Below are 122,955 nucleotides of genomic sequence, written 5' to 3'. Positions count from 1 at the left end.
TGCTTGAATCATGACAATCAGGCAGTTAGAGATAATTCATCTGCAGTAGAGCTATTTCATCGGCATCCTGAAAATCTGTGGCTAAAATTTTGGTCTCAAACTGAGTACGTGGCATTCAGATGACAAAACAGATTCCTTCTTCTGCCCTATCTTCCCTTTTCTCCCAACAAAGCAAATCCATTTCACCCATCCGCATCAACCTCTTCTCTTTACCTTGATGTGACTCACCCTAATGCTTGCAGACTCATAACCTCCTCTGGTGCCACCATATGTAAACCCACATCCTTCCCCTGCTTTGCTTTCCTGTCTCTTCTGGAAGCTTCCTGCACCCCTTCCTACCAGCGGTTTCTCTTCGCTGTCCCCCAGCCTGCCCTGTGCGACCTGCTGTTGGCACTGTGATCAGCTGTGGGTAGCCGCAGGCACTTCTGCAGTGCCCCACTGCCTGTCTCAGGGCACATGGACCCAGCAAGGCCAGCGTGGTGGAACTGGCAGTGTGAATTTCCAGGCCCAGATGGGGTTGTGCTGCTGCCTGTTGTCTTCATAGCCACAGCTTAGTCTTCATAGCCACGTGCTGACAGCCTCCAATATTCCTCCAGTACCTTCCACCAGCCAGCCATATATGGCTAAATCTGTAGAAACTCAGGACTAACCAGACGTCTTCCTGATAGAGCAAGAAACCCCAGGCAGACTCCAGGTTACCCGTTGTCTTCCCAGAGGCCTGCCTCCACGCAGCTGAGTACCCGTCTCCATCTGCCAAGAGAAGCCACCTCAGCGGGACTCTGCGCCAGCTATACGTCTGTTGCAAGGGCCCCAGGAGCATCATGGATTTCAGCCTGCAGGTTTCTGTTCCAGCAGCAGTGCAAGTGATGAACTAACAGCTGGCCAGCTGCTGCCTATGCAGATCCCCAGCTGCTTGCAGGCAGGTTCAGACACATTTAAGAAGGCCTGAGATGAACCTTTTCACATGTGCATGCTCTGATGGGTCCAGATGAAGCAAATGCCTGTCATCATTAATGTTTTGAATCATTAATTCATGCCATCAGTTGGCATGAGTCAGGTAGAATTAGGTGCCTGCACAGACTGGGACAGACATATGACAACGCTGTCATAGATAAGCCCTGCCAAGGAGGTGTGCATGCCTCCCAGCCTTCTTTTAAACACAACACTAAGCAGTTTCTCCACAATTCAAACCATGCATACAAAAAGTTTGTGAGCAATACTAAATGTAACAAATCTGTTCTCCCAGAGACTCTTAACAAGTGACCCTAAGGACCAACAGTGTACATCACACATGAATAACATCATGTATGGTGACAAGAACCATGAGTGAACAATAAAATTATGCACCAGACTATCAATCAACTAGAAAACTGCATATTGAGGTAAAAGGAAAACAGAGCAAAAATGATGGCAGAATATTTGAGAATATTCCTCCTATTCCAGTTTTGCCAGGCTTTGCTTGTGGGACCCAAACTGGTGTTGCCGTTTCACCTATAAAGTAATCCAGGCTGTGTAGCAGGTCACAAAAATCCAGCTTTAACACAGTTGGAGATGTTAATTTTTCTTGCCAGGGGAGATTTTAATCTCTGACCATGACTCCCAGATGCTGAAGAAAATGAAAAGAACTGAGCTGAAAAGAGCAAGAGTACAAAAGCAAGGCTATTCCTCGTTTCTCAGCACTGTGCTGTTATCGGCTGGCCACATCCACAAAATCCTCACACAGAAAACAGGAGACTGTCACTGCAGAGTAGTCATTGACTTTAACTTCTTCCTACACATTGCAAGATAAAAGTAGCGCGTGATTAATCACCAACAACAGTCTTAAGGGCTGGATTCAAAGCAAAGGTTTGATGGACAAACTGTGGGAATACTGTTGTCCAAAGGAGAGTGTGGCACGGGCACTGCCTTTCTCTCGAGAGGCCCAGCACCCTCCCCAGCTGACATTCTTCAAGCTCAGTCCTTGACCATCTAAATGTCTGAGAGCACAAGTACACAAATCTCACCAGAGCCAGGCAGTGAAATGCCTGCCTCAGCCTCAGGATGTTCCTCAACATGGGCCAAACTACTGGGGTTCTAGCTTCAGAAAAGAACCAGAGGAAAACCCTGGTGGGGTTTTCCAAGTTGAGGGTTGGAGCTAGTTGAGGGTTTTCTAGTTGGTTGCTCTCAACTAGCTCCAAGCAGGAGCCTCCATAAGAAGTGTCACTTCCCACCTCTGGATGCTCAGAGTGCTTCCCCTGCACCCTGCCATGGAGAAAGACATGGAGACCCTACGGCTCCGTAAGAGGCAGCGGCCAGCTCAGCCTCAGGGTACAGAGGAGTTAAGGTAAAGAGGGGGAGCAGAGGGTACCCTGAACGACTTCTGGCACAAAAAACGGATTTGAGGGCACTCAAAAGGAAGAGTTCTGACAGCGCTACAAAGTGTTACCTCTCTCCTCCAAGGCTGCGGTGGGCTGAACAGTACCTGGCGCATGGTGTTAGGACACTTTATGGGCTCTCTGCTTCAGCACAGTACCTCAGGCTGAGGTTAAACACCATTTTTCCAGGACCACTGCTCTGTAGCTATGATAAGAAAAGTCCAGTGACAGCCCAGGCGAGCACAAATACACAAAGGAGGCAGACGACTAGGCCAGCTGCTGACCTCCAGTAGTGGTATATCCATACATAAACACACTGACTCCGCAGCATCTGTGGTTTTGCCTTCTTGTGCACAGCCCTGCAATCTACTACTTTTTATATCAGACCCACATATGCAGTAACCTTTGTTTTAGCAAAACCTCATCCTACTAACTGGAAGCACCTTCTGCTTAACAGCCACATATTTAGCCATTACATTAAAATATCCTTGTATATGAACCACTTTATGAGTCAGAAAGTAAATTTGAGCAGTTACTCATGACTGAGATCACACAATTATGATAGGTCCTGAAAACAGCAGTTTAATGTTCAGAAGAAGACAAGAAAGCACAGCCGATATTGGGAATAACTAGAGAAGAAACAAAGAAGGCAGATTGTTTTACTGTTTAATCCTCTGATTTGCTTGTGCCTTGAATTACACGGGTAGTCCTGGTTTCCTGATCCCAAAAGGATACAGCAGAAGTGGAAAAAGATCCGAGAAAGGCAACAAGGGCATAGAAGCTTCATACACAAAACGACAGGGCTTTGAGCAACCTGATCGAGAGGAAGGGGGGTTGGACCTAGTGATCTTTAAGGTCCCTTCCAACCCAACCATTCTATGATTCTGTGATTCTTCAGCCAAAGGAAGAGATCATGGAAAGGGAAATTACAGTCATTACTACAAGATGATGAGCAACACAGATGGCTGATGACTGTTGACTGTGTCCTCCAATACAAGAATTGGAGGATATTAAGCTTGTGGGAACAAGGTTCAAAAAAGTGGATGTGGGATGCAACAGAGAAGGTGCTTTGGCAAGGAGTTTGCATTTTTGTGCACATTGCCTCTTGACCTACCAGCGGACACGGCTGAGAAGTGTCTGTCTCCCTCTCCTTCGCTCCCTCCCTTCAGGTGTTTACGCATGCTGACGAGATCCCCCCTGAGCCTTCTCTCCTCCAGGCTGAACGGTCCCCACTCCCAGCCTCTCCTCACAGGAGATGTTCCAGTCCCTTCATCATCTTTGTGGCCCTGCACTGGACTCACTCCAGTATGTCTGTATCTTTCTTGTACTGGCAAGCCCAGTAAAGGCAGCCCAGTAAAGATTGCCCAGTAAAGCCTTACCAGTAAAGACTGAGGCACAGAAGGCATCGAGTGCCTCGGCCTTTTCTGTGTCCTGCGTCACCAGGCCCCCACTGCATTCAGCAGTGGGCCACATTTTCCCTGCTCTTCCTTGTGCTGTTTATGTACTTGTAGAAGCCTTTCCTGTTGCCCTTCATATCCCTCACCAGATTCAAGTCCAAGTCGGCCTTGGCTTTCCTAACCCCATCCCTGCAAGATCAAACAGCAGCTCTGTCGTCCCGCTGGGTCACCTGCCCCTGCCTCCACCTCCCGTACACTTCGTTATTACGTCTGAGTTCAGTTAGAAGGTCTATGTCTGTGCCTCCATGTCACTCCTCCATCATCTCCTCTCCAGCAGCTTTCCTACCTGGCCTTTACATCAGGCTCTTCTCTTCACAATTCCCCTCCATGAACTTCATTTCCATATTAGTGACCCATTCAAGTCCTCAAATATAAACTGCAGCACCATCACATCTGCATTTATCGCACAGCTCTGGTTCAGTCTTTGTACTCCTGAAGAGTGCCGTTTACCACCCTGGGGCTATGCCTGTCTTAGCAAGTAGTTCAGCACAGCAGAGGCAGATTTGTAAGGAGAAACCTGATGTTCAAGCTAATGTTTCATTGAGTTTCATCTTGACCTAAGACTAACTCAAGGCCAGCAGCATGGAATGAATACCCAACAGCAGCTGTAGCATGTCAGATAAACTCCTGGAGCAAGTCTCTGGCTATATTCGATCCAAAAAGAATCCATTTCACACCCAGAGACAGTTCCATGGTGCAAACTAATGTGTGCCAGCATGCTAACTGAGATGGGCCCTGGAATATCATCTAGCCCTGCTCTCGCTGATCTCTTTCTATTGTTGATTCTGTGTCCTTCTCATAATTTCATCCAACTCACTTGGCAGAGTCTTGACTTATCTCACTGGTACATGCAACGAGTTTGCAACGGCACTGCTCATCTATCTTGTTAGCTAACAACATCATAGCTGATTTTCCTTAGGCAAGATTTCTCTGGCATTACCACTTTGTGTTTTCCTTCCTTTGACTACAGAAATGATTTAAAACCAGGAAAGTCAAGCTAATAAATTCAGAAAGAGAACACGATTTTTGTTCAATTATATTGTTTAGTATTTTTTCCCTCAATAAATATTTTTTCCCTTAACAGTCTTCCAATACACTGGATTCTAGATGCAACAGGCACACTTCCAAAAAAATTCCCAGCAACCACTGACACCAAGAATGAGGGCACTGCTTATCATTAGCAGTTGAACCACTGTATTGGAGTTGATAAAACATTGCTGGAAGTAGGCATCTGAGCGGGACACACAGCACACAGACATCTCTGCAATGACAACCAGAAGGCTATTCCCAATGCCTAATTTTTTTGTTCTTCTTTTGCTCTATGCTTCCAATCAAATTGCAAAGCCATCCCTGTAGAGGAAAGGGCTAATGAAAGAAGCATGAGGAAAACAGGTGCTAATTCCATAGTAGGCATCTCCCAGGCTGCACATCTCCCTGGTGGCACAGCCAGGGAAAGTGAGTCCCACCGGCATGCGGCTTCGCTTGCCTTCTCAGGGGGACGGCTGGGAGTAGAGGGGTGTCACCCCTCACCCCTGTGCTGGGACATCAATGCTGGGGCTGGACTGTTTGGCTTGGCAGGACTGATTTTTAGCCAGAGCCGTCTAATGGTCTGGCTAACTCTACCTGCACGTCCTACTGCTTTCGTGAAAGAGGCAGTAACGGCAACCTGGTCCAGACTGTCCTTTCACAGTTCTAGTACAGTTAAAGCTCCTCCTAAAACTGTGCACTTGGGAGTAGTGCAAAAAATTAAAAAAGCTCCTAAATTGTGAACAAATAACAAAATCGCACGTGTACGTCAGGTCTGTTGTGGATCTTCATTCATACCTCCCAGTTCAGGGACCTTGCCCTCATCTGCTCTTGCTGCTCAAAGCTCTGTCACCACAAGTTTACGCCTTAGCATTTGGCCTGGCTTATCTCCTGGCTATGCTATTTTCTGCCTCTTCCATTCCTGCATGAGGCTCTTACCATTCCTTTTTTTCTTTTCTTTTTTTGTATGGATCAATCTGAACCAGCTTTTCTGCCAGTTTGCAGTTCTCTGCAAACCTTCTAGATTGACTGATGTTCAGAGAAACATTTCAGATGCTCCTGTCATACTTAGTGCCAGCTCTCAGTTTTAAAGTCCTAGGATTGCGGGAATTTCAGCTATTGCTTTTTCTTTTTTTAAAGGTTGCTTTCTAGACCACTTGCTTTTAAAGAAAATCCTGACAGTGTCACCTATAAGAAAGGGATGGCAATTAATTTATTTTTAAATAATGTAGGCATTAAGCTATTCTCAAGAAACCCCCAGTTTCTGAACAGTGGGAGATGATAAATCAAAGTGGAAACTTACCTTCCTTTTCTTTCTTCATTGATGCTCAGCAAGAGCTTTTTTTTTTCCCCTCCATGAATTCTGTCCCTTTGTCTTTTCACTCAGAACCTTTTAACGGAATCCTTGCTAACATTCAGTTCATTTTCTTAGCTCTGTCAGCTCATTTATATACATGTATTTTCAATACACTTTTTTTTAAAGACTATTCAAGATCCTGTATAGATAGCACATTTGACTGAAAACATCATATTTTATGGCTATTTATGTAATTTGAATGTCTTTTTTCTATTACTTATACTAATAGTCCCTCAAATAATGCACAGCCAACATTAAAGCTGACAAAAATTAAATTATGTTTTGAGTCTTTCATGTGGATTTTAGACAGCATACTTTGGTTTTCCTATACTATCCTTCTGTCTGATATAATTCCAAAGGCATTATGTCAATTTTTCTTTTCCAAACTATGTATCTACAGGTGACTGCATTCTGTCTCGCCAGCGTTGTTCAGTACTGCTCATGAGCAGTACCTTCTGTTTCCCTTTTTTCTTCTTTGCTTGTTACTTAGCACTTCTAAGACATTAATCATCATACATAATTTGAATACTACTTATACTGTTTTGCAAAATCATAAAAATTACCAGCATTACAAGTTTGTGAGTAGATAACCTCAAGCAAGAAGGTAAAGAAAATTCCCTAAATCTCCGAGATCAAACGGAGCTGGAGTCTGTCTGTACTACCACCTCTAGGCTGTAGTACCACCCATCGGCTTAAAGTAGAATCAACAAAAGCAGCGGAGTGGACAAAGCCTCTACTCTGCTGTTGCAGCACAGCATGCCACAGGAACCTAGCTCCTACAAGGCTGTGAACCCCGATAGCTGAAGACTCCTCATTCCTGATGGATTTATCTGCAGTGGCTAGAGAGATTACCAACACCCATTATGGTCCTCTTTGATCGTAGCTAAATCTGACAGGGATTTTGGCTTTTCAAGGCAGGGCTTCTGTCTGGACATATGGGATTTTCTTGGTAGCTGCTCCAAGACTAGAATGTTTTTCTACAAAAACTGAGGGAGTTTAAAAGTGTCATCACTTAAAAATATCTTTGTTTTTTGTAAGGGAACCTTAAAATATTTACAATTTTCAAATGTAAAGTTCTCTTCATAGATGTAGATGCAAGTTATCTTGCTCTTCTTTCTCATTCTGGAAGGTGTTTCACTCAGGATCACTCTCTACAGCTCAAGACCTTAGGATCTGGAAACAGTTCCCGTGCAGGACAGAACCCAAATTAAGCTTGCTACTGGTTTTTTAGTATTGCAGGTAAAACTACTTAACCTTGAAGGTTATTGTCAGCAGAAGTAATGAACTGCTATGGGTTTTGATAATGTTAATGTAATCCACTGCATCTTTAAATCTTTAATCAATTTATTATTTTATTTGGTCAGATAAATCATCAAATCTGTTTCATGTCAGTAATGTGCATCCTTCTATAATTTCTTCAGACTTTACAGCACCTGCAGTAGCATTGCTCAAGAGTGGAACAAAATGTCTAGCTCCAAAAATAATTAAATACAAATATCAATCTTTATGTGCCTACTTCAGGCATAGTTTATCATGTAACTAAACATTTAGGTAAGACAGACCACATTGATTTTTGTCCAGGAGCTATGAAAAATGTGGACTTCTAACATTCAGTCCATCCTGCATATCTTGTGAATGGAGCTTCTGTTATTTATATACACACATCTTACAGGAAACAGGTATCTTTTAGTAAGCTGCAGCATTAGTTTCAATTAGACACTTGCCTAAAACGTACCTAACTGTAAGAATATAAAAACTTTTAGCATTATCTCTGCTAGGGTAACTTTAAAATTTTTACTTCACGTCATAGAAGAAAGAAAGCTTTGTTTGTAGACTCTTTTGTTGATATTAAACATTAGTTCATTTCATACACTCGATAACCAACCTTTAGCAGCTCAGCTCATTAAACATAATGTCTTGCTTTACATCAGTTCTATGTGAAGAGCTCTTCATGTTAAAAACAGGTAACGTAGCACTGTTGTTACTGGCTTCACATCTTGGAACCAAAGCAAGAGAAGCGTAAACATTGTAGAAAGATACAAGTACAGCTTTCTGGGTATATGAATATCGGTATCAGTGGATTTTGAGATTTAGATTTTATTTGCAGCTGGCAAAAAAAGTAAATATTGAGCCTAATTCATAATATAGTTATTACTGGTTTTACACTAATACAAGGTAACAATAGCAGACAGAATAAAGGAATATTCTATGAGTCTTTCTTTACTGAGTGTGAACACTTGGGATTTTTTTATGCTATTCCTGCTTGGTGAGACTGACCATGAACAAGAAGACAGCCAAGGTAATACAAATTCAACAACAGAGTGCATCTGTGGATCTTGTCAGTATTATGAGAATGCCTGAATTTTATAACTTTTCTAGACTATAGTTCACAGATGAACTGTGACCTTGTTATTCTGTATCATCTATAAAAAAAGCCACAATTTATTTGTCTGTACTTTTATAGCATTTCCTTAATAAATCTTCCATGTACTATCCATTATTCTCAGTAATAAAAGTATTTCAGAGCATTTCCAACATAGAACTACACTAGTAACAGGAATTGCACATTTTTTGTTTGGGGTATGCTTTGAAGATATAACTTACATTTTCCATACAACTGTTTAACATAAATGCCCACTTCAGAATATGTGTATTTTTTTCTCTTATTAATATGAACAGTATTGCGTGACAAATACTTAGCTGTATAAGTTTGCTGAGCTCTTTATTAGTTTAATATTTTAAATTATATAATCTGTTTAACTGCATTTTAGCTCCATTCAGCAGAGGGCAAAGTTGTGTTTGAGCAGTTGATTCATTTAATTAGAAAGCTGTTCTAAAGTTACTTTAAAATTTTTTGTAACATCAGTATTAGTGTGGTTAAGAGTACTTGGCTGTAGCCTGATGTTGCTACACTAAGTTATAGGTATGTCATTTCATTCGATTTCACTGAGGAGTGATAAGCTTTCAAGGATTATTCATGTATAAACTGAAAGGTACCACACCTTTTGGAAATTCAACTGTTGCTGCAGTGGGACATCCAAATAGTGAAATATTTATGAACGCAAGGAGTATGGGAGGCAGGCGGGGCCCTTCTTCAAAGTCAAGTGTCTGTTCCTTTCTGCATGTTTGCATGTAATTATTTTTCTAGACTCTGTTAAAATTCAAGTAAATTTTACATTAGAACTGCTTTTGGAGCCTACTAATTTTGACTTCACAATCTTTGTTTTAATTTTTACTAAATATTGCTTCAGATACTGTTTAGAACCTGGTCCCTGCTGCTGTTGGGAGACAAGACCATATAGTTTTCAAAGCTTTATCTATTAATACATAATCCTTGCTCTACAACTGCATACCTTTTTCTGTGCTTGCAACACAAAATCAGCAAATGTGTTGTTGTTTCCCTAATGCATTCCTTATTCCTCTGAAATTTGAATTTTGAATACTTGTACTCAGTTATATTGGCAGTAAAACAGCAGTGGTAAAATTGTTGTTCAGAGGAATACAACAATTTATGATTAACACCTGCTAGATATTATATGAGGCTGTATGCAAAAAGGTTCTCAGAAACAATGGTGCAGTTCCATACTGTCAGGTGAAATGCAAGACCACAAGAGGGGTTAGATAGCTATTAGTTTATTGATAATATACTCACACTGCAATCAGCACGGGGAGCCCCAGTAACCACACGGAGAGTCGTGAGGGAAAAGCAGAGAGTTTGGTCAGGCGCCCAATCGAGGCTCAGTCCAGGGACGTCCCTGCCTCAACTTAGATACATTTTGTTTTTGACAGCAGGTTATATATATATATATATCATGCCCACCGGGTTACACATCAAACAATACAATGCTGCAATAATTAGAAGCTCAGGTCACTGTGACCTGATGATCATCAGTTGGGGAAGGATGTTTGCTTTGTGAACTGGGACTAGATCATGCGCATCGAGCCATGTCCTTGACTCCTCGACGATCTTCCAAGTCCTCCCCTTGCAACTTGTACATCCCAACGTGGTGCATTTCTCTGTACAAACTGCAGGGACCAGGTTCCAAAACTTGGAGTAGATGATTTTATGCATAGTTTTTCTTTCACCTCAATCCATACATTGAGGGGGCGAAGGGAAGAGACAACCTTGTGGTATAGCTATTTACACTTGCAGCAGCACAGATATTTATGTGTTTAAAGACTTTTATATATAAAAGTATGTTTCCTATTATTTCCCTATTTAAAAAAAAAATGTAACGCAGAAGTATTCTTAAGTTCCTTCCCCAACATAATCTGAAGATTTATACTGTGTTTTAGGAAGACTTGTGAAATAATGTACACAAACAAAGATTACCTGAAAATACTGCCTGAAGGAAGACAATGAGAATCAGAATGGCAATATGCCATCAGTAACGCTCAGAAATGCAGCTATTTTGAGGTTAGCATTTCTTTTGTTCACTTGGCTGTCTCTATTCTGGTTGATTCATAGCAATCTCAAAGCAAAACTCATCAATAAGGTGCTTCATTAAGACATGGAAAATAGTCTTCAGTCTTGAAGAGGACTGGAGGTTCATAGAGGGTCTGTTGTCGTGAGGAAGACGATTTCTGCAAATTAGATAAGTTTATTTTTCGCCTTCTTAAAAAAGCAAGTTTTCAAACAAAGCCTACAGAGCTAAAATGCAAAACAAGAAAAGTTTTAAAGGCATAACTCCTTAGGTGAATTTTTAATCATAGCTCAGATGGGTCTGGCACATTCTTAACGTTAGTGAAGAAAAGCAGCCTTTGACTTCTGCCATTCTGTCACCTGAACAGACGCAGTCCTGGAAAGTGTATGATATGCCAGCTTTGCAGGAGCCAAACGGGTAATCTTTTCCAGCTGACGGTATAGTCATTGTAACCTTCATCCTTCCAAAGCCATATACTTTTACCTTTTGTGCTCCCGCCTTTGAGTCCTCCTCAGCCGCTTGCTTTGAGTTAACCCTAGCCTGTGTTCTCGTTTACTTAGTTAAAGAAGTCTTCACATGGAAACACACCTAGCAAATATTTCTTTCAAGATGGTTGCTGCTCCTGCTGAGCTTCTTCATCAAGTATATGTTAGAATATATGTACTACGACATACCATTAAAAATAATATGGTAGCGGACTAGAAAAGAGCTGTTACACTGTTTTTCAGGAAAAGTGTACATGTTTCTTTTAAATATTAACTGTACATTGTTTTGCTATACCAAATGGCTCATTTAAAGAGACAACAGCAAGGACCACTAATGACTATCGTGTCAGCCTTCCTGCATGTACATAATGCTGCACTGCAACACAGAGTCAGTGTATGTTTTCAATATATGGTCTTAAATAGAAGGCTTGAAATCAAGACTCCATTCATTAAAAATTCTTTTGGACTCATGAAAATATTTTGATTAACTATTTTGCAGAACTCTCAGTCAGTTTGTCTGCGGTTCTTCAGGTACTTTTTTGCCTGTCTGGGATGAGGAAATTAGAGTCTTCACTGATAATAAAGTTAAAAGAACACCAAATATCATTAGTATACTTGGAGTTTGGAATGCTTTTACAGTACCAAAATAAGGATATAATTAAGCATACCTACAAAACAGCTAAGGGGAATTTTTCCAATATTCAGTAGAGCTGTATACTTGTACCCTGTATGAAATAAGTACGTGTTCTCCTGTTATATACAAAATTGCTGATTTATGACATTATATTTGTCTTTAACTTTATGATACCATTAATTTATGTGAAATAAGTTTGTTTTGCCATTCAAGTTGTAGTGAAATAAACAATATAAACAAAGACCGGATCTAGAAATAGTTGATATTACCAATGTTCTCTATATCAGAAATTTTGCTAAATGTAAAAACAACCTTTGAAGTCGAAGTTCTGTTTTTAAAAATTATTTCCTAGCCTGTACTGCCCTATGAGAAAACACCTTGCAAACAAGGGAAACTAAGGTCACAGGTATTCTGCAACTCATGACACTGATTTAAGAGGCACTGTATTTGCATATGTGCAAGAAGGGGATAATTTCAGTCCAGTGAGGAAATTCATAGGCAGGCATAGTACCCACAGTTGCCTAAGTACACATTTATGAACAGTTATTTTTGCAGCTGCTTAGCAGACGTTTTTACCTTTTGAGAGAGTTTACATCCTTAGTGATATTAGAAGTCTTACAGTACTCTACTTTACACTGCCTGGTATTCACAAGGGAAGAACTTGGGGCAAAATCTGAAAGTGAGATTACAAATACACAGCTTAAGAAATACAAAATATATCCTTTGTGTAAAGAAACAGATACATTTAAATGGGAAAAAAGTGAGGGGATTTGACTTAAATTTAAATTGTAGCAGGAAAATGTGAACTACCACTCCAGTGAAAATCATGATACTGGTATAGCCTTCTTTTCTAAAGGTTCGATATATTGAGTGAGCTAATTAAATGTCAGGCATGAGGAGAAATCTCTGCAGGCATTTTCATTCAGACATGCCTGTGTTTACTAGTGAAAATAGATATTTTCTACACAATACTCAGTACCACTGCAGAAGAGTGACCTGCCTTTTAGTTAATCAATTAATACTAATAAGTTCTCAGGGTTGATCTTATTGCTATCCATACTCCAACCAAGAAACCACTGGACATGCCAGGTTCAGCTTGCTGATACTTTCAAAGACTTTCCACCTTATTAATTGTGGAAAAACTGCTAAGCTGACAAAGAGTTCCCATGCAACACTAAAGAAGCAGTTTATTAGAAATTTCAAACTTTTCAGTTGAAGATTATAATTGTATGGTTGACAACTGTTTTTAGCAACAAAATGGAAAATACTGTTGAATATTCTTCAAGACAACTGCTGCTGCTGTTTGTTTTTGCAATTGGCCCATAAATAGCAGCTCTGTGTTGGTTTTTTTTTTTAAAGAAAAAATGACATCACTCTAAACTTCAACACCAAAGAAAATGACAGAATGAGAAGTTAAGTAACTTAAAAGTCTGCACAGGAAATAGCAGTGAAGAACAGGTTTCCTGAACTGAGTCTTACCAAGACAATACATATTCTTTTTACAACTGTTTTTCTCTGCTGCCACATGTGCTTCCAATATGTAGGAATATAAAAACAGTCATAGCCATCTTCCTCTCCCCCTCTGCAAACCTACTTTATTTCAGCATTCTCACCAGTATTATGATACAGAAACCTGAGCTAGTACAGGATGAATACAGGAAGAGATAAAGAAAAGAATCTGGGAACAGACAAGACACAAGGAGGAGTACATATAAATGGTGTATTGGCAGGTGATGCCAAGAAGCAGACGGTTCAGAAGATTTTTTTTTTTTTTATTTCTTTTTTTAAAAACCAGAAGGTTATTTTAAAACTAGGGCATAGCGCCAGTATTTAAGGCTAGGTATGGAATCTCTTCAAAACATACTAGAGAGCGCACTTCAAGTCTTCTGTAGAGAAACAGTCCACATGTAGTAATGAGGAAAGACAGAAAAAACCGCACCCTTAGAAAGTTTAACAAGGTGCTTACATGATTACTGAACTGTGTGGACTGAGTCTAAACAGAATCTTTATTTTAAAAATATTGTGCAGCGTAGCTTTAATTTCTTTTTTTGGTAAGGTTTCTGCAGTGATATTCTTAATGCAGTATGATACTTTAACAGTGTTGTCTGTACAGGCTCTTCCTACTTGCTTTGCATACCATCAGAGATTCGGGATGCTTTAATATAATGGCTTGTTTGTTATGTGCTCATTTGTGCCCTTCACATTCCCTTCTTCATGTATTCAGCCTTATTTTGGAAAGTTATACAAATCCTTGTAAGAATTTGTGATTTTTAAGTTTGGGTTGGTTTTTTTGTTGTTGTTAAGTCTGAGAATTTTGCAAAAATCCTAATACAGTATATGAAAGTTTTACAGTTAAATTCAGATATATGTGCAACACACTATTATTTTAATCACCCACTCTGGTAAGCAGAGCAACGAAGCTGGTCACATGATAACAAAAGCTTACTTACATTAAGGAAGGACGGTATACTGATTGTGTGCAAGATTTTCTTGAATGTGCTCGGAAAAGCTCCAAGGTCTGTTTCTGCCTTTATGACGCGTTCTTCCAGTCCAGCTACGCTATTTCCAATCATCTTCACAAAAGCCTAGTGTGAAAAAAACAGAAGAAATGCTACTTCTTAACAAATTAAAACAGGATTATGTATTGCACAACAGTGGTGAAAGTTCCATTAAATGAGGAGTAGTCAGAAACTCCATGCTCTATTTCCCTTCCACCTACAAGTCCAATTTATTACTAAAAATTACTTGAGATACTTAAAGGGCTGCAAAACCAGGTTAAATCTAATAAAACAATGTCTTCCTTTTCCTATTTGCCTTTCAAATAACTAATTTAAACTTCTTAGAATTTAGACTTCTATCTGCCTTTCTACAAAAAGCGGGACCAAGGATCTGAATCAGTTTTGAAGCTTTACCAGGGATCAACAGACCTCTCATGCTACTAGTCTCTGAATAGCTCCCAAGACAATAACTTTGAAAGATACTATTAAAAAAAAAAAAAAAAGAAGAGTGGTACTATTACTTTCTGAAAAAAGAAAGATGGCTGCCTTGCTTCAAGCAGTAAGTAAAAAAAAAAAAAAGTTTTTAAAAAGGCATTTTGTTTTAGAACACCCATAGTCCCCGGAAATTCTTAATAAATTGTGTTCTCTTCATTAACCCCGAAGTATTGAACCCAGATTGGACAAGGAGAGCAAAACGGATCTGAACCCCCTCCACGTGCGTGCACGTGCACAAGACAAACAATTAGAGCATATCATTGATTCTTCCCCCTATTGAGAAATGGAATACATCCAGGAGATATCAAATACATACCTCTAGTTTGTCAATCTTCCTGTATATCTGTCTCATTTCTGTAGCTTTTGTGTAAATTTGAGGTATACTTTCATTGACAACTTGAGAGGAATCACTTCGAATCTAAAATGATTCAAAGAAATAATACAAAAGTCAATGAATAAAACAAAATGTTAAGTAGTAGATTTTATTCTGGAAACTGGAACTGTGCTCCAATTAACAGATTAAAACTCATCGTTTAAAAATACTAGATTAGTATTAGTATAAAAACACAAGATTAAAAACTAATAAGCTAGCTTCTTTGTACAATTTAGTAAGTGCCTTTGAACAAAACTTATTTTGCATAGGCAAATATTTAACTTCATAATTATATTAAAAATAGGCTGCCTCAGCCTTATAAGAACTAAGAAACAGAACATTTCCCAAGACACAATAAGGAATCAAATACATTAAACTAAAATTTTTACTTAAATTTTACTACCTGTACATTCCTCAACTTTGCTAAAAAAAAAAAAAAAAAAAAGCCAGGCCACAGAATCTTTTTTAATTGGTTAAAAAAACCCAAAAAACAGTAAAGTTCCCCTTAGAGTAGTGCAGGAGAAACACATGTGCTGTGCCTTAAAAGACAGCCCTGTATACCAGCGTCAGCTTATAGAAACTTTCCATTCAGTTTCCCTGTCCCCTCCCATGCGAAAGTGAAAACAAAGCTGCCTTTCTGTTGACAGGGTAAGAAAGGGCCCCCTAAAGACAAATCTAGCTTTGGAGGTTTGACAACTCTGATCAGATACTTTGATTACAAAACCCAGAGAGGGTGTCTTTACGTATTTTAAAGGAAATGCAGAATATTGTATTGCCCTTTTAAGCATCTATCATTATGCCATTCAAAATTGGATTCCAGGTATGTACATGGACAAACACAAACAGAATTATGTAAATATGCAGTTATATAGCTATACAGGCATATTTTGCTCCGACATGAAAGTTCAGTAGTTTTCATCCATGAGTTATCTAATTATTGTGTGTTTTCATACCAGAACCTGTCTGCCTAGACCAAAGGCTGCTTCCCATTTCATGTCTTCAAATGAGACAGAGTACATATTAAACTCTATTCTGACTTCAAAAACACAACTATATGGAAGTTATACATACCATATCCAGCATTCCCACAAATTCATCCACTCTGGTCAGCAAATCTTCTAGACTCTTGTCTAAGCTTTCTATCTGCAAAACAGAAATCCTTTAAAGGTACCTGAAAACACAAAAACTCCCCAGATTCTCCCAAACAAAACCTCGAGTCCGGCCATCGGCCAGACTAAGCCCAGCTTAACAGAAATCCCACAGCTTTGCCGTCTCTTGGCTACGTTAAGTGCAGGTGACCAGACACACCGGTTTATCTTGCCTTCCGCAAAACGACACCGAGGCCGCGCCTGGAGCCGCCCCGCTCTCTAACGCGGCCAAGCCGCGCCGCCTCAGAGAGCCGCCCTCCAGGGACACCCCCTTTCCCCGTCCCACCCGCTCCCGGCACGGCCGGGGCGGCCTCGCTCCGTGCCGCCCCACAGCCGGCGGCGGGACCGGGCCGCTGGCGGGGAAGGGCCCGCCGTTGCTCCCTCTCCCCGGGCAGCCCGGCAGGCCCGGCCGCAGGGGCGGGGCGGGGCGGGGCAGGGCGGCACGGTGCGGAGGCCCCCGCCCGCTCCCCCGAGGCGCCCCGGCCCCTCACCTGCTCGCTGAAGAGGCTGCGGTCGGCGAGCAGGTACGCGGAATAAGCGGCAGCGGTGGCGCTGAGCGACGCCTCCGAGGCGTCCTCGTCCTCCGGCTCCCCGAGGCCGGAAGCGCTGCTATGGCTCTGGGAAACGTTCCCGCTGTCCGCGCCGGGGCAAGCGCCCGGCGGGTCGGCTGCAGCCCGCTCACCCGGCCCCGCGGCGGCCGCCATGCTGCCGCCCGCCCGCCCCGGGCTTCCCCGCCGCGCGTCAGGCGGCGCCGCCGCGCACGTGAGCGGGGCGGGGCTCCCCCGCCCGCCGCAGGCGCGCTCGCGATGGGCGGGGCTGGGAGGCGCCCGGCGCTGCGGCCTGCCCTCGGCCCCCTCGCCCCGGCAGCGGCCGCGGGCCCGAGCGCTCGCAGCGCCGGTGCCCGGGCCCTCAGGCTCCGCAGGCCCGGCAGCGGCCGCTGCCTCTCACCGGCCCCGGGGCGGGAGCCCGCGCTGTCGCCCCCGAGCTGCCCCCCGCCTCTGGGCGAGTCCCTGCCGTGCGCGCAGAGAGTCAAGGCCAGAAAGATGGCTCCTTCTGTCACCTTGAATCGCGTATACATGAGTATGCATTTTAGAATATTTTAGTATATGAGTGTGCATTTTACAATATTTTAGTGTATGAGTACGTATTTTAGAATATTTTAGAATAAAATAGAAATAGTAATGGAAATAAGAGCTAGTAGCAGTTAAGAAGGGATCACAGTTAGAATAGAAATTAGCATACCAGAGTATGAGAACCGTACAGAGGAATAGAAACCAGCATACGAAACTGTGCGAACTGTAGAATCTTCAAGGTAATAGATAACGCCCAAGTTAGATAAGAGGGTACGGGCACTGCGTATTTTACTAACAAGCATTTTTGTGCTAAAAGAATGCGAAGCTGTAACCCTTCAAAGACCAATAACGGGAACATCCTCTTACCGGCAGAGCCCAAAGATGAAGGGACCCCACAACAACCATGACAACAACAGGAATAACAGTAACTAGGGGAAAGGTAAAGGCGGCAGGGGGACATCGCGACCACCGACCCCACTGGGGGACGAAAGGACTACCCCCCGACTCCTTGTGAGCATGCGCAGTGAATTAAAATAATACTGTGACTTTAAATCGAAGTGGAGAAAATACAGGCCAATGGAAGAAGAGGATGATGAGTTAGTCTGATGGTTATGTATTACATAGGCGTTGTGTGTTAACTTTCATGTATAAATACTGAAAAAGAATTGCAATAGGCATGCTCAATTTGTGGAAATATTCCACCTTGCACCCTGCGCAGAATAAAGCAATGTCTCCTCTCTAAACATACTCTCTGTGTTTCGGGAGTTATTTTACAGCGAGGCAACACTTCTGTGAGAATGTTTATGGAGGATTTGCCCTCCCATGAGGACTAACGTGCCTCTGTTCCCTCAGCCACCACCCACTTTCAAAGCCCCGTTCAACAATTTAATCTCGTGCCTGAAAGGGCCTTGATGCGCGAAACATGAACCGCTCCGTCGTGTTTCCACACGGAGGTTTCTGCTGGTAAAAGCCTGAACTGGGAAGGGGTTCATCTTAAAAAGACAACTAGTTTAAGACAACTTCAGTTACCAATATGGTGCATGCAAAAAATAGCAGCTTTTTTTTTTCCAGTTGATGCAAATGAGCACAAAATGTTTGCAAGCCTTAAAAGTTAGGTCGCACAATGTTGGCTCCAAAGCCGATACATCAGCACTTTGCTATTCTCAGCTTGTAAATGATCTCTTGTGTACAATACGTTCATGCTGGTGTGTGAAATGCAACTTATGTTTCCTACGTCTTGGGATGAATTAGCTGGAAGAGTTTGGATATTTCATACTAACACACTTTATCTGGACAGTCACCGAGCAGTCTGCAGGCAAAGGTGTGCAGCATGGCAGCGTTTCACTAAGCCAGAGGTATCGTGGGCTTTTTCTGAGGAGCCAGAACTACCCCAAGTCCTCAAAGCCATGAGGTTTGAAGCAAGCTGTGCCATGAGGAGCACAGTAAACTATTTGGTTCCCATGGGAATCAGTATAACAGTACCCTTTAGTAAAAGCAGTACTGGGAAAAAACATTATGGAAAGAAACTTGGTATCAGTAACAACCAGAGGAATCAAAGTCTGGATGGGTATAAAGAAAAGCATTACTAAAATGGTTATGTATTTGAAGAGTCCTCAAAACCAGGTATCTTGTTTCCACAGGGAGATGTGCTTGAGCACAGGGGAAAGGACATAGCATAGAAGTAAGACAGTGCACATTTTATTGCAGATAGGTCACATTTTCATCAATTAAATAAGGTAAAATGAGTAACTTCAGCCAGACAAATCCACTTATTCATAAAAGTAGTCTTATTTAAGGTGTAACAAAATTTTCCTGGTAAGATGGTCCGATTGACTGAAGCACATCCAGCTATTCATTTTTTTCACTGCACTAATAATCAGATTTTAGAAAAAAAAATGAAAACCTTTGGTAAAGTACAAACACAGTTTTAAGACGAACAGGATCAATGTTCTATTCTTACTGTGCTGGGAAAAATAAGTACAGCTCTAACTGCTGTGATACCTAGAAGAGGTTTAATTAGAGTAAGTGAAAGAGTTTTAAAATAAACTTTTAAAGCAAATCTAAAAGAAATAAACTAAGTTCAATGTCCCAAACATACTTAACAATGAGCAGAAGACTGGTTGTTCCACAGGTATTCTAAATTAGCAACAATGAATTAGTCAGCACATCCTTTGTCCAGCCATTACAGATTCCAAAATGGAATGTAATTTTTTCAAACCGAGACTTCTGAATTTTCATATCCATACAATATTTAAGAAATGTCTATTCCACCATATAAAAAAGCTTTAATATACTACAAAGTTAAAAACAAAAAGAAAATGACACAAGCTAAAAGTAGAAAAATACATTGTAAAACATTTATGTTTTGTTCCTTACACTGATCAAGATATAACAAAATATTTTAGATTAGACCACTTTCATAAATTCATGGCACTTTCAGAAGCAGACGGTTATTGACTCAACAGTCACTGGTTACCCACTAGCCAGCATCCAGTAAAGATGTCTGACCAAACATCCAGTATATTTTAAGTTTCTAGAAATCCTGCGTAGACATTAAGCTTTATGATTACTAGAGGAGTCCAAAAATAACAGAACTATTCTGAGTTAGGTTTGACAGTCAGTCAGCACCCCTCCTCAGTCAATCTTTTGTAAGGAAAGACCTTGTAGATTTAGGTTGCCCCAAATGTACAGCAAGGACCTGTGTCAGCTCTGAGGTGAAGGGGGCAGTCCTAGCACACACTTCCACTTCTGCTGCCTTCTCGCTTGCATCCCTAAAATCCACATGAACCATGATATTGAAAAAACAGAGATGATGGGGGGAAAAAAAAAATTTTAAAAAGAGGTATTATCTAATAAATATCGAAAAATAATACATTTACACATAATGGTGCTGAACCTAGTTTTAAGCCCGTATTGTCATGTTTTCCTTTCCCCATGCAGCACACGTCTGTGCTGCAGGCAGGCCTGCTGCTCACCAGCGGGTGGTGCTGATCTCACAGCAATGACAGCAACGTCCTCCAACATCGCCTCCTTAGGCTTTTTAAAAAAAACCAACCAACCAACCAAGCAAAAATATATATATCTATCGTTTCTTTTGGAAAATGTATTTGCAGCATCTCCCTAACGTTGTTACCACCAGAGTAGGAAACTGCTACTTCTATAGAGCTTGTCTGGATTAGACAAGGTTGCAAATATGGTGTAAACAAGTTAGTGGAAAGTCTGTATGTAACGGTAGAAGATCGGATGGCTATTAAGAAGCGCTCTCTTTAAACTGGTATTAGATGAAAACCAGATTCCACTTCAAATAGACATGTCTGTTACTATTAAAATCTAATTAATATACATGCATGTATAAATACATCCACCCATGCATTCAAACCCAAGTATGTAGCACTGCCATTGGTAGCCTATAAGACTGCTCAGATTTATACCAACTAAAACAAATTTATGTTCTCACTTTAGGGCTGGGACATAAACCAGGTTTTACACTCTGGCTTTCTCCTGACAAATTTTGCACTGCATGACAGTTTTATGTCTAACTCTAGATGCCACATTTCCTAGAAAGCAACAATTTTCTGCACCCGTGAGGTCTATGAGAATATCAGCTCTCTGTTTTGTGCATAACATTACAAGAGTCAATTGTCCCAATTGGCACTTAAGACTGAAAGGAGAGTTGCGGGAATTGCTACTAAAGTGTAATGACTGTTCCATCCTCCTCGATACCTCCTCTGGGGATAACCAGACTGTGTCGGGGATCAGTTTTTAAGGAACTGAGTAATTTGTGGATGTTGCCGTTGCTTTCTCGGCCAGAGTTGTTGTTGAGCACCAGGTCCCTTTGAAGTCTGTGGCTAAGGCTGCTGCCATTGATTCGAGAGAGGCTACTGGAAGTAAGGCTGTGCAGTTTAGGAATGTGCTGTGGCTCCAGACCGCCCTCGATGACAATGTCAGCCTCTTCATCACTCTCCATTTCATCAGGGTGGAAGTTCTGCAGCACATGGGATGTAGGCAAGCTATGGTGACTAGCAGTGCTGTCTGTAGACTGGCCAGAGCTACCAGACATCCTACTGCTTCGAATAATATTGTTCCTCTGGTTTGCTGGCTTGACCGTGATAATAAGATTATGGCTGTTGGCAATCATCATGTCTGTGACTTGGTCGAGAGTCTTTCCTGCTACTTCAATGCCATTAACTTCCAGGACTTCATCATTCACAGCCAGCAAGCCTGTGCTCTCTGCTAAGCCTCCAGGAACCATACGAGAGATGAAGATACCGGGTACTTTTTCTAGTCCATGAGGAGTAACCCTTACACTGGTGCCATCGCGAATGTAGAATCCTAAGGGTTTCTCACACCCATGTCGATACAGCCTCACTCTCCTGTGTGTTTCAGGAAGAATGTCCACATCGATTATGGAAGACACTGGTCTAAAATCATGAGGCATGCTAATGTTAATGTGGGGACGCCGGCGGAGGTTGTCATTGCGGAGTGTCACCAGAGCCTTCTTCTTCCTCGATAGTGTGTTGGTCCCAAAATTACTGTAGTCCACTTCATCTGAAAGAGAAACAGTACCAATGTATGAATCAAACAGAATAATTCAATCTACAGGGCATTTTCCTCTTAAATCTGGTTCAGTAAAGCCATACTCCTAACAATATGGAAAAAGTCAAATGAATTCTTCTGCTTACTCTAACTGTTGTTTCATTTTATGTCCATCAGCACATCGTTCAGAATAAATGAGTTGTTTTCAATGACTACCCATTTCTTCCATATTTTGAGGGAAAAAGACATGTGATTCTCAACTCCTGTTGTCAGCTGTGCAGAATGCAATTACTTGCAGCTGCAGGCCCGATATACCATCTTAGATGTGAGACCGTATTTTCAGAGTTGAATTGTAATTTTTACACATACATCTCAAGTGGGCAAGGAGTGTATACACATTCCTAACCTAATAGTCTGAGTCGGGGAGTATTTTAATATCCAATACATAGCCTTAACTGATAGCAGACCTTAGGTACAAACATGAAAGCAGGGTGTGAGAGAGTAGCTGGATACGTGTTTTTAGCCCAGCCTTTTTTAGTAAGGAATTTATGTTAATATGCATCTCTCAGTACAGCATTTTTCTCTATGGAATATTTTACTTCATTTCAGCTGAATCTGACAGCAATAAAAAGTGCTAAAAGCACTAAGTACCAAAAAAGTTCTGTGTAAGCAAGCGGTCCGGTAGAAAGAGAGGCAGGGAGATAGAAACTGCTCTGCTGCTTAGTCCATATGCTAAGGATCACAGAACAGACACAGACTCACACACGCATTCCTGCCCTTGAGAGGAAGATCCATAGGAAAGCAGCCTTTGTAGGGTCTACTGATTAAGGAATGGTTTAAATATTTCTGTCTCTGTAGTGGTATCTCAAAGGCATGTGGAAAGTGATCAACTTTAAATCAGCCAAGTAATATGACAAGTTATTCCATATAAAAAGCTCATGTTGTGCTTTGCATAAAAAAAATACTTAGTCATGAAGTTGTTAATGTACCAAATGCGTCACTGCATTTCACATTAAAAATACTGTGCATATTTTAAACATGAAGCATGCACTAGCTGGAAAATTATTTCACCGGGAGTTTAAGCATGCTAACACTTTTCAGATAAACTAACAGACTATCAGTTTATTCTACTGTTGAAGATGAGCAGTAAAATACAATAGTACAATTATAGAACTGCCACTAAGAAAACTTTCTCTCTGACAAATTAACCCTGCATAGTAATGTTTGAGGAAGTAAGACAATACCTCTACCTGACAAATGCTGGGAAAAAAAATGTGTTGGTAAAAACAAGCTTGTAATTACGTTTTTATTTCTTGCAAGGTCTCATTTTCAAGTCAGCTTTCAAGGCATATTATTGGCAGACTTCAATTAAGTGACATTAAGTTACATAACTCAAAGGACACTAAGAGAAGTGCTAAGCAGCAACCTGATCTAACTGAGCCTGCTTGGAGCAGGGTGCTGGATTAGCTGGCCTCCAGAGGTCCCTTCCAGCCTAAATTATTCTGTGATCTTACACAGTCCCCTGGGCTGGAAAAAATCATTTGAATACTTCAGAAAGACTACTTCTGCATTCCCCTATAAGTTATTTACACTGGCTATACTAACACTGAGGACATCACAAGGCATCTAGAAGGTCATCCTGAAGGAAAAGCTGCTGTGAAATAAAGCTACTCCTTGGACAAGTTTGTCGTGTTCAACTTCACAGTTGCCTCTTGTCTCTCCTCCCACGCTGTTCAGAGCTGTACCAACTCCACAGGCGCTACTGTCTTATTTAGACTGGTGAGGCACAGGACTGGAAGTCCTTAAAATCATCCAAACACAAGAAGCTCCCAACTGGTTCCTGGAAGCATATTCACAGCCAAGACAGTGACTGTGTGGAGACGGACCTTCTCAAGTCCACCTGGTGAGCAGAGTCAGTGCAGTGTTTACTCTTTTGAATGCACAAGCCACCTGTGGCAGCCAAAGCCAGGTATTATTCCTTCTCTTTCATCAACAGGATCACCATCATCTACGTTCACCTAGACTAAGTTTTGATGGATGATTTTGAAAGTTGGCAACAAATATTTTTTCCTTGTAAAGTATGGGTCCACAAGAGATGTCTTTTATCACCACAGTCTCAAACACTGCGCCCTGCTTACCCTCACAATTCACTGATAAATTTCTGTGACAGTCCTATGAAAGCAACTTGGGGATTCAAGTTTAGAATCAAAATTCTTCCTCACTTGAAACATAGCGCTGTAGAATAGTAGAACTGTACCTTAAAGCCCAAGACAACCTTTATCCCAAAATTTAAGTTTAAGATGGCAATTAAAATTACATGTGGGTTTATGCATTTAAGACTGTCTCTTGTAGTACTGGCAAACCAAACTCAAAACAAAACCTGCATCCCTTAAAGACTCAGAAAATTAGCTTGGCAAGTGCAGTTTATTGCACTGCAGGTAAAATGAAACACGTGCCCTAGTTATCCATCTATTCCCCGAAAGCTGTTCCCTGAAACCCAGGTAACTGTTCTCTCCCTCTCTCTCTATGCTAGTGTATTAATACTGAATTACTTTAAAGCAGACTTGCAAAAGCTTTACCAAATAATTCACCTGGGAAGATTCGTTGACAACACTGTTTTCTTCCCCTTAAATTAACAACAACCCAAAGAGTTAATTCTCACAACCTGGAAGTTTGTGATGATCAGGTAGTAATGTGACAGGAGAAGTACAATGGTCCTCCTGACACACATAGGTCATTTCTGAAGCAGCTTCCTTTGGCTGAACAACCACCAGGGCAATGGCACAGAAGAAGTGGTTGTTTTGTGCCTGTGACCTCCTCACCTGCGCTCAGCTCACTAATCTGTCTCCCCAGATGATTGCCAGCATTCCTAACCTCTGAGCAGCTTCAAAACAACCACCTCCTTTAATAACAAAAAGCCCAGCTTACCACAAAAATGCTATCTTTTTCCTCCAAACATGAACCAGGCAGAAGCAGGGATTACATTACAAGTGATAGAGGCTATTTTCAGTGTTGGACCACTAACCATTCTTGGATTTAGTACTGCAGGGCTGGAGCACGTTAAAAAATGAAATCCGTGTCCTGTTGATGACTGGATTTTTGTTTGTTTTTTTTTTTTTTTTTTAAAAGAGTGTCAGGCATTAGTTTCCAACTCTGACCCTAAAAAGGATTACATATGAGAGGATGAAGTCTCAATTTTAACAGGTGAAACTGTGAAAACCTATTACAGGTTGGAGAAATGAGAGCTAATTTGGAGAGCTTCTACAAAAAAAATAACAATTAACTCAATTTTCTAGAAAAAGTTGAAGTACAGAATATATGCTCCTTGACAATACAGGGATTATTACATTATTTGTATTCAAGATGACCTGCTCACTAGCAGTTACGCTTGCTTGGGACTTCACCTTAAAATAAAAAATTAAAGAAAAGAAACAAACCCAGAACAAAACATCCACATACACACCCCTGCTATTCAGAGCCACTACTGTTGCTGCAGGAATAAAGCAAAGTATTTCTACTGAAGTTTAACATCAGCTGTTGCTGTAGCAGCAGAAAGCCATCAATTCCTAGTGCAATAAAAAAAAAAAATTCTTTCCTCACAAGGGAACTGGGAGAAGTCAGCCAACATCACTCCCTTTTATCAGCTATGGGGTGGTCGAACAGTGGTGTATTGCCTATTTCCAGTAATATCCTGTTCAGCTGGCACATGTCAGACTGAAATGAAAACTGTATCATTGCATAATTTACGATGACACACTTTTAATGAAGGTCACTGACTTGTTCATAGGTTTTGAATTTCTCGCCACATAGGACGGCAAGCAGAAACGCCACTGTAGCTAATGGAACAGACCGTGCTTGATACTAGGTCTCGTGAAGACCAGTATATACCATATGGAACCAGACAGAGCTCGTTTTTCATGTTTCATTTGTTGCAATATCAAATTCTCCTTTTGCAGAGCAAAAAGTCTATAGAAAGCTGCATGCATAATGGCAGGAGAAGTGCCAGCAAGTGGCACATCTGAACAGTGCTTAAAGCCTCGTGTTTTACAGGGTGTCGTGTTTTCCTACGTCTTGGATGAGGCTGGAGTGAAATGTTACATGCAGGTGACAGAGGGAGAATTAGTCTTTTAGGTGCTGAATATGACCCCCATTTCTTAGAATGGGGCAGATTACATGGAGCATTTTCACGTACAAGATGTAGTGCTTTCAGACGAAGATGTACTATGAGCTGGACAGATAATCCTAAACTAAACTTTGGAAGACTTGGACCTGAATTTTACTTGTTCCCATAATTTGCTTCCTACTGAAAATACTGTTGCTGTAGAAAGAGGTGAACAAGAACATTAACCACAGTTGGAGAAGGAATCCTCAGCTTTCCAGTTCTGTCCTATGTGAAAACGCAACCCAAAACTACACAAAAAAACACCTCGAACTCGTCTGTAGGCACTAAATATTATTGCAACTCTTCTCCCCAAAAGCTTCAGTTTCGGTACATTTTAAGAAACATTTTGTTATCTGGCAATGAGTTACATAAAATCTTAAGTATTTTGGCTGCATCTTTTCTCTTAATATGTGCTTGGTTGGGTTGTTGTTTTTTGTTTGGGGTTTGTTTTTTTTTTTTTTTTGAGTTGTCACTACCCACTTACCCATGAGGACCTTTCTGTTAGAGAATCTCTTCATGCAGAGATGTACCTGTGCTCACTTTCTTGACAGCAGTGGTGGTGGTGGTTTTGTTTGTTTGTTGTTTTGTTTTTTGTTTTTTTTTATTTTTTAAACTGGAACTACCTCCACTTGTCCAGCAACAGTAAAACCCATTAAAGGAAGTTTTCAATTCCAAGCATGGGTATTTTACTATCAGATTATTTTTTAAACATGCGTACAAAGTTATAGATGGTAACATCTTTGAGGTACTCTTCAAACGATTCTGTAGTCAGCCTGTGACTTTACAGAATACATTATACCTTCCTAGTGGGCATCATGAATCCTATAGTTAAGTCACACAGTACATAACAGCAGAGCATACTTAAAGGGCTATTTATAAGGGAAAGAAAACTGCTTAGAGCATCTGGTTGTAGCCAAAAGAGTATTGTATTTCTTTAATTTACATGAAACAAGAAATTATAGACCTTCTGAAAAAACCACCAGGAGCACCACTCCCACTGCTTGGACAGCTGCTTTTCATAGGAACTGCCTGCCAGATGAAATACCAAAGCTTAGCCAGATAAGATTGTATAAACAAGCTGAATTCCACAGAGAAGCAGACTGCCAGGCTCCTATAGGAACAGTTCATTTCAGACTCTACGTTTTCAGTGTACATGCACTCATGGCTTATTATTTCCTCTGGGAACTGTGGAACATTAGTTGACAGCTCTGGAAAGTACTTCAAAGACAAAATTACTTCCACTAGGGAGAGCAGCACTTCAGGCAGCTTGGGAAGGAGGCCAATGAGTCATTAATAGTGAAGGGTAACCCCTCCATCCAACAGATCTCTATTACTGAGCATTCAAATTAGCAGCAGTCATAAAACCGTTTCAAGGGAACGTGTCATGTTTAACCCTTCTACCTTTCTGTGTCCAGCTACAAACACCGTCTGTGTTTGACACAAGTTGCATTCAGCATCTATTTTCTCAGAAAGATCAAAACCAGAAGCATTTGTGAAAGCAATCAGACAACAAATAAGCTGGCAGTCTCTCATTTGTGACCTGTAAGGCTGACCACATGCAAAGGGATTTAAGAGGAAACAGATATGAAGTGAACTATGGCTTCAGGGAGGTCCAGTGCCAGTATCACTCATCAAGGAGTATTTAATGGAGGGAAAAATAAGGTTATCTGAATGCTAACATTGCATTCTGTGTGTTACAGGAATATTAAAAAATCCAGCTATTGCTGCTGCCAGCAACCTCTGGGTGAACCAATCTGAAAAACACACAGTAGGTAAAGTAATTGGAGCTGCTATTCCACCAAAAGTCAAGTAACATATCCCAAAGTCAAGTAACATATCCCACACATGCACAGACGCGCACACTCACTCCTCTCTCTCCTTTAATATCACCGTATCACAAGGAACTGGACACAATCTCATCAACGTTTAGAAGACTACCTAAACGTTATAGTTAATTTGTGACATTCAACAGGGCTTTTGAAGCACAAACAAGATCAAAAGGGACAAGTTCAAATTAACAAGAGAGCACATTATCCTTGATATCCCTAATCTCAATCCTTCCGTTTCTAAAACAAATCTTGCTAAACACTTGTTTGTAGATGGTAAACTCAATGACATATTTTTGAGAAGAAATTCCACCAAATAACTGCACTAGAAAGAAAATCCTCCTACTCGAGTCTAGCCCCTACTAAACCTAGTAAACTCCAGTTTTACAAAAGGCAACCTTCCTTCTATAGTGATTCAGTATAAAAAAGATAAATTTGCCTTCCTGCTTAGGAAGTGTTCATTAGCAGGTTAGGATTAAAATCTGAGGAACACAAACATGTCTCTACTCCCAACATGTTTATAAACTCAAAATATCCTGCCCTCTTTCAAGAAAGTGAACGTTATTTTGTTCTTTGGTCTAGCGTGTTATAGCAAGCAAAACTGTAATTGCATTGGGCTCAGGCTCTCTTTACAGTGTCAGACATGCATAAGAGACATTTTTAGGCTGCTTGCCTTGAGGACGGAGACAACCCCCTGGGAATTTAGCCTGCGCTGCTGGTGTGGCCTCCTGCACTTCTCACTGCTTGTCATCAGAGGCCACTGTTCCCTTGCTGAACCTCTTCCCTTCTCGGCAGAAGGCCCTTTATTTTTGACTCGCTGCCCTGCTCCAAAGGAGCAGAAGCTGTTGCTCAACCTGCAGGTTTGCCCCATGAAACAAGTGAGGCTTTTGGAGGAGAAGGGTGCTACCAAATGTAAGCAAATGCTCAGGCCTGTAGCTCCCAAAGCTATCCTCAACCTCAGAAACATCCAAACCCAGCTCCTCAAACTAGCCCAAAAACCAGCTATGGAACTCCAAGTTTTAGAAGTGAAGTTGTGGATGGTGTTTACTAGGATTGTATTTACTAGGACTGTCAGGGTCTTCCTCCTCTAAGTTTCAGATGTGACTTCTTTTCTACTATAAAACATGACAGAAACAGCCCTTCTCCCCTTTTTTCCCTCCACAAACCACATTATGCCAAGGTTACGTTATTGAAGCATTGGAAGATTGTGGGTTTGAGCTTTTGCTTCATTGTTTTGGGTTTTTTTGTTGTTTCTTTGTTTTGGGTTTTGTTGTTGGTTGTTGGTTTTTTTTTTTTAAAGTATTACTTAATATTTCCCTTTTCCTGCAGGGGGCTAGGGGGAAGTTGGGGGAAGTCACGTTTCTCTTGTACATATCCATCAATCATATTGTGTTCATCCCAAGGTCGCAGGTGCTGCTATGGAGGCTTTATTGGTGAGTTGGTTTCCCAGGCTGGTCAGTGCTGAGCAAACACCCAGCAGCAGCAGTAATGGGTGGGTGATAGATGCAGAGAGTAATAACATCACCTGTAAGCAGCTCTTCTGCTGGCCAGAGCCTGACAAATCAAGCCTATTGCCATGCACCCAACAACTCCCAGCAGCAATCAAAAATTGTTTTCACACAGCTGATGGTATCAAAATGGGAGGGCTATCAATCCTTTTCAAAGATACTTAGGAAGAACCCTCCTCCCCACCCCAACCACCACCACTCTCCAACCTATAATTACCTGCAATCTCTTCAGCAAGTCATCATTATAAACTTTACAGGTTAAAGTTATTAAAAAGCAACCCTTTAATTATTTTATTTCACCCACTCCATTTTTGATTTGCAACAAGACACTCTTCTATTCACTCAGAAGATCAGGTAATTGAGGGGAGCACCATTTGCTCCCCATACAGGCACAAAGGGAATCTCTTATTTCCGAAAGTGTATGTGTACGTGTTACACAAAGCAAAACAAAATGAAGCAAAATGAGAGACCAAACTGTAACAACTCTTACTACACACTGCAGATACAGTAAAAAAAAAAAATCTTATGACACAAAAAAAGCAGTGGATTTTATCAAGTATTCTGCGAGTATTGAATGTAACTGTTTCCCAGCTGGCAGGAGAAAAATAGTTACTTTTTGCACAAGTCTAAAGTTTGGAAGATAAGAAAGGTAAACAGAGCTGAGATTGAACCAAAGAGCAGATTAGGAAAAATACCATTCTGTTTTTCACAGCTGCAATATTTGGAAAAAACATCACAAGTAATGAAAAGAACCAAATTCACCTCAGGATCATATTCATTCAGAATACAAATTTTATAATTCTGACAAGAAACAAAAATTTTTGTCTCACAGTAGTCTCAGAAGAAGCTGCAAACAAAGCTTGGAAAGGGAGCACAAAATAAAGATGGTGTATTTGTACTAGACTATTCACACAGCCGTAGGTCAAAGGAGAAGGTTTTGAAGAACTGCAGTACTGAACCCCGTCAGAACCATCATCCTATAGACCCTGATATTAAAACAGAGCCTTTTCCTCCTTTCAGAAGCAACTTTGTCAGCATCGAAGGCCATTTCAGGGCTCTGGCAACAGCCAGCAGAGGTGAGCCACGCTGGGAAGGCAGAACCCGTATTACCCATCTTACACAGCCTGTAGCTTGCCCAAGAGAAACTGAATCTAACCTGGTATTTCACGCTCCCTCCTGCTGCATACCCTCCTCTTCTCTGCTGGGTGCTCTCCTCCTCTACAGCCCAGAGCGATCCTCCCTCCCCAGCTAAAAGCAGAACTGATAGTAATCAAGAATTGTCTCAGTCTGTGTTGAGGTAACTGCTAATTGCGTTTCTGTAGCATGCAAGTCGTTTTTCTGTTTGGAAGGAAAAGATATCCCAGAGCTGGGAACACTAGCTTTGGATGAGGTATACCTGCAGACCTCCTGGGTGACTGTGGCTGAGCTACTAAATTCAGTGGGCTTTATCCCCTGCACCTCCTTATGATGCTTTGCTGCTTTCAAGAAAAATGCAGTATTGCCAGGACACGCGCATTAAAAGACTTAGGATATCTCACAACCATAGCAGTGGGGACATCCGATTCTTGCAAACATTAAATCTGTGAGATACAAGGGTACTACCAAGACAGACTGTCTTCTGTTCTGAAGTAATTCTCTCACACATTCTTTTACTGAGTGGTATCTTATTCATCGCAAGCTAGTTCAGACAGGCAAGCTAAGCAGTGCCTTTTCGCTTATACTTCTAAATTCCCAGGAAAAATAACAACAACAAAAAAATCCCCAAAGTGTGGAGAAGTTCATATGTAATGAAGATTTACATCTCAAAGAAATAAATGGCGGTCTCTTCCACACTCTTTACCCTGTATTGTTCTAAAAAGTCACTACCACAGCTTCTCAGAGAAAGATGTGTTCCTACGCAGTTAAAATTCTTCTAAGATGCGTTTTCTCTCTTCAAAAAAGAAAAAAAAAAAGATGCAATCATGTTTTTATAGCTTCACTGTTGTGGTGTGATAATACCACATACATCCTGCAACAGGGGGGAGGGAGAGAAAAACATTTACAGTGCTTTACAAAGCACTTTTCTGGTTCCTGCCTCCGAGCCAGCAGATTGTAAACAAAGTCCAGATTCTGCCTCTTATCACGGAATTAAAAAGGTTTCAAAACAAATGTGGCATAAGAAATTAATTACAACACTTGTCTTTCAAGTCGCGACCTCTGGGAGTCTCCCAAACTTTGCTGGCTGGAGTTAGATTAGTCACAAGACAAACACCCCTCCTGGGCCAGCGCTGCGCAGGGCTCCGCACAGCTGCACCCCCTCATCAGCTCCACGCAGCCGCTGCCCCGGATGCCCCGGCCCTTACAGCGCTGGCAGGCTCTCGCCTCCACCTGCGGCCTCCCGGATGCACCGTGATGCCCTCCTGGCTGGCGGGACAGGGGAGGTATGGGAATCCCACCCAGTTTATCTCCCGTGTCCTGGTGGGACAGGAACAGGCAGCACTGCCTTAGCGCAGACATGTTTTCCAGTCCCCTGCTCCCCAGGCTGGAGCAGGCCAGGGCGGGCAGGAGCAAGCCCGCAGGCGGGAGGAGAAGGAGCGGCACCAAGCCCTGGAAGAAGGGAGTTGGAGCCAGTCATCCTCTGCACCAAGGGAGTACGGCCGGTGCAACCCTGTGCTTCAAACGTGGGAATGACTGGATGGAAAAGGAGCGCCAAGAAACGAAGCAAAAATGAGGGCCCCTCAGGTTGCGGGGGACAAGGGAGGAGCAACCTCAAAGCGCTGCTAGTAAAAAGCAGAAGAGTTGCAAACATGTTTTATATAAATCTATTTAATGGTCTGTTTTTGAATGTGGAGGAGAAGCAAGGTCAAGAGCCCAATCTAACTATTACAATTCAAATTGCATCTGTAACACTTGACTTCCCCAAGTTTCCCCTCTGGCATCCTTCCCCCTTTGCGGGACAAGGCTGCCCACCTCACAGATGGAAATCATTGCTTCTTCTAGATATAAACAAGGCAAGCCAGGCAGCCCTTTCCTGACGACAGGTCGCGAAGTAGTAAAAGCTGCCTCCAGAGTGCAAAATAAGATTTTTTTTTTCTGATTAAACACAAGGGCAAAGGAAATACTACTTTTCTTGAGAGCTCAATTGCTCCTGCGGAGGCCCAGCCCTGTGCCAGGCAGTGCAGAGCAGATCTACCCGACCCCATCCCTAGCATGTGGGTGCTCCCAGCTGAACCCTGCTACTGGTGTACCCCCAGTCCCTGCCCACAGGCTAAGGAAGGGCTGAAAAAAGTCAGTCCAAGGAGGGCTGCCTGTCTGGGATTTGCCCCATGCACATCCTCCCTACAGAGCCAAGCACATGCTGGTCATCTCAGTGGAGGCAGAAGCTCCACAGTACACTTTTTTTTTTGCAGCACAACAGTGGATGTTTAAGGATTAAAACCATATTGCACAAGTTCTCAATCTGAAGTTTATCATCATCCCTGTCATCATCTCCCCCCGCCTCGTGTGGCACATTGCCACGTGGTACCCATAACCTCTGCTGTGATGGCAGCACTTACCCGGGCTATAGCACCATGTTACCATCTTGTTTCCTTAGCAGCCATAAGAGTGTGAAAAGCAAGTGGGTCAGATCGATGTCCCCACCCCTCTTCCTCAAAACAGAAACCAAGCCTTGCCTATTATACAGCTACCATGGCTTCTCCAGCTAAGAGCAAAATAAATTTGTTGCTTTTAATGTTTGACTAGCAACATCCTTTCCTGGCCATCACCAGAAAGCAAGAAGTACTTAACTGTCATCCTAGCTCTGTCAGTAAAAACTGCATGTCTTACTTAAAAGCAGCTTAAAGGATCATGGCGATTCTGGCAGAAGGATCAGCCATGTAGAGTTATTGGCTAAGTGATTTCCCTAACATGATTTTTATAATGCCGTATTTCTTTCTCCATCACTGGCTAAGGCTCTATACCCAACTGTGTAGACAAACTAAAGGCTGCAACCTGGGCAAACTTTGCACTTGAGGGGACTCTCCAAGAGCTGTAGACATTAGCAGAACCTGTGTACGTGAGTGGTCCAGCCCTCAGATGACCACTAAAATGGACTGTGAAGCTTCTCTTTTCCTAGAATATCAAGCACTGATCTGCAAGACTGAAAAAAACAAACAAGCAAAAAAAACCCCAAAATACACCACCAATGTTTACGCCACTTAAAAAACCTGGTTTCTTTCTTCAAAGAATTTTTGAGACACCCCATCATTATTTAAGTGTGGTAAACTAGTGGCTGGTGTACTTTTTCTTTAAAAAAGTGTTTCTTCCTATGAGCACATGATACAAACAAGGGAGTGGCAGGCAGGAAGTGATTATTCAGAAATTAAAGAATTAGATCAGGTTCCATGATATCAGAACAAAACATGACACATGGCAAGTGAAGCTGACATTTACTGGCTCAAATGTAAGAAAACTCTTTCTTTACATACTAAACCTAATTCAGGGCTCATGTAAGCATTGTGTCTCCTTAATGAACATCAGTGTTGGCAGCTGCAAACATCGGTATGCCTCCTGGGGAACACAAGCTACTCCATGTATTTCACCAGCAAAGTTATACCAAACACTGCAGTACAGACCTCCAGCTTCTACCCAAACAAGTTTTTCTGAATGAAAGCATAGCTCTGCCAGTAGTAGCAGCAAGTCTCTGATGGCACTGCTGCTCATGGTTTCACTGGCATGGCTACTCCAGAGGTGCTAAGCACAGACACTGCTCAAGTTCAGCCCTTGTCTAATAGCCATCTCCTGCCACTACGAACAGAGCAGAGGTTCCCAGTGTCACGCTTGGGTACAGCTGGTATTCCTGCCACTGGGAATTCCCTTCACGATCTCAGTTTTCCTGTTACACAGGAGATAACACTGAGTCATCACCGCATTTGCTTGTTAAGTGCCATTGTTGGGAGCGTAGGGGCAGACACATACCTGAAAGAACATACAGTATTCACAGCCTGATGCCTGCTCTGAGTGAAGTGCACAGACTATGCTGGGACATGGCTTTTCCTGTGCCTGGAAAAATTAAGTTGTGGCCAGACCACAGACACGCAACTCCTTGGTGTGTGCTGAATGATTTACTACCATTGTAAGTTCCAGAAAAGTCACCTTAAAAAAAAAAAAGCATCCCACACAAGAGGGCTAATTACATAAAGCACTTTTCATCTGTGGATCCCAAAGTGCTAAAAATAAAAATTTACTGTTCAAAAGAGACTAAGCTCCCATTAGAATGGTTAAGCTAAAGACCTGGAGAATACATCAGAGGTTACGCAAAGCCCAGCAGCTTCAAAGGAAGGAGGAGGGATTTGCATGGTTCAAAGGCAGGAAAGAACAGATGCAGTAGGTTAGGACTTCTTTTCATTCCACTGCATAGCTTGTTTCCAAGAATGCTTTCAACAGAAGCATCCTCCCAATACAAAAGGCAAGTGCTAGCTAAGCTGACTCGGACAAGCTTCGATACAAGCTGTGTCCCAGCCCAGAGACTGAACTGCTACCAGGAACCTCATCTCACCACTTACTTCTCGCCTCTAGTTGTGAGACCTTCCTCCACCTTCAGTCCCTCCCAGGGTACTACTGTGAGCAGCCAGCCCATGTCTTCACCCCCCGCCATGTGATACAAGAATGAATAAGACCCTTCTGCTTTCTTTAGACAAAAGCCCAGTGTTCCTTTTCCATGTCTTTCCTCACCTCATTCTCTTAAATTGCTAGACAGCATCAGGAATTGGCAAGACTTTTAATAATAAGATCAGGCAGTATTACTAAATCCATACTAAATTCCCACAACAGGAGCCAAATGGTGACCAAGACAAGAATTTTTATTTGATGATGCATCCTATCTTCAGAAAAAAAACAGTTCCAGGGACATGAAAAGTGAAGACATAGTTATATAAAACAAAAACACTGGCTCACAGGTTGATGTGATCAAGGTGTCTTCTTGCTAAGATGCTCTTGGGGGGGGATACTAACACTCAGCACTAAGGTGTGCTGTATTTTAACATGCACTTATTACCTAGCTAAAACACACCAGCTTACTCAAAGTCTACCAACTCCACAAAGTTTTGCAGCTGCAGCGTAGAGATCAACATTAAGAACCAACAACTCACTCTCGGGCCGAGGGGGGAAGAAGTTTGTGTTGTGCTTATGTTAAGCCTGACAGACAGGTTTAAAGGCAGCCAAGAACGGAAGTGCAGAACTTTTGTGTTCGGTACAGCACTCGGAGGCACAGCATCGACACAGGGCACCTTCTGCAGAAACTGAAAAGATTCGAGTGCTTCCTCCCATGCTGAGGGACAGATAGAGCATCAAGGAGACAGGTTAAACAGGTTTCAAAGTTAACACCACCTGCCCTTGGCTTAGCAGCTAACACCACATTAATCCAGGGAGCTGCAGCGAGGAAAAAAATAAAATAAAATAGAGAGGTAGGAAAATTTTTTCTGGGCTTCTTTTCCCTTTACCTATCCAGATCATATTTATCTGCTCAGCTCCAGTTTTTCCTTCTGGGTGGATGCAGTTTAACACCCAGATCACTGCGCTAAGACTCTACACAAGACAGCTCATCTTGGCTTTGTCTGTATCCGTTCTCTTCACACAAGTCAGGCCTTTGACCATAGCAAGTCAAATTATAGGTTAGTTGAAAGGAAACACCTTGAACCCTTAGTCTCCACCTTTTAAAGACAGATACAGTACTGAAAGTTTAAGAAAGAAAATGAGGAAAAAGAAAAAGGCTGTGGCTATGAATCACCTGCTTGTCTGGGCAAGAAAGAAATCTGGAAAATCCTGATCCTAAGAGTACCTGAAGTATACTGAAAGAGTGATGAGGCATTCAAGACCAGCTAGGCTTTATGGATATCAAAAAGCCAGTCAATGGAAGGGAGAGTCTCATTTGTAACACACATGTCTCCTGGGAAAGCACCACCATCCTGTTTGGTTTTATGCCTCTCATGTCACATCAGTCAAAGGCCAACATAAAGTTAACATGCCAGATTTCACATCAGCTGCTTGCCCAAACAACTGGGGAAACTGTTTTAGCTGAGCTCTGCTCTTTTGCTTGCTTCAGATTGTTGCGTTAATTAAAAAGCCTTGCTCTTGTGTTACACAGCCCACAGGATGCGAGGAGGAGATTCCTAGCTTTATAATCATGTTAGTCAATAGCTCCCAGCGCTCTCACCGCTGCTATGCACAGAGCCAGCATTGCGCTGTCGGTTTGACAGGCTGTGGGAGGATGCTGCGTAGGAGACTCGTCATGTTATGCAGAGTCAGCCCGAGCTCCTTCACAATAGAAGCTTTCTGCAGAAGAGCAACATAAAAACCTCCCTAAAACTACAGGACCATGTGAGCAAATTTCCCAAACAGAGAACCAGCCCTGCGAAAAATTCACTTGATAAACAAAATGCAGTTGCTAGCTGGCGACTTACTGGATACGGATGTGTCATCTTTGGGCTCACCCAACCCCTAACCTAACAAGTAAAAAATATTACTATTGTCACCTCCAAGCTTAGACTTAAGAATTTCCATCTTGGAAGCGCTACAAGAAGTGAGTCACTCTATATACCTTGGCAGTGATTTGCAAGCCAACAGGGAATATCCAGAAGGAAATAATGTCACCAATTGGTGAGGCAGCAGCTATGTTTACCAGCTTAAACAAGTTTGTGTCTCAGTACCTCTAGTTAAGTATGGCCAACAGCAAATCTCCAATTCACAAGTCGTAAAACTTCCAATTCAGAAGTCATTTGCAACTTAATATGCCTGCAAATTAGGTATCTTTAAAAGTTATCCCAATAGCTGAAGAAAAATACTAGATAGAAGTATCACACAAAGTGCTGAGTTCTTTTGAATACCTGTATTGCCCTTGCCTGATCTCTGCAAGGTCTTTAGCAGAGAGGTTTGGACACTGGAGATGCAGGGAGGCCAGAGCAGCTGCCACCCTGCGCTCTCTCTGGGCAGCGGGAGGAAAGTGGGGAAGCGCCGGCCGAAGCCTTCACAAACGGGAGCCAGGCGTGGTGGCACAGGGCACCCACGGGGACAGTGAACAGAGACACTTGGCATAGACAGGAACAGGGTGGGGAGCCACCAGCCTGAGCGACTTTGACAGCCTGAGGAAGATTTAGCTTTCTGAAGCTAAAGCCGAGGGTTGTCAAGAAACTGCAAGGTGTGAACAAGCTAGTTGGGGGGGGGGGGGGGGGGAGGCGGGAGACAAACGAAAAACCCACCCAGACCCATTCTGTACTGGTCAAACTAAGTTTTGAGGGAGATACCAATAAATGAGACAGTGAATAATAAGAGGACTGCTTATGTGTCAAATGAGATGCTTAATACTGTACAAGATGACAACTATTCACTAGCTAAATCTAAGAATAAACTGAGGAATTAAGGGCTCTCAACACTTTTTTTTGTTTATGTTATGTTTACTACATAACCTCTAGCAATTTACATATTTGTTACCTGTGAGCAGTCCATGAGCAGTGCTAAAGGCACATGGCAGTGCAATCACGGAAGTCTTCCTTACTTCACTGCAAATAAGCTCTTTATGTGGCTTACTCACATTTTGAGCTAAAAGTTTACTTTTCAGAAGGGCTAATGGAGACGCATCAGCTTCACCTTTGAAACAGACAGTAAGGGGACCAGCACAGAGCCAGGCTTACAGCATGGTAAAGCTAAGACAAATGTCAGACCAAAGGCTGGCTAAGAAGCCGTGAGAATACCACCAAGCAGTCACTTGAGAGAAAGTACATTAATTGAGCAGGGTCCTTAAGCTGGTTTTCCTCTGTCTACTTCTAACAGCTCTATTATCCACAGAGGATTTATTCTTTCCAGAGTATGCCAACTGCCTTCATTACCAGAATTGCTTTATAAACAGTAAAAGCTGGACATCTGTATAAGCAAGGATCACATGCAACAACTGCATGTTTTCAAACAAGCGACTTGCAAAAAATGAGGACACAAATCCCTTCTACTATATGGATTCATAAAGTGGGAGACATATCTTGTCAACTTCTTCCCATCCTAAGAAGTCTGTCATCAGATAGTTTTAACACTACACAAATATCCTTTCTAGCCTTTTTATTTGTGCATATGATTGCAAGTCTTTAGGGTGCTTTAATTAAGGCCTCAAATGGAAGAAAGTAACTGTGAGCACATACTCTTTCTTATTCTCCTCTGGAATTTATAGATGCCTTAAGTAGGCAATAAAATAAGGGAGAACGGTTTGACTAACTTGCTTCAATCCTCAGGTTTTATCTCCTTCACAGTGTACAGTCTGTGCCCTATCAGCTGCCAGCAGGTAAGAGGCAGAAGCAAAAGTGGCGTATATTTTTAACACTGCAACCCCAAAACCACAAAATAAAAAGCCTTGCAAGAGCCTCATTTTCTTTTAATAAAATACTAGGTCTCTGCTGCCCACTTGGTAGGGCACTTTAAACATCCTTATTTTCTAAGCAGACAGAAACTGTGTCTTTGCAACCACAAGGCATCATTACAAGACCTGTGTTCATTTGTTCTCATGAGGAAACAGCTTTCTGAAATTTGCTTTATAATTCCCAGTTTTGAGGTATCAGTGCATGGGGCAGCACACAGAAAATGTCCCTAACTGGCATTTGCAGTTATTGCAGACTGTACTAGTTGCTCATGCAGATATTACAGCTGTCAGCACACACATATCACCAACCACAATTATTTGCAGACTCTTCAAAAAAAGCCTGCCCTTGTGTTCTCACTACACCTATTTGAAGAAATCGCATGCGTTACAATGGAGATAAATGGATTTAAGTGATCATCTTGCTAAAGCATTTACAGTAGAAGTAACTTGTAAAGTTTGAGAACTTGGTGTAGGCAAAACGTTTGCACAGCAAGTTCTCTTTAGATGACTAAGCTGCCACTGAAACGGGCTGAAACTGTGAACCACAATTCCTCTCACAGGGGGCTTTGCCAGCTCTGCTGCCTACTGCCAGTTTTCACCAGCTCAGTAGCAGCTGCCACCACCTGACAAACCACTTCCAAATTCAACATCTGTATCGAGCCTCAGTCTAGAGGCAAGGTAAGGCAGCCAAGCACAGCAAGAAAGTTCAGACTTCTTGCACTGTGGAGTACAATGAGGCAGAATGAAGGAGGAGAAGTTCTTTTGTTTCTATGAATTTACACAAGATCAATACTGATAATTTCTCTCAATTGCTGTAGTAGGAAAGGCCACATTAAAAAAAAAGGAAGAAAGATGACTGGATCGGGCTTCTTCCCTCCTCCAACATTTTTATTTTCCCCTCTTCAAATCTCTAATGGAGCATGAAAGCTGTTGCTCTGTCCTATCTGCTGTCACTCTCTGCACCAGCAACACAGCCAAGAGATTGTAGCTCTAAAATTTACAGACTGTGTTACAACCTGTCAGCACCTCTGATGTAAAAAATATGCTGGATCGCACCCTTCAAATAATTTCCATCAGAGGAAGTCATGCTGTCAGTGGGGTGGAGAAAATGGAGGAATTCCTGTTTACTGTTAGACTCAAAAACTTACTTGGGAGGGGACTTCCAATTAAAAGCTAACACCTGAAATACCACACTGATTTGCATATCATTAACACATATGTTTATCTAGAAGACCAGCCTAAAGTTTGTTGATGAAGAATCAGTGCAGAAGGTGGGCAGCAACTAAGGTAAGAGGAATGGGACATGCAGGAAAACATTGCTCAATGCTTGTTTAGGGTAGGAAGTGATACCAGAAGAGAGACGTGGTCCTGTTCTCTGAGAGGACACCCGTGCAGAAAGGTGTATGCTATGTCACATTATTGCACTCCCAAGTGTCACTGTCAGGGCTCAAACTGCTATACAGATTCTGACACTGACCTGCCAAGGATGCAGAGACTTCAACTTACAAAAGCTATAAGCTGTCATTTTATTTTAGGACAGGCTTGATTTTGCGATGTTCTACATTTTAGACATGCTATATTACTCTTACAGGTCCCCTGTCCTTCCAGTTAAATCATGAGGTGTTAGCTGGATGTTGGCTCACTAAGAGGTACCTTGGACTTGCAACTCAAACCTGATCATATACAAATGTAGGCAAAGAGTCACTACAGTTTCCAAGCGCAAGAGTCAAACAGCGTTGGCAAAGCTGGGACTGCCACCACAACGAGAACATACCTAACATCCCACAGCATGCATGAGTGGCTTCCACATGCTCCAGCCAGGGCTGAGCACAGCTCCGTCCTACTGTCAGCCAAGTAATCACTGCAGAAGGGGAAGCAGACACACTGTGGGTCTTCTCATGAGCACTCCCATCCCCAAATAAAAGCCAGATTTCTACCCAGTGCTGGGAGAGATGAATGTACCTGCTCAGACTGTCACCGCACCTCTCACGAGCAAGGGCAGCAAGACCCTCAGAACAGTAATTGGCTTATTACAGAGCTGTAACACACACAGCACACTTGAATTCTGGTTATTCACGGACAACCGATTCATACTGATAGCGCACCTTCGCCAAACCCACCCAACAGGCTCAGTTTGCACCCTCCAATGCTGCCAGCTTCCCATGGACATACCTGATCTTTGCTAACTAAACTCCACCCTCTGCTCTTTCAACCTGACAAGCGACTAGGTCGTCCAGGATGCTCCAGGCTGATAAGCAAACTCCTTTTGATTACTGCTGATTGTATTAACACAAGCAGCACTTCGGCAGCTGGCTCCACACAACACAGAAAGGTTGAGGGGAAAAAAAAACAACACACACACACAAACCAAAAACCACCACCAATAAAAAGACAGGGCCATTGATAGGTGAACCACCCAAAGCAGCAAATAATTTGCCAGCTATCGGCCTGGTTCACTCTGCTCATGCAGCAACCCCTTCTGTCTAGTCTCTCCTGACAGAGATCTTCAGGGCAGGGACTGTATCCACATTTTTGGTACATTGAGTCTTCAAATTCTAAACACAACACTGAGATCGTTCAAGCTTGTGGAAGAGAGAATGCTTGCAAAGACAGCACTGGTTTGTAAACAATCTTCAAAATTTTCCTGTAAAAAGAATGCAATATTTTTCTCATATATATATATAAAATATATGTATTTTCATGTTCATACATACATATGAACGTGCATTTCACAATTTTCAATCACGCCTTTTCATTTGCTTTGGCCCACTGCTGTCTGGAAGACAGCCACACTATATCAAATGTTTCATGGTTTCCAAATCTAGGCAGAACAGGCCTAAAGACAATCTGGATTTAATTCAAAAAGCAACTTTGCCTCGACTGAACTTTATTGATGATTCTGCTTATGAAAAGGCAACCTAAGAGAAGGGAAAGCCCACCTCAGCTTTATGTTCCACTTTGACCGCAGAGAGACTTTCAGTGTGAAAGCTTTACCCCGTTTTCTACCACCAAGGGCAGAAAAGCAGTATGGAAAACACACTTGAGAGGCAGTAGGAAAGAAGTATCTGTTAAGTTCCAAAGAAGGGCTAAAAACAGACACGTGAGTTACAAGGACCACATCCAGTCCACTGGTAGTTTTGCTGAAAGGACAGATTCTATCCATGAGCAATTCCAGCATGCACCTCCATGCCTCGCGCTACAAGTTCAGGTCTCGGACCAAAAACTTTACACACCTGCTGTACCCAAGCTTGAATTTGGGCAGGCTTCTTGTCCATTCTTCCATCTAGCTTTTGTAGCTAATTCAGTCAGTCCCTAACTCTACCTTCTCAGGCTGCAGTAGGCCGTGCAATGGCATGACCCTAGCTTGATCTCAGGATTGCTACAGCAAGCCAAACCCACTGCTGTATCTTTCTCCAGTTAGGATAGTGGTTTTTGTGGCCAGGTAAAAGCACTTCCTCCTTGACAACCTCCGAGCAATTGGGAGGAAGTCACTGCTAGTTCCTGCAGGTCACTGACTTATGGCTTTTAGCCTCTCCCTGTGGGAGTCTAGAGGTTTGGGATTCATCAGGTTAATGAAATAGCAGTAATGCTGCCAGCAGTTCCACAGACCAGTATTAACAAAACTCTTTTCACCTCAACCTCTTCTTGACTGTGGGATATCAAATGCATTAACTGGTTCTTCTTTTCAGCTCTCCTAGCTAAACAAGGAGAAGTTTCCAGGCCAAGTCAATTCAGCCAGCCCTCTCTCAAAATTACTACCATAAAGTCCCCACTTCATTGTCCTCCTGCTCCCTTCCTAAGAAGTTCCTGGGATGACAAAAAAAAGAGTCACAAATATTCTGGGAGTACAGGATTATTTCATGCAGTTTATGTACAAGTTATAGCAGAAGGCTACCAATTCAGGACCAACAAGTTATAGTGCAGGTTGAAAACATTGGTCCTTAAAGGTAAGTATTTCCTATGTTCTCTTAGTTCAAAAGCCTGAGCCTAGCCTGTTGCAAGTCTGGTTTTGCAGACTTTGCTTTGGAAAGGATTCTTTTCAAGTCAAGAGAGGCCTGTTAAATAAAGTCAAATATGTATGATATCTCTATATCAACTACTTCTGTATGCCTTTACAGTAATCAGCAATCTTATGGGTGTTATCACAATCAGCAATCTTATGGATGTTATCACCTGACTATACAGACACCAGCTCTAAAGGAGCTACTGAGGAAAGGAGGCAGGAAATAAAGTCATGACTTTTGCTTTGGAGATAAGGGACTTAAGGAGAAACACTTGAAGGATCATTAACAAAAATCCCAATGATAGTGAGCTAGTAATTGGCTGTCCATCTGTCCTGGCTTCAGAATAAATCTCTGAAACTTCTCCACCAATCATCGAGGAGCCCCAGATCAAAAGGACAGTGAAGAACCTCTGCCCTCATCAAGCTCCTCCTGGGAGGAGAAATGTACGTGTACACACACACGCTGGGGCACAGATAATGAAAAGCTCTGCAGAGTACTCCCTGAAGCCAGGCCATGTGGCTAACGTCAGAGGGACGGTAAACTGTGTGAATATATCTGCACAGAAAAAGGCGTTTAAAGTAAGATTGCTAACTGCATGACATGCACTGCTCCTACTGTCACTGGCCAGCAACGTGCTCCAGAAGGATGACTGCTGTCTGTACGGCTGCTTGTAGCCTTCTAACATGAACGGGAAGCTGGCCTGTGGATTTACCACTCATGGATGTAACTCCCAAGTACCCAAACACAGGTCTATAACCCAGATTCTGCTCTAAATGTGGGAGACCCTCCCAGTCCAATCTGCAGAGAACTGACAGCAAGTTACTTCACGATGAGCAGAGGGACCTGGAGGGGAACAGTGCTACCGCTCACTTTGACAATCTGGTCAAATTTTGAAGTGACATCTTCTAAAGAAAGGAAAGGGTTGCATCTGACATCGAGTGAGATCTGGAGTAAGAGCAGATAAAAGACAGGGTTGTTTGTCCTAGAGGTTCTGACAGGAGCTTAAAGCAACGCTTATGTTCTGGCCAGCGTCACTGACAGAGGCCAGCAGAGCCATGGTGATGTGCCAGCAGATGAAAGCAGTGTTAAGTGCTACTGTGGAGGGAGCAGAAAGCATCTGAGCATCTGCTGACCTCACTAAAACAGTGGCTACTTAAGTAAAAGAAAAGTCTTCCAGAAAAACAGAAGCAAGAACAGCTTGTTCTTCAGACTGTCAAGCTTATAGATATCCCCTCAAAGAACCTGGATTTCACAGCAGAGGCGTACAAGGCAGTAGTCCAGTGTACACACAGAAAGCCAAAGGCTGTCATGGACACTCGGTCACAGAGATATTTAAAGCTGTACAAAGCAGAAAAAGAGAAAGAATCATAATGAGCAGGAAGGGGGGGGGGGGGGGGTAGGGTAGTGCTGATGACTACATTACAAGGAGCACTGACTACCAAAAAGAAGCACTAAGAGTATTTAGAAGAGTCAAAGTCTGTATAGTCCTAAAAGGTTGGCCACAGGGGAGGAAGAAAACAAGAGAGTCAGACTTCAGATCATGAGGTAGAAAAAGCACTGTGGCCAGCACTGAGAAAAGCTGAAATTCATTATTTGGGAGAGGAAGGAACTGAAACTATTGCTAAAGACTGAGAGGACCTCTGTAAACAGACCTAAGTAAGTTTCCTCAGTCATCTCACTTCAGTCTGAGATATGCTTTCCTTAATGCAGATTCCAGGAAGTAGATCAAGTTAAAGTTCACAATTCACACCATCTAGACACAAATTTCTAATTTATTTGTGTCCTCCTCTCTTTCCACCAAAGACAGTATTCAGGCAGAAAATCCTATTCCAACTTGACACCAAAGCCTTCTATCTTCTAATGATACATTAAGAACTCTAGTTTGAAGGCATCCATCTGCTGTGACTAGATTTACAGGGCCACATCAGCTGTGATATATCATCATCACTCCACTGAAGTCAGTGGAGCTGCAGCTGGATCTGCTTCATGAGCTTCACGGTTTAAACACCACAGTCTGATGTGCTGTCAAGTTGCAGAAAAAATATTATCTATCTTTCAGAGATTTATCTATTTTCTATCAAGACAGTGAATCCTGGCTTTTGTTTTTGGTCAAGTCTTCAAGGTCTGGGCCTAGTCTTTTGTGATCCTCTTCCTGCTTTGTCTCTCAGCACGCATCAAGGGAGTTGCAGGCCTTTCACTAAGCCAGGTTTGAAATACACCACTTGGATTCATCATGAAATTCTACTTGTTAGGGCCAGCGTGGGCCCACTGACTCACATGTGGTGGAACTCCACAGCGTCATGAAGCTCATTGGACTTCACAATCCCTACTGTCTCTCAGGAGTCATCAGCTTCCTAAACAGCAGAGACAATTACTTCCACGCAGCAGTTATTTCAAGCTTCCCCACTCCATGAAGATGGGCTGCTTGAGGTAACAAGGATGGCCCAAAATGCTTCCTGCTTGAGACACCTTTCTTCTCACCTTTCAGCAAAGTACCTCAGGGCACCACAATGCTGCTACTTCTGGCTGATCTGGAAGCCTTCAAAGGTGGCACCCACCTCAACTGTTCAGAATTTGGCACCAACCACCCCTTGCAACCTTACAGTGTTTTACTCTTTTTAACCTTTGCAGAAGCAAGTGCTGAGCTGTCCTCTCTGAACAATCCCCAGCATAACCTAGGCAGCAGTCCCCACAATGAAGATTTACTTCTGGCAACGTGCAGACAGGTGGATTGCATGGCCCAAAGTCGGCATAGGTGTTCAAGGAACAGCTCTTTAGCCTACAGGGACAGATCTATCACATCATGTCTGGGTGAATTCTCTATGAAGACTAAGCATAACTTACAAGCGGGCAGGAGGCACACCATCCCACTTCGGTGCTGCTGAAAGACAGGAGCATTGCTTAAAACCAGGAAAAGACATGGCATCTCCAACCCAGCAACACATTATGCAAAATAAACTTTGGCCCTACCCTAAAGCCATTTCATGCCCATTCCCCATGCTTCTCCCCTCAGCCACGTAAGTCGGAGTTGTACTGCTCCACGTCTACAGCAGAGCATAAAAACAGTACTAAAGGCAGAGGAGACAAGAGGTTGGGCCAGCAGCTGCGCTGCACCCAGTAGAGAATTCATGCTCCCTGCAAAGATGAGACCACAGAGAAAAATCTCTAAGTCTGCACAGTAACGTTAGGTGCTGGGAGGAGGGATAAGGATGGCAGGGGTGGTGGTAAAAGATGATCTCACACAGCTATCAAGCAAAACAGGAGGGAGGGAGAGGAAAGAAAGCACACCTGACAGACATGTTAAGAGATGTCTGAACAAGAACAGGGCTGGCCCAAAACCACACTGCAGTCTCTTGGGAGCAGTGGAAGTAAAAGCAGTTCTGCAACTAAAGGCTTATCAACGCTTGCGTGTGTGCACTTTACTGAACTCCTGAAGAAAGTGATTTAAAAGACAGGAATCGAAGGATGACTCTAACAGGCTCTCAACAGACAGGAAGAGGAGAGCAGATATGGGCAGAGGGGCAGCATAGGAAGAGGTGCAAACACTATGGGAAAAGTCAAGACATACAAAATGCCCATACGCCATACCGCTGCCTGGAATGATTCTTATCTCCCTTTCCTTTGAATAACCAGCACCACATTGCTAACTCCCTTCATATTCCCACTTATATCAGACTCTCCCAAAACATCCTTTCTTCTTCAGGAATGGTGACTGCTAAGCTACAACCTATGAAACAAGCAGCTGCTGAAGGAAGGATGCACTGAGTCTTCAGTTGACTTAACAAGTTATGCAACTCATTCAAAAGAGAATAACTCACAGAGCCATTCTGTGGAACAGGAGAACAAGAATTAGATGCTGAACTATCACCATCAGTTTACTATGCATATTTGGGTCTGCTTTGTCCACAACTCTAGCAATCCAGAAGAGGTGGTCAACTTACTTCCTAGGGAAAAAAGCAAGCCAGCTAACACTAGGTTAGAGACTTAATCCTGAAAAAAACGACACCGCCTTGCAAAAACATATTCCAGCCTAAGCTTGTTTAGGTAATTAAGACAAAAGGTCTTCCACCCTACCTTTGCTATAAGGTATTCCAGTACAACTGTACCCAACACTTAGCCTCAAAACATGCCCATTCAAGTTTGGATACTGGATTCAACCCACTTAAAAATTCTTCTGCATAATTTGAAAAACTGAGCATATACTTCATTAACAGCTGGTTGATTAACATTAATCAGCCATTTCACTCCTCTCCCACTGTCCTTGTAGCCAGGGGCTGAAAGCATTCACTATAAAAGTCACTCAATTTATAAAGCTTTGTCACATGATAAATATGGTCATGACTTAAGATTCCCAACAAGCCTTTCCTGAGTCAGCACCACCAGACTGACCCACCTCCTGCAGTGGGTGTCTGCCCAAGCCCAGCCACATTACTCCGTGAGTACACACTCCAACTCATTTCTGGCAAAACTGCTCCATCCTCACCAGAGCAGCATTTCCCATGCATTATAACTCCAATACCATGGCATATAAGAACATGTCTGTAAAGATGTAGCTACAGCTGTATGTGAGCATTCAGTGCTGCAGGAAGTGGAAAAAAGGTAGACAAGATGCTGAACTGATTCAGTGCTTGTTATAATTCATTCCTGTTTGCATGTATTATTCTCTAACAACTCTCCAGACAAGCACAGCACACCCGTAACAGCACAAGCCTCTCTCATACAGCTCCTCCTCAACTCAGAAGCAGCAGCAATAGAACAGCACAGAAAGGTATTTGTAAGCTTTCAGGTTTGGAAGGAATTTCACTGAGTACATGTATCCAATTCCCCACTACCACACCCAATATCATAGGGTGGTCTCCTGAAGCCGGTTGGATGCCTTTTTCCACTTTGCATCCTGGGAGGCTCACCAAAAGCATCGATGCTCCATTGATTAGAGACCATTTCAGCTGCAGCACGGGTGTATTTCTGGTCAGTTCATAGGCATTTATTCTCATGCCAAAACACGCCTTCAGCTTCTTCACCTCCTTCCCCTTCCACAGTCTCACCAATCACTGCTTCATATATTGACATCTGTACAACTCCTCTTTACGTTCTCTCACCAGGAGCAGTCATCTTTGGACTGGTACAGCCAGGTCTTTGCCATCTAACGAGCTCCCAGTTTCTATCTTTCGGTCTCTGGATGATTTCAAGGCATCTGCCTGCAAGGGTCGGGACTGTAAGGCGATGCATTTCAGAGCTGCTGTTCCATTATTTCACCTATGATGAAGTCAGGAGTTTACAGGAACAGAATAAGAATGGGCATGTTTCTTTTGACAAGTTGAAGCTTGAAAATGTGAGTGGAGGGCAATGGCAAGTAAAAAAAAGTACAGTTCTCCGATTTCTACCAGAAACTTATTGAGAAAACATTCATGTTTTCTGGCTATATTTAAAACTTCACCCTTCACTTTCACAGGAGTTAACAGAAGATAATTAAGTCCTTTGTTTATTGCATTTGCTTATGTTGCCCTTTTCTTGGGGGGGGGAATCCAGGCTTTGGCATCTGTTTCTCTCCCCTCAGCTCCCCTGATATTCCTTGGCACACCAGACCTTATCATGAAAGACTCCAACAAATTGCTTGAGCATTTTCAAGTATGTCAAATCAGCATCACCACCCCTCACCCAGTCTGCCCTCCCACACCCCAGGTAAAGCTATTCACTGTAAAAACACCACCTGCTGAAAGAGTAGAGCTCACACAAGTGACTTTTTCATAAGGTAGTGACACACCTCCAGCCACTCACTTTGCTGTAGATCCACAGCAAGGATGGTCTGCTGAAACTCCAGGCATGAGAGAAAAACCAACCAAACAAAAAAACCAAAGTCACAGCTTCGCATCAGCAGAACCCAATGTTTCTTCTGTGGCAGGTAGCGTGGAGAAGACATTTCACGACATCTGCCGCTGGCCCCCTCCAGACTCCAACAATTGCAGCCTTTCTAGTTGGCAGAAAGCCCCTTACTTCATGGGAGCGAGGGGATAAGAAGTCAGCTGTCCCATACAGTCTTAGTCCTGTGAGACCACTGCGACGGTCAGCTTGCATCTTGCCAGCACAGACATATTTGTGAAGAAATTAAAGCAGCTTAAGAAACCCACTGCATGGCCACCTACGCATCTGTGGAAGTCACAGCTTGGCTTAATGTGCTGAGGAGACCTACGTAATGCTGGCAAGGAGAAACAGTGGCCAAAACCAGCAAACTGAAGTGGCATTAGCATCGAAGGGAAAACAGTGGTTAACATGTGCTGCTCAGACCTGCAAGTGAGCAAGGTTCCAGTGAACAGCTTTTCAAAGGCACATACAGGATTTAACCAAGTCCTACAGCAAAGATAGGAAACCATTCATTTTGGATGTCTCAAGCATGAAGACCTGTTCGTTTCCACTCCATCATCAGACACCAAAGGCATTTTCCGTGAAGCCAGAAATAAGATAAAAAACAAACAATGAATTCTCCTCTCTTACATAGCAGGACAGGGGAAAGTTGCTTTCCTAATTCAGCAGAGGCAGCTGCCGAAGGAAGGCAGAGGGCCATCCGGGGCTGAAGGAGCGGTATTGCCAAAATCAACACCACAAATATCAGAACAGCTTCAGCATCTCATACCCTGCCTGCTGGCGAAGCAGCTGCCCTTCTGCCAGGGCACAGGGGAAGGTGAGTTGTCACAGAAGAAATTGAAACAGAGATGAACACTGGGGATAGATTTCTCGAAGAGTCTCATTAGCAGAGCAACTAGAGCCTGATCTCCTCCCTCTTTACTATAAAAACATATTCTTTATTAAACTTCCCTTGCAAATGATTTCAGAGAGACTGGGAGAACGGCACACTTAGTAATACAACATGACTGGAAGGGCTAGACCCGTTTTAAAAAGTCAATAAAGTGTGTGTTTTCATTTAAGAAACAAAACTTAGTCATGGTTTTAATAAAAATCCAACCCTTATTTGTTTTGGAGGAGGAGAAGGGAGATCAGTATGCTGCTCCCCTCACCTCCCCAATTTTGAATCCATCTCATTGCTCCTGGCAACAACAAACAAAATTCAGCTCATCCCTTGGAGAGGTTTGCTCCTAAAGAGAGTGGGAAACCCAGGCACGTGCTGGGTGGAGAGAGGAAAACCACTCAGAGATTCTTGCATTGCTTCAAAGATTAATCTAATATTTTAATTTTAGACCAGAAGCAGCACAGCAAGATAGGGATTTTGTTTTTAAAGCACAATTAGAGCCTTCCTCCTCCATTTGTTCTTTCTTTAGAAGAAATGTTTCTATTGTCTTGACATTTTGGAGAGGAAGAGCCCCACTGTGATTGTTTTACAGCAGTTATGAAATGCAGCAGCCACACAATATGCAGCCCTAGGTTTGTGTTTTTGGTTCTCTTTTAGGTGCCCAGCCCGCGCTGTGCAGGCATGAAATCATTTGCCCAACAGCTCAGCTACTGGTCACTTATCTAAGGAGAAAATCACTGGTGACTGCAAACCAAGATAAACACCTCGACGTGCACAATGGAAGAGCTTTGAAAAACAATATGCTCTTTTAAAGACAGCCCACACATTAATGACCCATTGCTTTTCCACCTTAGTCACTACCTCTGCCATAGTCATATCTTGGTATCAGCCTATTCAAGCTCGTTTTACTCCTATGGAGGATATAAAAATATTTGGCTTATGGAGCATACACAGACTAAGAACAAGTTACCCTGGAAAGCATGCTGCCAGATTTATAGTCTAAAAGCACCAGGACAAATGACCATTACCTACTTTACTGAAATGGCATCTGAAGAGACATTTTTTAAAAGTCCTTTAATATCTTATCTTGAGAAAACTTGCCAGTACTGAATGAATCGCAATCATGTTGCCTGCTAGCTAAGGTCAAGAGTTCCGCAACAGTTTGCTGTATGATTTTATCAGGCATGAGAAATGCAGAACTCCACACATGTGCCAGCAGCCACCCCACAAGACTTACAGTGAAAACTGGCGTATACCAAGTGAGTGAACAAGGAAGATGAATTTTCTAACCATAAGCAGTTCCCTGGGGATATCTTGGATTCCTGAAAATCTTGCTGTCCATGAGGTACTTGATTTTTCTGCAGTGAGACTGCAACTTTATTTCAGAGTTTGAACAAGGAAGTTTTGAGCAGCCCCAGTCCCCCAGTCAAGACACACCAGGACAGAAGCCCACTGCATTTTTAAAGGCAGGGTCCTTATTTATCCCATACAGCAGTCATTAAAAACAAAACCAAGAATTCCCAGGATTTTAGCCTCAGTTTAGGGGAAAAAAAAAAGTTTAAGCATTTGATTCCAGATTTCCCACAGTGATTAACACAGTTAAAAAAAGTTCCCCGGTAAGACGCAAGAGCTGTACTTATCCAATCGATTTCACACCATGACACTGACAGTAAGACGCCTTCCTGCCAACAGCTGGCTCTTACTAATCCTTCCATTCAACCTGCTGAAACATGATTTTGCACCCAAGGCCACATGCAAAAGCATCTGGCTCAGGAGCAGAAAAAGAGATGCTGTTAAGCAGGATGAGCTCCACACCTTTCCTTTCTACCCCCATAAATGAACACAAACAATGTTTGATGCCAGATCCCACAGGCCCTGAGATGGAGGCGACAGCCAGGAAATGCTTCTTTAAAAGTGGGGGTAGAAGCATATGCTACAAATTAGGTACAGCCCAGTGCAGGTGGCCACAAGGTTGTAATGCAAAGCAACCTTAATTTCAGACTGAATTAATCCAAACCTGGAGATTCATAGTATGTTGTTGAGGCCTCTTCTGCTTACTAAGTAGAAGAGACTAAGCAGTCAAGACTCTGCTATGAATTCCTTACGCCTTATGACCGCCAACTTAGATACAAAGATCAAGGAGGTGAACAGCAGCTTCCAACATAAGTGAACTCCAGCAGAGAGCATTTTAAGAAGTTAACAGAAACTGGGCTGGACAACAAAAAGTCTAAACCCGAGCAGGTTCAAGGCACTCCAGCCCTTTCCTGCTATAACATGCCATGTTTAAATGGAATCAAGTTTTTATGCTTCGATCCAGGGAGGATTTCCTTTTCTAGGACAGAGTAGCATACTATTTCCTTCCCTCAAATAAAGGCAGCAAAACTAGGTCTTCTGAGTTTAACTTGATCCAGCAATGCTGGCATTGAGTGCTAGTCAAACAACAAGAGAGAAATTAAAAAAAAAAAGTAACATAATAGTTCACTCAGAGACTACCTTTACGCTAAGACTCAGGAAATGGATGGCAGAAGTTTTATTATAACTAGAGGGGGAACATTTTTCTTTAATAATCTCCACAACTGAAGTTACTCAGGTGTGTCTCCAGCAGACCTAGTCTCAGACACATTGCATAGTCAAAAGATGAAGTCATCATCAGTGCAAAAACCAGTCTAGCCACCAAAGACAGAGGCTTTTCTCCCACTCAGCTACTTCACAGCAAACATCTGATGTACCTGAACAGAGCAGAGCATGGCCAACCACCACTGCAAGCAGCAGGCTCCTCAAGAAGAGGCAAGATGAAGGGCACAAGCTACAAACTCAGTAACGGAGAGCCCTGCAAAAGACCGAGTTGCTGAGTTGTGCAACTGCATCACGTCACCAACACCCTCGAGGGTTTAAGGAACACTGACACATGTCCGCCTTGGAGCTTCAAAACAAGATGACTAGCGAGCCTTTAACACATCGCTCTCTCCTGTGTCGGGAGTACATCCCAACCACACAGACACAGAGAAATTAATGGCTGGTTAATAGCCAGAATTGCCTCCCGAGCTGGCCAAAGCCAAACATACAGCATGATGAACTTACATGAGGCGTGTGCCATTTGAGACACGGCATCCTTAATTCAGATTAGGTTTTATTTATTGACTATTCACATTAGTCAATAATGCTCCCTCCTCTCCCATTTTAGGCAATTTCAAATTTGGGGCGGTGGGGGGGGGGGGGGGGAGAGGGAAGAGGAAGCAATATGCTCTCCTTTCTTCCATTCTCTTAAAAAAACGACTTGCAGCTTCGGGGTTTCAGTTTTAACAGTAAGCAAGTAGTTATATGGATGGCGTTGGGAATTGCAGCAGTGAGATCATAATCCAAGGACAACAGCATTGCACAAGTTTACTTGCATTTTCCAACCTGCCAGTTGTTTGTTACATGAGGCAAATGGTAGACTTGGACTTCAGAGGGTCAGAATAACACACGTCTTTAGGTCAAGCATGTTTGAAAACAAAAGTCATCCAGACACATGGAGGGCGAAGGGTGAGGAAATCCATCTCCAAGAACACAGCAGACTGCACCATGGGATCTCTAGCATATATCTAAACCATGTTGTTTTGGAACAAAAATGACCAGTGGGATTTAGGAGACGACAGAGAAGCTGACTACTTGTTTGCTCCACCCACTCACACACAGGTAAGAAATTTGCTCAGCCAGAAACTGGCTGCAGGCAAATTGTAGCACACACAGGACATAGAGCACCAATTCCTCCTGCACCTTGTCGACATAAAATAAGCAGTGCTTATGAGGAAAGCTAGTACTTCACTTCTAGTGGGTCCAATCTTTCTCATGCTATCCTTTCTTACCCCGTTCTAGAGAAAAGCACGCCTCTTCTTCCCCCACTTTGTTTGATTTTCTTATTCACCTTCCTAACCATTTGAATCTGGGCAAAATACTCTAAGACTGGAACAAAAGCATACACTTATGGTGAAAGGTACACATGCATTTCTAAATAGCTCTGTGGGAGCACACAGCAGCCGAGGAAAACTCCTACCATGTACTGCTTGTACAGGAGTTTGAGATGCAGGGGCTGGGAAAGCACCTCAAGAGACCATTTAGTGCAATTCTCTACAGTGCGACAAAAGTCAATTATCTCCCAGGAAGGGAGAGCCAACAAGATGATGAGAAAAGGGCTCCTGGCAACCTTCAATGACAGTGTGAAAGGCAGTTATAAAAAATAACAATAAAAAAACCCAAATCCACTGGAAGGGAGCATAAAGGTCTGCCACACATCTCCACTGTCATGTGGAGGTCTGCACATAGGGTCTGCAGCCACAGAAGGATGAGATTCACCATTTCCAGCCTTCCGTCTGGGCAGTCTGTCCTTCTATACCACCACACGAAAGCTAGCTCTGCATGACCAAGTAGTTTGGCCCACTTGAAGCAATCTGCAAGACAATGATATAGAAGGTCCTGACATCCAGACTAAAGGTTTACAAAGCTTTTAATTCAGACCAGGTCTCCTGCCACAGACCAAACACCCAGCACATGAGGTGAGCTGGGTGGGCTTTGGGCATGCAGCCTCTGGTTTTGTTTTAGGTAGAAGGAACCGAGCTTGCACGCCCTGACACTGCTCTGCAATGCCAGCCAGCCCACGGGGCAGGGAAGGGGGGAATCAGGAGGTTTACTTCAGAAGTGCCATCCTGATCCAAATCAAAACATGAAAAGCAGACACAGCTATCTTCCAATGCCTTTACCCCACACCAGTGTCAGACCTATTTTCTCCTCCCTCAATTAATCTCTTTAATTTGGGGAAAAACAGAAGGAAAACTTTCCTAAGCCTCTTTGCCTTCTCACTGCTCACCTCTGGACCTTTCTTTCCCGAGATGAAGGGTTAACGGCCAAAAAAGGACACAGCACATTAAACAGAGGCTCCCCCAGGCCAAATTGCTTTTCAGATGCCAGTGTGCTAGTTTTACTGATGAATACATCCCGCTACATTTGTCATCGCAGCATGTTTTTCTGAGGTGTTCTCTAGTTTGCCATTGACCACGCTGGATGAAACTATTGACTTAAGGAGCAGCTTTTACAGCTACTTTTGAAGTGGCCTCCCCCACTTGCAGCATTGCTTACGAAGCGGCTCAAACCTGGGAGTGGTGAGGGAGGAGGAAGACACTGCAACAGAGATGTCCATCACACCAGCTAGGTGCTGGGCTGCTGCTGGAGCAGGGAGGGAATCGGTGCCTGGGAAGCAGCAGCCAGGGCAAGGACACTGGCACAGAGGGTCCAGCAAGGCCACTTACTGGTGGAGCAGGAAAGGCGGCAGCTGCCCAGCTGATCTGCTAACTCAGAGCTCCCCAGCTGAGGAACCTCCCCCCAAAAATGGGCCTTATCACAAGCTTCCACCAGGCTTTCGGGACATTGGTGTGCAGGGCCATAGGACAAGAAAAGTTGGATGCTTTGCTAGACTGCAGGGTCTGAAAGCACAATTTGGCCATTTATAATAAACTCTCTTTTAAAAAGAAATTGTAACTTGTGGGAAGCTTTGGCAGAGAATGTAAATTCCTCCCCCTCTTTTATATGCCTCTAAGAGCTTCAAGCAATAGTCAAAACACTCCCAAGACTTTCAGTTGCTGTCTCAGCTTAATATAGGACCATGTACTTTTTCCCCTCCCACATGCATGTCCTCCCCAGTTTTCCAAAGATCCACCTTTGCCAGCATGAAGACAGGCACAGGTTACACTTCTGGCAGCAGGGGGAACAGGCTGCACAAAACTACACAGCGGATCTGCAGCAACTCCTCACTGCACAAAAGAGTGCTTGGGAAAGGGGAGAGGATAGCACAAGTGGAACAGTGTACTTTTCTCCAGATTCAAGATACTGAGTGGGAGTGTTTTCATTCATTTCAAGGGCAAAAAACAATAAATTCTTATTAGCATGCATACTATAATTCAAAGTCTTACGAGCCTCAGTGCAACAGCAATATGAAAGACATCGCCAAGCAAAGAACTGCTGTGCTGCAGAAAACTGGGTATAAGTGGAAAAACTTCAGCAAGTAAGTTTTCCTCCTCTTCAGAAGAGTTTTACCTCAACACACTGGCATTTTTTTCCTCCCTCCATTACCCCAGTCACTCTCAAGGCTGATGGCAATTGCCTGCATCATTCTCCCCAGCTGGTTCCGGAAGCAACAACCAGGGTAACTCGGTGCATGCAAAGGGGGATTGAAATCAGGCTAGGAGAACAGTGTGAGTAACAAAGCCAGACCCCCGTGCTTGCAGGAGGGTTTGCTTCTCTGCCCTCAAAGAGCAGCCTCCTTCAGTCCCACTCCTCAGAGAGGCACTCAGTTTTCAGTGAGGCCACCACCTTTCCTTTTAGTCCCCATTGGTTGTGAGTCATCATCGAAGGACTGAGGTTAGCCTCTGGAAACCACCCATTTTCTTCTTTCCTGTAACACTTAGCAATAGAGCCTATACAAAGTTTTGAAGAAAAATCTGACCCTGGAGGGCATGCATTTGTTGGCTGTCACCTAGCAGCCCTTTTTGGTGCAGATACCTCTATTAATGCTGTTAAGTAACTGTCACACCACATATGCTAGAAAAATCCACGTGTAGTAGAGCAAATATCTGTTTATAGTATAGTGAATATCTGGTGCTAGCCACACATTGTAATTCCCTTCCTCCACTTCCTCCCCAAAAAACAGAGCACAGCACAGGGAAAAAAATATAAATACATGTAGTTCTGTTAGTTTACCCCTGGAGCGCCAAGGCCAAGGGCATTGCTCTCCCGTCCACAGCGAACGGCAGCTCTCCCAGCCTGCTCCGGACACCAGGCACAGGAATCCAAGCTTGGCACCACGCTAACCCAACTATGTGGCTTCTGGAGCAAAACCAGTTCGTGTCCAGCCAAGAGAGCACAGAAGCAGCCAAAATGCAACTGCCTGTACCACTGCCTGTGCAACTAGGCCCTTAGATACTTGTTCTGCTTGTGTTTTCAGGCTGAAGTTTTTTCCTTGGCAACTACGAAAACTAGACAACTTGCAGAAGCGCCTCAGAAGTTGACCACAGGCTCTAGAAGCAAGGGCTTTGCAAATAAAAACACCCAGCATTGCCAGAGCTAAATAAAGCAGCTGAAGTTTACCTAACTAGGAGTATGTTAACTGTAACATACTTTCTTGGGAATCGCTGTTTCATTCTTTGAAGCTATGAGCAACAACATGTGCCACAGTGCTGTCTCCCCAGCCTGGATGGAGGATATATCCTCTGCTACTTTAATTTTTCTACTCCTTGAGTTTTTCCTTGAAAGTCTCCACCCCCAACACTGCATTCCCATCTCTCCGCCCCCAAGCACTTGGACTAAATTAAGCCAAAAATCAAAGCCAGCTGATTATTTATTAAACAAACAGGATACATTTTGTCTTTGGTAGAACTGAGCACTCCTGGTAGCTGTAGACTTTAAACTTTACTTTGCGGGTGCAGGGGGGAAGGAAGGAAGCGGTGTTTCACTTTAGGAGAGCACACTGAGAAGTTGTTTTACTTAAAAGCCATCTGCCTATAAAATGAAACTGTACACGCACCTAAGACTTAACAAGCTATAAACAAGCATCAATAGCAATACTCATATTTCAGTGATAATAGGTGGCTTTGATCACGTTTCTTTAGACTACCCTCCCCTTCAAACCATTTTAACCTCTCTCAATTCCTATCAAGGCCATCTCCCACATCTGCCGATTAAAGGAAGAGGCAGAAATTGGAATTAATGGGGGTGCAGGGAGGGAGCTAGTGCACTTTGTTAGGGACCTCTCTGCATCCTGGTAAAGCTTTTGGCAAAGAAACAAACAGGGGCCAGCACACGTGCAAACGAAAAAAGCCAGTTATGCATGCGGAAAGGCATTCCTAAATTTTTCCAGAGAAATTCTGAATACTTTGTTTCCTGTGAGAAAATGAGCATTTGACTAGAGATCTCCTAATCAGGAAACAGACACATCAGGTATTTCTAGAATGCTAATGAATGTACAGAACAGAGCAGGGATTATCTGCCGCCTGCCTCAGCTGACACCAGGGACTCCTAGCATCTGAACTCCCTCCTGCTTTTATTCAAGTCGCAGTTTGCAGAAAGATCTTTTGCATTAAAACAAAACAATACACAAAGTCAGTTCCCAAATGGATACAGAGTGCTACATGTGGAGCTACAGGAAGACAGAGCTTAGAAGCCACTTGCATCAGGGATTGTTTTCTTCTTCTTGTTTGGGAAAAAAGAGAAAACATATCCAAGACAAGAATGTGCAATAAAATCAGATTAAGGAATGTTAGTCACTCCTGGCTTCCCCTCAAAACAGAAGTCAAAGACCTTCCGCCATTCATTCACAAGATGTCTAAACAGTGAGTCTTGCTGAAAGAAGGAGAAAAAAAAAAAAGGGAAAAGTGAAAGGAGGCAAAGAAGGTTGCTCTTCTCAACCTACTAATAAGCTCCCAAAAGTGCTTTTCCTTCGTCCGTGTGCTAGAAGCCAAAGCAATCCCTGCAGCATCAGCAGGCACTGTGGTCAGGGCTGGGTCCCAGCCAGCCAAGAGTGCAAATACGGTATTAAATGCATTCATACTTTCCCACTGAGACAAAGCCTGAAAAGCCTAACCACTGCTCCACCGTCTGTGCTGCCTCTTCCCAGTTAAGCCTCCTGATATTGCTCCTAAACAAAAATGTCTCTGACTGCTTCCATCCATGTTTACACAAGGAAGAGGGTGAGGGTCATGGGCTGCAACAGCTGAGAAGAGCAGGCACATTGCTGCAAACGTGTCCACTCTTCTTCGGGTTTGGCTTAGGTAGTCAGTGGCTTTGCTGTTGCGATTCAGCATCCATTTACACAAACACCAGTGCGGTTCTCAGAGAAAGGAGGATTGTAATTGAAACCACCAAAAATAACCATTGGCATACGACACTTGTTATTTAGCACAGACCCCCTTCAGCAGTTTTCATGGTCATGATTCTGCAGACACAGTGGCAACACTCCAAAATAAGGTCTCTTTCTCCTTTTTCTGCAAAAGGACCATGGAGCTACACAGAGCAGCCTAGGAGAGGACCTCATGCCCCAAGCTTAACCAATTTACCACCACGCTGCATCCCAACCACAAGAGAAAATACAGACTAATGCAGTGGCAGACAGAGAATCATGCTAAGCCTTCACAAAGCCTCTCCCAGAGAGCCCTTTCCCCACAAGCAAAATGGACCTGGGCTGCTATTCCCAGCAGCTGATGAGTCAAATAACCTCGTTATGAAATGCTTGTTTAAGACCAGAGTTGTTATTTAAGGAGCTGGTATCTCACCTGCCTCACAAAGATAATACAGGTATATGAGACAACACACCCAGAACGTAGCTCCTCTCTTTACCTACAGAAGTGATGTGCTCTGAAGCAGCTTTTCTTTGACTGTTTTAAATGTGTCACGCTAGCACAGGAGTTGTTTACCCAACTTCTGCTGAGATAATAAAGCTGGATATGTAACACCTCCCAGAAGTTGCAGAAGCTAGTGAATGTACAGAAAAAGTTGTTGGTTTTGGTTGGTTTTGGTTTTCTTTTAAGATAATTTAAAATGAAAATTCTTCATCTCAAAGAGGGCCTGGCTGAAAAAGTTACTGAATGGCTATATGAGGTGACGTTTCTCTCCAAATTTTGCCACACAGAGAGCAGCAGGGGGTAACACATGCCCTAGACTTCTCGTAAATATATCTCAATTTAAAAAAAGGTTGTAAGCCACAGAGTTTCAAAACACTTGAAATATAACTGCTTTCCCTTCCTATAAATCTGTGCTTAAACTTCAGGCACAAAATACCATATTTAGCATTTCCAGAGGGATGCACACAGAGATGACCACGAGGAAGATGGCTGCGGTTGTAGAGTTCCCTTTAAACATCTTCTTTTGCTTTGAAAACAGACAAGCACACTATGTCTGAAGAGAAGCAGCTGTTTACCAGCTCCCAATTTACACATCCATTGGGCAAGTGAGCTCCCACAGACAGGCTTTTGTCTTGCACTGGTCATGTCAGATCCTCCGAGCTGTCAGACACAACCGCCTTCATATGCGAGGACTCAGAATCTTCTAAACCAATTTGGAGGAAGGGGTCTGCTCCTTGGAGTCTTTATAGGGTTTGAATTGAACCTGGCACCTCAGCTTTGAATCTCATCATCCTCCAAAGGTCCCGGGCTGCTGCCTATTCAGATTGCTACTGGTCATTGCCCCCTTGGGAGGGCTAGGAATCAGGGTACAAATAATAAGCAGCAAAGCATAGCAGCTGTATCATGCTGGTGCATGGAGGGACAGAGAGAGAAAACGACAGACAGGAAACAAGTTTAAAAAAAACACGGTGGAACTGTGTATTTGTTAGGTTTTTTTTAATCAATCAAAGTAAACCACTCAGAAATGCATACATGTGTTCTGAGCAGATTACTCATTGTAACTATTTTAAAGCCATTAGCTGGCAACTATTTCCCAGCTGATGTAGATTTCCAGTTGAAGGTACACTAGACAACACACCTAAAGTTTAGGGTTTTTTCCCCCTCATTTTATCATTAAAAATAAGTAAGTAGCATGGGATCTAAGTGTCTTAAAAACACTTGATTTTTTTTTTTCAACAAGAAAAGCTTATTTATCAGGCCAGTGCAAAAGCTGTTCACCCAGCTCTTAGTGGGATGATAAAGAGTTAGGCATATAAGTTGCCCATCACAAAAAAAAAAAACCAAACCAAACCCCACAACTTAAAAAATGAAAGCTTAGCCACCTTCAGCTGTTGGGAAAGCAGAATTCTGCAAGCTGCAAAGGCTCACATGCTTTATCATGGCAATGATTATATTATTCAGGAGTGGCTAGTGGCTGTGACTGTGCCACCACACTAGCAGACACACCACTTGTGTGAACTAGTAGCTTGGTAATCATCAGCCTCCCACCCTCTGTTTCCGAAAGAAACACCATTCTGAACAGTGAAAAGAAAAGCTCCCCATAGAAGCACTAAAATGCAAGCAAATTCAGGGGCTGTATTTCAGTAGCTCTATTCTTCCACACCTTACAGCAGAACTTGTCTTATTTTACTGACATCCAACCTGCCAAGAACTGATGTTGAGATTTAGATAAACATATCAAGTATAGATAAACATTACATACAACCACACTGTTTCTTCCAAGTGCCAATATTCTCAGTGCCATTGACACAGATAAAAAGCTTGAACCCTATTCTGTACTTTACTACCCGAATTCAACATCCAGCCTCCTTGTGATGTCCTTCCTGGTAGGGTGTCTCCAAAAGACATTCTAGCCAGACAGCGAGATATCAGCTACTTAGGCCTCTCAAATTGCTGTTGAGAACAGCTACTGTTTCTGCACATGCATTTCCAAGCTAGCTGGTTGCAAACACTATGTGCTACAAAGAAATCGTTAAGCTGATTGTTTTAAAATGATTCATGTTTTAACTACATTAAAAGAAGTCTTGAGGCAATAGATCTAGGAAGGGAGGTTTTGCAGACAGAGCATGTGAATTCAGAACCCAAGTCCTTCCTGGGTTCCTTTTTCAAACCAGTGAGATTTGCCTTTTTTTTTTTTCCAATTCTTTCCCCATCTTTCCCATAGATGTTTATAACTTCCTGTGCGTTCTCTCTTCCTCTGCTTTTTGAATTGTACTAAAACTTTCTGTTTGTAGGTAGGTAGGTTTTGGAAGAGACCTCAGTGATAGGAAGACTGCACTCTCAGAACCGTAAGACCCCCTCCTGCAAGCTAACGAAGCAGCTAAGTGCACAGTTGCAAGTTACATGCAGTGTGAGCCCCAAGAGACCCAGACTGCATCTGCACAGGGACAAGACTTCCTCTTAGATCTTGAACTCTTCCCTAGCGCTCTGCACCAAAGCTCACCGCTTCTGGTATCTGCGCATTGGATCAGGTTGTAAAGATGATCCGCATGCACTGTAGCCAAGGACCACATTCAAGAGGAGAGGGATTCCTTCACTGCATTGAGTAACAAGCATTCCAGATTTATTTTAGGCTGCATGAAAGCTAATAACATAAGCAAATCTTACGTTTTCCTTCAACCAGTACAAACACTAAGAGTCAGGAACCACATCTCAGCAAGACAGCAGGAACCAAATCTGAGTAACAGATTCCACAACTGCATGTCATGGAGCATGAACGTGCTCTGCTCTGTAAGCCACGCCAGTCCACGTGAGCTGACACAGCCCCATCACGCAAGAGGGATGCAAGGCCATGCCAGAGCCTTTGTGCACCTTACAGACACAGGACTGTAGCAAGCTGCCTTTAAAAACCTTTGGACCTCAGCACAACCCCGGAAATACTTCTAGCAGCATTCCCTCCGCAGTGATCCCTCCTCAGCAGGGATGCAGCTTCTCCTTGTTATTTTCTATATGCAAGCAGCTATCCAGCAGTACACGTTGCCAACACTGACATGCCTTGTACTGCCAGGAGGTCTTTAAGGCAGGGAGACCTGGTTTGCTGAAATTACTTAGTCCACACCAGTTGTGAGAGAGTCACCATGGAAGGATACCATTCAGCAAGTGCTAGCAAGCAACCTAGCTAACCAAGTTTACACTAGCAGGGAAACAGTTTCCTCTCACGGTTGCTGCTGATGCACATACAGCAGTATCTTCTTCACACTTCTCTCTTTCAGCTCTCTTGGGACATCCACAGGGAACTGAAGTGGTCTGAGACAGAGGCAATAACATTTCTGAAGACAGATGGAGCTAGTGACTGTGATTTTCCAAGATAAGCACAACACACCCATAAACCAGACCAACAAGACCCAAGAGCATGCTACCCACACATGTGATACCCATCAGGGTAGAAAGGCACCTACACCACACTCTGCAGCTCCAGTACTTCCTCATGATGCAACATGGCTCTGGGAACTTGGGTTGCAACTGGTGAGAGGAAGGGTGTGGGACATAGCCACCACTTACCAACTGAACTGGGACCAACTGAGGTACAGCACTGAAAAAAAAACAAACCTCAAACCACTCTGGGAAGTACTGCTGTCCAGCCTTACTCCAGGCATCCAGAGGTATGACAGGTTAGTTGCAGGGATGCTCTCCACATGGTCTGGGGTTCAACACTGGTGAAGCCTACTCTAAGACAGGGCTTTGTGTGTACCTTCAACAACACCCTTCCTCTTGCTCACCACCACTGTGCACTTCCCAGAGCTGATGCAGATGACATACCCTTGCTGAGGGTCATCTCAGCAGAGGAAGCCAAGTTTGTTGTGGCAAGCTGTTTCCTGTGATCTGCAACCCATGAGCTGGCTCCTGTGGCCAGCTGCTTCTGGGAATGTTTCAGGGAGGGGAGATAGGTTTTGAGGTACTGCCAAGCCACTTTGTCCGCAGCAGCACTTGTTAAATCACAACGGATATCCAGTCTGCAGCTTCTCCCAGTGCTCCCCCTCTCCTCTCCATCCCCTCTGAATGACATGGCGTGCCCAAGATGAGCTTAAATACCTCCCCCTACCCCAGAGTGCCCTGCAGTGCTTGTACAACAGAGATCAGCATACAGCAATGAACGACATCTAACATAGAACCTGTATTCCAACCCACACATACCATACTTCTTCGTTACACCATATGTCCCCTGTAAGGTGACTGCGAAACTGCATGTGGCAGGGGGAGGTGTGCTATAGTATGGTAGCCAAATAGATCAAGAAAGGAGAAATTAAATCTCAATTAAAGCAAAATACAGCACAAGCCAGTGCTCTTCTAGGGGGCAGGCTGGGACCCTCAGGACAGCCTGCAGACAGCTATTCGATTCCTCTCTTTCAGTGCAAGAAATGTTAATGCACCAAACTCTACACTGTGACAAGAGCTGCCAGGTAATGCTGTCACGCAGCCTTTGAAGTCAGCCAAAAAACAGGGAAGGGGAAATTCTGCAATACTCTCACCAGCACCTTTGCATCCACAAGCAAAAGGCAAGAGACCTGACAGAAGAGTGAAGTTTAAAGTTTCCTGTTTTTCATAGTCATGGCCCAGTGCAGGCACAGATACCTTGAAGAGGTCAGAAAGGCACCAGCCACACAATTACTGAAATCAACTAAAACAAAAAAAGAATCTGATGTGCCTCTGGGCTTGGCCTATTTACACAAGAAGAGGTGTTAGCCAGACCTAGTGAAAATCATGACCAGAATTAGCATTTTCAGTTACTCTTACAAATGTAAAGCTTGCTAGCAAATCGGCAGCAGCACTGTCTGCACCACAATTATTGTCTGTCCAGGGGAAACCCTTGGGATACAACTTTTCAGGTACAACAAGCTGATAAATGGAGACATCATGTGGTTACCCACATGGAAAAGTAACTCCCTCATGAAGCAACCTAATGGATGAAGCAGCAACTTTTCAACCATAGCACTGTAGGATCCAAGTTCAGTTTAACACTGGAAACAAGAATTTCACATTTTGTGAGAGGTACAGGTAAAACCCACCATGAAGAGGTCATCTGTAGAGGTCATCTGTACTACAATTCAGGCTTGAGGAGAGATCTTGTAACAGCACTTAATGCGTAAATGTTAAGTTGGCTCCCTGTACGCTACCCTCTCCTCTCTCTAATACTCAGGCAGAAGTTTTAAAAGCAACTAGTATGTTGCACAAGTGTCCAGTGCACTTTCAAAGACTGAGGAGTAATGCAGACACAGCACACATTGTGACTCCTCCTGCTATTGATAATCTTTGTCTCAGCTAAGAATTGCTCTGAAACAAAATTTTTAAAACATCTTGCTGCATACTGTACTTCAAGTGTGCTATACTTCCCCCCCCACCCCCAAAGGGTAAATCATTAGAATTATGCAGCTTCAAGGAATGCAAGCTTAGGGAACACCATTTTTTCTTGTTGCTAGTCACAAAGACACTACTTCTGGACTTATTTATGGGCTCCATTGTAAAGCATTCATTCATTCAGATTCTTGCAGTTTGGGGGGAATTCTTTCTGAAACTTTATGGTTTTCTGGTTAACACAATGTGGTTTTTTTCTCCCCTTTACTCATGCCTGCTGCATTTAAAACTAGACCTTAGTAAGTACATGAAAGCAAAAATGTAAAGATGACATCATTTTGTAAACAAAATCACTGCATCTGCTGGATACATACTACTAAAACTACCAAATTGCTTGACAGAATGAAAACGAAGCAGCAATAAAGCAGGCTAATAAAGTGAACAAACTGGTTGCCATCAGTATCCAACCCGAAGTCATAACTGACAGACCTCTTATCACACCTCAGTGGCATTCACAGATGAGAAAAACAGCTTTAGGCCTTTTCAAATCCTCAGCTGGTGCCTCAGCTTTAAAGGAAACAGTCGTTTTCACCTACAGCAGCTGAAGAAGCAGAAATGCTGTCTAGCAGCCCACCGCTGCCAGCAGCTGGGTAGCCTCACAGTGCCCTCGCCATGCCAAGACAGTGCCTTCCAGCAGCTCTGCTGGATTCCAGCTCTCCAACTTCCACAGACACCAGGCAGTACGTAATTTATTTTTCATACATAAATTCAAATTAAATAAATGTTCTCCTTCAAAATTTCACAATGTTCATTTTTTAAAAAATTCTCAACTCCTCTATTATTTCCAATGCAAAGGGGTAATCAGAGAAGAAAACGAATTGGTCTAAGACCCACGGTAACAGGCAGTTTCTCCTCACCGACTGCTATTTCCATACGTGCTCTGCCACTGCCGCTCCACCCCACTGATGCCAATGTTCTCCAAGCCTTCTTCTAGCGCTCGGAGTAAAACAGGCACCAGCACCTGCACAGTTTCACCCAACACACACTCTCCCACTCAGTGAGCAACAGCCTTGCAGAGCAATTAAAAAGCTACGGCAAGGAGTAGAAAGCTGAGAGCTGAAAGGAAGAAAAAGCAGTAAATGGAAGAAAGAAGCAGAATAGAAAAAATACAAGAAAATTAGGGGGGGGGGAGAGATGAGTGGTATACAAGTTCTTCATATGAAGTTTTTAGAGGTTACTTAATGTCAGCATATGGCAGGGGACTGAAGAGCAAGAACAACAGTGAAGTTTTCTAGGTTAATAGTTTCCTTAATATTCCCACAGGATTCTTCGCTACTCTAAACATAGCACAGAGGAAAAAATAAGATTTGAGTAGATCATCAGGGGCAGGTTCAAGAAAGAGTTCTTTCAACCTCCCCCACACCGCTTTCTCTCTTGGAGTTGAAAAATATCCAGAGTTCTTATGCTGTATTAATGCTGACATATTTAAATTTGGATCGTGCAATCCCAGCAACACAGGCAGTCTGAAGACAAAAGAGGAGCTTTCAGTCACTTAAAAAAAATGGTTTGAGTTGAGTTATATTTCGAGTTAATTTTTCAATGCCTACTACAAACACCTAGCAGAGACATCCTTCACTGCATGTTTGCTTTCAGTGCAAGAGTCTGCCAACTAAGTTGTCATAAGCCCTTTAGTGTACTGAAGTTTAGAGCACTTCAGAAATTTAGCAGAAAGCCTATTTCTTAAGTCCTGAATCTTGAGTTAATGTTTGTATTTGCGTTGTGCTATCAACCCTCCCTCACTACATGAAAGCTACTTCGAGCTTGTGAGGTCTCTTCAGGTAAAATCCGGTGTCAAAGAAGTGACTGTCAAGTGCATTTCATTATTATCTGCACATTGTACTTGTTTCCATCACTTACAGAAGGGAAGTGACATCTAGGCACAACAGGAAAAAACCTGAGCCATGAGCAGGAAACAGAATCTCTTGTTTTGACTACTAAGGTAAGGAAAGATAAATAGTGGAAAATTCCCTCATAGGGACCTTAAGAGGTGGATCATTTGCCAAGTCTTCCTCACCACTGGTTTTATACGGTCAAGCCACCTGTTAGAGCAGCTTCATTATATTAAATAAAAAGGGTCAGACCAAGGAAGAGAATAATAAAGAGTTTTACTTGAGACTATCTTTAGGTAGACATAATTGGGGGGTTCTTCTATTTTGCCTTTTTGAGTACTGTCAGAGCCACAATCTGCAACTGTAAGACAACAAACATGAGTTTGGAGGGACAGAAAAAAGTGGTTATTTGCTTGTTCTTATGTGGGTTACCAGCTAAAGCAAAGCATGGAGTTGAGCAGAGGTTCCTATTAAAGGCTGCACAAGCTCCCACTGTAAACAAGTCTCTGCAGTCTAAATTCAGCAGAACATGTGGTGCTGGTACCAGCTTGATGCAATTTTTAAGAAGCATCAACTGTTAAAGTCTATTTTTATTATTAATGTATCTGATCATGTGTTTTTATTAAGTTATTAAACTTCGAAACTGAAACCAAGTCCCATGTAGCTTTAACACAGAAGTGCAACAAACATTTGCTGCCAATGACAGAACAGCAGCAGCAGCATTTTTGCCAGGCTTCTGTTCCATGCTTACCATACACTGCAACTACTAATATTCACACAGCACGTATTTCTCCAACAGTTCCCACTACCAGTTATTGACTGACTCTACAAAGCCCACCTGTAGGCTATGCTATTTCCACACACTTTCCCCTCCTTTCACTGAAAATTCTTGCTTACTAGGTGTTCTGACTGCAATTAAAGTAACGAGTGATGAAAATCAAATATCCTCATACTCTGAAAATGGAGTTTTCAAGGAGAAGGAGAGAAGCTGCCTCGTGCTGGCTCTGCTCAGCTACCAGGTATCACTAACCGTGCCAGCATCAAAATCCGAGGCTGTTTTTTTGTTTGTCTGACAAGCCAGATTAAAACATAATGTTTTTCAAGATGCTTAATAAAGCAGTTGAAAGATAATGATTACCCAATCTCATCATTTGCACATGAAAGGTGGAGCAGAGATGTTACAGTAATTTGTTGCCAGACTTCACTGGAACAGCTGCATTTTACTTATCTTCAGATATCAAAGGACTTGAGTGGGACAAAGATTACTTGGCTTGACAAACATTCAAAGACCCCTCCAGCTCAAAAACAGAGATGTTTCTGAGAAAAATAATGAAAGGACTTAATTTAAGCCTAGCAGCAATTCCTATGATACTAGCATGAAATCTACCACCATCCCTTAATCTTATCAAAGCTAAGACAAGATGCTTTGCCTTCTTTCCAAATACAGTGGCATTGCACATTTCCAAAGGCTACAAGCAGACAAGTTCTTGCTCCCAGGAAGCAGAGGCTTCATGGCAATGTTAAGTCGCTTTAAATCTGCTGTGGTCATACCCATCCCATGCCAGCTCCCCTCTCAAACAGCTATTTTCTGCCAAAGAGCAGGCTCAGAGAGCTCAGCCTCCGGGTCACACCAGTGCCAGGACAGAGGAGACAGGGTAGCAGCCCTTTGGACAGTCTGACCAACAGCAGAGCCACATCCTCCAGTGCGACAACGAGCTACACCAAGTGTCAGAAGAGTGCTTCTCCCCCCCTCCATACAGGAGCAGATGAACTGAAGACCTCAAGTCACCTTCTCTGCATCCTTATCTTATTCTCTCAGACTCATATAAGACCATTGTGAAAATCTATACAGCTCAACCGAGAGCAAGACCAGAAGCCGTTCAGTATTTTCCCTCAACATGTGCTGCAACTTGCTTTATTATTTAATGTATCAGATGCTTTTAACAAGAGCAGCAAAATCACATTGTTCTTGTTCTGAAATACAACATTTTGAGAAGGTGAAGTCAATGCCTGTGCTGTAAATTAAACACGAAGGTTACTGAAGCACCAAAAAGAAGATGTGAAAGACTTCAACTCAAACTTTTCCAACTGTACCTACTCTAGAAGGCTGAACAGAGAGTTTTGAGGTAGCTGGAAATAGGTTTCATTTTAGTTGCTGCCTCAAAGCCAGTTTTTGTGTTTAACACATGTGGTTAGACAGCCAACCACCATTCCTGGGGATTATCTGCTTAGAGTATAAAAGACAATAAAACAACCCACCATCGGTTTTTCAGTCAGACCTGGGCATGATTCCCATTAGCACATTTTTATTTTAAAACTCAGTGTGATTGCTATGATTTTATAATACAAGAAAGCTAAGCACAGATGTTGGTACTTCGAGCAGAACAGAACTTTGCCAGGTAAATAACAAATTGCAGTTATGAACTGCTGCTGAACATACAGCAATATGTTGCATGGCACAGCAGTTTAAATGCATTAGTTGGTGCATGCAGTTGAAGAAAACCAGCATCTTCCAATCTTTAATTTAATGTAAATTAAAACAAGCCAAATCCAAAACCCAACCAGGTAAATGCACATTTTTCCCTGTTGATTTTGGATCAAGCTTTAAGTGAGAACAGATAGTAAGACAGCAGCTCTAACCACTCAAGGAGAAAAGCAACGACTGGTGTTCAGTACTGGTTTACTGTTACAGTAATGGACCATTAAATGTAACCACAAAACAAAAAGACACTTATAGCAAGTTTCTGAAGATGGTACTTAATGGCTTTTTGCACACTATCAGTTTTCCAGACCACAAAATGCAAGACAAGACAGGTATCAGAAGACATCAGCCTTCTCCAACTTCAGGCCACCTCAATTAACAGCTGCAGTTCATTTGTGGCATTTGCTAAATTATTATGTAAGGCCCTGTTCCAGTAAGCTGTAGAGAGTGTTTTAGGGGTTATGTGCTGTTAGAATGCTCTTTAGCTTCTTCAGGTTTTTTGCCTTTTACGTTCCTGCAAGAAGTGTGATATTTGACAAAGATATGCTGAAATACAGATCCAGTATCTGACACTCCAGCATTTCACCTGTCTCCTACTTCTAGGACACTTACCACAAAACCATGTAAACCTTTAGAAAGCTTTAAAATCACTTTTGTTATTGGAAAGATTGTGAATTCGATCTAGAATCTGCTTCAAGATTGACGAAGTGCCACCACATTCATTAATTTACTGTTACTTTTATGGAAGTTGCTTAAAAGCAATAGTAATACACCTGCTGATTCACAGGAACAGCAGCTGTACTCACGCAACAGCCACATGCACAATCACAGTCCCTACTGACACTTTGTATGTCTTGTCAAGACTGCCTGAATATTTAAGTTTGTTATTTCTCCAAACCCCAACTCCTTCAAGTTTTCTTTGAGAATTTTTCTGCTAAGGGATACATTTTCATCAACACTACAGATTTATAGGAACAAAGCCACTTGCTGCAACGCAGGCAAAGCAAGCAGAGGTCCAAAACCTCAAACCACCATCAGGACACATCTCCAGTTGCGATGGGGACAAAACAAAAAGGCTTCCCTGGAGAATAGTTCATTTGACCTCAGGCTGGGATCAAGATGAGGCCTGACAGCTGCTCACCACCTCTCTCATCTCCTTTGCTACTTGAGCTGCAGCAGATTTTGTTACTGCCCATTACTCTATAAACCCTAGAGAGTGGTGGGAAGTGAAGGTCTGGTCATCAGCAGCCTCCATCACTTCTCCCAGAATCAGAATCATTAGTCTGGATTTACAGTGCTCAGTTAGAATTAGAGCCAAATATCACTCCCTTCACTATGCTTGCTGTACTTCAGCATTTTCGTCCTGGATCTACCTCTTTTTCTTGGAAAAAAGTGCTGCACAGAGTACTTACAGGGTGACCAGCATGCTCATTTTGCAACACTTCCCTGAGTTTCTGAACTTCCTAGGTTAAATACACCATAGCAGGTAGCCCAAGCAAAAGAGGATAAATCTTGAAATCTCTGTTACCTGGTAAACCTCCACTTACATCCTTATGCCCCACTTGCAAAGTTCAAGGACTCATTTCAGGTAGGTTTACAATGAAGAAGTCATTATAATTCTGCTATTTATTCCATTCTATTGAAGAGCCTCCAAGACAGCCTGGTTTGAACACATACTCTGTCTCTGGGAGACAGGCATTAAAGCAAGATTTGATAACAACATCATTCCATTTAATTGTGCAAGGAAAAATGTAATGCATTCACAGCATGTAATACTAACTCCTTTCAGTTTTCCTATTCTTTGTTTCTGCTTGAATTTATAGCTTACACTTAAATATTTTTGCAGCATTCAAAAGACTGTCTCAAGTGCTGTAGTTTAAATCAGGCACAGAACAAACGAAGTCTTGAAAAAATTATGACCAACTGCATCATCGGATAAGCTCTTCCTTCATGCAGGTCTTGGCTAGAGTACAAGAGTTCAGTTATTATGGAGCAAGTCAAACACATCCATAATTCCTTGCATTGTTCTAAGGTCTTTGGGACATCCGTCCCTTCCCCAGCAGCAGGCACCTTCCAAAGAAAGTTCTGGATATGTCTCATACCAGTTACAGCCAAGTGAATAAATTCTTGGGCTCAAAGCATCAGCTGATATAAATCACTACTGTGCTAATGAAGTCAAAAGATCAACATCAGTTTACAACACAGGACACGACCCATACTTGCAGCCTGGGAAAGCAAGTCAAAGGAAAACTGCCTTTTCTTTTTATAGCCTGGTTCTCTAATTAGGATTTTTGTCTGCACTGTAATTTGGTACTGGAGAAAAAAAAAGAAAAAGAGCACCACATACTTTCAGCAGATGGATCACTACAAGCTATAAAAACTTGTCATAGCTGCGTTTACTCAAACACAACCTGCAAATGTCCCAGAGCCTTTGAGACCCCAAGAAATATGAATACTAACTGTTGCAAGCACACTGGGAATGGCAATTCACATCCTTAGTAAAAAGGCTGGCTAATAAGCACTGACATCCTCTGCCTGCAGAGGGAACAGCTACTGTGATCCTGAAAAATTTGGGGCTCAGGAGACTTGAACAAAAAGGAGGAAGTGGAATAAAACAGCCATCCCGTATCTGGACACCAACCTGGCATGTAAGAGTCCAAGCAGTGTGCATGTGGCTTGCCTCTGGGGACAAGCGAGGGAAGCGCTTTTGAATTGAAAAAGTGCAAGACTAAGCTCAGATAAAAAACAACTAGGCAAACAAAAATCAAACTAGCAAATTGTTGCTTGATTATTGTGCAAAGAGTAAGTTACCTATTTTGCCACTCTGGGAACAAATAGTTAAGTTGGTTTAACGTGATTGTATAATTCACTTGACAAAGAGAAAGGATAACCCAGCTATAAACTGGGAAAACAGATGAGATGACTAATCAAGCAGTTGATAAACAGTTTGCTCTGCTAGAAAAAGACCTGAACTTCAACTATTCAGTCCTTCCATGCCTGCATACTTCTGCCTAGCTCTCTCAAACCCTCCCTACTCTACAACACTGTGAGAACAACCTTTGGCAGCCACCTCCCAGGACCTCTCCCACTGAAGGGCAATGATCCCTAACCCAGCAGGCTACAGAGACCATGCTCTGCAGTCTCCTTCAAAGTCACAGGAGATGACTGGCCTCATATTTTACTAGCATCCCTGTCAGCTTAGTTTCCTGCCTCTGAAGTCAGAGTTTAGGGTGTGAGCTGAAGCACTGCAGGCACATCACATTCCCCTGGATGGCACAATGATTTCTTGGTGCTAGTCACCTTGTTCTCTAGTGCAAGTCTCCAGCAGAAGGATCAGTATTGCTCCATCACGCCACTCTGAAGACAGGGAAAACAGTGTGGGTATGATGGAGCAAAGGAAGAAGAGACAAACAAGATTTCAGTAACTCCTACTATTGTTGAAGGGAACAATTTCTAAAGGCTTCTCCTCAGAAAAGGAAATTGACATGATTGAGAGCATCCACAAGTATGAATCTCGAATGTTAACCCCCAGGAGTCCCTTATTAAAGGAGCCATTAATCAAAGGGACAGGCCAGAATCTACTGTTCCCTTCAGCTTTATAGAGGGAGCGCAGGAGAATGTGTGTTGGGAAAGCTTTCAGGCTTTGCCACACGTGAGGAGGCACAGGCCTGTCTTCCCTCTTGTATGAGCAGTATGTATGATTCTTCCGCTGAGCAACAGGTGAAAGAAAAGCTTTTTAAAAAGGAAATACTGCACTTTTCCATTAAGGTTACAAGTTATAAACCTCCACAACTAGCATACTTCTACTGAAGAAGAGGAGGGAGCATTTTTTCCACATGTAGTCAACTCAAATGACTTTTCTCTCATTTGCCTACTTCTGCAATCAGCATTTCAGTGGCAACCCCCCTCCCAATGCAGAGTTAGGGATATTCAGTGGCTTTAGCAGTCTGCCGAAGCAGGGCAAGGACAGCTGCATGTTGAACAGGATTGATCCGGAGACATGAATAAACTCGAACTGATGCAGGCATAACAAAGTTATGCAAGCGACTTCTTATGACCTGACCCACCATTAACATTCACAAGCCCTAACAGACATTGCAGGAAGGAGACTTAATAGGACTTGTCATCCACCTTTGCATTTTCTACACAAGAAGGGAGAGCTAGCAACCCCCCTCCTCTCCCACAGACATTTACACTCATCTGGCAGACACACAAACAAAACAAACTGCTCTAGACCCCTCTTCTCCATTGCCTCCTTGAGCACTTATTCCCATCTGAAAGAAGGCAGCAGACAACATGCTCTGAATGGGGAGGGCCACACACCCCTGGATGTATCTGATGACACCAAATTGAACCACACACTATACCAGCTCATACCAACGAGCAGGCTGGAGCCTCCTGCTAAAACCCTATCAGTACAAACACCCACACAGCAGAGTCCAGGCCAGAAAAGCTACATGACTGCTCAAAGTCTCAGATCAAGTCTCATTTCTGACTCCACTGCTGACAAGATTTTAATTCCAAAAGCCCTGTGCTATAAATCACTACATGACTGAAAAAAATGTGGAGGTAGCCTTAACACAGTGTTAGGTTCCCCTGGGATTTAAGGAGCCCTGTGCGGAAGACACTTTGTTGTAAAAACCAATCCTCATCTGAAGTGACTGCCAAACATGGTCTTTAAGGAGGTTTCAGGTATCTGCAATAAAAGCTTGACAAGAACAACACACAGCCACTTAAACCTGATGTCATCTTAACATTTGGGCAATTGTGCCCAAGGTTTGCTTGATGATTCAAAATGGGAAGATTCAACACTCTTTAGTGTAAGGACAGAGGGGAGAATCATCATTTGTCTGTCTGCCAGGTCAACATAGCCAACAAGACCTCATTTGTGACAGAACTTTTTTTTTTTTATAACTACATATCTGTGAGCATTCACACACTACACAGGTATGAATCACTTGAGTATGACACTGACTATCAAGATGGATAGGTAAGATTTCTAAGTGTGAAGTAGTAGTACAACACTAGGATCCCCTCCCTCCTCGCAGCTCTCTCAAACAAGCAGTGCAGCTGGCACGCTCAAGTGATGACACAGTACCAGCAGCACCAGGTACACTCTCCTCAGAAAACAAGAGGCTCACGGTGATTCTCAGCATGTTATCCTTCAAACACCTTACAGGCAGCAACGCAGTCCCTCTACCTGCCCTGAAGTCATGCCATTCCTGTAAGTTGTAATGAAGTGCCTGAGAGGAGGAGTAAGAGGGCTCCTAGGTCCCTCTTACATCATTTCAGCCTCTAAATGGGGGCTACAAATCCACTCTTCACCTTGCCCCAGCACACTTCAAGCCACTGAAATGAAATTGCATCTTACCTTGTCTTTGTATAAAAACCCTGAGCAGTGGATGAGCACTTGAAACAGCCTTGAAGAAGTTGTCATCATTATTAATAGGGAGAAGGTCTCCATGCACATCAGCATATCCAATCATCACTTCCAGGTTGGCTATGTGATGAATGTGAAGAATTAGTTTGTAGAAGTCTTCAAACTTTCCTGGCTTGTAGCGATCCAGGGAGAACCTTCTGAACTCTGCCCCAAACTGCAAGAGAAAACAAACAAGAGCGTCTGCTGTCAAATGTCACCACAGCCCAATGCTCTAGCTTGGCATTTGAACATGGTATACATCACCTCTCTCTTTCTATGACAAATATAGTCACATATCAGTGCTTTCAAGTCTACAAATGACCTTTTAGGTCCTCACATTAGAATATAACCATGGCTACCAAGGCACCACCCTGCTTGACAATAGGTATGCTCAAGTGTGCTACCTTAAAAGAAAGTGTATTTTTTAAATATTAAGTATTAATTAAATCCTCTAGAGGATAATTGAATTTGTAGGATTTAACTTTGAAGTGCTATCATTCATTATCATCATCTCAGGCATCCACAGAACCATTCTTCTCCGAAGCAGAAGTGTTCACTCTACTGCTTTCAAAAGAAGTTACTCAGCTATTCAACCAACCTTATAAAAATTCTTTGCACGTTTCCCATCAATACCACTGGGACCCCAACCACAAGACCTTTAAAGAAGTGTGGTATGCGAGCGCACAGCTTGTTATTAGGAAATACACTCACTCTACACGCCCTCTGAATTTCCTGGTATCCATACAGGAGGAAGAAAGTTCTTATTCTAAGTTAGTTTTCATGGGTTTAATTTTTCTGTCACTCCACTGGTTTTTATTTTTGAAGCTTTACAGACCAGTAAGTGGCTGTTAAAAAAAAAAAGTGTGATTTGGCACAAGACAATTGGAAGTGTTATAAATCCATGAAGTTATTTAAAATAAATCGGAAAGTGATTGAGGAAAAGATTTAAATGGACCTTATTTCTGATATTAGAAACCTAATACACTATTAAGAACAGGAAGAAAAAAATTCAATTCTCAAATCAAGGAAATGAAGAGAGGGAAAAAACAGGCATCTAGTTAAACTAAGTAGCTTAAATAATCTGTCTGGTACATTTAGTTTCATAACTCAGATTGTATAGTACTAGTAAACTACTGTTCATCAACTGAACCTCTAAATCATGCTAACTCACTCCTGAAAGCATGGAACCACATCCACAAATCCAAAAACAAGGAAGGCTGTGACTAGAATCTCATGGAAGTTCTCATTTGCAAAGTCAGTCAATACCAGGGCAAGAAACCAAAGACAAAAAAACCCTAACAAGCAAACAAAGGAGGAGGAGGAGGAGAAAAAAAAAAAAGAAATCGAGTATTTTCTATAAATTCTTCCTCAAAATGGAGAATGACTTGCTTAGAGGTTCTCGGATGTTAAATCAACTTATACATGCAAGCCACTCTTTTGCTGAGACTAACAAAAGTATGAATCATCACCATAACCATCTTCAAGCAAAAAAAAAAAAAAAAAAAAAAAAACAACAAACCAAACCAACCCTACTGGCTTTGGGTGCAAGCATGCTCTCAAATTACTTCCGCAGTTATGAAAATCCCACTCTTCACCAACAAAGCCTAGTTGTGATCATCCGAAAGCTTGTTTAGTGAAATTATGCTGCTTGTTTGTAATATTAACTGCTAGTTCCAGTTTGGATTCCAATTCAGAGTGCCCATCCAAATGCACAAAAGCTGAACAAACCACAGCTGGTTCCAATGGAGGAAACACAGTCCTCCTTTGTCCTCCACCCCCTGCTCCTCTCCAGAAAAATTCAAGTGGCAACTTACTTCTGTTGACACATTTCGAACCGGAAAAAAGCTTAAGTCTTTTTATTTGAAACATATCTTAAAGTTTCCTTTTTCCTAGATTCAAATAAGAAGCAACCATCTTCAAGTGACAAGTTTAACATCTACACAGTAAACTAAAGGGGCAGGAACAAGATCTTTGCAGCCTTTGTTTAGGGCTGCATCTCCTGCTCCGCACACCTGAACAGGAACAAAGGATTCCTTTAGCCGAAAAAGCACCAGGCCAGGGTGTTCGGATGCCAATCCCAGTAGCCAGTTGTTTACTGGACAGACAACTTATTCAGGACCATTAGCATGCACGGTACTTGCAAGGAAGCGGACGCTGTGCAGCCTCACCCCAGCCAGTACAACGCCCATCCTACACAACCACCCGGACGCCTGCCCCGCACAGCCTGCCGTGCCCATCGGTCCTGCGCTGCCCGACGCACGCGCCGAGGCACGGGCCAGCTCCCGTGCTGGGGCATCGCACCCAGCGGGAAAGGGACATGGAAAGGGAGAGAGGAAAGAAGCAAGGATGGTTATTTACACGTTGGTATGGCCCAAAGTTCAGCTTAAGCTGCCACATGAGCGGAGGACAGCTGGTGAAAGGGCCAGGACTCCCAGCCTAACCCCCGGGGGCACGCTAGGCACGACTGTATCAGTGGAGCGTGAGGTGTGGGTAACAGTCCACCCACAGGGATGCAACTGCAGGCTTGGGGCGCTGAGGTCTGATGCGAACGCCGTATAGTCAAACGAACTCCTTCACACTTTCAAGCCTCAGGAAAGCCCAAGAGACAACTTCCTTCACCTAGGAACGGGACAACGATAAACAAATGCAAGCAATTTCACTTGTGCTTTCTGCAGCCCTTTAAGGCAAGGGAGCTAGAAAGTGATTCTGCAGAGAGGAGTAGGAGGAGGGAAGAGTCTCTTTGAAAGAGATTTAAGCAGATAATGCGGGTGATGTTTCGTTATTTAAAGGATAGTAGTACTGTAGTAGTAGTTTAGCTGATTAATTCACCCCATGCATATACACGGGCAGCAACCATTGTCAACGGGTCTTTTCAGAAGAGGGGGAAAAAATGCTTCAGCAGTGGCCGTTCATTCATCGTCCCTAATGAGGCTGATAGAGAGTATCGCAGTAATAATAGGTTTTGCAGTACCGCACAGCTTGGCAACTGGGTGCTCTGCATTGTATTCAGCCAGGATTTCAAGATAACATCCACCACGCATCTTCCAGAAACTACAAATTCTGAGGGCTCTGCACAGATAGCCAAGATGACTATCTGCTTTCCTAAGCTACAAACAAAGTTCATCTTTAGTATACCCCTCCACAGAAAGAGACGCAAGGACTGGTGTCTGCCAGCAGAGTCTCTGCCAGAACAATGCTGTATTACACTGTTTGATAAACTAACAGTTTTAACAAGCAGATTAGTTTTCCATAATGAAGTAGATGACTCTGACCTATTTATCTAATGCAAATACTGCATCTAGTATTGCAGAAGTCAGAGTACAGGAGGGTCCAAGGGAACTTAAAATAATTTAGTCTGACAGAGCTAATTGCGACTGAAAAAACCTAGAAAGAATTGTACATTTTGTTTCACAAAGAATAAGCTCTGTCCCAAGATCCTCCTAAGTATCAGCCAGCTGCTATACTTGCTGTCTGCAGCTATATGTCAAAAAGCACCCAACAAAATGCTATATATCAAGCAGGAACCCTGAGCAAAAGCAGATGCCAAGAAAAATTAGCAAAAAAAAAGAAAAAACAAAGCATTCCGATAAGAGTTGTGTTAAAGAGGAGGAAAGTCACAGCTAGCTGACCAAAACTTACACAGGCTGACCAAGAGCAATCAACTGCTTTTTTTTTCTGGCTAGGGGGGAACAGAGGTCAGAGGAGAGGAGGGAACAGGACTGAGGTTTGTTTACTTGGAGGGTTGCTATTTTGTGAACTGAAATGGAAGAGTTATTTGCAAGCAAGAGACCAACTTTTTTTCTTTAACTTTTAAGTTTCAAAAAGTTTACAGCGTCAAAAATGAAGCCCTATGTTTATGAGGTGCCATCCCTCCAGTTTATTGCTGGCTTTGAGTTCAGGCTATTGTAATAAGAAAACATCAAAGAGCAACATTTAGCAATAAACATGAATTACGTTAGCCACCTACTTCTCCCATGAAGTAAATATCAGGAACAGAAAGAAAAACAAACACTTTCATCATTGCATAGACTGTAATTTCTGCTTACCTGCGAGATTTTCAAAAATGGGGAAGACCTGATCAGGGCTGCTTTATCAGTGAGAAGGAGCAGAGGCCAAGATAGAGGAGGAAGGAAGACTGAATGTAAATGGTTTTGTGCTGGCTGACTTCATCTGGGACTTCACAGCTCTGCTGTCACATTCATGTCTCTGTTCCCTCTTTCTCCCCTAGCCACGTCTTCCCCAGCTCACCCAGCACTCTCTTGCTCTGCTCCTAGTCTCACAGCGGTTGTCGATAGTGGCAAGATGCCACCAACCAAGCAGATGTTCTCTGCAACAAGTTCTCTCTTCTCCCCTTCAACCGCCTGCCCCAAAGCAGCTCTGCTTCATCCCAATGATCAAGCTGGTGGGAAGTGTGGGATTTCGTGTTCTGCCCAGTCCCCTGCTCACCTCTTGTTATTTCTTCCAAGAGACAGTCACAAGAGCAAGACGGCCTCTCTTCTATTTGCCCTTCATAGGAACCCCATCACAGACACAATTTCACCACCTTCTCCATCAAACTTTTTTCCTGATTGGCATCGTGCCACACTCCTACCCTTCTCCCTTGTATTCTCCCTTTTCACTCCCCCATAAAAATACAGCCATGCTCAATATCTTAAATTCTTAGAATAGTTTATCTGGATCCTCAAAGAAACCCAGTGGTTCCCTTTCTTTTTCATGCTTCTTGGACACAATGTTTCATGTCTCTGCTTTTCATTTGAAGAACAGCCTTTGCAACTCCTCCAACCCTTTCCAGCAGTCTGTGAGGCTCAGTCCATGACAACACTTTTCTCTTCTGCATCTACTCAGAAGACAAATTCAGCTTCTTTCTCTGTTCCCATCACTCTCAGATCAACTTCTGTTCATGAGACACACCTCCCATGCAAGCTCTTATTGATCTCTTCACAGATGTTCAGCTACCAACTCAAGGGCAACTTTAAGCTTACCCTTTTCCCTGCTTCAGATACCTTCTTTCATGATTGTTGGCCACAAGAGCATTACACTGCCTTCCCCAGCACCTGTAACTCCAGTACCACCCTTCATCCATGCAGTTGCATATATATGTTAATTACCCAGATCTTTTCTGCCCAATATCTTAAATCCATGGACACCATTCAGCTACCTAACTGCACAGCTGGACTTTGCCTTGACTGCTGCTCTTTACCTTTCCCTAGCTTTCCTAAATACTATTTTGCCTCACTGCCACCCTACTATTTCTTAGTTGGTGGTAGTCTGGAAATAGCTATCCACAAAAGCTATTTTCCCAGCCCGTTCTTCTGAACTCATCATGCCTTTCTTTGCCACACATGCTCCAGCAGCTCCTCTCCTATCAGGTCACCTGCGTAGCTGCTTTCTCCCTACCATCTCTCAGTCAGTACTGCCTCCAAGCAGCACACAGTGCCAGCCTTCCTCACTGCCTCAACTCTTAATATTTAAACCCACAGTGCTGTTCTCCTTCAAGAAGCAGTCGTTCGCAGCAAAGCCTTTAAAATAAATCTTTGCCTTAAGTGGTCAGTCTACCTCCCCAAAAGCAAATCTCTTCCTTTTTCTTCCAGTCCCCTACATCACTGGAAACAAACCAAAGTCTGTTTGCAAAGGATATAGACCAAGCTCATGCCGTATTTTTAAGAGAACACCAAGCACCACACACACCATCACACCACACAGCTTTAGCACAAATACAGCATGGGACGCATACATCCATGGCATGTCACTATCAGCACAAGGGGGAAATAACGTTTGTCACCTTGCCACCCAGAGGGACAAAGGACCACTGAATCAGAAGGTCCGGCCAACACGAGACCAACCCGTGAGCCTACCTTCCTGCAGAGAGGCAGCCCTGCACTAGTACAGGTTTCTAGCAAGAGCAAACCATTTTCCAAACATTTACTAAGAGAGATACCTGCATGGTTACAAGGCACCTGTAACCAGTAAGGGCTCTGGCTGGTTGCAAACTTATTTAAGACCCTTTTAGTTTCCGCCACAGGTTTCCCCATGAGCTCAGGGCCAACAACAGCTGCAGAGAAGTAATTTGATGCGCACACACACACACCCCCCCCAGCCAGACCTGACAGGGGACTGGGAACAGCTGTGCAGGGTGGAAGCAGGAGGGATGGCCCCAGGCCAGGTGGCCCTGGGGCTGGTGCACCACACCCTGCCCCAGACATTTCTGCCTCAATTAACTTCAGGAATTTCCAATGGGAACGGGACTACCTCCGTACTGGGAGATTTTGCCTTCTCTTAGAGGGAGGGAATGTCTCTAAAGGTACATTTCATCTTTAACTTCTGGCCTGCATTGTAAAGGTAGTTAGGGGCAAGCAATCAATCCTCAGAAGAGTGTTTCTTGGTTACTAAAAGCTCAGATTAAGTGCACACAAAGTCTCTTACAAAGGGAATGATAAGGGACTACTGAGGAAAGCACTATTAATTGCACCCCTGAAGAACTCCTTGGAGGTGGCTAGTCCTGCAGCCTGCCAGACAGAGCCTCCACAGGTATTTTAACCTCACACAGGAGACATTCCTTTCTGACTTGGCTGTAAACAACTCTTCAACTTTAAAGAGCACCTGGGCAAATTAAAGGTCCATTGTTCAGTGTCCTTTAGGACTGTTTCAGTGTGGCGAGACTAAAATTCAGAAGACTACTCACATAAGACAGCCTGGCTGGCTGAAGCTTTAAGCAGACCAGAAATTCCCAAGTTACTAGGCTAAAGATGATTATGAAAGCAAATGTGAGAACCTGGAGGCAGGATCAAGAATAGGAGAGTATGGGAGGTGCTGAAACACAAGGTAGGAGCCCTAGCCTTCTGGTCAAGGCATCGTAGGGTTATCGATGACCATCGGGCTAGCACAGCTAGCACCCAAACCTGTAACAGATTACTAACTTCGGGAACATTGTCAGAGGAACTACTATCTTTCAGTAACTAGATTTTAACTTTTTTTTTTTTGTTACGCAGGACCTGAGACCATAACCCTAGCACCAGAGCATATCCTCCATCCCATGCTCTGCAAAGCCAGGTAGCTCAAAGCACAGCCTTCCCTGTATCTCCTACAGGCACTACTGCTCACATAGCACCAAAGTATAGCTCTGAGAAGATACTTACACCGTACTGGTGCTTACTGCAGCTGTCACCTGAACAGAACTATCGCAAAATGACTTGTCTGTGCAACACCTTTTCAGCTGAAAAGTTTGGCCTCTCATCTGTGAGGGGCAGCAAGCATGCACAGGACCAACTGTTGTGGCTCAGCTGCTGCATGGTAACTGGTTAAGCTGTGGTCACTTTCTCTCAAGTCACCTAAGCATTTAAAGACAGACTTAAGTTTACTAGGTATGACCACTTCAGAAATTCATTCTACTATGAAAAACAAATATTTGTAATAACAGAGGAAACCAGGAGTTTAGTAGATGCTGTTTAGCACATCAGAATAAATACAATACCTGCTCTCAGAAGCTCAGCAGACTGGGAGGGAAAGGAACAGAGGCAAGATTTCTTAAGAGATTAACGTTTACAGTCTCTTTCTCTTGACACGTTTTGCAACAATCCAGGCCATCTCAAGTTGCTATGGCTGTGGCATACTGTCTTCATTTGAGAGGGGGAAGCATTGCGGTTTTCTGAGTCCGTGCCACATTTGGTTTGCATATAATCAAATATGTTTTGAAGCTCAAAACCAGAAGTTAAATCAGCTGGTTACAGGGCTTTTCATTGCACTTATTTTAGTTTTATTCTAGGTATGACAACTATGACCTTAACTTGGAAGAATCTGAAGTTTTACTGCTTAAAAACTTAAAGCAGACTTAATGTCTGTTTTAACATCCTGTAGGTTTAAAGAGAGTGATGCTTTTAGATCAATTTTGAAGTGTGCTACACATGGAAAACATTTCTTAAAACTTCAGAAGGCCTGTAAGTCTTCAGGGTTAGAGTAAAATCAAAGTACAAAAGGCTGGAAAACACAATTTGTAGACCTCTCTCACTTAGTTAACACCAGACAGAGAAGAACCAGACCTTTAAAATCCCTTTACAGGGGACTAGTAAAAGCAAGTTTGCTCTTACCTTTATTGCTACAGTTATAACACTGCTTGATGTTATACTTTATACCTTTCACATACACAATGTGTGTATATATACTGTAACAGCTAAACAGTTATGTGGGCATGCAATACTGCTAAGGCGTCTGAGCAGTATCAGCAACTTTTGGAGGTGGGGTGGGGGGGAAAGGATGTGAAAGGTTTAAAACAGCTATCTTAATGTAACAAGCACAGGTACACTCCTCCTAAGAAGAGGAGATGACACATGAGCAGGACAAACCACCCACAAGCTGTTTGGATATTTCATCAATCTAGCAGTTGGGCAGGCTTGCTGAAGCACTGACTTCTACACTTGCCCAAGACCAAAACACATCATTTTATCTGCTAGCAACTTCATAAGAGCACAGAGCATAGCTGATCCCAAACATGCTCTATGTCTTCAAGGTCCAGAACAGTATCACATCTATACATGCATCAAAATATGATTGAAAATTTATTAAAAATACATTTGTAGCATCCATCTGAACACCAACATTTACTGGTACAAATTCAAAACAGGATGGGAGAAGAGGAAAAAATATGGTTACAGTTAACTGGATATATTTATCTTAATGGGTTTGTTTATAGTAGTAGGATGTTAATCACATTATTGTTAATTTGTAAATCAGTTTGTAACGCAAGAAAACATTACACTATTAATACAGCAGAAATGTCACAGTCAGCACTTGAGTCAGGTAGCTATGCTTTTATAATCCTCAGCCATCATCAAAAGTTCCTATTGTTCAGCAACAAAAAGGGTTTTTTTTCCAAAGGACTATTTTTCAGGGAACCATGGGTGCATTTACCCACTTTTGAAAACATGAAAATTAATTCTTACTTGTACCTACAGCTTGCAGGAAATAATATAGTAGTAGCAGAGAAATACTTTTCTGCTGCTTTTAAGCCAAAACCATAAAACTGTCAGTTTCAAAGTGCAAAAAACCACACTTTCACAAACAATTCAAAGGGCTACCATTTAAAGGCTTGAGGCAATCTTACACCTTTACTATTCCAGAATATCCAAGTGACTGGAAAAGAAACATACACTTGGGCTGATAGCTACCCTCTTATTTGAAAAGCTGTATATACAATTCAAGGAAAAAAAAAAAATCTTTTCACTCAGAGCATGATGAGAGAAGATTGGCTACATGGAGCTATAATTAAAGAGAAGTCTCACCATCAATGTAGGAACTCCTATTTTAAAAGTATTTGTTCTTCTGTAGACTTACACTCATGGGGAAAGAGGCCTGCAACCTCTCTTTAAAGCTAAGGAGAGAAAATGAAAAATAGGTTTGGGATCTCGTGGCCACAGGCAGGACTCTTAACAAAACAAACAAAAAAGCCCCACATATCACATGCGCTGGAGCTCTTGGTAAAAGAGAAGAGAAAGGGTCATCTGGAAACCTTTTTCAGAGATTAGAGGCAATTTCTTCAGAGGGGACAGATACTTCACTTGTCACCCGACGGGGGGAAAGGAGCCAGTAAGTACTAGACACATGAGAATACACAGTTGTTTAAAGCCAGCAAGATAATGTGTTTTCAGATCCTGTCTAAAAGGGCTGAAACATTAATCTTGAGCTACACAGACAACACCTTGACAAGAACTGAGCTTCTAATGTATTCTGTCGTGAAAGACAAGAGAAGAAGGATAAGGTGTAATTACAATTCAATTAATGTTTCCTACGACATGTGCCAATTTCTAAGCAGGTTTCTCTTTATCCTTCCGCTTTCCTATCTAGCAATAAGCTTTTAAGTGTTTTGATTACAAGGCCAGCTCTCAGGGGAAGAGACAGAGGAAGGGAGGAAGCACAAAGCCCGAAGGAAGAGGACTTCTTAAAGCAGAAGACTATAGCAATTCCCATCACTGCCATGTCTGAGAACAGAGGGGCACACAGGTGGCTGGTGCTCTATTTTCCCCTCCAGTATTTGCTGCAACACAGTGATCCGAGAGGCTTCTGCAGCACCTTGCAGTCACCCAGAGAAAAACAGATGTGACATACACCAGAAGGCATTACACAGCGCCACAAAGCTCATCCTTCTGCAAAGACATGTAGCCAAAGAACGTTATCACTGTGAATGTCCCCACCGGGTAGTCACAAGGCATTAAAATATCCACAGACACGAGCGTCAGGAGATGAAACATGCTCCTGGGCCACTCTCCAGGGGGTGATGGGTCAGTCTAGGTCCAGGGAAGGTACAGGCTGGTTTAGACCCTCTGAAATCTGATCATCCACAAATCTCACATGTCTACTGGACAAGGAAAGAGGAATATTGCCTGTGCTTTTTGGCCCTTCAGCACAAGAAGGATGTTGAAAAATTGGAGTGAGTTCAGCCACAAAGATGCTCCCTCCTTTCTTCTCCCCCCTCAGCCCCTTCCCCTTTTTTTTTTTTCTTTTTTAAATAATCCTCTGACACACATCAGGAATCTGAAAACTTAAGGATATTTGGGGATTGCCAGAGAAGTGTCTTACCCAGTATGGTACTAAGGATCTGACAAACTCTCCCCTTCCAATAATCAAGGGCACAAACCAACTTTCAAGAACTTTCTTTTGGAGAAAAGAAAAGAAACTCAGGAAGTCCAGGAAAATCTTGGTCAGTTTTCACAGGAGCCATTTCTGAATCATGACTAATGCAACATACCAGCTGGATGGTGGTTTATCCTTAAGGAAGGAACCACCTGGTTATCATAACAGAGGTGGGGCTATCAGAAATCCAACATTTGCAGACTATTGCCCATCTGACTCCCCACAGCTATTTTTTCCAGAGCTCCTTCACGTCCAACTCAATCTTCAGAGAAGGAGAAAAGCTATTTCATGCCATTGTGTAAAAGCAATGCTCTCTCACACCCGGTTCCTCTGCTAAAAGGGATTCCACCTGCCCACGGCCCGCCACTTCCCCAGCCTTTGAAAAACCACCCGAGAATCCCTTGATCCCCGGCCAGCAGCATGCCCCGGCGCAGAGGCTGAGCTGCACCCACCTCCGCTCACCTGGCAACCTGCACTCTCAGGCGATAGCTGCAAAATCATGAGTTCTCAGACTCAACTTTCAAGTTCTCAGGCAAGTCTGGACAGGCCTCATACTTACAAAACACAGGCAACTAAATGTTTAAAAGGCTGACTACACGCAGCTACCAACAGCAGCATAATTGAATCTTTTTGTTTCCCCAGCCTTAGACAGTCTACCCAATCAAAAAAAAAAAACCAATCCGTATTTCTAGACGATCACAGCAGGACAACCCAGTGATCCACAGGGACAAGACAGCATCATAACCGACCCTATAATATTACCATGTTTTAACAAGACGTATAAGGTCTTTATACAGTACCTTGCCAGGTATCATTGGCCAGAGCTTTTCACTGGATCTACTTATAACCATTGAAGAGTAACTCCGTGAGAGGGAACCTACGAGCTTTACAGACAAAAGAAAACCATCTTGCAATGTCAGTACCAACCTCTGTTTGCCAACAACCTGCAACAGCCTGCTACATAAACAGTCTAGATGTTATTGCGCACAAGTCGTGCTAACAGTATAACCCCACCAGCACCAGGAAATAAAACAGCACAGCCTCCACTGACCCACGCTGCATGTTAATGGATCATCACTGGGTGTAGACCCTCAGCAGGATATTTTGAATTTAGCCTCTATTTTAAGTTTCCTTCCAATGCAGTACAGTTCTCTAAAGTATCTTCTGGGCCATCAGCAGCGACAACCCGGAGTGACAGAAGATCTCCAGTAAACCCCTCGCACCCACACAAGTTTATTGTCCTTCTCTCCAGAAATCCGCAGTCATTCGTACACCTGCAACCGCTCTAAATCACTCTGTGTCTATACAGCTACATAGGATTCACTTACAGGATTCTTGCAGCTGTAAAGGAGGCTATGAAGTGTTTGTTATAAGGTTGCTTTTTAATTGTTAATAGAACAAACTCAAGCTATGGCAATATTAAACTAGAAGAGAGAGGATGAACTCAAAAAAATTTCTTATCTGTGGTCAAGGTTTTCGTTTGAAGCTCATACAGTGCATGGGGTATAACTCAGTAACTAGAAACCAGGATCTGGAGCATTTGGGGGCCTCAATTAGTGTTGTGGGTGGGTTACACCTTAGAAGCAGTACAAACTGAACCAAAACTTTCCAGCACTGGAAGCAGGATGGAACTTTCCAGGCCAGCTAAGCCTCTTCAAGTGGCAACAGGAGGTTAGGAAATAAGGGCCTCAACCTACATTTAAGGTGCCACATGTAGAAATGATTGGAGAGTCCCTTGGACATAAAGTTGTTCTCCCACTGAAGCCATCCGACCATCCTCAGGTCTATGTGTTGCTCAAGGCTGTTTGATCTGAATGCAAATATTAACAGCAGCAAGGGACAAAAACGGGGAGCACTGAGCACCAAGTCCCAAAGACATCGCCTCCAATACCATCTCAGCAGGTGATCAGGGCTGTGCACAATTCCAGGACATGCTAACGTTACTCCGTACTCTTTTCAACTTATGCATTACCTATGCCTTTTCTGTTATATGTATATAAAACACAGGCTTCCAGGGAGATTTCTTCAGTTTTGCTTAAATGCTACTTATTTTTGCCCACAGAGGTGGCAGGCAAGATTTTGATGTGCTGGTTCAACCAAGAGTGACCAGAGCCTCTTGAAGAGAGCTCAGCAAGACCAACCATAGATACAGACAACCGATAATCATCATTTTAAGAAGCCGAGCTCCGGCACACAGCTGTTTCTGCACATGACAGCCCTGCAGACCACAACTCCTTCCCCAACAATACAAGCGTGCAGAAGCTGACCGGCTTATGGCGGGTGCCGGCACCCCCAGGTAATACCCGGTAAAACAGCCACAGGAGGGTGAAGTTTCCCGCAGGCCTCGCTCTGGCTTCTCCGACTCGGATCTACAGCAGGATTTCGGCGCTGCCAGCACCGGCCGAGGGGACCCGGCCGCCTCCCTCCCCGTCCTCCGCTCCTCCAGCCAAACCGCGCCGGGGGACCCGACCCACCACCCGGGAGATGGCGAAGGACCCGGGCGGCGTAGCCCCGCGGCTGCGGGGAGCAGGAGCACCCCGGGGGCGGCACCGCCTCCGGCCTCCCACCCGCCCACCGGCGCCCCCGGCCCGAGCCCCAGCCCTCCCGCCAGGCCCGGCGACCGGCGCTTTCCGAGCTGCCCCACAAAGATAGCGCCGAAGTCCCCGCGGCGAAACAAAAGATCGAGCGGGAGCGGCGGGCGCGGGGCCCCGGCGCCCGCCCGCCCCGGCCCCGCCGCCGCCGCCCCGGGGGCGGGCGGGGAAGGGTCGCGCCGCCGCCGCCGCCTCACGCCGGGCAGGGGCGGCTCGCCGGGGGCGACGCCGGGAACTGTGCCCGGAGCCGGGATCCCGCCTCTCCGCGGGCTGCCGCCAGCCCGTCACCGCTCTCCGGGCTGCGGCTGGGGCACGGCTCCGGCAGCATCGGGCGGGGAGGCGGCGGGGGGGCGTGAGGGATGCCGAGGGGGGCTCCATTCATTTTCGGGAGAGCCGCCGGGAGCGGGCCGGGCAGGGGCGCACCCGGCCGCCGCCGGTCGAGGCCGCGCCGCGCTCTCCTCACCTTACTCTTCACTTCCACCGCACTGCACTCCAGATACCGCAGAGTCTGAGATTTGTTGAAACTCCGGTTCATCTTCCCGGCCCCGCTGCCTTCCCCTCCCCGCGCCGCCGCCGCCTCCCGCCCGCCGCGGGCCGCGCGCCCCCGGGCCGCCCCCGCGAGCCGATCGCCCCGCGCGCGGCAGGCGGCACGCGGCGCCCCGCTACCGCTCCGCTCCGGCCACTTTGTCCCGGCGCGCCAATGAGAGCGGCCGCTCCGCCGGCCTCGCGCTCCGCTCCCAACAGCCGCGCGCCCGCGGCTGGCGGCGGGCGGGCGCCTGGGCCGGCAGGCCACGCCCGCGGCCACGCCCACCCCCACCGCGTGGCCCCGCCCCGCACGGCGACGCCCCGCCCCTCGGCGGCCGCGGGGCTCCGGCGGGGCCCGGCCCCGGGCGGGTGCGCGGCTGCGGGGGCGGGCGCGGCCGGCGGCAGCCGTGCCGCGGAGGCTGCTGCGGAAGTTGCCCGCTTTGGGGGTGAGACTGAGTGCCCCCGAGGACGGGCGGTAGCGGGGCGGGAGGGGCTGCCGGGGCGCCGCTGTAAGCCGTTGCCCCGAAAGGCTGGCAGCGGTGCAGGCGCAGGGTAAAATCGCTTCGTTCCGGGGCGGCGGGAGGCCCCGGTGCTGGGCAGGCGTCTGCACCTGCCCGCTTTCTCGGGCGGTGAGCGGCCCCGCTGCCGAAGTCGTTTACGGTGCAGAAAGCGCACCCAAAGCAGCCGCGGGCCGCCGTGCGCCGGGTGCCCCCCAGCGCAGGGGTGCGCGGAGGTGCCGTTGCGAGCCGCGGAGACCCGCGCCAACCTTCCGGGCAGCGCCGATTATTCTTAAAGAGCGTTGGCATCTGGGAAGTGCTGCAAGTCATTAATTGGAGACCACAGGTCGTCAGGTTTGGGAGGAGAGTTTCCACCACTCCCTCCTTGAAATAAATCAGTGGACTGCCTCCCTCTGCTAGCAGCCCTTATTAATTAGGTAGGTTATTAATTTGAGAATCTCGAAGGAACTTTTTTCTCTCCATCTTTTGCCAAGGGCCTTTGTAATTCTAACAGACCTTTTCCCTTCAATTTCTTTTAGTCACTGGGAGTCTTTGACAGTAGTATTTTTTCCTACACGGTCCTGCCCAAAACATCAGTCGTGGTGTAAAGAAGCCGAGGACAAGGCAAGGACCTGTGCAGCCAGTTTTCTACTGCTCAACATCTCCTAGGATCGTCTGCTCATCTAAGGAAGGAGCATAAAGTCCTAGCAGACGTGACAGATCACCCATCTCCCCTTCTCCAGACACGCTGGGCAGGTGTCAATGGCAGTGACGGGGAATACCCATGAATTTAGGGGCAAAAAAAGAACTGAGTTGACTTTTCATGTGACTCCAAGTGGGAGGATCAAAGCAGATGCCCCAGCTACAAACCAGCTCCAGCTTATTGGAAAATGGATCTGAAATGAACATTTGCCACATGTTCTGGGCTTGCACTGTATTTGGAAGGCTTGCTGTAAGTTAAACTGGAAAAATAAAGTCTCGAGAGCTGAGAAAGGAAATGTTTGCATGAACTTGATCTTTCCCTCTTTTTATCTTAGCATGAGCAAGGCAGCGGCTTCGCCTTCCTGCTGTGATGGCCAAGGCCGAGCTGTGGAGATACAGCATCCCTGGGGTGCTCAGGGGCTGAACATCCCTTTTGGGATGTTTCCATTTAAAGATAGACCTCGAAATCCAACAGCTGGATCCATATGGTTTAGTAGTTCAACATCTGGAGCAACAAGGCCAGTTCACTGGAGTGAAGTTAATCAGTAGATAAGGACCGGTCTAGTCATGTAACCTCCAAGGGGGGAAATACTGGTATTACTCGCATCGCTAGGAGCATTAGCGGGGACTTCAGGTGGGATGTTACTCCAGCCCACCTGTCTTCCAGCTGACCTTCGGAAAGGGATGCTGCTGTTTGCATTACCTCCTGGGTCAGGAAAGAGCCCCGGCAGTGCTCTTCCACATTTCAGGCACGTGGTGATGTGGTTGAATTCAGAATCACAACCACAGAGAAGGAAAGGTCTGTATTAATTTTTGTTTCAAATTTTTAGTTTGTTTATTTTTTCTACGAAAAAGGAAGTTCTCAACAGTTGGCAATCAATAAGAAATTTAATTCAATGAAAATGAACAAAGAATATATATTTTTGGGTGAGATAAAAGCTGGTAAGCCATGCTGGAGTCTTAACTTTAAATTTGGTACTTCTTGTATTTGTGACGTTCATTTGAGAAGTACAGATTAAACTCATTTGTCTTTTTTTAATTTTATGCTTCCCTCAGGGAGTGCATATGCTTCATTACCATCTCTTTTATATTAATAAAGACTCTTCAAACTAATAACACCTACCAAGCTGTGTGCAACCAGAATGGGAATTCAATGAAAATGAACAAAGAATATATATTTTTGGGTGAGATAAAAGCTGGTAAGGCATGCTGGATTCGTAAAGAATAAAGATACATTTTTCAAAGCGTAAGATGGGTTAATTTACCAGGAGGGCTAAGGGAACTTCCACGCTCCCTTCCCCGTCAGCAGCAGCCATTGAAGATCCTGTTCGTATTTCCACCACCACAGGAATACACAATCCTCCTCTTCTCATCTGCCCTGTCTTTGAAGCTAACAGGTGTATTGAGGACACAAATGACTGTATTTGGGGAGTGGAGCTAATGTTGTTTCTATTTCTTCTCTCCTACAAGAATTTAGAAGTGGTAGATCACTGCTTCTCCTTTTTTTTTCATTCACCCATAGGAAGAGCTGCTTTTCTGTTGTTCTATTCTTGCCTGCTTTTTCAACCTTGCATTTTTCAACCTTGCAGTTTACTGCACTTACCGCAGTAAACAAAGTGAATACACTAATATGAGGAAATATGCTCTTTATATCTCCAAAGAGGCTATTGCTAGCAAAGGTTCTTTTCAAGCTACTTCAACAAAATTTGGTTTCTGCTGCTTTTTCTCAGTTGATCTGTTTGTCTCTTTAAAAAATTCCATTGGTAAACCTGAAAAAGATATTTGAATTTCACTTATTTTTGTTCAGGTTTTAATATACGTTGCCACCATTTCAAACATAAGAATGAATGGACTTTTAAAATACAAGTGCTTTACTTAAAATAAATCCAGTCTGAGTTAAACATCCATTCTTTTGTACATTAATATAAATAATTTTTACCCACTCTGATCTGAGGAATAATCAGCTTCTGGATAGCTCATTGATTAGGCTAAAATAGGCGCACGCATGGGTAGAGGGTCACAGTATGAAAAACTGGCTGTATACTTTAGTTAGTAGAAAAATACAATCATATTATCTAATTCTTTATTAAATAATGTATTAGATTCTTAGTATTATTTATTAATATTATGTAAGAATTTATTAAAAGTGAATCTTCTCGATGAAGCTTCACTGAAATCCAGTTCAGTCCATTTTTGTAAATTCCCTAAGACACACTTTTTCTTTTCCATTTCCAAATTACTTCCAGGTTTAATCCCTTTCCACCAGAGCAGAGCTGAGGCACGATTAAGACAGCTTGAGAACTCCTTCTTCTCTTGCCTCCCCTTCCCATGCCCGCGCTGTGCTGTAATGAGCAGTGACTGCAGCTCCGTGTACCAGCAGGAACCAAACCACTGTGTGTGCTCCCAGGCTGCCCCAGCCCCAGGTTGCACGGGCGCTGCAGCCCCTACCAGCTGTTTTCCTCCTCAAACTCAGTCGCAAAGATGGTTTTAATTTAACTGCTTTTGCTCAGGCACCTTTCAGGGTTTTTTTTTTCTCATCACTTGCCAAGGGCACTGCATTCCTTTGACAATTTCTATAAATCTTCATCTGTTTTAGTAATCCGTAGTTAGTTTACCCTGCTTCTGACCTGCAGAGCTTTTAAATCACCATTTCTTCCCGGGTGCCCGTCTCTCAGCCCTTCCTTGCAGCCTTGTCCCCAGATGCATCCAGGGCGCGGGGGCATGCTTGCTCTCGCCCAGCCACATAGCCCCTTCCTGCGTGCAGCACTGCACCAAATATCCTTGTTTCTTGCCCTAAACCGGGCAGGGATGCCACAGCAAAGGGATCCTAACAGGCTATTTAAAAAATATTCAAATATTCCTGTTTTCAAAGCTTTTTATTTACCAGACCAATGAAAGGTGCTGCAACTAGTGCCTGACTCGCACTCCTGCAATGCTGTTTTTCAGTATGCAAGGGGCTTCCCGCCGACTAGCCGCATGCCTCATTAGTATTAACAAGTCATCTATGTGCTCTGAGAGGTGAAAAAATACACCAGACTCACATCCAAGGATTTATTTTTCTCCCCCCGTCCCCGTGCTGAATTTGCAAGAGTTACAAATAGCAAGTCCTAAGGGCTTGGGAGAGCTGCTGCAATGACAGGCTGGCTTTGGTTTCTTTAAATGTGAACCAAAATGAAGCATAGCACAAGGGAGAGAAGAGGGGGGGATGACAACTATTGTTTTGCTTGTAGCGAGCAGTGTTCCTGCCACAGTGAGGATGGTTTCTACTTCATCAAGCACAGAGGACAATGCCAGGGAACATCGGTTGCCCCAGTGCAGGAGCCTACCTAGAGGGGAGCGGGAAGAAGAATGCCACCAGCCACGGCAGTAATGGATGCTTCAGGACAGGAGACCAGCTGCTTCAGTGGTTTTCCATTGTCCCATCCCTCGTGGTGGTGAAATGTCTTCTTTTTCTTTCCTTTTACAAGCTTTTGCCTTCAGGCCTTCAAGAGCTGTCTGTGCATTTAATAGGAAAAAGAGTGAAGAGAGACGGGTGTTTGTTCTCAAGGGATGGGGAAACCCAATGCTTCTTTTCTACCAGGATGATGAAGCATCAAGGAAACCTCTTGCATGACTTTACTACAAAATACTCCAGGAGGAGACGCCAGAGCTGTAGCTGAGGGAACGGCACCTGCTGAGCTGCACTGCAGAGCTCACAAGCGAGCACGGAGACTGGCGTTTGCTATTGCAGCTCCCAGGATTTCTCCAGAGAACTGCTCTGCACCACCAATGTCCTTTCCCTTTTTTGTTTCTCCAGAGTACTACTCCCCACCCCACCACTGGGCTTTGCCGTCACTGCTTGGTGGCTGGCCGTGCCCCGAGAGGTCTCAGGATGGTGTGCATGACAGCTCTGCCCAAAAGCAGGGGGGAAAGCCACTCTCACCTTCCCCCTCCAAACAGGCATGCATGCTGAACAAGGCCAGACAAAGCACTGAGGGTGAGAACTTGGCCAAGAAAGGATGCCAGGAGCACTATGGTTTAGAGCTCAGTTTTCTTCTGTTTTGAAACAACGCAGGGAAGGGAGCAGCGTGAGCGCTGCCGACGTGCCGGGGGGAGCGGGCGGAGGTCCCCAGGCCGTCTGCGCTCAGGTACCCTGGCTTCAGCAGATCAGATCAACATGCTCTTGTGTCAGCTGAAAATTTGCCCCTTTGGCTTAACTGGTGGATATTATATAACCGTTTACGTATTGACACATATCGATGTGCAAATAATTTGGGAACCAAAGCTGCTGGGATGCCACAGTCCCAGTGGCCAACCTCTGAGCATCACCAGATACGGAGTACGGTGGGTTATCAGACCGATTGTCCTCTTTCCAAATTACATCTAAATTGGGGTTAAAAGCAACAGTGCTTTACAAGGATGGCAAAGGTAAGTTTGATTTGCAGAGGTGATTTTGGGGGTGGGAGGAGGGAGGAGAGAGGATGGTGGTCCTTATTCTGCCCCCAAAGTATGCTCTGGCTATATGGATTGCCAGGAGAAGACATTGCCCACAAAATATAGAAATATTCAAACTATATTTGTTCTGCTCATGTATGTGCTGAATTTCATGGGTTTTTTTCTCCCTTTCAATTGCTTTGATTCTTGGTTTTCCATTCTTAAGGGGAAAAACATGGAAAAGCAATAATGTTTCCCAGATGTCATTCATTTCAGCAGAAAAGTAGATCTCATCCTCCACCAGCTGACCAGAAGTAGGTCCTTCTACTTCCATGTGGGGTAAAAAGGTTGTTTACAATGTGATTTCTTGCCATGGAGCACTGGAATCAACACCAAATTTACGTGCAGTAGCTCATATACCTCACATAGCGCAGCAAGGTTTCTGTGTGCGCTGCATACTTTTATGGCTTGATAGTAAGTGTAACAGAGATTAACTGAAAAAAAAGTAGGGAGAAGAAAAACAGCGAAAGCAGAGGTTCTAGCTAAGAAGATGGCTTTACTGGTTGGTAGTACTGGTAGTATGGGTTTGGGACATTCAGTGGCTGTTCAAGAAGCACTGAGTTAATTTTCAGAAAGTTCTTTAAGTCTCTAGATGAAGGTTGCTGTGCAGATAGCAGCTACTTATGGTGTTAGAATGACGACTGCAAATACTTTTAAAATATAATTGATTTAAAGGCAGCACTGCTGATCACAAGCCTGGGGTGTGGGAGCGTCCGCCTGGTTCTCTTCCCCCAAGAGAAAGCTGCACTTCACTTTGTCCTTTTATTGTTGGTCCTACTTCTACAGTAAATTGAAGCATGATTGTAAATTGGCAAGTGCAGGATACATCTGCTAATTAGGCCAGTGCTGTCAAGTAATTGATGCAGTTAGTGTCATCTTTATCTTCCCAAGCACCTTTTCTGTGTGAAACTGTGAATGGGCTATTGAAACATACACTATGGCACTGGAATAATTTTTCTGCAGTACTTACCAAATTTTCTAATGGGGTTAAGCTGACCAGATCTTCCTTAAATTAATAAAATGGAAAGAAAAGTAGTACTGTTAATTTTCAAAGTTAATGTCTGTACAAGAAAGCTGCTATCATGAAGATTTAATCATGCGTTCCTTCTGCTTGTGGTTGAAGCGCTTATCCAACTTGCTTAGTGACCAGAGAAACCTGCCTGTGGCACCCCTCTACAATTCTTCTCAATCACAAACTGAGTTTAATCTCTTTCGGGTAACCATTTAACTCATATGAATGCCATCTACCATCTTTGTTAGCCCTGACAGCTGAAGCGTGGGGTTTGGTAACAAGGTAGGAAGAGTACGACTTTTGCCCAGCCTAACTCAGTCCCTCACCAAAAGCACGGAGAGGTTTTTAGCCTGGCATGGGATGCAATTAAATGGGAAGAGCAACAAGAATCTTAATGAAAGTATAATTTATTGAGAACTTCCACTTGGGAAGTGACTAAAGGTCACTTTAAATAAATGACCCCAATATTCCTGAATTTCAGCTTTAAGCAATTTATAAGGCACTATGTCTAGCGATTAAGTCCAGCCCTCTCAGAAGTGATGGTTAGTGGTCTCACCTGCTAATAAGGGAAAATAATAAGAAACTGTCCTAGCCATGCGAGTCATACAACATATGAATCTTCACTGTTCACTTACTAACTTGAATCCCTGAAAAATGTAACACACAGCAGCTGAAAGCTTCTTAGGGAAAAAAAAAAAATAATTGTCAGATGACTTTTTAAGTCTGCTCTTTGCAAGATTTTTTTGGCAGATCTGCTAGACCAGTGGCAGCATTAAGATAAAGATAGATTCAAAGATGTAGTTCCTGATTAATAATAATAATTAAAAAAAGTTAGAGGGAAAGGTCACATATTCACATAGCAAAATCCATCTGATGTTTGCCAAACCATTGCACATAGCTGTACCAGGCTGAAATCACCTGATCCTGTCAGAACTACTGAAGCAAACTCCTGTCTGGAAAGGCACTGTGAAGCTCTTACTTGTCTGGGACTGGACATAATCTCTTCCTCACCCACCTGATTTGCAAAGAGATTTGCCAAGAAGCAGCTTACTACATTAGAGATGTCTTTCAGCATGCCTTTGTGCCCTGCAGACACCGAAGTTCTAAATCGTCTGTGCACAATCAATCCTTTCCAGAGCTTTCAGCGAGGGCAAACAGTCTCATGTGAGGCTTGAAGGAGTCCTTCAAAGCAGCTGTTCAGAAATGCACGAAGCATGAGGCACATTATGTCCTCTTCCCAGAGGCTGAGGGCCAGATGTTCAGTGGGTGTAAAGCGGCAGAGCCTCAGCGTGGCTTTTTTTGAGGCCACGATGATTTATACCAGCCAAGAATCTGGCCCTCAGTCTTTCAGCCAAGGGACTTCCGCGACCTCTGCTGCTGAAGGGCCAGGTTTTGTAATCTCTGCTCTAACCTCTGTCCCGCACTGACGTCCTCGGTGAGGTGAGAAGGGATGGAAAGCGCTCAGGATTGCTGGCTCAAGGTGCTGAAAAGAGAAATCTCTCAGAAGATTCCTGACGCTGCTTCGCCAGGCCACTTTGCTGAAGTCATCACAGGTTTTCGGTTGTGGTGCACTTACATATTTTCCTTCCTGTGTTTCTGCTGCTAGCAATGTATGTAGGTTCTTTATATCTGTTTCCTCCCAAAGCAAGTTCCCTTTTGCACCCCCTTAAGCTCAGGAAATGAGAATATTTCTATGCAAAGGTGATGTTCCTGTACTTTTTTTTTTCCTTCATAACTTGTGTCTTCCTGAAGCATGAACGAGGATTACTTGTGGGAGTATGGATTTCAGAATCAGGCCTTTTGGCCATTTTGATAGTGTCATGGGAGGAAAAACTGTTTCCCAGAACCAAACAATTTTATTGCATTCCAGAATCATGTGCAAAACAGGGATCCCATCTGTTTGACAGCATTCCTGCTAAGTATGGTTCTGCCTGTAGCTCACCAGCGTAAGCAGTTCAACAAAGGAGCCTCAGTTTTCAATGATAAGGTTTTCTTCAAAATACAAGACACCAGTAAAAAGGGCTTCATAATAGTTTGCACGTTTGTCTAGGTGTACTTTCTTAAATACTGTTTTGAGTGGTAAGGCCACTGCAGAGTAGTATAATGCTACAGCAATCACTCCTAAATTAAGCCTTCTCTGAGATCAGTTTTGCCAATTCCTTTAAATCCGCAATTAAAAAAACCAAAACAAAACCCAACATTAACCTCAAAACTGATGGATTAAAATTGGGCTGAAATAGACTTCCTTATTTTTTCACCTGACAGCTTGAAGAGTTTGGAACAAAGGGTGCTTGAATGCAGCACTCTAGGCTTAGGCCAGTTTATCAGAGTGATTCTGCAATAAAAAGATTATGAAATAAAAGAGAGAGAAAATAATTTATGAGATTTCTCTAACTGTGAGCTGGTGCCTGGGAGTTTTATCATCACCATGAACATCAGCAAGTTTTGCTTAGCAAGTACAATGAAGGACTTCTGGAAGCTCTAGGTAAGGGTTTTATAGTTGCTTAATTCTGCGTATCTCAATTTCTAAGTGTCTGCTTTGAGTCACCTTAAAGTACTTTTAATGAGCTCTCCATCTGACTGTTTGAGATTCCCCTAACAGCTCTGGAAAACCTAAAGTTTCATCCTTGTTCTTTTCCTTTCAGAAACTGATCTGAAAAATAAAATGCAATTTCAGGGGATGCTTGCCAGGGGAACGAGATCGTTGTTTGGCTGGGAAGTCAGCCTTGCCGGTGCGCATGGTTTGCCTGCAGGCAGGGAGTGATGCCCACCCAGCCCGGTTTGCCCCAGCCTCCCTGTGTCCAGCCCTTTCCCTGCAGTCAGAGCAGCCAGGGAATATTGGCGTGGCTCTCAAAGGACCCAGCTCATGGGTAGTGGCAAGAGGGCTGGAAGGGAGATGTCTTCCAAGACAGGGGCTGAAGTTATTTTCTCCTTCCCTATGAAGGTTCGGAGGGAGGGCAGGATATCTAGGGAGCCTCATTCTACCCTTTCCTGCCCAAAGTCCACCTGAGCACCTCTGGTGCACCAGCACAGCTCTGCAGCCATGCCAGCTCTTTCCTGTAGTCCTCCTATACACATAGCTCTAGGATGCATCACTGGAGGGTGTCAGCAGCTTCCCTCATCTCCCAGGATGTCCCTCACCTCCCAGGATGTCCCTCACAAGGTGTAGGCATTACAGCTGTCATCCACTGCCTATATTTTCATGCTGTCTGGGATCTACCATGATGCAGGCAGTTCAGCGTGGATGGCCTGTAGGGTGCACAGGAGACAGGTCTGACTTTCACTCCTTGGGTTCATCCGTGGCTGCAAGCATCACGAGGGCCAAGCGATGGGCAATGACAGAGAGATACAACTCATGGGCAATTAAGAGTCATCCCTCGCCTGACTAATGACTCATATGGGTATGGCCTTCGACACTGCATCCATGGCAAGGCCATGGCTGGCCCTCAGCTTCTGGAAAGGGGGCAGCCCGGGCTGGAGGTGCTTCCAGGGCAATGAGGTAGGGAGAAGTAACGAACGTTGAAACGCCTCGTGATTTTCATCTTTGTAAGAAAACTTAGGATTGTGCAGGGACACAAATTTTATCTGTAACAGGTCAAAACCTGTTGATCTTCTGGCAGGTGGGAAGGCACCTAGCAGCTAAGGAGGAGAGGCCAGGGGAGGGCTTGGGCTTTGGGACTGAGTAGCAGGAATAAGCTGGTCCCTTCAGCTTCTTCGTTGGTAAATCAGAATGAAAAAAAATAGCCATACCTCCACATCATGGGGTTAGCACAAGGCTTAATTAACTTGTGTTTATGACACCCTGCCGGAAAGGTGTTAAGATAATTAGAAATGTAACTCTTACCATCTGTTCATGCCTACTCCGCTGGGGCCACAACCCACGATTAAGATTTCTAGCAGATGTCACAATGCAAATGGTGACGACTAGTAAGTGGGAGTTCAGTAACGAGGAGCATGAGCGGCTCTCCTCCCTCTGAGAACAGGCATGCTTAAGTCATCACTTCGGTCCACACACCCTCACGTTGGGCCAGATCCCTTCAAGGGACCTGGCCCTACACCATGGTGCTGCTCGGCTCGGTGTCCAGGGGGGAAGGGAGTCTGTGCTGAAACATGGTGTTTTATGATAAATATTTAGCCTCTAAAAAGCCTCTAATCCATTCCATGCCTTCTACCCTCACTGCAGGCAACTGCAGAGAGAGGCACTTGCCATTGGAAAGGATGTTTTATTGACGCCGTTAAAGAGTAGAGTGACATCATTTGAATTTTTTGGAACAATGGCCTTTTTCCCACAACTGCCTTGGCTTCTGTTCACTTTCTGCTGGCGCCACGCGACTGGCTGGGATCTGATGTTATTTGTGATACTGGGTGCCAGGAGAGAGCCGTCTCTGGAGAGTGGGTGATGGGCAGGAGTCAGCAAAACGCTGATGGGTCCTGGTTGTTTTTTTGTCTGTTGGGGGGAGTGATGGTATTTGGTTTTGGCCTGCTCCATATTTCAAACACATGACTTGTTAGGAGAATGCCTGCCTGCAGAGCAGGGATCCGGCTTGTTGGTGTTTAAGGTGCTGGAGGTAGTGACACACATGGATGGGAGGAAGCCAAAGTTGGGTACTCTAGGTAAGGGCTGGAAGCTCACTGGACTGGAGTCAGGCTGAAGGACAGAAATAAAACAGGATCGTATAAATAACAGCTTCCCTCATTACTCTCTTTCCTCTCCAAAGCAGGTCAGTCCTTTCATCAAGGTGAATCTTGGTTCTCCTGCTCTTCCCCTGCTGCTTCCCTTAAATTCCTCAGCCTCTTTTGCTTCACTTCATTCCTCTTCCTCAGCCTGATACTTGTTTCTTCTGGTGCAACCTGGAGCTGTTTCCCACCAAGCCTGGGGTTCCTGCTGTTCACAGGAGTGGTGGGCCTCCTACCCCATTTGGGTGTTGGGGCCCAGCGTGAACTGCAGGAGCTAAGCATGACTAACCCGGGGAGGGTTTTCTGCACATTTAACCATTCAAATCTAAGAAGGTTGTACAAACGAGGACTCCTCACAGGCTAAGGATTTGGAAAAAGTTAGATGCATGTCAGTGGCAATGTTGGAAAGTCTCCTACTCCACAAAACGCTGAGCAAATATCATCTGCACAAATACAATCTTTTTGTCAAATCCTGCTAACATTCGTCATTTCCAAATGAAAGAGCACACAATTTCTTTCTTTTAAATATGGATAAGAGGTACATTCCCTAGCCTCTTCCTTGGCAATGGTGGAGCTGTTTTGCCTAAAACAAACAATACAAAATAATCCCAGACAACCCCCTCCAAACCACAAAAATCCAAACCGAAATCAACTCCCAACAAGACTAAATTAGCTTGAGGTAGGCACCCAGGGAAGATTTCAGCTCACTCACTTTTGGCAATGCCGCAAGGAAGCGAAGGCAGGATCTCATGCCACGGAACACCAGGCAACCTGGACCTGAGGCGTGCTGCCCATCTTGCCCACTGCAGCTGACCTGGGCACCTGGCACCCTATTTCAGGTGCATTGGCTGCGTAGTAGAGACAGGTAGTCTCTATTAGGAATTCCTGCTGGCAAGCTTGCACCTGAAAAGCAGCTCCAGCAACTTTTTTTTTTCAATGCAAAGTACAAAATATGTGAGGCAGTAAGGACTACGTGAGGCTGTTTGGGTAATCACTGTGCAGAGACTTAGTACCAGTTTCTAAAACAAGAGTATCCTGGGACATTGGTTCAGCAACTCTAGTAGTTGAAAAGACAAATAGACTCTTGGGTTTATTAGGAGGGGAGTGGCAAAGCTTCACCAATGCCCTTATAAAACCACAGAGAGCATCTCTTCTGGATATCTGGTGTGTGGTTCTAGTCCCATCTCTCAAAGATGGCATGGCAGAATTAGAAAAGGTGAAGAAAGGGGCAACAAAGTTGGCTGGAGGTGTGATACAGCTTCTTTACTACAGAAGATGAACTAAAGCTCCACAGTCTGGAAAAAAAGATGACTGAGAGGAGAAACTAGAGAGGTTATAGAATCATTAAGTGAATGAAGAGGGTGAATAAGGAGTAATTATTACCACTTTATCATAGCACCAGAATTAGGAATCTTCAGATGGAGTTATCAGAATAGCAGGTTTAAAGCAAAGAAGAGAAAGTATTTTTCTCCCGTAGCACATCATTAAACAGTGGGATGCCATAGGATGCTGTGAGGGCTGAAAAATTAAATTAGTTCAAAAGCACTTAGAGTCATGGAAGAAAGGCTATCAGGGCTAATAAACACAGAGCTGCAGATACGTCCTTTGACTCTAGAAACCTCTGCTGCCAGCTGCTAGAAGCCAGAGGAGCACACCAGGAAGAGCAGCACTGTATGCTGGTCCTAGTCCTTGATTATTTTTTTTGTTCCTTTGGTATTCATTCCTAACCTTTTTCAGAGACTACAGGCTGAGTGGCATTACATGGACGGTTGTTCTACTACAGCGGAAGTGTACCGTCTACAGCAGTGGAAATACACCATCTATCATTGAGGCAACTGGGAAAGCAATGTGGCCGAGACAGGGTGCTCTGGGCTGTAAGTTCATTAACACAGCACCAGCAGACCTACATCCAGGATCAATTTTTACTGTTTGTTTTCAATTACAAATAACTACTTGGAACACTAGTCCTTTCCAGCTAGGTTTGGTGGATTGTACTTCCTTAGAAAGGTTACAGTCTATAAAAAAGCCATAAGCAAGACAAGCACAAAGTATGCTTTGGTTGGATGCTAGTCTTCTCTTTTCATAAAAAGTATGAAATCTGGAGTAATGTGCAGCATGTTTTAAGTTATATTGTAAATTTGCCTCAAAACCACTTCTTAGGGAAACAATAATTCTTGGGAAAAAGTGCCATCTAAGAATTAATACTGATAAAACCTACATTTTTCTTTACGGGCATTCTCATGGGAAATTTCTAGGTTTGCTACTTCAAATTATTTTCAGAAAATGTGCTACCAGTTGTAGGTGTTTTGGAAATAGATTAAGTGAAGGAGTGGGTGACAGGCGTAAATATAAAACAAGAATAGTGAACCCTGTGTCACTGAGCTTGTCACGTGTGATTTGAATACTCCTGAGAAGATACCTTGCAACCTGTTGGTTTTTTATCCAGCTGCCAGATTGCAGGAGCAGGTCTCCCAGCTTAAATCAACTTCAAGGTGGATGAGTGAAGAATGTTCCTGGAAAAAAAGGAGAAAAAAAAAAATCTCCAAAGGTATCTTTTACCTTTAATACACTGCCAAGGGTTTTCTTACAAGAGGAAAAGTTAGTTCAAAAGGACTGGTAAGCCAGGATTTGGGCCCCAGACATAGTAGCAGGAAAGTTAAAACATGTGAAATTATGCTGCTAATGAGCCTAAGACAATTGGCAAGTCATGATCTCCTGTCAGAGAAGCTGGAAGAGCAGTGTGAGGAAGAAGAGCCTGCACTGCCCGCAGGACAATTTTGGCTGCTAATGAACCTGTATGAATGAAAGAACATCAAATTCAGGCCAAGAGTCCTTCTCGTTTGTTTATTTCTTCCTGTAGGAATTTGTCTGAAGTTGCTTAGTACACTGCTGTCTGACGCCTTCAGGTTTCATCCAGTATCATCCCACCTTTGAAGAAAGAACCTCAAATCTGTTGCTGATGGAAACAGGTAGCTTTAGACAACCGCATCTTTCAGATCCCCCACGTTCTGCCTCTTCTGCTGTCCACAATTGCTTCATTGTGAGGTTGCTGATGGCACTGAAGTGACCCCCATGTCTGGGCACAGCTCCTCAGTTTTACCTTGGTGTTCCCCACAGTCGTTCTTCTCCGCATGGCAACCTGGGCAATTTTGATTCACTTCACGAGTATGCTTCCTCCTCGAAAAGAAAGCCATAGGGTTCCCCCTCCCCCCCCCGCCTTTTCACTGACAACGTGTGCTCGCAACTTTCGGATTAACAGCATCTTCCAGTTTAGGACTGAGCTTTTCTGTTATTAGTAGCATGTCTGTGTTGGTATTTTGTTCATGACTGACTGCAATCTGTTTTTCAGCTCTTTCTTGTCTTCCTCAGCATCAGTGGGAGGACATCAGACTGGACTGTATTCACCTCCTCAGATTTCAGACTGAGCCTTTGATACCAGACCCCACGCCATGGTAGGATTTTCCTCTGGCCTTTAAGAACATACCACCCCAAACTTCATCATCTCTTCTCCATCTGCATTTACACATCATCTTGTCATTGCCTGATACAAGATTTTCTTTCCTTCAGGCCGTAGACCACTTACTTTCCAAATGCCTTGTGTTCATTTCACCAAGTCCTAATAATTTCTGACTGTTTTTCCCATTTCCCTACCTATTTGTGCAATCTGGTAGGAAACATTCCCAATTCTATTTTTAAGGGGAAGGCAAAGCTTTCCTGCAGTTAACATATTGCCTTGTTTTAGCACTTTTACATTAACCTGCATTAGGTCCACCACGGAGCGATTAACTGTCACTCCAGCTTCCCTAACCGTTAGAAGATGGCTAGCCTGTGTTTCCCAGTGGAGAACAAGACAGACATCCAGGGCTCCTAGTGAGGATGAGGGACCTCTTGGTAGGCAGTGAAGCCTGCCCTGGCATTATGCTGGGTTTTATATATAACAGGATTAAAAATTTCACTGACCTTTGTCAGGCATTTCACTGTTGGTTCCACCCTTGACAGGACAAAGCAAGCACCCTTACACCCAAGAGTCCCAACGTTCAATATTCAGTGTGTAGGGGAATAGTAGATTCAGCTTTGCTTCCCGAAGCACAAGCTCACGTGGAATAGCTGTTTATTTCCAGTGACAAAGAAGGAAGAACTCTTCATTTCTCAGAGCTTATGGAAAAAAAGAAGCTGACAAGGGAGGGAAGAAATTATGGAGATGAAGTAGTCAGAAAAACTTGTTTCCCATCCAAATAAAATATGCAGGCATAGTATATTTTTCCTTAAAGAACCTGATACGAAAAGTGTTATCATTGCTGGGCTATGGGAAAGGAAGCATTTTGCCTTCTCATCTCAGCTTGGTTTCAGCAGATAGGCAGAGCTAAAGCTGCCTTGCACAGCTCACAGAAGATGAATTTGCTTATCTTAAAACTGATGTTTTCCAACTGGAGCCTGAATCCTGACTATATGAAGGCACCTGTGTATCCAGGGAAGCAGAGCATCCACAGAGCTGTGATACCAGCTGTGTACCATTGAAGTCAATTGAACTCTGATTCCTGAGTTCAGGAAAAGGTTTTATGGGTCGCCTGGGAATTGCATGTGCTCGGTACTTCATAAAAAGGGTTCATTTGTTAAGGATGTTCAAAGTAGAGTCCCATGATGGGCTGACTGATTGAAAGACAGAGCAAGAGGGTGAATTTTATGCAGTTTGTGGATGAGACCAAGTTTGTGCTGCCCGGCTATGAACACCCAGCTCTGGGAGCAAAGAGCACGAGGCTGGGACTCAGGGTGCGACTCAAGCCGAGCTTCAGCAAGCAGCAGGAAGAGGACCCACAGGCGGACCTTGGTTTACTAGCCAAGGCACACCACCGCTAACAGTGCCAGGGACCGTTCCCAGGAAACAGAACTTGCTTGTCCTGCTGTTAAGCAATTTTCTTCAAATTGTTGAACAATTGCAAAGTATTGTTAAATTGTTAGCATAGCTCCTGCCAAAGAGCATCTTTCCAAAGAGCTCCTGGCCCAGGGACCGTTCCCCGAAGGCAGCTTGGGTTTAGGCACACTCTTTGGTGAGTAGGAGAGGTTAAAGATACGTTCACGGGGCACTTAGTGCAGGGAATGGTGCTGGGCACAATGAATTTACTCATTCAGACATAGCTACAGCTTGTACAGAGGAGAAGGTAACAGAGCTCGATTTGAGTGTTCCTGAGCAACCTATTTGGGAACCTGCAACGATTTCAAAAAAGGGCTTTACCGAGCCAAAACAAATGCCTGCAGTGATGCTCTGGATGATACCAACCCATGAAGGGCTGCAGGCGCTCTCCTCTGCTGCCCTGTCAAAAACTCACCCAAATAAGCAAGCAGCTATCAGCCGGGGGATGGCCAGCCTCCGAAGCGGTGCTTGCCCCGTGCCAGGGAGTTTGGATACCGAGCGCTGGCTTTGTGGAAGAGAAGGAAGTGAAGTCACACATTACAAACCCTGTTTTTAATAAAGATTTTTTTGCTATTGAGTTAAAACATCCACGCAGGCAATTCTTTTGGGTTGTAAACGTTTGCTTCTGGTAGATTAACTTGGTTGTTGCCCTATTTGTTGCGCTGGTACTTGAGAAGCTGAAAGCGGAAATGAGTAGAAAACAAAGGGAAACAGCTGAACTTGTGTTCACCCTCCAAAGTAAGTAAATCAAAATCAAATTAATAGCACAGATAACGTAATAGATGATTATAAGACTACATAGGATCCTTCCAAAATGTGGAATGAAACAAGCTACTCTCTGTCTGCCTGTTGCTTATGCTGTTCTTGTTTAAATGTCGTTGAAATAACAGTGTGCCAAGAAATATAAACTGCAAACACAGCATTTTAATAAACACAAAGTGAAATAAAACAAGCCAGAACAGATCTGTTGGCTCTGGCAGTTTTTTGTTTGCAAGATGGGGAAGTTGGAGGTGGGGGGCATGCAGGGAGGGTATTATTTCTTGCACATGTTTGCCTGGTGCTGATTAACAGGGGCAATGTTAAAAACTTTCTGTGACTTGTTACAGGCTATAATCTTCAAATTTAGGGCCTTGTACTGCTCTCAATGTAGTCACACAATCCCCATTAAGGAGTGTAGAAAGCCCTGAGGAGTTTGTGTAATAGGCTCTAATAGTGTCTAAGAAACAAAAATCTTCTTCTTAATTGTGCCCAAACCGTCTTTTCTCATATTTTGCAGAAGGACCTTGGGTACTAATGTATTTTGTAATCATATAATCTGTTGTTCTTTAAGAGGGTTCATGCAAATATAGGCTTAAAGCAGATCTAATTAATAGATCTGATCAGTTGACTAGTCAGATATAGCGAATAAATGTTAAGAACTTCCCAAGTGTGACGAAAGCTGAGTGACACCCTTCCCTCCCCTCAAAATTAGCCATACACCCATCATTTTCCCTGCCACACGCTCCACTGTTTGTCAGTGCCTTGGTTAGCAGCAGCATCTCTAAACTCACATTGCTCAGTTTTACTTCTGCTTTGCTTAGCTAAAATCCCCTTGAACTTCTGAGCTGAAGCTCCTGCTTTGAATCCCAAAGGACTGAGTCTTTTCCAACATGTGGGCAAACTGCTGCAGCTGTGGTGGCTTCCCTTTCCCTAATCACAAACGTCATGAGCGTGACCATCCTGTGCTGGGGCAGACATAAGGGCCTCATGGTTGGAAAGAGGGGGAGCAGCTTGGAGACCATCTCTCTAGGCAAAAGCACAGCCAGCATGGGGCTGGGGTGGTGGGGGCTCAGGGACAACAGCTCTGCTCTCTGCCCCGCACGGCACGGCGGCCCCCAAGGCCACACCACCCCAGCCCCATCCCCGTCCCCTGCCGCTGCCTCCCTCCTCCCCTCTGAGCAAGCTCCCGCCTGACATTTTAGAAAATTAATGCTAAGTAGAAAATGATGAAAGCATATTACCTGTAAATTACCTGACTAATCATATTCTCTCTCTTGGGACCTATTATGCTTCCGAGCCTGCAACTTAGTCATCCTTGCAGGCAAGCTCTCCTGGTTTCCCGGTTTTGTTCATCAGGTTCATCCAGAATATTTGCTAATTTCTTTGCTTTCCTCCAAGCTAGCAGTTCAGTCCTGCCAGGCGCTGATCTCTCCAAGCTCTCTCCAGGAAAGTAATTAAGCACATGCTTGACTTTAAGCATGCGAAGCTGATGGCAATTAGGAAAAGAGCAGGCTCTACAGCACTCTCTTTTTTGCTGGCAATTCTGTAGACAGGTGGGATGAACTGTTCTCTAGAGACATTTGCCTCTCTCCATTGACTTATGAGGAAATCCTGACAACCTGTATCCCAGTAAGAGCAGTCTGAATATACCAGCCAAGACATAGCATGTGCATCCCTTGAATAGGGTATTTTGACTCACATGGAAGATAAGTCAAACACTATTTTTAGTGTCCTTTATTGATTCCTGTATAATTTCCCTTGCTCTTCCTGTGGAAGTTCCTTCCTTTCCAGTAACACCAGCATTTGAAGTAGCACATCAATCCCTATTATGTGTCAAACCTGACTTTTTTTCCCAAGCCTCAGCATGATGCGGAAACTCTTAAACACAAAGTCTTCCTGTAATTTAAACACCCAACTGTATGTGTAATTCAAATAAGATGCGGTGAGTACTAACGAAGTTACCTCCAGGCTCAGCAGATAGTACAACTTTCTGGATTATTCGTGGGAGGGTCAATATAGAGCCACAAAATACTTTATCTTGCCAGAGAAAAGAAGGAACGGCTCAATGAAGGCTAAACTCTAAATGACTTGGGCTCTTCTGACTCTGTAACATCCCTTTGGTGGTTCTGATTTATTCTGCCCTTCTGAAAATTGCAGAAGAAAAGCGGTTATTCACAATTTTATTACACTTGCTCTCAAGCAAGCTGGCTTTCTAGCCCCTGGAAACCTCTTGGAGGAGTTGCTCCTTTTAAAATACTTCCACCACCACAAAGAATTGATGCTTAAATCTAGCCAAAGTAATGGAGGTTGTCTGGCCACTAGTTATGAAAGTCAGAAGATTTAAAGGTGAAAGCTACGCATCAAGTGCCAGCACCTACTGTGTCTCAATAAACAAAATCAGGCTGTGTGAGATGAAGAGTACACATGTATTTTCAGCCTCAGCGGCGATGTATGTTACATCAGAGCCTTTCAGACTAAGATCTGTCTATGCGCGTTTATTCATAAAGCACAGAGTGAAGCACGTGCTATGCAGTTTGCTCATTAACTATTTTTTTCCTCATGCATTTGGTATTGGTATGCCAGCCTTTGTCTCAGGATGTAGAAACGCTATTGATATTGCATGGGACAACAGCAGACAGAGAGGACCTTGATCATTTTCACATCTTACGCACAAATAGCAGGAATCTCTATTGCTTCCACCAAAGGTCTTAGGGCCACATTTTTAAGAAGCATCCAGCCCTGTAAAAATGCCAAGGGACACCCAATGGGACTAAAAAAAAGCTGAGGTGGTTTCTTTGCTTCTACTAAGTAGAAAATATTCAGCCCTAATCTAGTAGAGCTACATGCTAAGCTCTCATTGCAAAAACTGTGGGCAAAAGCATTGAACACAACTGCATTGAAGCACTGGGACCCACCACCTCCTCAAGATTCACAACCTACCACACATGTGTGCACCAGAGGGAGATAGATGAGCGGAGAAAGATTTAGCTATTTACGCTACGCGTGTATAGCAGGGAAGCCAGCTACAGGGCGTGATGCTCTGAATTCATGGCTCTTCCACACTGGGCAAAATCCTCCCATACACTGCCGTATTTGGGAAATGAAGGGGTAACCGAAGCGATGATGCTTGTGACCCTGCCGTGCTTCCCAACAAATACTACTTTTTGACCACCACCTAGGTAAGGGCACCCCAGGTCCATGCCAAGCTGCTCAGTAAAACAAGGGGCTTCTTTTGGCCTCCCACTGCCCAGGTTTGGTGACACAAGCGTGGAGCCGATACACACCAAAGAAAGGAAAGGGGCCATTTTTTTCCTGCTGAGGATATCGTGACAGCCAGCAAAGTATGGGAAAGCTGGGTAAGCTTTTCATTAAAGCTCTTTTCTGTCCAGTTCAGGTGAGCCCTGTGGGGATGTGTGAACCCCAAAAGGCTCTGAAGGAGGCTTGAAATATTTGGTCAATAGGGACAAACTGATACACTCAACGTCACAGAAGAGTTTTCTGTCCTTGTACCTAGGTGACCAGTTTGGGTTTTGAATGCTAAGACCAGATGCTTAACAAATAATTCACAGGCTGCAATATTTTTATCATTTTCTTCTAAACTCTGAATAGTTTTAAATGCTTGATGAAACTCAAGTAAAAGCTAAACTCAACAACTGCTAAGCAGCTTGCTCAAAAATTTAGCTGTCTACCTTGCTTCGCAGTTCTGAAATGCTTTAGATGAATGTTCTTGTGCAACACTAGCCCTGGCTTTCACGGTGTGCATTAGGACTGTTATAAATAAGTTGCGAGTTACATGGACTTGACATGGTATTTATGAAAAGATCATATTTGCTCCTTTGAAACAGCCACCCAGCAGAAAGTCTGGCTCTTGTACAAAGGCATTTATTCAGTGCATCCCCTTTAAAGGTCAGGAAAGAAAACTTAGAAGATGGGTAATTGCAAAACTGGTTCTGGAAATGTGCTCTTATCTCCTGGACAAGAGGGGAATGCCAAGAAGGCAGTGAGGTGAGCTAAAGCAGGCTGGGGAAGATGCAAATTCCAGGACCCTCACGTAGGCAGATGTTACGAAAGGAATTCCTCCTGCCTTTGCCAGCTCCAAGGAGCACTGCGCCGTCTCCAGCCACCAGCAGAAGCATCCAAGGGAGGAAAGAGCCATACACCATTTGCCCCACCTACCATTTTTTTGCAACAGTGGGAACAGGGAGGAAAAAATAATTCTATATTTTAACATGGCATTTGGACTACCCTGTTTTGGTATGGACTTGATTTTAAATCCCAAATCAAGCTTCCTATTCGGACATGAAATCTGATCTGGCAGACATTTCAATGCCAGACCCTCTTTTCTGTTGACTCCAGTGGACTTAAGGAGATTTTCTGACCAATATTGCTGTTAACTTCAAATAGACACTTGGCTTATCTGGTAAATAATAACTTAAAAAAATAACCTAGTGTTATTCTACTCCCTCTTCCTTAGGATTTTTTCTCCGAGACTGATATTACTCTGTTTTGCCTGCTCCAGCACTTTCTATCCACATTCTCACCAATCCCCATGAAGTTATGTCCATGAAGCACTTGCTGCACTTGATTACACGACGGTGAAGACTGGTGTTTCGCTCTGTACTGTATGGAAGCACATAACTAACTTTTAGCACATCTCTCTCTGACTTCGTTGGAACTTAAAGCCTCTGCTGAGTAGAGCATTATTGCACACCTGAAGCACAAGCCTTAACCCTTTGCCCTGCGGCTGGGCTTGTACCAATGCGCTGAAGGGGTCGGAGTGGGGTATCACCAAGCACGGTGCAAGCTTTTAAACTGGGCTCTCTGGGGCAACTCCAAATCAGGCACCACGGTGTGGGCAGGACTGATCACCTTGCAAAGTGGAAAGTTTCTTACCTGGGAGGAGGTGCTCTTGTTGCAGGTGCTGCCTGTTCTCATGAGTAAGCATGAATTACAGTTTCTGAGTTTCTGGCACTGGTAAAACTTACAGAGCTGATGGAGAGCCCAGCACAGAGGTGCAGGGAGGCACTGGGTACCACCTGGATCCACCGAGCCCCAGGCAGAAGATGTCCAAGGGCTCCTGAAGCACCAAAACTTCTCCTCCGTAAAGACCAGATAAAGATGTAGTTCTTTAGAAATCACAAGATGTGTGTAATTCCTCCATATACACCAACATTTCTGCTGTTTTATTCATTTAGAAGTAACAAGGGGAGGTGTCAGAGCTTGTCTGGAGTTAGGTGACAAGCACCGTGTGATGGAGGTCCACATTTCTTAACTGTAAAATGAGACAGGCAGCGTGCCAGTGAGACCACAAAATAAAGGAAAATAAATCATCATTTGTGGTAGCACCCTAAAGCCCCCACAATTTCACGTCTCCCTTTTATTTACAGTATTGGTGGGTTGGTACCGCTGCGTGAATCTGAACCGGTCAAAGAAAGCAGAATTAAACCCCAAAGTGCTTGTTTCTGAACCGGGGTGGGCCGTGCCACCCGAGAGCAGTGCCTGCCCCGTGCTCCGGGCGGTGGGTGCAGCGCTGAGCCGGGGCAGAGGTGCCCGGAGCCAAGCCCTGGAGGGGAGAGCTGGGGGCTCCGCCACCAGCATCGCCCCAGCCCTGCTGCGACCTCGGGAAGCTCCCGTGTCCCCACCGCCCTTATTGCTTTTATCGCCCTCACGAAGGCGTTAATTGCTTCACGCTTCCCAGGGCTGTTCTTTTAATAAGCTGCTGCTTCATCCACTGTACGCCCAGCCGGCTGGAAATGTTGGGTTTCGCTGGTGTTTGCGCCAATGCAGCGGGGGAAGAGAGCCAGCCACAAATCAAGCAGCAAAACATGTACGCGCTGAATGGGCTGGAACATACAGCCGTCTCCTGCCAAGTGAATGAAACATTAGCATTCTGCTCTCCATCCGACGTCCGCAATTGTTAGGGTAAGAATAAAATATGAACTTAAAGCATTTGCACAACAGCCATCAGGCCGTAATGAGATTTCTATCCTGTGGTCTCTTGGATATTTTAGACTGTCAGGCCCAGGAGTTCACAGCATATGGTTTAGATTTATGTTTTACACATATCAGACTTAGGGCATGCATCTGGAGGAATGCATTTATAGTGGATAAAGGTGGGCCATTGTGGAAAAATCTTCAGTGTCTCAAACCTGAGATTTGATTCTATTCTATTCTATTCTATTCTATTCTATTCTATTCTATTCTATTCTATTTTTTTTTGCCTTCCTGTGTCCCACCTAAAAGCCCACATGTGGGATCATACCTCATTTCTTTCCCTGGAAAGGTTACAGTAATTACTAAATTATGAACCTTCTCTCCTCAGTGTTCCTAAACCAACCCACAGGAAAAATACTGGAATTAAGCAATAAGGAGACCTAAATGCTGGGATGGCTACTTCAAACACATGTGCCAGAAAAATGTTTATTTGTGGGTAAAAAGCCAAGTACTCCTATTTACCCCTCTGCGCCTGGCATAATAACGTAACCATCACTCCCGGCAACTATATGGATTTGAAAGCAGAGCTCCACAGTGAACTACCTGCCCCATCTAACAAATTGTGAATAACAAAGGGGAAGCTGGAGCTGACGCATGGGGAAGCCTTTCCCCGCTTAACTTTGGGCCTCTGCAGGAGCACAGGCTGGTGCTTTGCTGGAGCACGCATCTCGTAATGCCGTGGTGGCAAAACATTCATCCCTCACAGCTGGGCCGGTGGTGGTGTGTCCATGCTGTTTCCAGCCAAATGCACGGCTCTCGAGACACAGGCCTGAGATCCACCAAATGGGCACTAGCAAATGCTGTGGTGGATCCCGACACCCTCCTTGCACTCGCTTTCCTTCTTTTATGAGTTACACTTATTGGGGAAAGACAAGAGGGAGGGAAGACATGCAGCTTGTGCGGCTCAGAGGAGTCTCCCCATGGTTATCCCTGGAACTCCTCGTGGAGCTATGCGATGAGGAGGAGCGCTGGCACTCATTTTAGTACAGCTAGTAACGATCATTTTATTCTTTCAGGTTTTTAATTTACAAGCAGTGAACACCCACAGTCCTCGCAGCGGCTCTGCCCATCACTGAAGATCCTCAAGAGTCCTGTCTGTATCCAGAAAGGGAGACTAGATCCTTAATTCACTTATGAAAGGGCTTTGAAAATCCATGTATTTGATGCTGTTGAGAAGTGGGAGCCATGGTAGAGATGCAAAGAAAGTAATATTAGCCTGGAGGAGAGCTTTCAGGTGTGTAGGAGATTAGAGAAAGCTGAATATTTGGACATGCATATGAGCTGAGTAAGAAGGTGTGCAGAAAGTCGGCATGATTTAGACGCTGCCAGTGTCTGAGGATGTGAAGGGAGAGAGTAGCAGGTCAAAGATGATGGATAAGCTGTAGGTGCATGAGGAGCCTAATGGCAGTGATGTCTGTGGCAAGCAAGGGAGCAGGTACCAAGTGTGGGAGAATCAATATCACACTTTGCTGAGGAACATGCTTATTCAGAAACAATTGAACGAGAGTGCAGAGCGGCTGCCCCCTGTAGATTAGCTTGCTATTTATAGAAACCTCTCACACACCTTTAAAACCTTCTCCTTTCAGCCTTGTCCTTCTCTTTAGTGACAGTAATTGACTTAGTCAGTATTTCTCAAGGCCACTAGCCCCAAGATAGCATCACTGGGAGGGTTAACCGAGAACTACCTGGAGGCTGGCTGAGAAGGACATCTGGGCTTTGCATCACCTCTGCTCTGAGGGAGCATCCAGCGAGCCACACCAGCATGTCAGTGAAAGTCAGCCTTAGTCAAGAAGGTGGCAGCAGATTTAATTCAGAGTTTTCTTATGCCTGTGGCATGAGCAGGTTGAGAGTCTCTGGCGCGGGGCCCCTTCCTTTGCTTATTCTTGGTGTCTTGTGTCCACTGTGAAGTGTCTGCTAGTGGCCATCTCTTGACTAGGTTGCATTTTCCACTGCGTGCCTTTGTAATATTTTTTAGGAAATAGATTCTGAGCATTATTGTTACCCATGAGGATCTGGGGACTTTTATGTTTGTTTTTGTTCTGGGAACAACCTTTCTGGCATCGGTGAACAAACCGCACAGGCTTAAGGCGAACTCTAATGCAAAGCAACGGGCTCGTTCCAGGAAAGACTTTGCTTGACATACTGTTGATAGGCAACCTCTGAGGAGACAGTAACAGCTGTCCTCTTTGACTTGAATGCCTAGAATATTTAAAAACCTAAGTAAGTTGCTTTCTCTTGAGAGATGCTGGACAGACAATGTCCCTTAATTTGTCAAACGGTGCTAAATATAGATCTCAGGGCCTGCACCAAGGACTCCAAATTTGAAAGCGCTGGCTGATATTCTTGCTGTCTCACTGGGTCAGTTCCTGGTGGCCATGACATAAACTGGGACATCAACCACTTTCCGCTGATCTCAGTCCATGATGTGTCTGTTTTTATAGGCACATGTAACTGAGAGCAGAATTTGGGGCACTGGGTGGTGTGGGGAAGTGCATGCCCACAGATGTTAAGAGCTGACCACAGATCATGCTTGTACGTAATGAGTGTCCCTGTGCATGCTCTAAGCTCAAGACAAATTTCAAGTGATTTGAGTTGATCAGCTAACCATCTCTCATTGAGGGTTAACTCGAATTACCTTGGGCTAAAACCATGCACGTGGGTAATTACCACGAATCACGTGGAGCACTGACTACTTCGTGTGCCTGAAATCCTCTGTTCTCCCCTGGTCTGTCGCTGAGGTGCACACCATGGATCAAGGCTGGATTCTGGCTCTGCTGATCCTTGGGCAGCTCCAGTGTGAAAGGCAGTCAGTCAGCCTCATGAATAAGAATATTAGCCTGTCCCCTCCTAAATACCTCTCGCTGCCGCTGAGGTTTGGTTACCTACAGTTACTGAGACTTCTCACTATTTGTCGTGCTCTGCACCTTCAGGAAAAGCTTTCTTTGCGCAGAACCCTGTTAGCTGTATCTGAGGTCTTCACCTTGCAGCCTTTTGTTGGACAAAATGCTGTTTCGCTTAAAAAGGTGCTGCCAGCCAAATGAGCCTTATTTATCCCCGAACGTGACTTTGAGAGGAGTAACAGAAAGTCCAGCTCTGGTCGTAGGCAAGCTTAGGCTGGCTCAGCAGCCAGGACTTCTGTAGGAGCTGTATGAAGTCAGCTGTTAATCCATACGAACGACACATTGATACTTTAGCAAAAAAAAGCATCAGGCAAGTTTTTTTTTCCCTCCTCTTCCTTTCTATCCGCAGTGTAAAGTGCTATCGAATAGGACACAAATCAATATTTGCTTCTTAACAGGAAGCACTTCCGTGGCCGTGCAGGTTTATATTTAGAATGGAAGTGGTTTAAGATGAGGGCTGGGAGTTGCCTCCAAACATTGCCATTACTTCTTTAATGAAATATACAGCTTGCCTCCCTCTTTAAATAGCAGAACAGCCTTTTATAACCAATTATTAAAGCTTGCAAGCCTTCCTCAGGCCCGTAGATGGCATATTCCAACTATTTGTGTTCTGTGAAACCAGCAGTGGGATGGAGAGCAGAATAACCTAAAAGGCAAAATTAAAACTGAAATGTTTCTTCCCAGGCACAAGGGATCGGGAGGGTTTTTTTCCCAAAATTCAAAGGCAGAGAAGTGAGGAGCTCAGAGGGGACTCGGTGAATGCCCACAATGGATTCTCACCAGTTATCCCTTGCCTAATGATAGACAAGAAAAGCAACGCGATGGCACAAAGTGTTTATGTTTTCTTGAAAACAAAAGCAGACTGGAAAATGAGGCACAAAATGTAATGCAGATGGGAATTACAAAAAAGCACACCCCTGACGAATCCTGGAAGAACCACAGACTCTCTCCGACGCTAGCTTTACAGTGGCCTCAGCACTGCAATGCTCCTTGTCACACTGGCTAAGCTGTTGAAGGCTGATCAAGTGTTACACCGGTGAGTGGCCTTCCCGGACAAGAAAGGCAACAGAAGGGAAAGAAAAAGGACCAGGGCTCAAGTCTGTTCTCTGAGAGAGCTAGCTGTTAAAAAGCCTGAAGAGGATAAAAGATGGGCAAGATGAAGTAGGACCCAGCTGACCCTTCTGGGCCTTTGGTCTTGAGCTTCCTATGCCAAAGTCTAATCCAAGAGCTTGCACAAAACTAAAATTGTGTCTTCATCTCCCGTCTCAAATTCATGCAAATTATGCATGCAGAATCTGATAAAGGGTAAGGGAGCTGGGGACAAACAGTGAAGTCATTTGGGAATTAGCTATGGATGAGCAAGCTGGTTTGTGTGAACAGAAGAAAAAGATCTTATGTTCTCAGAGCATTTTACAAGCAGACCTAATTATTGGCCTGCTGTGACCACCACTGCTGTGTTCTGGTACCAAAAGGCTCACATGGAACAAATCAACCCAGCACACTGCAGCCTTCAGCAGGGGTAACCTGTTAGGGAGGATGTTCAGAGCTTTTCTGATTACCTATGTGCCCACCACAGAAGTCAAGTTCAGCAAAATTGATGCTCAGGGATGTTACATATTTCACTGTGCAATAGGAAGGAATAATGCTGCCTGGCATCACTGGTGGGGCAGTTTTCAATATCTTCAGATAAATCTCTGCAGCCACAACAGCATCTACAGCAGGATGTGATCTCCAGTGCCCAGGCCAAGTGGCACAGCCACCCTCAGCGCAGCCTGGTGACACCTGCCCTGCAAAGTATGTGGCTGGCGCTATTGTGCCCAATGTGGCACCCCAAAAATACCTTTATTTTTCAGTTCACCGCACCTGAAATGGATGTATTGCAGCCAGAGTGGTGGTTTTAAAAGCAGAATGCTGAAGTTGTGCATTGCAATCTCTAACACGTGGCATGAGGAGCAGCCTGAGCGTACAAAGTGCTGTGGTGGTGAGTAGGACTGGAACCTAGTGCAGTCCCAGTGTGGTTCCCCATGGGGGTTAGTCCTTCAGCAGGTGAGCTACAGACATTGTCCTGGGGGAAACCAGAGAGCTTGTTCTAAAAGGCACCCTGGGATCTCAATATCCCCATGCAGTGTGGATGGTCAGAGGACTACAACCCAGGAGCAGACCAGGCAACAAATTTATCTGGCATTTAAAATCTACTCTGACCACTTGCTGCTTCATAGGTTAATTAGGCTAGAGTCAAATAATCCTTTGGCTCCATCCTTGCAAGAAAAATACTGCAGAGATCTGTCCATATGTTTCTTCTATGAGGAACAGGCTATGCTAGCGGAGAGCTCAGCAGCATGTCATTTTAGTAAATGTGTGCTATGCTGATGAGTCAACTTTACTGAGGTTTATCACACTTTTTTGTGGATTTTGGCACCTTCTGCACAGTAAACAAAAGAAAAGCTTGTGTTTTACAGAGCAAAGTTTGCTGTTGCAGGGTTAAAGGTACCTTTGTAATCTAAACTACAATCCATCTGGAGATCTGCAGCAAAGCTCACCAAAACCTAATAAAATAAATAGTGGATGGAGAGAGTTTATATTGGAAATTATATCAATAACAGCATTAGTAAACCAGGCCACATGCAAGGGTGCTGAGAATTCATCAGAAATGTTCTGATCATCTTCAAATAACAAAGACTTATTCTTCTTTGGTTTTGTAACACATGCAATGGTGAAGTTTCCAGTGTCCTTGAAGCCTGCCAAGAATGGGAAAAAGGGAGGGAAAATTAAGGAAAGAGTGGGGAATGTACTGCAAATACGGGATGACAGAGGGCGGGGAAATGTGGAATGAACTTTGATGTGGAGCAGATGTACCCCTGCATTCCACAGGCAAAACCAATGCTGAGGCCGCTCCGCAAACAGCGAGGAGGGAAACATCTCCTATCTCCTGTCTCTCTTTAGCTTTAACACAGAACCGTTTCGGAAACTAGGACGGGTAGCAGAAACGTTTCTAATAAAACCCTCAAACTTTTCGCATCGAAGGAGGGGAGCAAAAAGCAGGCAGAGAGAGAATTACTCTTGGGTACACAGCAAGGCTTTTCCAAATTACTTCTGGATTCAGACACTTTGCAAAGTGCCCTATGTTACCCTCAGCCTGGGATATTTGCTCCATCTCCTAGAGATAAAGCTAGAGAGTCATATTTAATGTGTTGTATAAAAGTGTTCAATTGACATAATATGCAAATAAGGAAATATATCTATTTTTTAATATATTGCAATAGCAGAAAATACAAGACAGTAAGCAATGTCAAATTACATTATTATTGCAAATATTTTCTCATTTTCTAATAACATTAGAGATGATCTTTTCAAGCTGTTAACAGTATTCAGAAATGGATGGGGGGGTGGTCATGGATTATTTGGTGTCAGCACTGAATCCAAACCCATGGGGAAAGCCTGTGATGTTAACATTTCTGTTAATTCGGGTCTGGGCAGAGATTGGAGTACAGTTCTGGCCTTACAAGAACTTAATGGCAGAAGCTACACTGACTCCAGCAGAACTAGCATTTAACCCTTTGGATAGTTCTGCTTTATTAGAAACATATGTCAAAGACACAAAGAGCTGACAGGGAGATGAGAGGATTTTCCTTGTGGTTTTGCATCTAGAAGCATATTTAAATATATACATATAAAAGTGTGTTATAACATATGCACTTACTGGGTATATGAGTATGTGTGCATATACACACACATATGTACAGATACGATGCTTTGAGATGCATTTTTTTCCATCAGTCAGAATAAGTATATTTTAAAACTTGCAAAATTTTTTAATAAGAGAAAAAAAGCCCCATTGAATTTGATTAATAGAAAAACTAAGTAAGAATCCCAAACTATGCAGCATCAGATATTTTTTCAAACAGAAATGACTTTTTCAGAGAATGAGTTGTGTATCGTACATTATTCCTTTTCTACCATTTATATGGTTGAAAGTTAGAAGTGTTTGCAATCTTTTAAATGAAAAAACTCTTCCCTTTCTTTAGCCTAGTCTGTTCAATATGAAGAAATTACATGTTTCAGCAATAATCTCTCAGCAATTTTATGTAAATTTTCCTCCCTGAATTATTTAATAATTTCTATTGGATGCATTGAGTAACAGTTAAAATAAAAATCAAAATGTAAGAGAATGATAAGCATGAGAATAGTTACTGAGGACACATACAGGTGTCAAAAATGCTCCCTGCAGCATCTGGGGCTCCAGCGTAACATGCTGTTTGCTTTCCATACCAGCCCTGGTGCACAAGGAGTCTCACAGGACCAGAGGTTTTGTGAGCAGGATCTGTTGGCCAGGCTGGGCTCACAGAAGAGGACATTTGATGAATCAGGTAGCCAAGGACAGGGAATCGTGTGAGAAGGGCTACAAGCACTCCTGTATTAGGATACAACCCAAAGTGCTCAGTGCCTTCAGAAACTTCCTCTCATGGGCAGCAGTGGCATGTCCTCCACTCTCATCTGAAACTCACGGTGGCTACAGCCTGGAAAAGAAGCATGGGACCTTGCACTGGCTGGATTGTGGTGGTACCTGGGAGCCCCAGACAACCAGCTTGGAATAACTGGTTCTCCGAGGGTGCGAGCAGCTGGCGGCATTTTTCCCCTCGGCTGTTATTAGCACCAGCTCTTGGAAACCAGGAGAGGAGCTATGGGTGATCTGCACAGATGCGGCTGAAAAGACCCCCTTATTGATTCAATGGGAGATGTCACGCTGGGACAGGGGCTGTAATAGAGATGTCTGTGGCAGACCTGTGGGAGAGGTCCCCGCAGAAGCCCCAAAGCCACCTTCTTGGCAGGAGGTCTGAAGAAAACAGTGAATTAATACAATCCTTTTTGGTTCGGGACTCACGAGTCTTGTTGGACGAGTGCACAGAAGCCCACCAGCTTTCACAGCCTGCCCTGGCCAATCCTCCCCATACAGGAGCCCACAGGGGAGGCAGGATTAGGCCTGAGAACATAGCTAAGGTTTAAGCTGAAATAAAACCTGCCCTATGGCAGCAAGCAAAGTCTGATGTTTTATTTCACACGTGCTGGGGTATACACAGCAAGGGGTTCTTTGGAGTCCCCAGTGCCTGAATGAAATTGATTGAAGTGCAAAAAAAAGTCAGGTATAAAAAAAAAACAACCCTGAAAGCAAGGTAATTGCTTCCAGATGTTTTAAAATTGCTTTCAGAAATGAATAATCAAATCCTGCACGAGCGAGACACAATAGCAGAGGCAAGAAGAGTCAGGAATATTTATGAAGAACGTCAGGGAGGGCACCTCTTCTTTCAGCAGGGGCATAAAAGACTTAACAGCCAACAGCATCCAAAAATCTGTGTTTTGGATGGTGGCTTGCTATAGACTTTCAGACTGGCAGCCGGTTAAGCAGAAAGGATTGACATGCTAATTACAAATGAGCACAGCCATGACAAACGTTGTTGGCCACAAGCTTTTCAGGCCTTAATTAAACATGATAAGACACACAAAGCCTTGGTTTATTGAACCAACAGCGTGGGGCCGCTGCCTGTCACTCATCTTTGCATGTGGTCTTATAATAAACAGAAAGGTAAACTTGGAGCTTTATTTCCCTTTTGTCTGATTTAGTACATGGAGTATTTGGGCTCATTTAACTTTATTTCAAAATTAGGATTTTCTTATTAGGTCAGTCCACATATTTTTTTTTAAACTCTAAAACCCCCCCCCAAAAAAACAATGACATCTTCATTGCACTTTAAACTGTTACAGACAGGTCACTGCAGAGACCTGGGTCCGATGCCTGCAAGCCCTCCTCCACCTCCTGCCCTTTGGAGCAGATCCCAGGCTCAGGTACGACAGTGCTCCACCTTGTCTTGGGTCACACAGTCAGTGTAAAGAACCAAATTGCCCAACAACATGCATTAAAAAAGCCCTAGAAGGCTTTCAACTTCCTAAATATGATTTTTGAGGGACAGTGCCCCTGCTCACAGCATACTCAAGCCTGAACTGAGTACCGGAGAGTACTGCCTTAACATCCACTGTCCAAAAGCAATTTAATGGTACTATTTTTCAAGCAAGCTGCGCCCACTACGAATGAGCAGTTTAAAACATAATCCATATCCATATCAGCAGGTATCATACTGATTGATAGACTTACATGCAGTATGTAAATAATTGAATGGAGTATTGAAGGAAATGAGAGAAAAGGTACGGCCACAGGAAAAATATCAAATATAGATTTTCAATAACATTTACACAGTTTTGTTATGTTGTTTGGTTTTGTTGTTTGTTTTTTTTTTTTAATGAACATCTGTATCTATATATTCTTCAGCTTAAAAGGCAAGCAGAAAACAGAAGGCAGCACAGCCGAATGTGGTTCCTATACAGGGATCAATGTGGTTGGAGCACAGCTAGTGCTTCCATGCCAAAGTGAGGCTGGAGAGGTAATCTGTCTCCCTCTGGGGTAGATGTTTGTAGTTAAGACACCATTCCTCATCAGCCCCTAGCAAAAATAAAAGGTGCTTTGTTCTCTGTGGTTCCAACAGGCAGCCGAGGAAAGGATTAAAGAGATTAAACTGAGCTGAACTGCAGGAGTAATTTTTTCTGAGGATGGACCATGTGCTCACCCACCTTGGAGCTCAGCAGCGGGTCCCTCCCCAGCGGTGGGGAGCTCCCCGCGCGCGTGCCTGTGCTTCATGCACCGTCGAGGGGAAGGGGAGCGCAGGCAATGCTCAGTGTCTCCAAGGCCATGCCCTTCATCTTCACCGAACTCTTCCTCTTCAGCATCATGCCCAAGTTGGCATGAGGCTCTTTCCTGGTACTGCACTTATGTGTTGGCATGGTGCAGCCGCACCTCTGGAAGGACGGGGCAAACAGAACAGAGGGGCTGTGCCAAGTGCTTCTTTCTTGCGCTCACAGGTCCAGCTCTCTACCATTTTGTCCACTTTAGGGTCATTTCCACTGATGTAGGTTCAGTACAAGATATTCCACGTCTGGATTTGTAGCACGTTGCTTCCCTTATAATGACATGAATGACCAGCTATCGCAAACGATGAAGTTAAAAATGTAAAGCCTGGTTCTGTGAGGCAATATTGTCCCAAAACCTCATAAATTAAGTTGTTGCTCCACCTGCCAATTCAGTCTTTGCTCTGAAGGGAGAAAAAGGGCTTCCAAAGCTGTCTGTGGCCAAGAGCTGTGTTTCAGTAAGTTGAATTTCTGTAGAATATTTTAAGCAAAATAAAGAAATTTTTTGTAAATGTCTTTATGACAAAGCTACTACAACTTATTTTTAATAAAAGCTAAGATCATGGACCAGCTTCTCTTTTAATGGTTACAAAAACATTGAGATAGGTTATGTTGGAGACTAAATTTGTTGATGAGGTCTGTATCACTTTGTAAAGGATCCTTATACCTGACATGTAAAGGTACATTCAGGACATGCCCATCACGCCATATTCACAGCTATACTGTGTCTGTCTGTCTAGTCCCGAGCACAGTAATTTCTGACAAGGCTGACAGGTGACCAAGCTCCACGGGACATGCCCCCGTGGTTGGCTAACGATGCTTCTGGTGCTCTACAAAATCAAAGTCCTCCAGGGAAAGAGATTCCTGATGCCAAGAAGGTGTCTGTGTCTGCGTGGGGCAAACGATGCAGCCTGGGAGGAGCAGCTCTACAGCACTGCGTACCCATGTCAAGGACGGAGTGCCTTTGTTTTGGGCAGCCCTAGCCTCATCGCCACCTGGAGAACGCCCCAACACCCTCTTTTTGGCAGTCTGACGAAGCTGGCATTACATCCCCATACCGAGCAAGGGGGCCCAAAGCCAGACATCAATTTTCTCTCCCCAGCTTTTGGTGTTTCTTGCCTTTCTGTCACCAGCTAGCTCTCTGCACTTTCCCCGACCCTCACCAGGACGACACAGGTTTCAGGCTCACAGGCTGGCTGTGGCTCCCAAGCAAAGGCAGATGGCTCTCAGCTCCTCACCCAGCCCTTTACACCCGCTCCCCATCCTGGCACAAAGCCCTGTGTGTGCTCGCTTGGCCTGGGCATTTGTGGTCACTCGCCATGGGGAGAAGGGCAGCGACTCAGCCCCCTTGTCCCAAGGAAGACAACTTCTGCTCCAGGGAGGCTTACGCTGACCAAATAAATAAAACCTCCAAGTGAGAGAAGCCCAGTGCATTACCTGATGTAGCAGAACAGCCAACATAAAAACAAGAGGTCCCCAAAGATTGACACCAGCCTCCCTACAGGAATTAAGACTGATTCCAGGTTTATCCCCAAACCTCACCCTCCAACGGTCTGCCAATATACCTGAGACTAACCAAAGCAAAGTCAGCTTCATCATGAGCTGCTGTCAGACATGCACAGGGATACCTTAATGGTCAACAGCCTCCGTATCTATTTCCCCCCATTTGTATTAACATGGCCTGTGACTGTGCCATGTGTTTTCCAACTAAGTTTCTGTTATATCAAATAAACCATGCCAGAAACAACCACTTCAGCGGCCTTTGCCTCCCTGTTATGCTGCAGGCAGTGAGCCTGGGAGCCTTCCCTCCAGAGCCAAAGGCTTTGACCTTCTCCTATCGGCAGCTGGCATTAAAGTGTTTGTCTCTCTGCAGCAGCTGTGCACCAGGAGGAATGAAACCCTCCCATAACCAAGCTTGCTTGTGCCTCTTTGCCGAGTGATTTAATCTTTCTGACACAAATCCTCCCTCTTGCAAAGAAAACTTTTGGTTTTTTAAACAGCTCTAGCTACACTGTTAAAAGCAGCATTTGAAAGCAGAGCCCACGGATGCACAGCTGGACTTCCCTTTAATTGTTCAGAGCTTATTTCATGGATCATCTATGCTTGGACAGTCTCCTGCCTTCACAGGCACTCTGGAGGGCCAGGGCTGATAGCAAAAGCAAGGGCAAAACTTAGTATTGCTACAGTGCACATAAATTCTTCATTTTCCCTGTCTGAACAGCTCTCCTGATGTCAATGGGATGGGGAACAAGAGCACAGTACAGTTAAATACAAGCTTAAGTGTTTGCAGGACTTAGACCTTAAGCAAGCAGTGGGTTGTTCTGCCTAGAAGGAATTATTTGCGTTAGTCTTTCAGGGAAGGCAGGCAGAACTGAGTAATGGTTCAATATAAGATAAAGTTTTTGTGCAGCGAGACACGAGCCATTGTCAGCACAGAATTAACTGGGAAGTGATAAAGATCACAGTGATTTTCTATACTCAGGAGTGACTATATTTCTACTCATCTTGCACAGCAAGCCTTTTGACAGGTTAGTTAGCATGAAGATGTCTGCACAAACAAGAGAATATTGACAAAATGA

The 122,955-nt window shown here is 43.9% G+C and overlaps 2 protein-coding genes across 3 annotated transcripts; both read right to left on the bottom strand.

Moving 5' to 3' along the window:
* Positions 1 to 7,566: 7,566 nt before the first annotated feature.
* On the bottom strand, positions 7,567 to 17,027 carry BLOC1S4 (biogenesis of lysosomal organelles complex 1 subunit 4). 2 transcript variants are annotated; one of them, XR_012040964.1, is made up of 6 exons: positions 16,743 to 17,027; positions 16,175 to 16,246; positions 15,047 to 15,148; positions 14,188 to 14,322; positions 12,314 to 12,410; positions 7,567 to 10,778 (listed from the first exon to the last, which is right to left on the bottom strand). XR_012040964.1 is itself a non-coding variant. In XM_072852869.1 (5 exons), exons 1-5 carry the CDS (start codon positions 16,953 to 16,955, stop codon positions 10,683 to 10,685), a joined length of 618 nt encoding a protein of 205 aa, XP_072708970.1. In that variant the 5' UTR covers positions 16,956 to 17,023; the 3' UTR covers positions 7,570 to 10,682. The 2 variants fall into 2 exon arrangements, 1 of the variants encoding a protein (XP_072708970.1); XM_072852869.1 differs by lacking the exon at positions 12,314 to 12,410 and having other exon boundaries at positions 7,570 to 10,778; positions 16,743 to 17,023.
* Positions 17,028 to 18,993: 1,966 nt separating this feature from the next.
* Positions 18,994 to 87,954, bottom strand: PARD6G (par-6 family cell polarity regulator gamma). The gene is made up of 3 exons (XM_072852867.1): positions 87,654 to 87,954; positions 73,929 to 74,151; positions 18,994 to 21,872 (listed from the first exon to the last, which is right to left on the bottom strand). Exons 1-3 carry the CDS (start codon positions 87,723 to 87,725, stop codon positions 21,013 to 21,015), a joined length of 1,155 nt encoding a protein of 384 aa, XP_072708968.1. The 5' UTR covers positions 87,726 to 87,954; the 3' UTR covers positions 18,994 to 21,012.
* Between the last annotated feature and the right edge of the window lie 35,001 nt (positions 87,955 to 122,955).

This window comes from Ciconia boyciana, chromosome 2 (genome assembly GCF_034638445.1).
Source record: "Ciconia boyciana chromosome 2, ASM3463844v1, whole genome shotgun sequence".
Classification (NCBI taxonomy): Eukaryota; Metazoa; Chordata; class Aves; order Ciconiiformes; family Ciconiidae; genus Ciconia; species Ciconia boyciana.
The sequence above is the reverse complement of the archived record's forward strand: the minus strand, read 5'-3'. Positions and strand labels throughout refer to the sequence as shown.

Excerpts from the sequence above, each read along its gene's own strand:
- BLOC1S4 (XM_072852869.1), bottom strand. The coding sequence starts at position 16,955 with ATGGCGGCCGCCGCGGGGCCGGGTGAGCGGGCTGCAGCCGACCCGCCG. Across the intron at positions 14,323-15,046 it reads GGAAGATTGACAAACTAGAG|GCTTTTGTGAAGATGATTGG; the intron begins GTATGTATTTGA and ends TTTTCACACTAG. Across the intron at positions 10,779-14,187 it reads GTATACCGTCCTTCCTTAAT|AAATCGTCTTCCTCACGACA; the intron begins GTAAGTAAGCTT and ends TCTAATTTGCAG.
- PARD6G (XM_072852867.1), bottom strand. The coding sequence starts at position 87,725 with ATGAACCGGAGTTTCAACAAATCTCAGACTCTGCGGTATCTGGAGTGC. Across the intron at positions 74,152-87,653 it reads CGGTGGAAGTGAAGAGTAAG|TTTGGGGCAGAGTTCAGAAG; the intron begins GTGAGGAGAGCG and ends TTTCTCTTGCAG. Across the intron at positions 21,873-73,928 it reads GGTTTTTATACAAAGACAAG|ATGAAGTGGACTACAGTAAT; the intron begins GTAAGATGCAAT and ends TTTCTCTTTCAG.